The sequence below is a fragment of the Spermophilus citellus genome (assembly GCF_964194105.1).
Source record: "Spermophilus citellus genome assembly, chromosome: 2".
NCBI classification, from domain to species: Eukaryota; Metazoa; Chordata; class Mammalia; order Rodentia; family Sciuridae; genus Spermophilus; species Spermophilus citellus.
The window spans coordinates 34,412,005-34,556,183 of record NC_138183.1 but is presented as its reverse complement, the minus strand read 5'-3'; the positions used below and the strand labels follow the sequence as shown (position 1 = coordinate 34,556,183).

Below are 144,179 nucleotides of genomic sequence, written 5' to 3'. Positions count from 1 at the left end.
TCACGGAGGTGGGAAAATCCGAAAGCGCTGAGTGCGGACACCTAGATATCCCTAGACTTTCATGACCTCAGTCTCCCGTTGGTGCTCTGATGGGGCCTGCCCTCGGCATCTCCAAGCGCCTTCCTTGCTCTGACGTTTGTGGGGCTCCGGCTGCGCCGCCACAACTATGCCTACCTAAGGAGGTGAGCCCGAGGCCCGCGGGGCGGGCAATCCGGGGGGCGGGCAGGTAACCGGCGCCGCCCCACGCTTGCAGCGGCCTTTAAGGAGAAGCCGGCGGAGGGAGGAGCTGATCGGGGTGTAAGCAAGGGAGCACCTCGCCAGCCTTCCTGAAGTTTGGATTCCAACACCGCGAAGGGGAGCTGTTGCCGGCCGCCCCCCGCCCTTGCCAGTGCCGCGACCTTACTGCCTGGACTCGCCTCTGCCGTAAGTACGGCCCGCCACCTGGGCCGTAGGGGCGCGGCATGCGCTGCCCGCGCCAGAAAGCCCCGCGCCGGCATTAACTGCCCTCGCTTCAGGCCTCCGAACCTGCAACCTCCTCTACGTTCACATCCCGACGGCTATCTTCGGACCAGCAGGGGTTCCAGACCAACTGCAGCGGCCCAAACCCCAGAACCACTTCCGGACCCCTTCACGGTCTGGCGCCAGCGTGCAAAGGACCCTTCGGGCCGGTGACCTGAGCCCAGTTCCGGTCCCCGCGCCGCCTCCTGGCCTTGAACCCCAGAACACGAGCTGAGTCGTAAGTGGTCAAGGCATTCGCGAGCCTCTGTCGGTACTGTGCTATCCTTGTGAGCCAAGGCACCCAGCCTCCAGCGCGCCCCAGTCCCGGCAGTTGTGCTCTCGGTGCCAGCCTGCGAGGTCTTCCAGAGCTCTCCACCGCGGGCCGTAGCTTCAGTTTCAGGGACCCCACGTCCGGAGTTCCCACCTCGGACCGGTCCCCACTCGGACCCTCGACAGCGACCCGCGGCGCAATCGCCTGGAGACGTGCGGAACGGCTGAGCCATGACCGCCGAGAGCGGGCCGCCGCCGCCACCGTCGCAGTCGGAGGCACTGGCTGCCGTGAAAGAGGAGCGCGGCGAGGCCGCCACGGCTGGGCCGGGGGTCCCCGCGGAGGCCGTGGGTCGCGGCGCGGGTGGGCGGCGGCGTAAACGCCCCCTGCAACGCGGGAAGCCGCCCTACAGCTACATCGCGCTCATTGCCATGGCCATCGCGCACGCGCCCGAGCGCCGCCTCACTCTGGGTGGCATCTATAAATTCATCACCGAACGCTTCCCTTTCTACCGTGACAATCCCAAAAAGTGGCAAAACAGCATCCGTCACAACCTCACGCTCAACGACTGCTTCCTCAAGATCCCGCGTGAGGCCGGCCGCCCGGGAAAGGGCAATTACTGGGCGCTGGACCCCAACGCCGAGGACATGTTTGAGAGCGGGAGCTTCCTGCGGCGCCGAAAGCGCTTCAAGCGCTCGGACCTCTCCACTTACCCGGCCTACATGCACGACGCGGCGGCTGCGGCAGCCGCAGCCGCCGCTGCCGCCGCTGCAGCCATCTTCCCGGGAGCGGTGCCCGCCGCACGCACGCCCTACCCGGGTGCGGTCTATGCGAGCTATGCACCGCCATCGCTCGCCGCGCCGCCTCCAGTCTACTACCCCTCCGCATCTCCGAGCCCTTGCCGTGTCTTCGGCCTGGTTCCTGAGCGACCGCTCAGCCCAGATCTGGGTCCCGCGCCGTCTGGGCCTGGCGGTTCCTGCGCTTTTGCCTCTGCAGGCGCTCCCGCCACTACCACCGGCTACCAGACCACCGGCTGCGCAGGGGCGCGGCCAGCCAACCCCTCCACCTACGCTGCTGCCTACACGGGTCCCGATGGCGCATACCCTCAAGCAGCCAGCAGTGCGCTCTTCGCTGCAGCTGGACGCCTGGCGGGACCCGCTTCGTCCCCGGCTGGTGGCAGCAGTGGCGGAGTCGAGACCACTGTGGACTTCTACGGGCGCACGTCGCCAGGCCAGTTCGGAGCTCTAGGGCCTTGCTACAATCCTGGCGGGCAACTGGGAGGGAGCAGTGGAGGGGCCTACCATGCCCGCCATGCCACCGCCTATCCTGGAGGGGTAGATCGGTTCGTGTCCGCCATGTGAGCCGACAATAGGGATGAAAACGAATAGATACTTTGGCTGTCTACACAAAATAAATATCCCCGTGACATGAGGACAGGACTAGAAAGAGGACCGAATTGGGACCCACGAGGAAGGTATCAAGAGTGCTGGAGAGGCTCAATCTCCTAGCACACCGTGTAAACACTGATTTGTTTTGTAAATGGGAGTTGAGGAGAGGCTGCCCACAGCTTTTGGATTAGCACAAGGGATCTTCAAGAGGGTGAAGCCCCAAAGAACAGGCCTTTCTGGCATTCTATCAGGGAGGGTCCATGGCAATATAGGATGGAGTTGGAGACAGCGCAGTGTCTACACCAGGATCCGAATCTTGGGGAGTCATATAGCTTCACCCTTTCCTGTGCTGCACAAAACAGGCTTTTTCACTTGGTTCGGCCTTTTGTACCTTTGACTACATTACTGCAATAACAGGCCAGGACAGCGCCTTTCTTCTGAAAGTAAGGACAAGTTTGAAAAAAAAAAAGTGGGTGTTTTTAGATCTGTTTTTAAATAGAAGAAATCTGCTCTGGTTGATCCAGCTGGTTTTCCCTGCCTCTGAGAACTTCAGACCACACTTAGCTCTCCAGTGAGACCCAGTTCCATTCCAAACCTTCAAACCTTTAGTCTCCCTGTTACACAACAGGGCTCTCCCAGTCCACTCCCCTCCCCCATATTAGACTTAAGAACACCATCAACTTGGATGCCACCCTGCATATTTGGCAGCATTGGTGGGCCACCCAGGGCCTCAGAGTAGCAATCCAAAGTCTAACCATCACTCAAGGAATTGATACAAATCATAGCAAGCACCTAAAGTCCCAGGACTAGCTCCAAGAAGCAATTATATCACAATTGTTGAATCTTTTGAGCGGGATGTGCTGGTCATCCCACAGCTATTACTGCCCTACCATAAATCTGATTTTCCAATGAGGCAAGTAGAAATACATTTGCCCATTATCCATGGCTTCTTTTCATAAAGCAGCCCTGGACCCAATGGGTACGCTAAAACGTTCAAAGAGATGAGAGGACTCAGGTAGTTGGTTGGTGATGCTCTCAATAGTTGGGGTTAGATCTCCCATTCCTGGCACCCTCTGCTCTGCCTCAGCAGCCTTCCCATGCAGAAAGCAAAAAGAACATTTAAACTGGATGGTCAACGAAGTGAGCTTTGAAAGAAACTGGATTTTTAACTTTGATGTCTTGTTTTTGTTTTGTTTTGTTTGTAAGCAACAGGCTCACCAAAATCAGAGGAAATCTAGCAACACTCCCACTTTTATCTCATAAATTTTTATTTGTGGGGGAGGACTTTCAACATTAAATATGTCAGAGATGTCACTCAAAGCTTTCAGATAAAACTAAGTGGTAAGATGGACTGTTTTTAATTAAAAAAAAAAAAAAGAAACAAACAAAACTTTGAGCACTAGTTCTGGCAAGAGAAACTAGGCCTCTTTCTGCAGAGTTAACTTGGTAGGAAAGGGTGGGGCCGTGAAGAAGGTTGTATGAACACTATTAATAATTTCTTTTTATTTGGGGGACTGTACCATTCGATTCTGTTCACAAAGAATATAGTTCAGTCTAGACAGGAATTTGTCTAAATCAGTGGTATCCAATAGAAATAGAATGCAAGTCATCGATGTAATTTTGAATTTCCTAGTAGCCGTATTAATAAAAGAAACAGGTGAGAATAATTTTAATAATATATTGTATTCAACCCAATATACCCAAAATATCATTTCAACATGTACTCAATATAAAAATTGTTGATATGCTTTACTCTTTTGTCATGCTATGTCTTCAAAAATTGGGATATATTTTCCACTGACAACTTGTCTAACTTTGAATTAGCCCCTTGTGGCTGAGGGCTACTGCTGTGGACAGTCTTTGCAGGCCTAAGTGTTGTTTCTTCCTGGTTTTGGTTTTAGTAAATGACCACTTGAAGGCAGGTGGCAGCTGGAGCACCCACCCAGCCCAGTGACCATGGAATCTCCAGGTTTGGGGCCTCCCTCCTCTTCTTGTGAACCTTTCCATGTATGAGATGCAAGGATTCTATGGGTGCAGTTCTACTGGCTCTCCCAGACATAGAGGTCAGGATGGCAGAAGCAGAAATTGAGAGTCTTCCACTTAGAGTTCTATCCTTGGCTGGGGAGAGCCTCCACACCAGAGCTGGAAAGAGCAGTTTTTGCACCTAGTTAGCAGGGAATTGAATGTCTCTGTTTCTGTGTTTGTTTTTTGATTACCAAATACAGTGCTTTGACAATGCCATTAACCTTAAGCCAGTCCCTTCTCTAGCATCCTCAAATGGGAATTTGCGTCTGCTACCTCAGAGGGACCTCCTGAAGTTAAAGGAGACAAGCGGGTGAGAAACGCTTTGCAAAGGAACGGACATAGACGTGCGGAAAGGCGTGTATGTATATATGTATATGTATGTGTGTGTATACACACACATACATATACATATATACATATATATGTATATACACATATATATGTCTGTGTGTCGCCGCGACACAAAACTCCTGGAGCTTCGCGATAGAGGCCCGGGAAAAGATGGAACTGGAAACCGCTTGGATGTCTTCGCCGCCCCCTCCCGCCAACTCCTTGTTGGTTTGGGCGACAGATGAGAGATTATGCCAATAGCAAAAATCATCCCCAGGCGAGAGAGGACTGACTGCGTGCAGCCAAGGGGCTAGGAGATGCACGAAGAGAGACAGCTTCTTCTGGGTCTCCTGCCGGCAGGCGACACCCAGACCTCGCACGCCACCCGGGCGGAGCATGAATGGGCACCGCGCAGGGACTGTGCTCCACCCGGACTGCAGCCCGTGTGACCCTAGGATCTTGAGACCATCGCACCGCAGCAGCAGCACCTTGGGACGTTCTAACTCTAGGAGTCCCCAAACCCGAGAAGGGAACTTCTGACACCCTCATCTGGGGAGCTCAGAGACTGGAGGTGCGTTTCTTTCCATCTTTACTTCCTTCCTATTTGGAGTTCAGAAAGCCAGTTCGCTCCTCTTCGGGCCTTGAACTCCAGCACCGTGTGCAGGCGCCCCGGGGGCTGTGGGTAATTAGATGCGTTCTTCCCTAATTGCCCAAGGCTCGTTAGAATTCGCCCCTGAGCTGTAACATTTTTTTCTTTCAAATTAACTTTGCTTTGCAATTATGCGTAGGAAACCAGCAACAAAAGCAGACTTGGCCCGAGGTCGTTTAGTACGAAACGGATTAGGGAGCCTTCTTCCCCGATTTAAGGAGGAAGATCCCCGAGGCCTGCGCTTTGAGGAAAGTGTCCCTACCGCTGAGGTGAAGGGGGGAGCAGGAAGCGGCTCCAGATGGATCGTGTTGGAAGCGGCGGTGACCCTCTTCAAGGCGGGGATTCGCGTTTCCAGAATAGTAAAGAGAACCTCTTTGAAGTAATTTTTGGACAGCTGGAGCTTGAACTCCACACCGAGGACATGAAGTTGCCTTATGCGGTTACAGTTTACCAAGCCCATTCATAAACATGATCTCATTTACTAAGAACTCCGTGAGAATTTTCTTTTATTAAAATTATTTTTTCTTATCATAAACCAGGGTGTGTTCATTGTTTTTTTTTTTTTGTTTGTTTGTTTATTTTTAATAAAATAAGAGAAAGGGAGCAGCGGAGAAGGAAAATAAAAGGGGGGTGGATAAAGGAACCCATAGTTTGTCCAGAGAAAGCACAGGTGACACTTCAGTATCTTTTCTGAATTTTGCTTGTTTTTTTGTTTTCCCTACACAGAGCCTGAGTCTTGACTTTGTTGCTGTATTGCCATGAGATTTTGAGTGCAGTTCCCTGGTGGACTGGGTAGGCCGCAGTTTCACCACAAATAAAATTAGGCACAAGTCCCTTTCACCCTCTGTTCTTTAACTCCTCTTGCTGTGGTCATTTTAATTCAGGAAGCACTTCTTCAAGAGCCAGGACAAGTTTAGTATGGGAGGGGAGCCCTCCCTGCTGTTTGTTGAGACTGGGGCCCAGCTTACTGAGCATCCCTTGGGAGCTTACTAGAAGAGCAGAATCTCAGGTCCCATCCTCAACCTACTAGACCAGGAACTATCTTTCAGTATCTCCTCAAGAGATACATAAGCCCTGGGCCAAAATGCAGAAAAAAAATGAAAGAATGTTTTGTTATTGAGAGCAGCAGCCTCGGTTTCTGGGTAGGAACCCTAACCAGCATCACAGCGCTACCTTGTGGCTCTGGCTGCAGAAAGAAGGCTGGGTTGCAAGGGGGCAGGGCTGCATGTCAACTTTTCCCTGAGTCTTGGAATTCTGGCCCTTTGAATGCATTTCACCTCAGGTTTCCAGCTGTACTGGTGACCGGGATAATGGCATTCAAGGAGAGTTATTTCAAAGTATCTTGGTGCTGGGGTGCCAGTTAGAGGCAGAGCAACTCCTGACTCCCAGCTGAGGCTCTTTGGAAACCTTGGGTTCAGGACTCTGTACAGTCATTTCCTCAACTGTGGAATAAACTTGACCCTGACCACTCAGGTCCAGCCCCAAGTTGGGGATAGCTTGACATTGGGACAGACAGACACACACACACAGGCACACATATTCATTCATATTCATATTCTCTCTTTCACCTTTCTTTGTAGGACATAATGGCCAGCAGAAAGGGACCCCTACCTCTGAGTCAGTCTGGGTCCAGGGATCCTCTATAGACAGCCCAAAGTTCTAGACGCCCTAAGAAATTCTCCCCTGACTCAAACACACACACCTTTCTAGAGAACTCAGGTTCCGGTACTCATCCAGTTCCTGGGAAGTGCTGACTCCTTGGTGGGGGTTGACATAACAAGATAACTGCGGGAAAATGTCCCTCATAAAAAGCAATGCAGATAGGGGCATGCTTTATGAAAGATAAAGCAAGGATTAGATTGGGGATGTACCATTCCCAGGACCACATTGGAACATTCGGGAGATTCAGGGCTTGTATTTCAGTGCTCATATGAATTGTCAATAATAGGAATAAACAGAAATGCCATGAATGTGTGTTCTATAGAGCCCAAGAAGGAGTACATGACTCGTTTGCCCACCACACAGTTATCAACGTCCAAGCTGGAATACAACCTATGCCTCCCCCAGAGGAGACTACATTTGATTATCATCTTAGAAAGGCACTTTGGAAGTAGCAGTCATCATTTGTGTGTCGTGGTAGTGACAGTAGGTGTTAGCATGAAGCTTGGGGGCTTCCCTGTTAGGTACCCCATCAAATGGGTGAGCAAACTGAGCTAATAGCTCAGAACTGCCTAGGCAGGAAAAGCAGTGAAGCTAGTGCTTCTCAAACCAACCCAAGCAGTGAATAAAATTTTAAAAATCAGGTAGACAGGCAGGGTAGGGGGTGGGGGGAGAGGCCCTTCATGAGCTGGCTGCCTGGCATCCCCTGACCCTGCTCTCTCTCCGGTGTTCCCTCCTCCCTGGCTGAGACTAAAAGTGACCTGCATTTGCAATGGAGTGGTCCTCACTCCTTGGCCTTCCTTAGAAGAGTTCCTGGTGGAGTTCCCTGTGCCCCTCCTGTCAGCCCACACCCGCTCTTTGAGTATTGAGATTCAGATTTCCAGCTCGGCCTAGAAGGGTTAATTGGGTACTGAAACCACAATCTGAGAGGCCCAGGGATCAGCTGTCAGCCCCTCCCAAAGTAGGGAAGGAACTGGGAAGCCAGAATCAGGGTGGATTTCAGCCCAGGTATAGAGCACTATCTGGAGTGGCTTCTCACACAGAGCAGAGCCCAGCTATGGTTTTGCAGGCACAGAGGTGCTCAGCCACCACGAGATGGAGTGTGAGAACCACAGGCTCAGAACTTAACTCTGGGCTCTGCTCTCAGCCCCCAGTAACCAGCCAGGGATCCCAAGGTGCTTTTACCTTCTGCTTCCATTCTGCCCCATACTACATGCTCATTCCCTTGAAGCTAAGCTGCATCCCAGTGAGTTGGCTTCCTGTTGTCTGCAGCAGAAAGCAACTCCGCACCACACTGGAGACCCTGCCTAAACCCTAGGCCTACCCGCTCCCAGCCTCACCTCCCTTAGCTGCCTCTCTGCACCCCTAGGCTCCAGCCAGCATCCCATTTGCTCTTTCCCAGACACTCCCACGTGTTCCTTTCACTGAGAATTCACCCTGGCCACCCACTCTTCAGGAACCACCTCCAAGGCCACCATCCTAGTAATAGAGCTGATCCACAGCACCCATCTCCCAACAGGGCTCCCTGCTGCCTCTACTGCTCCCCTCATCTGTTCCCAGCTTAGCTGCCAGCGTGTGACCCAGCTCCAACCCCAGCCAGACCAGCCACTCTCAGTGATTGGTCCCTATCTACCAGACCTAAGGACCAGGAAATGCGATGGCAACACGGGCATGTCCGGGAACAGTCCTGCAAAGGGTTTTGAGAAAATTTCACTGAATGAGTGTTTTCAAAATTCCCCTTTCCCACATAGCACTTCTTTTACCCCAACTTCCAATCAGAACTCAGTGTCACTATTTGACCTCGCATAAAGCAGGGTCTGTCCCCATTCTCCCTGCCTGTTCTCTCATGGAATTTTATACAGGGCTTTGGATGGCCTAGCTGGGTGTGGCCAGATGGACCACTCTCGACAGAGATAAAACAATCTGTCTCTTTCTGACATATCTTCCTGCCTTCCTCTTTGTTCACAAGGCCCCAGATTTGTTCAGGTTTCAGTAGGTCCTGTATTTGGGGGGAAGTCTGACCCCTTAGGGGACCTGTAGGCTAAATATTGACTTGTCTAAGGTGGATGAAATAGTAATTCTAACATCTTGTCAGCAATTGATTCAGAAACAGATACAGGATATTTTTCAGGCTGAAGAGATACCCAGGAAATTCTGCTGGAGGCTTCTGGGAAACATTTCTATGTTCTTAAAAAAAAAAACAAAAAAAGGAAAAGAGCAACAGCTTTTTTCTATCTTTGGGTATTGAATGTTGACCCCCAGAGGGTCAGCCTAAGAGAACACACCAGCCTGCTGAGGCTGGCAGAGCAGAAAAGTGGGAGGGATCTGGCAGCCTGAGGACATCACTGAGACCCCACCATGAAACCATTTTTTCTACCTGGGCACCTGCAGGTAGAAATAACAACTGTCCTTCAAGTTTAAGAAACTGTCCTTGAGGGCTGGGGATGTGGCTCAAGCGGTAGCGCGCTCGCCTGACATGCGTGCGGCCCGGGTTCGATCCTCAGCACCACATACCAACAAAGATATTGTGTCCGCCAAAAACTAAAAAATAAATATTAAAATTCTCTCTCTCTCTCTCTCTCTCTCTCTCTCTCTCTCTCTCTCGTCTCTCTCTCTTTAAAAAAAAAAAAAAAGAAACTGTCCTTGAGCTTAATGTTACTTGCAGCCAAATGCATGCTGATACAAAACGTGACTTTTACAGGGCACAGGAAAACTGATACTTGTTTTATTTTGAGACTTTCCATTTTTATCAATAAATATGTAGCCCACAGGTTGCCTAGTCCTACACCTTGTTTTATAGGAGAACACCAGGAAGGTAACTTCCCATGGTGACACAGTACATTCACATGGAAGACCCCAGGCCAGGGCTCTTCCCAGCTGCAGGTGGCTTAGCAGGAGCAAGGCTGACTAATAATAATCCACATTATCAAAGAGCCACATGTTCAGGGTGCACCGGGCACTTTTGCATGATATCTCTGGGATTCTTGCAACTTCTCTAGAAAGCAGCAAGCTACAATTGCATTTGTTTCCAGGGAGGAAAGTGAGGTCCAAGGAGATCAGGTGAGAAGTTCAAGGTTGCATTTCCTTTTTGGGGGATGGACTGACCTTTGACCCAGGTGTAACAAGTCCACAGCAGGATGAATTAATTAGAAGTCTGGGTAACTTTCCTCCCTGGATGTAGAAGCCAGAGAGCTGCATATTGGTGGTGACTAGAGCCCCAGGGAGTCCTCTTTGGGACTGAGTAGGGTGTCTCTTCCACACACCCTTGACTTATCTCCACAGGGCGTGTGGGGCTTAAAGATAATGTCTCTGAAGTGTGTAGATCTGGTTGCTCCAGATCTTACAAAGTAGGATGGTTAGTGCCAAAGCTGAGGGGCCTGTTGGTTGCTAAAAACAAGCCCTACCTTTATGGGATGGAGCCTCCTGTCACCCCATCGGGGACTCTCCCAACTTCAGCCCTCCTTGGTCCCACCAAGGTGAAAGCTGCAGGAGCAGGCCCTTAGTTTACAGAACACCTGGGAGAGGCTGTAGGTAGCTGGGTAATTTCCAAATTAATTGTAGGAGAAACCTAACAAAACAATCTGCAGGCTAAGCATCCCGGGAGCTCAGCCGGAGACTGACAGCCTGGAATCTGGGAGGACAATGCCGCCCACCACAGACGGGAGGGCCCTTTCTCCTTGCGGGAGGAGGCCTGACTTCCTTCCAACAGGAACCCGTCCAGGCCTGCAGCTGGGCAAGAGGAGAGCAAAACCCTAGGACTAAAAGAGCCTTTCCACCCAAACCCTGAACTACAGTTAGTACAAACAGCTTTCCCCAAACCCTCCTGCCCTGAGAGGCTGGCCGGCCCCAGCTCTGCCCTAACACACACTTCAGGCCTGGTTTGGAGGACTTCTTCCTGAGTTCATCCTCAAACCAGGGCTGCTCCCATTCCCCCCTGCAGACCCCACACACAGGCAGGAAATGCACCTGGAACAGCCATCCAATCTGACTTTTGATCTGGACTTTGCAGTTTTCAAGGAGTTGCCTTCCTTCCTTCCTGAAAAAAAGCACCTGTTCAGGTCCTGGCTCTGATACCAGGGCAAGTCTGAGCCTCAACTTTCCCAGCAATAAAATGGGCACAACCGTGCCTTTCCTCACTGGCACCAGTCACAGGCACTGTCACCCAGTGAGTTCTGTGGGAGGTGCTGTGTGGCAGCCCCTGTCTCTATGCATTCCTGACTACCAAGGAGGAGACACTGAGAGCAGGTTTGAAGCCAGGCCATCTGGCCACAGGGCTTTGCAGTAAATCAGGCTCCCTTGTTCTCAGAGAGGCACTAGGCCTGTACTGGAAACATCCAGGGCCTTCCTCCTGTGCAGGCTCCCTGTTACCCCTGGGCTGAGATCACCCTGGCTGAGTAACCCAGCTCGGGCCCACCCTCACGCTTCTTGCCACTGAACCACTTTCCCAGTCTGCAGGGCTGTGGGCACCCAGTGCAGGCCCATCAGGGAGATCATCGATGCACCGTGTGTCCTTCTGCAACAGTCCACAGCAGAGCAGCAAGAGTAGGGGTCAGAGGCTCAAGTCACGAGTCCAGTGGGGGCTCCACCCTACTTTCTGGGTGACCTCTCTTTGAGTTTCAGTTCTCCATGATATGAGTGTAGTAAAACTTCCCCACTTCACTCACTTTGAGGTTTCTTAACCATTTCCTGAGATAATGACATGGAAGGGATTTAAAAATCATAATAAACTATCAGGCTTGAACTTACAGAGACTTGTAAGTTATGCTCTTCTCATGAGGTTCGGGGGGATGACCTGGGTCCCTAAGACCTTTTACCACCTACTATGTTCACCTTCCAGATGGAGCACCAATAGCTGTACCTGACGTGCCCTGGGACCAAGGTCATTATACCCTGGTTGTCACTCCCTGCCTGCTCCATACAGTCACATGACACAAGGGACAGCTTTGCTGTGGCTCCCAGTGGCACCCACCTCTGGTGGTCGCACCCTTCATCAACCTTTTTCATTGACAATTAGACAGACGGACTTGTAAGGTTGGGCACCAGTGACCAAAAGGAGGCAGATTAAAAGCATCTGAACAAGGCTTTATTGAGATTGGCTGTGGGCGAGACCCTCCAGTCCAACAGAGCGAGTCTGAAGAGGAATCGCACCCAGGCTCAGCCAGATTGGAATTTTATTAGGCTTAAGGCAGGAAGAGAGGACTTGGGACAAGAAAGGGAGGTTTTTAGAGTCCCTTGTCCTACTGGAGTTTGCTGAGATCCGTGTCCTTCCAGGATTGGTCAGGAGACCCTGCTGATTGACATGTCGGTGGTGTGGATTGCCTGGTGCTTTGTTCCCTTAGCCACCTCAAACCGACCTAACAGGACTTGCTTCTTGTAAACAGAACATGGCAAAAATGACAGGTCGTCCCTTCCATGGTTAGGTTACAAAGAACCATTACCTCCGTTGGGCTGGCACACTCTCTTGCTTACTCTCAGGAAGCAGCTGCCGTGTTGTAGGATGCTGTTTGGAGAAGCCCACGTGCTGAGAGACCATGGACCTGAGAGGAACTGAGGCCTTAATCCAAGGACCATCCATTAAGAGCTGAGTCCTAACAAAAATCATGAGTGAGCTGGGGAGCAGAGGGGTTCCAGCTGCATCTTGAGATGACTGTGGGCCTGTGGAGGACCCTGCAACAGAGGATCTGGGAAAGCCAGGCCACAGACACTTGAGATAATTAATAAATGTTGCTCTTTTAATCCACTGAGTTTTGGAGTAATTTTGTTATGCAGCAATAGATAACACAGGGGCTCACTCAAACCAGTGTCTGACCAGGGTGCCCCCATACACACACACACACACACACACACACACACACACACACACACTCAGGAATAGCTTTGTCTTTATCTCCCTGGGATGGAAAATTTGGAATCTTCTTCCAGGTTAGCCAAGATTTGTTGCGGTAACCCCAAAGCCTGGGGTCCCCACCTTCGGCACTCCTGACACTCAGATGAAGCAAGAAACTGCAAGACCCTGCTAAAATGACAGAAGGAAGGAGGGTCAGGGGAGCTGACCCCCAGGGAGCCTGAGCCTGTGGGACTGGGAGTATTTAATGATTTCTGTGGAGAGGATCCAAGTTTCACAATATCTAAATCCACTTTGTAGCCTTTTTAAAAATGCAGATTCAACCCACTTTCTTTTGGCTGTTAAATCTGACATTAAGATCAGAATTAGCTGCTCCCAAAAGGAAATGAGTAACACGTATCACAACCTTAAGCACCAGGCTTATATTTGAAGGCCTCAGCCAACCCCGTCCCAGGCTGAGGTTTTCTGTGAATTATTCCTATAACTTCTGCTCTAAGCTGTGTTGGAGAGAGATGCAATGTTTCCTAACGTTCCCTTCTGCGTAGTCAGAAAAAATATACAAGGGGAATCTATAAGTGGACAAGATCTTTCTGAGTGTGCCATAGAAAAATTAGGCAGAATCTATATTTTAAATAGGATTATAAGTTAAAAAAAAAAAAAAAACAGGACATGGGCCAACAGGGGAAGCCAGGATGGGTAGGAGCATGTGTGAAAAAGGCTTAGTGAACTAACGTTAAGCTCCCTATGAGTCAGGTGTGTTAGGAAGCTGCCATCAGAATATTATTTGAGGATACATTAAAAGAAGTAGAGTATCCAGAGTGAGGAGGTGATGGTCCTGCTTGACTTCATTTTTCAGGCTATCTGGGTTGCCTTGGAGCTTTACACTTTTTGATGGGCATTGATTAACTGGAATATATCATGAGGAAACATTTGGGTCAGGAGATGCAACCTGGGTCCCAGGAGAATGAATTTGTGGAGTCTAAAGAAAGTCAGAGCAGGGCACATTTCCTTTTCTTCAAGTCTCTGAGTAACTTCCAGGGCAGAGAAAGGGGGATGGAGGTGCACAGAGGTAGGATCAATGCTATGGAGCATCAGATTTCAGCTAATAAAAGAAAGAAGTTTCCAAGAATTAGAGGCAGTGCCAAGGGTGAAGCTAGATGCCTCCGGCAGTGGTAAACTCCCACTCTGGAAGGCTGTCCAAACAGCACAGGAAAGCAGTTGTCGTGTGGGAACCCATTCCTTGGGTGGGGGTTAAATCCAAATGACTTGGGTTTGTTTGGTTTTTGTTTTGTTTGTTTGTTTGTTTGTTTTTGTTTTTGGTACCAGCAATTGGAACTCAGGGGCACTTAACCACTGAGCCATACTTCCAGCCTTTTTTATTTTTAATTTTGAGATAGGGTCTCCCTAAGTTGCTTATGGCCTCGCTAAATTGAGGCTGGCTTTGAACTTGCAATCCTCCTGCCTCAGCCTCCTGCATCAATGGTATTACAGGCATGCACTACCACACCAGCTCCATGTCCATTTTCTAATAGGTTTTCAAGTGGTGTCTCAAGGGAGACAAGGCAATGCAGCCCATCCCACCACAAATCAATCAGGGTCTTTGGTTGCAAGTAATAGAATAGTACTCCAAACAATAAAGGAGTAATAGGAATGTGTTAGAAGGTATTGGATAGTTCACAGACCAAAGAGAAAGAAAGTGAAAAGCCTCGTCTTGAAAAGGCGCTAAAACCAAGAGGTAACAGATTCGCTCTTCTGAGTTCCACTGTCAGCACGAATCAGATCATCAGTAATTGAGCTACTGAGCTCAAAATCCAAAATCCAAGGACCCTGTCTGACTGCTCTCTCCAGTATCACACACCTTCTGTGGCTAGGAGGGGACAGGACATGCTGACATGCTGACCAGCAGACTTATCAATCATGGAGCTCAGCACAAAGAAAATCAAGGAGATGCTATCAGAGAAAGAGATGCTGTGTTGGCAAAACAGAGAATTTGTGCCTTGCTCTTGCCAGGATAAGTCATCAGGGACTTGTCAAGAGGACTCCAGAGACTGTTCCTCCAATCTCTTCCCCTATAGTGACAGTGATGATTCTATGACCTATAAAAGGCACACACACTGTATCTGGTCAAGGACCTGGGTAGGCAGCATTAACACTTCAAAATGTGGGTACACTTGGGTGTGGTGGTGTTCACCTGTAATTCCAGCCACTCAGGAAGCTGAGATAGGAGGATTGCAAGTTCTAGGTGAGCAAGACCACGTCTCAAAATAAAAATTAAAAGAGGCTGAGGACACTCAATGGTAGAGTACTCCTGGGTTGTAGCCAGTATTTAAAAAAAAAATGTGGGTACAGACATTCTTGGTGAAAAAAAAGTACTTGACTTCTGTTACCACCACCAAAGAGGATCATATGCCCTAACCAGACTTTTCAAGGGAAACAATTAAAATATCTGGATAAAATCTCTCTTAAAATGCATTGATGATCTTGGGAGACTGAGACAGGAGGATCACGAATTCAAAGCCAGCCTCAGCAAACACAAGGCACTAAGCAACTCAGTGAGACCCTGTTTCTAAATAAAATACAAAATGGGGCTGGGGATGTGGCTCAGTGATTGAGTGCCTCTGAGTTCAATCCCAGGTATCCCCCCCCCCCCGCAAAAAAGATGCATTGGTGAGTGGGCAAAAAAGTTTAAAACATCCACAGGGGGCCAGAATTAAGTAAAATGAAACCAGGAATTCATAGAGATGACCAGCCCTAATGGCAGTTCTTGCTATGATGGTACATGCCAAATCCTAGAGGTTTGGAGCTATCTCATAGGTTTTGTGAGATACAATAGTCAAGAAATAAATCTCTAGGGCCTATTCAAGGTAGAGGATGTGCAAGAAGACAATACAAGTTAAGATTACCAAAGGTATATGTCCTCGAAGTCGGAGTGAATAGTAACAGATGTGATTTCTTTTTGCCTCCGATAGCTGACTTGGTGCTGAAGGGACTGGTAGCTGCAAAATGCCAAAGTGCACAGACCAAAAGACCTCCAAGTGCTTGCTCTTCTTAGCCCAATTATTGGGGAAAGGGCAGGCTTAAAGAACACTTTTAAACACTAACTGCTGTACTCCAGGTAATGCCACAGAAAAACTCTGACCTCCATTCAAGTGTGGAGCCCTCAGCCAACTCCATGTTGTTACGATGGTCTGACTGGTGGTCCCCAAAGATATCCAGATCCTAATCCTTGGGGCTTCCTTATGGCATAAAGAACTTTGCATATATGATTAAATTAAGAAGCCTGAGACAGATTATTCTGGATTATATAGCTAACTCTAAAGGTCGTCACAAATGTCTTTATAAGAGGGAATCATAAGAAAATGTGATGCAAAGAAATGTGACAATGAAAGTAGGAGATGGAAGAGATGTGGCTGTAAACAAAGGAGTACTGGCAGCCCCTGGAAGTTGGAAGAGGCAAGGAATAGATTCTCCCTGGAGACTGCAGAAGAAATACGTCTTGCCAACACCTTGATTTTAGCTCAGCAAAACTGATTTTGGACTTCTGACTTCCAGAACTGTGAGAAAATAAATGTTTGTTGTCTTAGTCTACCAAGTTTGCAGTAATTGGTTTGGCAGCCATTGGTGACTAATACAGCTGTGTATGAGAAATTAACTTCAAATGACACACTATAAACAAGTTGAGATAAAAGGATTATATATATACACATATGTATATACATATATACATATATGATGCAAACATTATTAAAAAGAAAATAGAAGAGCTATATTAACATCAAATAAAGTAAACTTTAGAGTGAAGAACATTACGAGGAACAGAGCAAAATTATATAATGATAAAAAGAAAGAAAAGAACAAATAGCAATCCTAAATGTGCTGTGTTCTAAACCCATAGTAACAAACAATAGAGCAACAGATTATATGAAGTAAATATGATGGAATTGAAAAGAGAAAGAGACAAATTCACAAATATAATTGGACACTTCAATACCCAACTCTCAACAATGGATAAAACAACTAGATTAAAAAGTAGCGAGGAGTTTGCAGATGGTATGATCTTATACTTAAAAGATCCAAAAAGTTCTACCAAAAAACTGCTAGAGCTAACAAGCAAATTCGACAAAGTAGCAGGTTACAAAAATCAACATTTTGTAGCTTTCCTAAACACTAGTAATGAAGGTGCGGCTGAAAACCAGATCAAGAAAACAATCCCAATAGCCTTAAAAAAAAGAAAAGAAAAAAAACTAGAATAAATAAATCTAATAAAGGAGGTAAAAGACCTCTACAATGAAAAGTATAGAAAATGGAAAAAAAGAAATCAAAGAAACCTCAGAAGGTGAAAAGACCTCCCATGTTCATGGACAGGCAGAGTTAATAGTGTTAAAGTGGCCATACTACCAGAAGCAATGTACAGATTCAAAATACAAATGACATTCTTCATAGAACGAGAAAAAACAGCCATAAGATTCTTTTGGAAGAATAAAAGACCCAGAATATCCAAAGCAATTCTAAGCCAAAAATAAATAATCCTGGAGGCATCACAAAGCCTGACTTCAAATTATACTACAGAGCTATAGTAACAAAAACTGCATGGTACTGGCCATAAAAACAGACACATAGACCAAAGGCACAGAAGAGAAGACACCGAGTCAAACACACACAGATACAGTCATCGGATCCTTGACAGAGATGCCAACAACATACATTGGTTAAGAACTCTTTTAACAAATGGTCCTGGGAAAGCTGGTAGAAGAATGAGACAAGATCCTTTTTTCTTATTCTGCACAAGAGTCAACTCAAAATGGATCAAAAACCTAGGAAATAGACTAGAAACTATGAAACTTCTAGAGAAACACATTGTTTCAACATTACAACACACAGGCACAAGCAACAAGTTTCTCAATAGGACCTCTAAACTCCAGGAAATAATGCCAACAGTTAATAAATTGGATGGCATCAGGTTAGAAAGGCTCTACACAGCAAAGGAAGCAATGAAGAAAGTGAAGACAGAACTACAGAATGGGAGAAAAACTTTGCTAGCTACTATTCTCACAGAAGATTAGTATCCAGCATATACGAATAACTCAAAGAGCAATACCAACAAAACCCATAACCAATCAATCAATAAACTAATGAATAAAACTGATACTTCTCAAAAAAGAAGAAATACAAATGGGGAACAAATATTTGAAGAAAATATTCAATATCGTACCAATTTCATCTCACTCCAATTGGGCTGGGCACGGTGGCACATGCCTGTAATCCCAGCAGCTCAGGAGGCTGAGGCAGGAGGATAGTGAGTTCAAAACCAGCCTCAGCAAATTAGTGAGGCCCTAAGCAACTCAGTGAGACCCTCTCTCTACAAAATATAACAAAGGTCTGGGGATGTGGCTCAGTGCCCCTGAGTTCAATCCACCACACCAAAAAAAGGTAAAAGGTAGTTTCACTCCAGTTAGAATGACCGTCATTAAGAATACAAACAATAATAAGTGCTGGAGAGAATGTGAAGAAGAAAAGAACACTTTGACATCGTTAGTGCGATTTTAAATTAGTACAACCACTAAGGAAATCAGTTTAAAGGTTGTTCAAAAGACTAGAAATAGAATCGTCATATGACCCAGCAATACCAGTGCTCAGCATTTATCCTAAAGAATTAAAGTCAAGCAGGGTGGGTGGTGCACTCCTGTAATCCCAAACTCAGAAGGCCGAGGCAGGAAGATCACAAGTTTGAGATCAGCCTTAGCAATTAGGCAATAAACCCATACCAAAAGAAAACAAGAATTAAAGTCAGCATACTATAGAGATACATGCATACATATGTTTATAGCAGCAAAAATTCACAATAGCCAAACTATGGTGTTATAGTTAAAGCTTTGTCCCAGGGTTTCATAAACTGACTCCCAGACCACTCACGTACAATCGAATAGAGACTTTATTGAAGTGCACCGGTGGCGGCTGACCAGAACATTAAGCTGTTCCCCTGATCAGCCCCGACCAATTGCAAGGGTGCTCCTTATAAGCCTGAAAAACCGCAAAAGGGTTGTTCGGGGGTCTAGCCAATGCAAGCAAGCCAGGTTACAGAAGCGGGAGAGTGCAGTCAAGTGGCGGGAAGCCTAACCAATCACAGTTAGCCCAGTCACCCCAGTTACAGAAACAAGCCCTTTACCCTAGTTACAGAAACAATGCCCCATTAGGTAGTTCTGTGTTCTAAGAACTATAAGTGTGTTCTATAAGGTGTCTATAGCAAAAGGAAAGGAACACCTTGCCCCAGTCATGACCCTTCTGCTTGGCCTGGTTGTTTTACAGGATGAAGTCATAAAACAAAATGGAGTCACATTTGCTTTTACTGTCACAATGGGACCAGCCTAGATGTTTGTCAGTGGATGAATGGATAAAGAAAACGTGCTATATATATACACACATGGAGTTTTGTTCAGCATAAATAAGAATGAAATTATGAAATTTTCAGGAAAATGGATGAAACTTGAGAACATTACGTTAAGTGAAATAAGCCAAATTCAGAAAGTGAAAGGTCATATGTTTTCTCTCACACGTGGAAACGAGAAGGAAAAAGTTAAAGAAAGGTGGGCGGGGGGGGTGGGCTCTCAAGAAAATCAAAGGGAGAACAGTAGAGTAGAAGGAAAAGACCAGGAAGAGATAGGAGGAAAAGGAAAGGAGAATTGGCCAAATTATATTGTTATATTACAAGCTGCCGCAGTCTTGGCTGGGCACTGAATCACGAGCCACCACAGCTTTGTAGATTCAAACAGCAATTCTTTATTCCCGAACTCACACCGGCCTCTACACACACGTTCTCTGGAAATCCAAGTTCTGCCCAAATTCACATACTCCACCAGGCTTTTTTCCAAATACTTTCTGAATCTCACGAGAACTCAACGGGAACTCAAGGATCCGGCGTGCCTGAGGCAGCAGGATACGCCCTATCCCCCCCCCTCCCCCCCCCCCCCCCCCCCCCCCGCCCCGCAGGGTACACCTTAAACCTGGAACTTCCCTAAACCCAAGGACAGGGTACTCCCTAAAACCTGATCAGCTCTAAACCCGGATCCGCCCTGGTCCTTGAGCAAGGTCACCTTACTAAAGCATACATGCAATGTCACAGCGAATGTCCTCTAAGCAACATGGGGTACGCTGGCAAGGAAATTTCTATGCGTCATTCCTACTTGGCAATGGCCCTCAGCAACAAGCATGTACAAGTATGTAACAAATCCCACCATTAGGTACAACTGTAATGCACCAATTAAAATATGAAAAAATAGCCCGGCATGGGGGCACACACCTGAAATCCAGCAGCTCAGGAGGCTGAGGCAGGAGGATCACCAGTTCAAAGACAGTTCAGCAACTGCGAGGTGCCAAGCAACTCAGTGAGACCCTGTCTCTAAATAAAATACAAAGTAGGGCTGGGTGTGTGGTTCAGTGGTCAAGTGCCTCTGAGTTCAATCCCAGGTACCAAAAAAGAAAGAAAGAAAAAGTAATACTAACAAAAGAGAAAACTAGTAAAAATATCTAACCCAATAAAATCAACAACAGGAACTAATGAACATTTCTAGAACATTCCACCCAATAATAGCAGAACACATACTTTTCAAGTACTGATGGAATAAGTATTGATGGAACTGGAATACACCATATTCTGATCCATAAAACAAACCTCAGGGGCTGGGGTTGTGGCTCAGTGGTAGAATGCTTGCCTAGTACACTTGAGGCTAGCAAACCTCAACACCACATAAACATGAAATAAAGATATTATATCCACCTACGACTTAAAAATAAATATTTAAAAAAACACAAACCTCAACAAGCTAAAACAACTAAAGTTTTACAGAGTGAATTCTCAAAAATTTGAATTTCTCTGAGAAAGATAATAGGAAAATCTCCAAACATTGGAAACTACATAGCACACTACTACTAATAATAATTCCTGGGTCAAGGAAATAAAAAAGAAAAAATCACAACATTGAATTAAAATGAAAACACATCATATCAAAAATCATGGGACTCAGCTAAAGCAGTGTTGGGAGAGAAATTTGTAGCACTAAGTACATGCATTAGAAAAGAAGAAAAATCTCAATTACCATGACCTCCATTCAGAAAAGTAGAAAAAGAGCAAAATAAAATCAAAGAAAATCACAATATTAAGAGCAGAAATCAGGGAAACAATAGAAAAAAATCAAGAAAACAAAGAGTTGGTTCTCTGAAAAGATGAATAAAATTGACAAACCTATAGCAAAACTGACCAAGGAAAATAGAGAGAAGACATAAATTATCAATATCTGGGATAAAACAGATATCACTACAGACTCCACATACATGAAATGGATAATAAAGAATTCTAGGGCTGGGGTTGTGGCTCAGCAGTAGAGTGCTCACCTAGCACATGTGAGACCCTTGGTTTGATCATCAGCACCACATAAAAATAAATAAGTAAAATAAAAATTTGTGCACAACTACAACTAAAAAATAAATATATTTTTTAAAAAATTCTACATACAACTCAACACATTAACTAGACAATTTAAATAAAATGGACCAGTTTCTCAACATATACAAACTACCACAATTCACCCAACATGAAATAAGTAATTCGAATAGCCCTATAAATGTGAAATAAGTTGAATTTGTAGTTTTTAACAAAACTGCTCAAAATGAAATTTCCAGGGCTACATGGCTTTACTGGTGAACTATACCAAATATTTTAAGAATTAACAGTTACACAAAGAGAAAGAGGAAGAAGGAGGACAAGGAGGAGGAGGAGGAGGAGGAGGAGGAGGAGGAGGAGGAGGAGGAGGAGGAGGAGGAGGAGGAGGAGGAGGAGAAGGGGAAGAAATATGTCCCATTTCATTTTATAAAGTTAGTATTACCTATAAGCCAGGTAATGACAGTACAAAAAAGAAAAGTAGACAAGAATGCTTCATAGATGAAAAAGTCTTCAACAAAACATTTGCAAATAGAATTCAGCAATATATGAAAAGAATTATATAGCATAACCAATCAGAATTTATCTAATAGTTAAAAAAGCCTGACTCAGTATTCAAAATCAATGAGCCTATCCCTGTAACAGGCTGAAGAAGAAAACCACACAGTCATATCACTTAATACAGAAAAAGCATTTTATAAAATTAATTCCCATTCATGATTAAAATTTTTAATGCTCTCAGAAAATTAGGAACAGAGAGGAACTTCCTCAACTTGATAAAAAATATTTACCCCACCAACCTAGGTGCCCTTCAACAGAGGACTGGATAGAGAAATTTTGGTGTATATACACAATGGGATATTACTCAGCCACATATAAGAATGACTTTATGACACTTGCCAGTAAATGGAGAGATGTGGAGATTATCATGCTGAGTGAAATAAGCTAACCCCAAAAACCAAAGGTTGAATCTTTTCTCTGATATGTGGATACTAACCCAAAATAAGGGTGGGGGGGGTGGAATAGAAGTTCAGTGGATTAGACAAAGGAGAATAAAGAGAAGGGACAGGGATGGGAATAGCAGACAACCCTATTTTGTATTTTATTTAGAGACAGGGTCTCACTGAGTTGCTTAGGGCCTCACCTTTGCTGAGCTTGACTTGAACTCACGATCCCTCTGTATCAGCCTCTGGAGCCGCTGGGATTACAGGCGTGTGCCACAGCATCTGGCTGTCCACTCTTATTCAACATGGTGCTGGACCATCTAGCCAGAGCAAAAAGGAAGAGAAGGAAATAAACAGCATACAGATTGAAAAAGAAGAAATTAAAACAACAACAACAACAACAAAGCTTCCTATAACTATCAGTGAGTTCATCAAAGGTCATAGGATATAAAATAAAAGTGCAAAAATTGGGCTGGGGCTGTAGCTCAGTAGTAGAGTACTTGCCCAGCACGTGTGAGGCCCTGGGTTCAATCCTTGGCATCACATAAAAGTAAATAAATAGAATAAAGGTACTGTGAAAAAATTCTAAAAAAAAAAAAAAAGCAAAAATCGATTAAATTTCTAAGTGCTAACAATAAATATATGGCCATCAAAATAAAAAATATCATACCAAACCAGGCATGGTGGCACATACCTGTGATCCCAGTTACTCAGGAGGCTGAGGCAAGAGGATCACAAGTTCAAGGCCAGCCTGGGGGATTTTGCAAGATCCTGTCTCACTGTACAATTTTAACAGGGCTGGGGATGTGGTGCAGTGGTAGAGTGACCCTGGGTTCAATGTCCAGTACTGAAGAAAAGGAGGGAAGAAAGGGAGGAAGGGAGGAAGGAAGAAAATAATACCATTTCAATCCCTCAAGCAAAATATCAGATACAAATCTAACAAAACATGTATAGGACTTATGTGCTGAAAACTATGTTTATGAAAGAAATCAAAGAAAATCTAAATAAATTGAGAGGCATACCATGTTCATGATTGGAGAATAATATAAGGATGCCAGCTCTCCCCAAATTAATATTCAGGCTCAATGCTATTTCTATCAAATCTGTGTAAGAGCTTTTGTTGACGTAGACAAGATTATTATATGTGTGTGTGCAATGGGGCCAGAATAAAGCAATTTTAAAAAAAGAATAAAGACCCAATATCAAGATTTATTATATAGCAACAGAAATCAAGGCTATGGACAGAAACATAAATCAATAAAAATTAATAAATGATTCCAAAATTAACATATATGAATGTATTCAACCGATTTGTGTTTATTTATGTGTGTGTGATACTGGGGATTGAATCCAGGAACACTACCTCTGAGTTACAACCCTTGTGTATTTTATTTTGAGACAGGTCCTATGAGGTTGCCCAGGCTGGGCTCAAACTTGTGATCATTATGCCTCAGCTTCTTGAGTAGCTGGGATTGCTGGTATGTACTATCATGCCCAGCTAGCAGCTGTATTTATAATATCCCCCCCCCAAAAAAAGGATGTCCTTTGACAGATGAGTGGTTAAACTATGGTATGTCCATGCCATGGAATACCACTTAGCAATAAAAAGGAATTAATTACTGTCACACAATTATATGTAGTCTCCAGAGGATTATGCTGAGTGAAAAGTCCAATCCAATAGGCTACATGATGTATTTTCTATTTATATAACATTCTTGATATGAAAAAGTTATAGAAACAGAGAATAGTTTAGCCATTGACAAGGGTTAAAGAGAGAATACAGGAGGGAAAGAAATAGGTATGAATCTAAAAGGGCAATCTGAGGTGTCCTTGTGCTGGTTGAAATATTCCGATCTTGACTATATAAATGTCCCTATCTCAGTTGTAATATTGTATTGTTTGACATGGTGTTACTATTAAGGGAAACTGAGTAAAGGAAACACAGGATCTCTTTGTATTATTTCTTTTTAAAAAAATTTTTTTTTAGTTATAGACGGACACAATATCTTTATTTTGTTTATTTATTTCTATGTGGTGCTGAGGATTGAACCCAGTGCCTCACATGTGCAGGGCAAATACTCTGATGCTGTGCCACGACCCCAGCCCTCTTTTATTATTTCTTATAAATGCATGGGAATCTTGAAAATAGATGTTGAGTGTAGAAAAAGTTACTGATGAATACATGCTTTATGGTTCTGTTCATAAGAAATGCAAAATGGATGAAACTAGCTGATACCTGTCTTGTTCAGGGGTTCCCATCTCTAGAACTGATGTTAGAAATATCAGGTATTTAGTTCAGCATAGGCACCAACCAACCAGAGCAGACACCAGGCAATCCCCCAGTTGCAGACACTGGCAAATGCTGTACCTGAGCAGAGGCAGAATGTGGTGGTCTACACCACCACAGTAGACCCGTGAGGAGACACAGGGAAATGATCAGCATGAAATTCTGGTTGGTGTTTGTCTCAAGCCGGGAAGAATTAGGAGGGAATGGGGTAGAAGAACCCCAAGGGATCTATAGTAATGTCTGATGTCTTAAATGGGGCAGGGGATTCAAAAATGCCCATTTGAGCTGGGCACGGTGGTACACTCATGTAATCCCAGCTACGGGGGAGGCTGAGACAGGAGGATCACAGGTTCGAGGACAGCCTCAGCAACTTAGCGAGATCCTGTCTCAAAATAAAAAGGGCTGGGGGTGTGGCTCAGTGATTAAGCACCCCTGGGTTTGGTCCCCAGTACCAAAAAGAATGCTCATTTGATGAAAACGAAGATGGTGAGGAGGAGGAATGCAGTTATCTATGTCCTCTTTTATATGGATGATGTATGTCATCAAAAACATTTTTTTTTTTTTTTAAGAGCACTGGACTTGGAAATCGGATGTCTTGGGTTCCAGGTCACATCAGTTCCTTCCGTTAGGAACTGAAGCTCAGAGAGGTTTGGCCTAAGTGCCTGTGGCCCTGGGTCTCTGCCTCCCAGTCCAATACTCCTCCCTCTAATCTGCCACACTTCCTTTCAGCTCGGCCTCTTGAGCAGGAATGGCTTTTCCAAGACCACACGTGAGGCTTGTTGGACCCATGGCTTCCAGGACGCACGACTTCAGGGCCACCATGCACATGACCATCTTGGTAACTGGGACCCTTGAAGGGGCACCACGAATGTGTTCCTTGGAGTCACACACCTGGTGATACCAGTTTACCTTAAGGAGAAGTCCTGAAAACAATCAATTTTGTGAGTTCAGCACAAAAAATATTGCTTATGCCAGAAAGCAAAGACATTATTCGGGAAGTTTAAAAGATGGAAAGTTCTGAATCTAAATCATTTTCCAATGTCAATTCATCTCCTTATAACTATTGTCATGGGCCCAATTTTTATCCTTTACCAAGTATCTTCTCATTCACTCTCCCAGCACCCACCCACCGTCAATGCCTGCTCTGACGGAATCCATCGCTGGGATCTCCCAGGGTGCCTCTCCCTCCCCATATGACCCATGGGGCAGTCCAGCCAGTACCCTGCTCATCCAGTCACCCAAAGGCTTCTGCAGAACCCACAATACAAACAGATCTTATAACACTGCTGTTGTGTTTGTCTTCCCTCTAAGTTCAAAGCCCCTTACAGATCCACTTCTGTATTCTTTAGATCTGAGGAATCCACCAAGCTAGAATTTTTCATCCTCAGCATGACACCTACCTTACCTGATACCGAGCAGGAGCCTGGTACATGGTGGTTGACGGTAACTGAATTTCCCTTTTCAGTTCTCAGAATCAGTTTCATGGAAACAAACTGATTTCTGCAGATTGAGTCAATTCCGGAAACCCTAACTTCTGTAACAAACTCCAGAATTTCACATTTTCGACCCAACAGGATTTTCTTCCTGCTCATGGGCCACCCATCTGGAGAGTTCCTGCTCCCCAGGTGACTGCTCTAAGCAGCCATCTCATGGCTTCCCAAGCTCCCCCTTCCTGTCTCACTCTAAATCCAGGCAGCAAAAGGGAAAGAGTGTGAAGAAGGCGGCCTGTTTTTTAGGGCAAGGCCCAGGTGTGACACATCCCTTGCCCTCACCTGCAATTGGCAGGAAGCATTCCCAAGGCCCCAGCTCCAGCAAAGGGACCTGGGAAGTGGAGTCTCCATGAGCAGCTCCTTCCCAGGGTGACTCAACACTGTGGATCCAGGTGCAACCATCTTGGTGGACAGCAAGTTGACCCTGTACTGGGTCATGAAAGGTACTGCCACTCATGTCTCAGGAGTCTGCTTTCACCCCCAAAGTGTCCCTTCCACAGCACCCAATCATCTAAGCCAGTAAAACCACCCAAACTATTTTTTTTTTAATTTTTTTTGTAGTGGGGATTAAATCCAGAGGCGCTTACCCACTGAGCCACATCCCCAGCCCTTTTTATATTTTATTTAGAGACGGGGTTTCACTGAGTTGCTTAGGGCCTTGCTAAGTTGCTGAGACTGGCTTCAAACTCTTGGTCCTCCTGCCTCAGCCTCCAGAGCCACTGGGATTACAGGCATGTGCCACTGCACCCAGCCCAAATCATTTCAATAGTAGCAAATGACACACTTCCAGTGTAGACAGAGGGGGGGAGCAGGCGAGGGAAACTCCTGTCTGCAAAATGCTCTCACAGCAGCATGCCCACCGCACCCTCTGCCATACACACCTGGCAACAGCAAGAGAGGAGCGAGGGCCTCCAGGGGAACAGCCAGCCTGTCAGGAGCGTGCAGGGCTCGGAGCTGCCTGCACTTAGGCTGGCAGCGGGGCCGTTCACCCACCTTCACCGAAGCAGCTCAGGGAATTAGTCCCGATGTCCACGCCCCGTGCTGGAGTTCCTGACACCTCTTCTTGGATCAAGGCCCTTTCAAAAGGAGCATTTCGAATAGGAGCCATCAACACTTACGGAGGGTGGGTCTTAATCCACAGAGGATCATTAGCTTCACCCAAGTGATGGGACGTCCATCAGCACCTCCCATTCTTCCACCAATTATCTATCTGCTAATTATCTGGGATTAAGAATTGACACGGAGCGACATGGTCATTAACCACATATTTGCACGGCTTATTCATGTTAGCAGAGCTGCTGGGTCTGACCCAGCCTAATTGGACACGCCCACAGGGCTCCAGAACACATTTACCCCTCCTTGGCTGTCAGCAACCAATAAAGGACTGCAGGATGTGTTGACTTCCAAAGGGCCTTGGCTCTTGGCAAAAAGCTTCGGTGCAGGCATGCTGGACGTCTTGCTTTCTGGCAGTACAAGCTACAGTTTAACTCCGAGCGCACATTCAATCATTTGTCAGACATTCGTTAGCACAAGCACTGCACCAGGCCCAGCACCGGCCCCAGGAGATGAAGGAGGCACCATTGAGTTTACCTTCAGTCCACAGAACACGCGGGACACAGGAAACCAGCATGCCAGGGTCACACGGCACTGGCAGAAGTTGGAGAAAACAGGAGGGGCCTCACAGAGGCTGTGACATCTTCCGACAGAGCTGGGTAGGAAAGAGGAATTCCAGGATGAACAGCCCAAGCAAGGCACAGAGACATGCGAGGAGAGGGCCTAGCTGATAGCACACATACTCCAGGTGGGAAGGAGGTGGCCTTGTAGACTGGGGCCACCGTCATGGAGAGCTCCGAGCACTCTGCTTTGGTGTGGGACCCCCTCCTCTGGCTACGAGGATCTGTGGAAAAGGTTTTTGTTTGGGTGTGCATGTGTGGGTAGTTGCATTTTAGTAAATTTTTTTTAAAGAGAGAGAATTTTTAATATTTATTTATTTATTTTAGTTTTCGGTGGATACAACATCTTTATTTTACTTTTATGTGGTGCAGAGGATCGAACCCAGCACCGCGCGTGTGCCAGGAGAGCATGTTACCTCTTGAGCCACATCCCCAGCCTGCATTTTAGTAAAATTTTTATGGAAGTATAACATACATACAGGAAAGTGCAAAACTGCTCACAAACTGATTACACCTGTGGAAATGGCATCCCGATAAAGAAACAAGTCATGATGTGGGGCAAGGTGGCGCACACCTGTAATCCCAGCGGCTCTGGAGCTTGAGACAGGAGGATCGTGAGTTCAAAGCCAGCCTCAGCAAAAAACAAGGCCCTAAGCAACTCAGTGAGACCCTGTCTCTAAATAAAATACAAAGTAGGGCTGGAGATGTGGCTCAGTGGCTGAGTGCCCTTGAGTTCAATCCCTGGTACCCGCCCCCCCGAAAAAAAACCACCACCACAACAACAACACAAAGGAGTCATTACTAAAACTCCAGAAATCCATGCAGCCCCTTTTCAGGAACTACCAACACATAAGAGAAAGGATTACCCCGACTAACACAATAGATCCATTTTCTTTATCATGTTGTACATGACATCTTTCATTCAACATGTATGTGAGACTTATTCTTGGTGCTACACATAAATATTGTCTTTTTTTCCTCATTGCAATTTAACACACCATGGCCTGGATACACCATGATTATTAGTGAGCATTGTGTAGTTTCCAGCTTGGGGCTGTAAACCTTCCTGTATGTGTGTGTGTGTGTGTGTGTGTGTGTGTGTGTGTATGTGTCACTGGAGATTGGACCCCAGGGTGCTCTACCATGAGGGCTAGATCCCTAGCCCTTTTTACTTTTTATTTTGAAACAGGATCTTACTAAGTTGCTGAGGCTTGCCTCCAACTTGTGATCCTCCTACCTCAGCCTCCCAAGTTTCTGGGATTGTAGGTGTCCACCACCACACCTGGCCTGCTGCACATGCCTTTTGATGTTCGTGTGGATGTGTATTTGTTGGGTGCATATCTAGAAGTGGAGTTGCTGGGTTATAGGGTATGTCTATGTCTACTGGAGTAGATTCTACTAGTTTCCCAAAGTTGTTTTACTCCTCTATATACCCACAAGAAGTGCATAGAGTCCTGGTTGCTCTCTATCCTTGTCAACACTTGGTATTGTCAATCTTTTTGTGTTTTACCCTTGTTTGGAGGAGAGTGACTACCTGGTGGAGATGGAGTACGACCTGGGTTGACGTCTACTCACTCTGGCAGCAGTACGGAATGTGGTGGTTAGAGAAGAGAGAGGTGAGGGCATAAGAGACCAAGTACCAGGCCAGACACTAATGCCCAATGGAAATGGACACTAATGCTGGAATGGAAAAATCTGGTAGAAAGCACCAAATGGGTGAAATACGCAAACTTGCATATGAGGTAGGAATGGACTTAGGGGGAGATGGAGGAAGGTTGCTGGGGTGGCTGGCTGGAGGAGGGATGCTAGATTTGAAGGTGGGAGAAACATCCAAGTTTGGACATGTTTTGTCTAAAATGCAGGACAGCAAGATGTTGCTCAGGGATGAGGTCAAGGCTGAAAACAGAGTTAGGAGTTATCACGGAGGTGGGAGCTGAAGCCAGGGGTGTGGCTGAGATTTCCCAGGTGAGGGGGGATGCAAGGAAACAGAGAAGGACTGAAGACCAGGCGCCTGCCTTTAGGGGATGAGCAGAGGACCGCGAGCGGGGAGGAAAACACCGCTTCCCTCTGAAATGCTGGCAGGGGCTGTGAAGCATGAGTCAGGCCTCCAGCCTCAACAACCTAGGGTCCAGCTCACCAGCCAGGGTTTTCTCCTGAAGGAACTTGCATCACTAACCTCAGAGGCTGTGTTGTGAAATCCGCATCAGATTGCGTACCTCTGGCGGCGGCGTCCTAGGGACAATGAGCACCAAAGACTCATTGCATCCTGGGGTAGGAGTCCCTGCCAATTAGTTATCCAGCACCCCAGGCAGGGAACCCATAATTTCCCACGGCAGCCCATTCCATCAGCGAGCAAGTGAAGACCTACGAAAAGCTTTTCTTGCAAAAACACAGCCTCACCATGTTTAAAGTCAAAGGAAAAGAGAAAGCTGGACTCCAGTGGGACTGACCCTGGAGAGAGTCAAGTGCAAAGAAGGACTGCATTCTGGGAAAGCAGCTTCCATTTGTGGCCCCCACGCGCACCCTCTTGTTGGACCGGGGGTCACAGCATCTTCCTCCCCACAGGAAGCTCGGGATTTCATCACCGTTTGCACACTTGATGGGAATGCGCTCACCCGCTGCAGGCATTCCTCTGGCTTCCTCAAGCGGTGAGTACACGGTCCCTGGCACCTGGCCAGGCTCTCGGGACTGAAGCCGTGCATGCTGCAGCACAGATCCACTAGGCTGGACACGTGGGAAGAATGAGAGCTAGCCCGCTGCAAGCAGAGTGGGCGGAATGCTGTTCCGTTCAGATTTATTTTATTTTTTTCTCCCAGGGGTAGAGCCCAGGGCTGCTTTACCACTGAACCACATCTCCAAGTCCTTTTAATTTTGAGACAGGGTCAGCAAAGTTGCTGAGGGGCTAGCTAAGTTGCCTAGCCTGACCTTGAACTTGTGATTCTCCTGCCCCAGACTCCCCAGTCACAGGGTTATAGGTGCCCATTGACGCACCTGGCCAGACACTCAGCCTTTTTCCCTACCTCCAGCCAATCTTATGCCCATCTCTTGAGAAGAACAGGAAGGACAGATCTGATTAAGGAATGACCCCTTTTCGTTTTAAGAAAAGGGTGGGCCCTTGGGGAGACAGATGCTTTGAGAAACAGGCATGCAAGAGGGAAAAGTGGCTCAAACTTTTTTTCCAAAGTAACATTATAGTTTTAAAAATAAAATAGTATTGATCCAGTCATGGCAGCTCATGTCTATAGTCCCAGCAACTTGAAAGGCTGAGACAGGAGAATCACAAGTTCAAGGCCAGGCTCAGCAACTTAGTGAAGGCCCTCAGCAACTTAGCAAAGATGCTGTCTCAAAATTAAAAAAAAAAAAATTAAAAAGGACCGGGGATGTGGCTTAGTGGTTAAGCACTCCTGGGTTCAATCCCTTGTACCAAAATAAATAAAATAGTATTGAAAGGCTTCTAATAAAATCCACAGTCCCTGACCTACTCTGCAATCCCTCCCATCCAAATTCCCAGAGGCAGCAGCTTCTAACCCTCTAAGCTACCTTTTGGGTTGGTTCTATCCACATTCCAAATCATATGCTACGTCACGCTGATCACTGGCTCTGCACAGCTCTTTTTCCCATGCACACATCCAAACTTCATTCCTCAGCATCGTCTTCTGTCCCCCTGTCCCCCATCCAGGCCCTCAGCCCTGCAGTTGGTGATTGACCTCTGTGAAATGTGGATAAAAGTGCTAACTGCCACTTCTGAGCCTGGCCCCTAAGAACCGTCCATATGCGTGACCTTCCTGCTCTGGCTGTCTGGAATGGAGATGACACCCATCCAGGGAGGCTGGGGAAGCCACATACTGAGGATGGAGGAGCGCCTGCCAGTCAGAATGTATGACTGAGGGGGAGGAGGTCTGACCACTCAGTGGTTATGAAGGGTGAAATAAACTTCTGTCACCTTTGAACCATCTTACATTTCTCATAGTAATTCGCATATTGTTTGCCAAATAGAAAATGCACTAGTTATAGAAACCTGAAGACAATTCTTGAACAAATTGGGGTGTTATTTTCTCATATAGCAAAACAAATTCAGAGTCACTACTATGGCTCCATAACACCAAAGAACCAGGTTCTATAGAGCTATCAATTTTGCATAGCTTTCATCTTCAGGGAGTGAGCCTCTGCCTCTGTCCCAGGCACTCAAATAGTTGCCAGAGCTCCCAATCCTCTGTCTGCATTTCGGGCAGACACAGTGGAGGGACAAATGGGTACAAAAGAGAGAAGTAACAGTGTGCTTCTGTACCCTCTTCTCTCCAGTCTACCGGTACAGCCATACCAAGTTCACAGTTATTCAGTGTTGACTGACATGATGCATTAACGTTGCTTTCTGATCAACCAAGTGGTAAATACGTGTAGATTTCCCTTCTTATATAATTTTTCTTTCTTTCTTTTTTTAAGAGTTAATCTCTCTTCATTCAACCTGTATCCTAAGGAATTACACCTTGCATATCTGAAATGCCTCTTTCTGCCTTCGTTCTTCATTCAGGATTTGACTGGGGATTGAGTTCTAGGTTGAAAATAATCCTCACTCTGGATTGTGATGGGCTGGTTCCTCTGCCTTCTGGACCCTATGGTATTTTGATCCCAATCCTTTCTTCCACCTGTTTTTCTCTGTAAGGTTTTAGAATTTTGTCTATTTCCACAGTGATGGATCTCCCTGCACAACAACATTTCGTTTTGGAGACTCAGAGCCTCCAATTCTAGGACATTTTTATTTTTAAAAAATATTTATTTTTCAATTGTAGTTGGACACAATACCTTTATTTTATTTATTTTTATGTGGGTGCTGAGGATCGAACCCAGGGCCTTGCATGTGCTAGGCAAGCACTCTACCGCTGAGCCCCAGCCCCAGCCCGACATTTCTTATTTTGTTTCCATAAACAAATCTCTCCACAACCACTTCTCCTTCCCTGGATCTCTATAGGTGTACACTTCATTACTCAACAGTTTTTTTTTGTTTTTTTGTTTCTTTTTAGATACAACATGAAAAGCACAGTGATAAAATAAAAAATAGATAAGTTGGACTTTCTCAAAACTAAAAACTTTTACCTATAAAAGGACACTATTGAGAGTAAAAAGACAATCCACAGAATGAGAGAAAAATGTGTCCGAATCATTTATCTAATAAAAGTATTTGAATTATGCATTTTTAATTAAAAATTTAATTTTTTATTTTATTTTTTGGGGGAATACATATTTCCTAAAGTCTTAAAACTCAACAACAACCATAACAAAAAAAGACAAACCAACCTAAAGAAACGAGTAAAGGAACTGAGTAGCATTTCTCCAGAGAAGATAAACAAATGGCTAAGAGGCAAACGAAAAGATACTCAATGTCTAGGGTAACAGCACAATGTAGCACTCTTTTATTTGGGGGGAGGTGCCAGGAATTGAACCCAGGAGCACTTTATCACTGAGCCACATCCTCAGCCCTTTTTATTTATTTTTTGAGACAGGATCTCACTGAGTAGCTTAAGGCCTAAATTGCTGAGGCTGAATGGAATCTTCAGTCCTCCTACCTCAGCCTCCCAAGTTACTGGGACTACAGACATGCACCACGAGCGGCATGTAACACTTCTTAAATGTCTGGTGATCTTGGGTTTCTGGTTATCTTTGAGTCCAATCTTACATGGGAGCTCTGGAGTGAGAGGGAAGCTTTTTGCTTCGGGGTGAGTAGACTCTGTGGGGAGATTTGAGGAGTTAGCATCTGGAGGTCCAGTTTTCCCAGGGGCAGGTGCTGCAGTCTCCTGCCTGGGGTCACGGGTCAGGCTGATCTATCTCCCAGGTACGAGAGGAGGCCCCTGCTGCCAGCGTGCACATCTTCAGTGCTTTCCTGCTTTCCCCTCCACTCTGCTGCGCTTCTTTCTGAGCACGAACACTCACTTGTGAGTTCACTATTTCCAGACAGCCCTAGAGGGCTGGGGATGAGGCAGAGGAGGAAGGTGCCTGGATGTGGGTGGGATCTGTTTAGTTCATTTTCCAGCTCCACAACTCTTCCCACTTCAGTTTGGTACATCCAGGTCCTATCTGCTGGGGTCCGTGGGTGCGTTGTCTCACCTCCTATGGTCCCTTTGCACGTGCTTAGATTGGTAACACTGGGAGCCCTGCAAAGGCAGTTGCCTCTCCTCCATCTTCCAAGGGTTTTTGGACATCTCCTTATGTCCTTATGCTCTCTGCCTTTCTTGTTTTGTTATTATTTTTAGTAGAAAATTGAGAGGGGGAGAAGACATACAAATGTATTGGATCCATGATGTTTAACTGGAGTACCAAACATTTTATTTTTTGGTGGTGCTGGGAATGGAATCCAAGGCCTCATGCATGCTGAGCAAGCATAACACCACTGAGCTCAGTCCCAACCCTCAGCCCCCAAATAAATACTTACTAGAGCTGGGCATGGTGATGCATGCTTGTAATCCTGGCAGCTCAGGAGGCTGAGTCAGGATGATTTTGAGTTCAAAACCAGTCTCAGCAATTTAGCCAGGCCCTAAACAACTTAGCAAGATTCTGTCTCAAAATATTTTTTAAAAAGGGCTGGGAGTGTGTTCAGTGATTAAATATCCTTGGGTTCAATCTCTAGTACTGTTAAGTATTTCATTTCTTTTTCTTGTTTTCTTTTATGTATTGGGGATTGAACTCAGAGGTACTCAACCACTGAGCCACATTCCCATCCCTATTTTGCATTTTATTTAGAGACTGGATCTCGACTTAGTGCCTTGCTTTTGCTGAGGCTGGCTTTGAACGTGCGATCCTCCCCTGCTGAGCCACTGGGATTACAAGCACGCACCACAGCACCAGGCTTACTTACTGTATTTCACGTTTAGTAGTAGTCATAGTAGAACAACAACAGGGGATTGAACCCAAGGGCATCCCACCGCTGAACTACATCCCTGGCCCTTTTTAAATTTTATTTTGAAACAGGGTCTCATTAAGTTTCCCAGGCTAGCCCCAAACTTGCAACCCTCCTGCCTCAGTCTCTGCCACTTATTTAATTTTTTTTTTAGTTGAACATGGACACAATACCTTTGTTTTACTAATTTATTTATTTTATGTGGTGCTGAGGATTAAACACAGTGGCTCAGGTGTGCAAGGCAAGCACTGTACCACTGAGCCACAACCCCAGCCCCTCTGCCACTTATTTTATTTTTAATATTTATTTTTTAATTGTAGTTGAACACAATATCTTTATTTTATTTATTTATTTTTATGTGGTGCTGAGGATCGAACCCGGGGCCGCGCACATGCTAGGCGAGCGCTCTACCGTTGAGCCACAATCTCAGCCCTCTGACACTTATTTTAAATGGATCACATAATCTGCTTTCTCAACATTTTTTGTGATTTTTAAATTTGCTCTTTTTAGATATACATGACAGTAGAGTGTATTTTGACATATTATACATACATGGAGTATAACTTATTCTAATTAGGATCCCATTCTTGTAGTTGTACATGATGTGGAGTTTCACTGGTTGTGTATTCACATATGAACACAGGAAAATTATGTCCAATTTATTTTGCTGTCTTTCCTATTCCCATCCTCCCTTCCTTTCATTCCCCTTTGACTAATCCAATGAACTTCTATTCTCTTCCCCAACCCCCTCTTACTGTGTGTTAGCATCCACATATTAGAGAACATTCAACCTTTGCTTTTTTGGGATTGGCTTATTTCACTTAGCGTGACAGTCTCCAGTTCCATCTATTTACCAGCAAATGCCATGATTTCATTCTTCTTTATCCATCCTTCTATTGAAGGGCACCTAGGCTGGTTCCATAGCTTAGCTATCATGAACTGAGCTGCTATAAACATTGGCAGCACTTCTGTTGAGTTCTCAAGACTTTTATATGTAATTTCCTTATGTTCTGTTGTTGCTCTTTAGTTTGGACATTTCTGAGAAAACGTAGATGGTTATTTGATTCTTTGGGCCATATTGTAAGTGTGCTTTAGAGATCACTGAGCTACAACCCTAGCCTTTTTTCTTTTTAAGCTTTTGCTAAATTGCTGAGGCTGACCTTGAATTTGCAATCCTCTTGCCTCAGCCTCCTAAGTAGCTGAGATTATAGGCAGGGGTCACTGAGCCCAGCTCAGTTTTTTTATTTCTGGGTGCACTTGCTTTCTGGCCTCACCTGCTTGTTTGGTGCCTTTTGAGTGTTGATCTTTAAGAGAAAACTATAGGAAGAAGATAGGGAGAGGCCCACTAAGTCCTTCCTCCAGTCAGCTCTGGAAGTCAAGGAATTTAGAAGATCTCTTCAGATGACATGCTTTGGGTAAACTTGGCTTGAGTCAACCTTCTTCCTCAACCTCATCTTTGTGTCTTCAGGAACAAGTTGGTTTCCTTTTGTCTACCTAAATTCAAGAGGTCTTTCTAGCTCCTGGTCAATGACAGCTGACCTTAGGCCAAATTCCCAGACAACGCTTGAACAAGCACCACCTTATAGTCACTGGCATCCTCATGGGTCTTTTTAATCCAAAACTGCATCTCCTCCAGGCTCAACTACCTCTGGCATAGTTTCCCACAGAAACATTCATTTATATGCATCTCTGACTGGCACAAGTTGCAATTCTAACCAGGGCAATTTGCAATTGCAGCACTCACTTTGGGGAACTTATGATACAAACAAGATTGTTCATTCACTTGAGAGGTAGCTTAGAAAGCTTTTGTGTGTGTGTGTGTGTGTGTGTGTGTGTGTGTGTGTTTTATTTAGAGACAGGGTCTCACTGAGTTGCTCAGCACGTCACCATTGCTGAGGCTGACTTTGAACTTGTGATCCTCCTGCCTCAGCCTCCCGAGCTGCTGGGATAACAGGTGTGCACAATGGTGCTGGCTCTAAGAATCTTCATAGGATCTTCACAGGATCTGTTTCTTTCTTTTTTTTCTTTTTGATACCAGGGATTGAACCCAAGGGCACTTTACCTCTGAGTCACTTCCCTAGCCCTTTTTATTTTTTTAGAAAGGTTCTTGTTTAGCTACCCAGACTGGACTCAAACTTATGATCTTCTTGCCTCAGCCTCCCAAGTTGCTGGGATATACAGGCATACATCCCTGTGCCTGGCTGTAATCCTCTTTTTAAAATTTGTGTATATGTCAAAATGGGTTTTGTACAGCTACAATGTGGTGCTGAGGATCAAACCCAGTGCCTCACAAGTGCTAGGCAAGTGCTCTACCACCGAGCCCCACCCCTAGCCCCCAGCTACACTTTTAAACTGTCCTAGAGAAGAAAACATAATTAGCCTTTTCTGTGATAATTTGTCTATTTATCTGAAGCTTGCCCCCCTCATTTTTCTTTTGCCCTTCCTAAAAACATTTTAAAAATTAACTAATCAAAAAGTTATTTTTTTATTACCTGCATACTCTAGAAAATACTAAGTTCAGATAAACAGTCAAGAATATTTTAAAGTCAGGTGTGGTGACTCACAACTGTAATCCCAGCAACTTCGGAGGCTTAGGCAAGAGGATAGGAAGTTTGAGGCCAGGCTCTGCAACTTAGCAAGACTCTGTCTCAAAATTTAAAAAAAAAAAAAAAAAAAAAAATTAAAGGAACTGGAGATGTAACTCAGTGGGTAATGCATCTCTGAGTTCAATTCCCAATAAAAAATATTGATAACATAATAATAATTTGCAAATAAAATTTCTGGAATTTCAGAGAAATAATGTTCTAAATCAAGGGTCAGAATTTTTCTGAGAAGAGACATTTAGTAAATATTTCCATCTTTGCAGGCCATTTTTTGTCATTTGTACTTTCTGGGCTTTTTGGTTTTGTTTTCTTCTGTTTACAATCTTTTAAAAATGTAAAGACCAATGTGAACTCTCAGGCAACAAAACACACTCCGGGCCACAGCTGGCACAGCAGTCTGCTGACCCCTCTTCCAAGTGTTTAGGTCCCAGTTTATCTTCCAGACACAATCCAGAATGTTACTGAGCTACCAAACAAAATAATATTTTAAATGACCTTGTAAAAGACTAATTGTGAAGAATTATTTCACATTTTTCAGTGTTTAATGTGTGATTTTTAAAATAAAAATTAACGTGGAATAAAAAATATTTGATATATCTGGAGTTGGGAAGAATTACACACAATAGTAAAGAATCTACTGAAGTTGCAACCTCGTTATTGAGGAGACAGAAGAGGTTGATAAGGTTTCTCCTCCACTCCAGCCTTTTTGGCAGCACAGCATGAACACACTGACTCAATTGTGACTGGCTGACATGGTGAATTCACATACTAAGCAGTCCCCTCCACCAAAAAAGAGAGTTTATGTCACTTGAGTTTTGTACCAGGGGCATTGAAAAGTCTTTTTCCCCTCACAAACTCTTATATGTAATTTTGTGTAACAATGAGGGTGATTCTGCAACTTGTATTTGGGGTAAAAAATGTGAGTTCATAACCCACTTGAATCAAATGTATGGAAGATGATATGTCATGAGCTTTGTAATGTTTTGAACAACCAATAAAAAAAAAAAAGTCTTTTTCTACAGCTTGCAGGCACTGGGTTCAATCCTCAGCACCACATAAAAATAAACGAATGCAATAAAGGTATATCAACAACTAAAAATATACACATATTTTTAAAAAGATCTTTATTATAAATAAATGAGCTTTAAAACTGACAACTTACCTCTTCTCTTGTCACAGAGGTCGAGCTTGCTTTAATAATCTCAAATCATGACTGCAACTTAACTTTGTTATAAAAGAAATGCAGAAGAGTTCCTCCAATACCTGGGCTAGATTGGGCTGGGGCTGTAGCTCAGTGGTAGAGCGCTTACCTAGCATGCGTGAGGCACTGAGTTCAATCCTCAGTACCACATAAAAATAAAGATATTGTGTCCACTTACAAAAAAAATAAATATTACAAAAAAATACCTGGGCTAGAATCAGGAAAGGAAGAGAAAGCAAAAGGATTATCATGTGAAAAAGGCATGGAGCTGGTGACTGAACAACCTCAGAAAGGAAACCCAAGAAAGAAGCTACCTTGGGCATCTGGCATAATGTTAAATAAATCTTAAAGTGGAAGCACTCTGTGATATTGCCCTTAACAAAACATCATATGGCTTGTTAAAAAGTATTTTTAAAAAATATTTCTGTAAAAGAAATTTTTTTAAAAGCCATGCATACATTGTATTTAGAGATCTTTAAATTCCCTAAAGTCTGCTATCCAGTCAGGCAAGACAGAGCAGAGGCCTGGGAGAGAGTGTCACTCTCAGGAATACAACTGACTCTCGGCAACAACACAGGTCAGAAGCTGAAGCAAGAAAAAAAAAAATTTCTGGCAAGAAAACATAATTAGAAATTGAATTGAATTTGTTTATGGAATGCAATAAAAGTCTTTCCATAAAGAAGACAACAGGTTCACATGGTTTCTGCAGCAAGTTCTATCTACCGAAGGCATCCTTCAAATTCTAATGGGATATACAGCATACATCCCTGTGCCTGGCTGTAATCCTCTTTTTTAAATTTGTTATATGTTATATAGTCTTCCAGAGAAAAGAAAAATGAAGATATGTCTGTCTTATGAGACCAGCAAAACCTTGTTATCAAAACCCAACAAAAGCAGTACAAAAAGGATATAATATAGGCCAGTCCCAGTCTTTACCACAGAAAGATGTGTATGAATCTCACAGTTGATATAACAAGCATAAATTTTTACACTTTAACTAACATGGCATAAGGATCCATAAATCAAAAATTGCTAGAAATAGCCATGCACAGTGGTACAGACCTATAATCCCAGTGATTCAGGAGGCTGAGGCAGGAAGATTGAAGGTTTGAGGCCAGCCTCAGCAACCAGGTCAGGACCTCAGCTACTTAGTGAGACCCTGTCTCAAAAAATAAAAAGGACTGGGGATGTAGTTCTGGGTTCAATACCCAGTACCAAAAAAGATAATTAATATGATTTAGTCATTTTAAATACCCTAAAAAATTAAAGAGGACATTGATAATGCAATTATCTGGCTTAATTACAAGTAGAAATATAATGTGTTCTATTTTAAAAGGGGGTATCAATGTAGGCTCAATAAAAATATTACCTAAGTTTACAGACCATTGAAGTTATTAGAAGATACCTTCCTAAGCATTATCCTTAAAAGGTCCCAGAATTGGAGACTGATGCAGTGACTTTCTCAGGGTCACGCAACTGGAAGATGGTAGAGCAGAAAACAGCACTTGAAGTTTTCAAGGCCAAACATAGTGCTCTTCCAACTTCCCACGACACTCCACGCAGATTTGGCAAGGATGGGCTTTCCTGCCCTTCTTCGTCTCTGTTCTTCCTTCAGTGGTTGGATTTCCAAGAACAACACTCTGCTGAGTCAAGTGTCCTGGGCTTACACATACAGAACTGCTGACCCTCAAATAAACCAGCAGAGTTTGCTAAGGATCTGCACCTGTACTGGGGGAGGTGATGGAGCCCAGTGGAGAAAGAAGCACTCTGGGCAGACCAGGAGGGCTGAAATCCTAGCTGCATGATGACCATTTGTATGGCCATCTATGTGACCTTGAGCACATTACTTAACCTCCATCGATGCATACAAAGCACCTGGCTCAGTGCCAATGACATGACAGAGATTAGCAATCGATGCAGTCCTCATCTGCCTTTTTGGGTACCATATCATGAAAAGGAAACTACCAACAAGAGCTTGATTCATGTCTTCAACTTCATTTTCCTCTCTCCAAAAAAAAAAAAAAGTCACAATAACACAGGCCTAGTGAAGGCCTCACACAAATACGCTTGGATGAGTAAGTCTGCCTTGTTGTGCACAGCTCCACCTGCAGGAAGGATCCATCCCACCCTTAAATGGAGTTACAATTTAAGAAAAAATTAATAAATGCCATTCACCCTTCCAATCACTTCCTATATGTTGAAATGTGTCAGAAATTACTGCTCTTGAAAGCTGGAAAAGTATGCCACACCAAAGTTACCTGAATGCCTTGAAATTCTGCTTACCATCAAGCTAGTGAAACAAATCCACTATCAAGGGCTCCCCCTACAGGTTCTAAGGAGCAAAGGTTGAAAATTAGGCGGGTGTCATTTATGCCTAGTAGAAAAGTGTTTCCCTTTCTTGTTCTTTTAAAAAAGTTTCCAAGACAAAAAGGAATACGCACATTTCAGACTGTGCTTTGGCCTACTTCTCTTTCTCAGATGGAAACTGACTAACTAGAGACCCACATTTCCTCATAGAAGAATACTTGAAGTGTACACTCACAGGGACAAAAGCTCACAGTGAAAAAGGACTGGGAGGGGGGAGAGGTTTGAGGTCATGTTATGTGAGAAACAGAAGAAAAGAGGGTGCTCAGCTTAGGCATGATCTGACAGGAAACTTGGGAGGGCTACAGTCCTCTTCTATGTGACCTTATCTAGAAGGAGTTAACAGAAAGCAGATTTGAAGAAAATTTTAATAATGAGCACTGCCAAACACAATGAGCTGCACAGGGATGGGAAAGGCCTGTTCCCTGAAGGTGCTTACGCAGGGGCTGGAAGGTCAACACTGAGTGCTGGGGAAGAGACTCAGGAACAGGCAGAAAACTGAGCTGGATTCTACTTAAGACTCTTTTTAGTTCTAAAATCCTCAGAACATTTAATAAAACCCCAAACGATTAAACAGTTCTCTTATCAGAAGGTTGGTTGATATCATCCCCAGTGTTATTATTCCCTATTAAACATCAACACCTTGAGCTTCAAGCCATCTTTCTTCAAGTCAATCTTTCAAAATTATTTTTATGAGAAAAGACATCCAAATAAAACTATAGGACAACTTTAATACTATACTAGAGTTATGTAAGATGCTACCATTGGAAGAAGCTAGGTGGAAGCCACAGGGGACCTCTGTACTATTTTTGCAACTTTCTGGGAATCTATAATTATTTTAAAATACAAAGCTTAAAAAATAAAATTTAAGATACTTTCTCAAGACAGTCTAAGTAAGATCAAAGACAACAGCTACAAGTCAGTGGGCTCAGGAGTGCAGCGTCATCAGCCACAGATGACTGCACAAGCATCCACAGGCAGCAGTGTTCATTTCAAAACCATGACCAATCAGCTTCAAGATTTACAGTTATGATTAAGAAAGTCGGTCAGGTTAACAGGTGTCTAAATAGGCTACATTGATCGTAAATCTTCAGTTATCTGGGATCACCATGTTAAATCACCAATAGACAATATGCTCCTACATCTCCTTCCTATGTGGTACAGGAACTGTGTACAGACTTAATTACTGTACTTAACAAACTAATACAATAATTTGCTTATATATTACTTCCTCCACAAACCATGATTTGCAACATAACTGCATCTTATTCATCTATCTCATTTTATCACCAAAACCCCATGGTAGCTTCTCAACAAGTAGTCACAAAATAAGTAATAAACAAACCAGTAGGGCTGAGATTGTGGCTCAGTGGTAGCGCATTTGCCTGGCATGTATGAGGCACTGGGTTCGATTCTCAGCACCACATATAAGTAAATGAATAAAATAAAGGTTCAACAACTTAAAAAAATATTTAAAAAAAAGAAATAAACCAGTAAATATTTCTTTCTTGAGCTCTGGGTAGTGATTTCTCTTTTTGGTACCAGGGATTGAACCCAGGGATGCTTAACCACACAGCCACACCCTCAGCCCTTTTTATTTTTTGAGACAAGGTCTCAATAAGTTGCTGAGGGCCTTGCAAGTTGCTGAGGCTGGCTTTGAACTTGCTATTCTCCAGTCTTCTGGCCTCTGGGATTACAGGCATGCACCACCATGCCTGGCTGGTGATTTTCTTTCCTGATATTAAGGAACAGCCAAAGAAATATCAGAGTCTTTATTTTGGAATCAGGATTAAATATATACATGTGTGTGTATCTGTCAAAAAGTCTCTGAAACACAGAGGTTTAATCTCTAAAACTCTCTATAGTCACTTGTTGTTTTTTTTTTTTTTGTGTGTGTGTGTGTTAGCTTCTTAAAATGCTATAATTTGGGCTGGGTTGTGACTCAGTAGTAGAGCACTTGCCTCACATGTGTGAGGCACTGGGTTCAATTCTCAGCATCACATATAAATAAGTGAATAAAATAAAGGTTCATCAACAATTTTAAAAAGTTTAAAATAAAATGGTGAATAAAAAAAAAAAAAAAAGACGCTATAACTCAGTTTGAGAGAGAGGTCAGGCTCTTCCAGACAGGAAAACCCATGTGAACTGTGCAACAGATCAATTCTAACTTGAAAACCTCCGCTAGAATGATCTCTGCCTCATCTGATCAAATGCAAAGAACTACAAGCTTCTTTAAAAAACCAGTGAGACAGTATCACCTTTGGATTCTTCAATATCAGCAGGTCAAAAAGCATCTGGTGATTACTCCATATTTTATATCTCCCAGTTAAATTTATTAATGTTTTTCCAAATAAATATTTTGAACATTACCAATCAAACATAGCACAAAGTGTTGCTTCCTTCTGCAAAGAAGACACAACATCAGCTTGAACAGGAAACCCAGAAGTCACATGCAGAGGTCAATGGGACTGTCTCAACCACCACGGAAGCTTAAGATCCCAGGGACACCAAGGGCTCTGCAGGACAGTCAGCTGCAGGGGCTAAGAAATGGCTTGATCTTCAGAACTTCTGCAAAGCCATCTCCAAACCAGCAAGTGACATGTGCTATGTCTACAGTGAAGTAGAAAAGGCGGTCCTGGCAGAGCTTGCGGCGATACACGGACCGAGGATCAGCTGCCAGCACGGCCTCAATTGCACGCCTCGCTTCCTCTGCTGACTGAAAATACCTAAAAGATGGCTGATCCACACCTGCAATGAGGAGAGCACAACTTAATGCTCAAAATTACACAGGTCAAATTTCACGACAGTAAGCTTCAATATGGAATGTGGTGGGTTCCTGAAAGGAACAAGGTTTGGACCTATTCCATCATACAGAGTTTCACCTTTAAGCAGTACTTACTGTCATTAGATTTAATTTGTGTACCCCCCAATTTTTATTTTATTTTATTTTTTTAAAGAGAGAGAGAGAGAGAGAGAGAGAGAGAGAGAGAGAATTTTTAATATTTATTTTTTAGTTCTCGGCGGACACAACATCTTTGTTGGTATGTGGTGCTGAGGATCGAACCTGGGCAGCACGCATGCCAGGTGAGCGCTCTAACGCTTGAACCACATCCCCAGCCCCCCAATTTTTATTTTACTGAACAAAAAAAAAAAAAAAAAAAAAACATGGTGGCATATTTCATTAGACTTCTAAGTAGGAGGCGTTAGTTTTATTTTGTGTCAATCAAAATGGCACTTTTTCTACACTCAATGTAGATTTTAAATCTTTGTAATTTTTCTCTTAAAACAGAGATATAGTTTAAAAAAAAACAGTCCCAGTATTCTCAAAAAGCCAAAAAGCCACGAGAGTGAACTAAACCCATATATACCTCTGATACTAGCCAACAGAAATGAGAGGGCTGGGGATCATAGCCCCATAGTTACATGTCCCGAAGGAACAGAGACAGGAGAGAGTTTTAGGACAAAAGTGAAATAGATACACTGAGATAGTTCAAGGCATCTCAAGGAAGCTGTCCAAGGACATATTTCAAGTAAGCCAATACTTACCTCTAAATGGCAAAACCTCCCTAGTTAATATCTTTAAATATATATAAATTTGGGGCTGGGGTTGTGGCCCAGTGTTAGAGTGCTTGCCTAGCACATGTGAGGTATCAGGTTCAATCCTTGGCACCACATAAATAAAATAAAGGTATTGTGTCCAACTACAACTGAAAAAAATAAATATTTCATGTGTGTGTGTGTGTGTGTGTGTGTGTGTGTGTGTATATAATTTTTTTTAAAATAAAATATCTACACACTTAAATGAAAACATCCAAATGAAGGCCATTCCTCCTCAAAATAGCACCTGGAAGGGCAGTGGATCTTTGTCCCTCATAGAGTGGATTCAATTTTGTTGTTTCCTGGTACTGGATATTAACCCAGGGTGTTTTACCACTGAGCTACATCCCTTTTTAAAAGTTGTTTTGAGACAGATTCTCACTAAGTTGCTAAGGGCCTCACTAAGTTGCTGAGGCTGGCCTCGAACTTGCCATCCTTCCTGTCCATGAAATACATGTTTAATGAAAAAACAAGGACCAATTATAGTCATAAGATTCCTTGCATGGCTCAGAAAATCATTAACTTATTTTTCTGGCAGTGCTAGGAACTGAACCCAGGGCCTCACATGCTAGGCAAGTGCTCTACTACAGAGCTGCATTCCCAGCTGCATGGCACATCAAATAACTGTGCGGGCCACCTGTGAAAGACTTCATCACAGTCCTCCACACCAATCTGCAGGAGCATTTGTCTGGCCAACCTGGCACAAGAGTTCTGCCCTCCATTCCTGACTTGTGATTCCCGTCCCTCCAAACAGATCAGGGACAACGTCCTCCAAGAAGCCTTCCCACATCTTGTGCCTCAAACCCAATTCACACTCCCCCCTCCCTGAGCCCTACCAGCTCTACCCAGACCTCTGTGCTAGCACCAGGCCCCACCCCTTTCAACAGCTCACCCTCCAGGTGCTGAACATCCTCAGGCCATGTCTGTTTCCTAACAGCTTGAACCCTGCTGCTATCAGTCTCTGTTTTATTGCATAATTTCTCTTTTTAACCACTTTTTATCAATAAGGTAGATTTGAAACGCCTTAAATACACTGCATGATAACTTGAAAAAGAGAACTTTCCACAGTAGGTGGCACTCGACAAGGGGCAGTGTAACAAAGTGCCTCCCAGGCAGCACTCCTCTGCTCCAACCCAAGATCCTTTTCCAACCAGCCTTCCTCCCCCCAGCAACTATATACAGTGATGAAGGAAACTCTCAAAACATATATCAATTTTAAAATCAAAGCTTTGGTTAAGAATAAAGCTCTAGGGGAAAAGGAGAGAGGACAGCTCTCAAGAGGCCCACTGCTCACACCCATAGGCCTCTGTCTCCAGAGGTAGAGGGCACCTCTACCCTGTTGCTGGCCCTGGCCCAGGCAGGAAGAAACAGGGAAATCTCCAGAGTTGGTTAGGGCACTTGTCACCAGCCCCAAGGTTTTTTTATGCCTTTATTTTATTTATTTATTTTTTATGTGGTGCTGAGGATTGGACCCAATACCCCACACATGCTAGGCAAGCGCTCTACCACTGGGCCACAACCCCAGTTCATCAGCCCCAATTCTGAGACTTTTCCAATTAAGAGGACTTCTTTCAGGCTAAGTTCCAAACACCTTCCTATCCTCTTCCTTCTCCCCCTCTTTGTAAAGTTGGGGAAACTAATTTCTGTGGTTGTTTAAGCCTTTATTTTCTGAATATGGAATGAAAGGCTTCATTACCTGATTCAGGAGCTCCGGCCTGCCACTGACATCCCAGAAATCTCTTATTACCAATTGGGCAGTGATCTGACCCCAGCGAAACTTTCAAAAAATATATCAATTTTAAAATCAAAAGCTTTGGTTAAGAATAAAGCTCTACTCTCTGGAATACCGATATCAAGTTCCTCTGCCTTTGACCTCTCCCAAGATAAAACTTCAGTCCTTATAATATTCCCTGGAACCCATGTGCCCGCAGACCATCCCTGCAGCCTCTCTTACCTCAGCTTCTCCATTCTGCCCATCTCAGTCCACTCTGCCACATGGCCTCACACATGCCACATGCCTTCCACTGTAAGGCTGTGCACTGGCTGTTCCACGGGCTGTCCCACGGGCTGGCTTACTTCTTCACCTCTTTGGCCTCTGCTCATATGCACCTTTGCAGTGTCAACTACTCTGGCCCCTTATTTAAAATCATCACAACCTGACCCTGCTCTATTCTTTTTTACATTTTCCTATAACCATTATAGCCTTCTAGCATCAGCCTTTCTATAAAACATCTTTCTACATTTTGTACAATATGTTTTTAGTTTGCTTCTCAAGTTCTATGAAGGCAGGGATTGCCTTTATCTTTTTTTTAATTAATTAATTTATTTGTTCTAATTAGTCCTTAATCTTTTTTCTCATTTGATTTATTCCAAGGACCAAGGGCAGTGCCTCGTGCCTAGAAGTTCAGTGAATGACTGGAGAATCAATGTATGCATTCCCTTCTTTACAAGACTATGTTGGGTCTTTACTGTGATATAACACAACGAACAGATTTCTACCTTTTTGGAATCTGACATCTTCTGACAAGAGGCTACTTCTTACTGGCATCACCGCTCCTACTTCTGAATAATCCCTTCCTTCATTCTAGATTGTAACCTGGGATCTGTGTGGGCTGGTGAAACCAAATAACATGTGTTAAGAACCATGTGTCAAACGGACTCCAAAAAAGCACCCTGTGTGCTTGCTTTGGCAGCACATATACTAAAATTGGAACAATACAGAGATTAGCATGGCCCCTGAACAGGATGATAAGCAAATTCATGAAGCATTCCATATTTCTGATAAGAAGAGAAAGGGCCAAGTGATCCAGTTCTAAGCTTCATTGTTTTGTTTGTTTTGTTATGAAGATAATAAAATGTTGAGGTTATCTTCAAAAACAAAACAAAACAAAACAAAAAAGAAAACCCTGTTCCCTCAGAAAAGTACATGCCTCTAGGGCTAGGACTTTGTGGGGGCAAATTCTCTTCCCCTCTCACTGTGGGCTCCTGAAGTCCTCTGTGCTGATGGCTGATCTAACAGTTAATAGAACAAAATGCAACATCTCTCTAGTCAGGCAATAAAACAGAAGAAACGTGGTGTACCTAAGTATGAAATGAATACAGTTCAGCTTCTGAATGACGTTTGCAAAGGCAAAGAATAACTGTAACAGGAAGACAAGGGCTGTAAATCACAGCTGCCTCATGGGACAGCAGCCACTCTGTAGAAACTGAACTGAATGCCTATCTGGAACTAACTATACTGACCACACAGGGGTCAAACAAAAGTCGTTATACACTAGTGTTGCCCAAATATATATACTCCTGTTTCTTAAAAATCAGTTATACTGGGCTGGGGATGTGGCTCAAGCGGTAGCGCGCTCGCCTGGCATGCATGCGGCCCGGGTTTGATCCTCAGCACCACATACCAACAAAGATGTTGTGTCCGCCGAGAACTAAAAAATAAATATTAAAAATTCTCTCTTTAAAAAACAAACAAAAAAAAAAAATCAGTTATACTACAAATACTTCATATACTTGCCCTGAAAATATCAAACCTGGCTAAGTCTGATAGTAAATGAAAGCTCATCTCTCATTCAGAAACAAGAAACTGAGGGTACCTGGTTCACTTCCTGAACTGAGCTGCCCCAGCTCCTTCTCAGCATGAGGAGTAAACCGCACTTGTAAAGGGGCCACAGGGGCCTCTCTCACCCAGGCAGGAACCACACTGTGGGGAGCTCTATCAGCCCTCCTGGCCCCGCAGAGAGGAGACGCGGGCTGCATATCCACACTGCTCCCTTGCAGAACCGCTGCTCCTTCCGCTGCTCCTTGCTCACTCCTTGGCCCCTTATCTGTACCTTCCTCTGGACAGCTATTTTCCAGGCCACACAGGACAATCTGTTCTTCGGCCACACTAGGACTCTGATCATTTCTTGATTCCAAACCAAAATCCGTTGCTCTTTCTCTGTGCGTAGGCAAAGTCTGCTGGCCTTCCCCTGTGCTGTAGCTTTCTTTGGAAGTTCTGTCTTCAGGACATGTAGGTTTCTCCTCAGTGCTGCAATGGGGCTGAGAGTCACTGTACCCTGAGAGCTGTCGCTGGTCATAGCTGTCATTCTTGCCTTCACACTGGAACACAGTTTTTGGCTTAGGTTGGTTATTCTGTAAATTAAAGTCCACTAAAGGCTCCATCAAATTCTGTGGCGAGTCATAATCAGCTATGTAGGGCTTTATGTCCAGTACAGGTGTGCCATGTATCATATCAATTCCAGACAGGTAAACAGCTCCACCTGTAAGGTGAAAAAATACTCTTAAAAAATATTCACAGCCAGGGCTAGGGTTGTGGCTCAAGTGGTAGAGTGCTCACCTAGCACGCGTGAGGCACTGGGTTTGATCCTCAGCACCACATAAAAATAAATAAATAAAATAAAGGTGTTGTGTCCATCTGTAACTAAAAATGTTAAAAAATATATTCACAGGGAAGAACAATGCAAATAATTGGAGGATATGATTAAGCCCCAAATTCTCTCCCATGTGGTCTTCTTAGACCTCACTGGGCTCACCCACACCAGGTTCTTAACACCTTCCATCTACATACACTTCTCTTCTACCTGAAAACCCATCTTTTTCTTTATCTGCCAAAATCTTACCTGCTCTTCAAGGCTCTCACAGAACATGTCTGCAAATCTTTTTGGAACTCCCAGACATAAGCAAAATCTCTACTAGAGCCCTTTTTACACAGAGTGGCAATGACTTGCTTGGAGTCTATCCCTAGACAGCAAGCAGGCCCCTTGAGCATGGGCTGGCATTGACCCATCTTTGCAGGATTGGTGCTTACAGCTGTTCCAGGCACATTACATCCCTCAATATATCACTGATGGTCCAAGGAGGGTTTCCATTGGGACAAACAGACTTTAAGTGGCCTCCAGGACCCCCACATCCATGTGCTTAAGTCCTTGTGTAACCCTCCTCTTGACTGTATCTTGATTCTGACCAACAGAATGTAACAAAAGAGCTGGACTACCCTCCAGTATCTCCGTTTTCCTACAAGATTCCTGATTGCTGGTGAACTCACTTAAAGGACTCTCTGCAGCTTGACAAAATAAGCAGGCACGTTGGGAAAGTCCATGTGGCAAAAAACTACAAGCTGCCTCTAAGAAATGTGGGCAGACTTAGAGATGAGAGTAGTCTCCAGCAAAAAACTCAAGACCTCAGTCATACATTACAAGGAAATGAATTTTGCCAACAACTTCAATGAGTCTAGATGTAGATTCTTCCACAGTCAAGCCTCCAGATAAGAATTTATCCCAGCTAAGAACTTAACTGTACTCCTGGGAGATCCAAAGCAGAGGACCCAGCTAAGGTGACCTCCTGACCTACAAAAAGGTAGCAATGTTTCAAATACATCATAAATATGTGCTACTTAAACTGGTACATCTTTGGTAATTTGTTACACAGCAATAGAAATATATTCATCAAGACTTAAGGAAATAGGATGCAAATAAGCCACTATTACCAAAATTAATGATAGGTCTCCTGTTGTCCTAAGACAGCTATTGTTCACTTCCTGCTACTAATAGTGTCTTGGTAAACTGTCTGAAAAAGAACTTTAAAAAAAATGCATGGGATCATTTTGATTCTGTCTCCATTTAAGAAAAACATGAGGGGCTGGGATTGTGGCTCAGCGGTAGAGCACTTGCCTAGCACGGGCGGGACCCGGGTTCGATCCTCAGCACCACATAAAAATAAAGGCATTGTGTTGTGTCTATCTACATCTAAAAAATAAATATTTTTAAAAAGATGACTATATATGGACTCTGGTTTCTAAAACATGCTTACTATGAATAAGCCTGAAACTTTTAAAAGATAACTTTGGATATTATAAATGATGAATTATGCCTAATAATGCCTGCAGGAGAAAGAAAGGCATAGGTAGGAGTTCATGAAGACTTGTTTTGTGTATGACTCCCATGCTGTGATTTTTCCCTGTGTACATTAATAAATTTATCATGCTTTCTCTTAGGAACCTGTCTTCTGTTATGGGGAGCGTCAGCCACAACCCTTCACAGGGTCTTGGGTTTGGCCTTTCGCCAACACTATTACCCACTTTGGTAAACCATCATAAAATTCAAGGTGGATCAGCTACCAGATTTCCTTGAAAATCTACCCAAAACCTGCCTGGTTGAGTATAATCCAGCAAAGGAATTCTAAGTTCTGGGGAAAAAATGAGCAAAATAAACACTCTTATTTATTTATTTAGTGATCAATAGCCAAAAAGGACTCTCGTAGCTTTTGTCTCAAAGATGGTTTAAAAAAAAAATCTTGTGGAGTCAGAGAGAGGACAGGTTCTTCTCCTTTGCCCATTTTATGAATGTCAAAGCCCAGAATGGTCTTCTGGCTCCTAGTTTATCTGCTGTTTCAACTTCTGCCTACATCATATTTACCAGGTCTGAGTGATTTAAGAATGTGAAGATCTTTAAAACTGTTAGAGGTTAAATGGGAACACACAGTTAAAACCAATCCTGTGGAAGCAAATATGACTGTTTAAAAAAATTAATTGGAAACTGGTCATGGTGGCACACAGGCACTTCATCTTCTGCCTACATCATAGACACTTCCACAATCCGCCAGATTTTCGATACTTCAGTGTGATTCAGCCCACGCCCTGACACACAGCAGAGCTGATGGCTGTGCTGCAGCCATGATGTCCTTGTTCTCAAGGCCTCAAGGAAGAAGTGATAAACCACTACTCTGTGCCTACTAGGTCTGCAAGTATGACCAGTTACCATGAGTTACATTTGAATGCATCCAATTTTTTATTGGTACTAGGGATTTAGCCCAGGGGTGCTTAGCCACTGTCTATATCCCCAGTCCTTTTTTATTTTTATTTTGTATTTTGAGACAGGGTCTTGCTAAGTTGCTAGGGTCCTCACAAAATTGCTGAAGCTGGCCTCAAAATTGTAATCCTTCTGCCCCAGCCTCCCAAGATCCTGGGATTGTAGGTGTGTGCCATTATGACCAGTTTCCAATTAATTTTTTTAAACAGTCATATTTGCTTTATTTTGGTTAAAGTAAAAATTAGCTTTTTCAATTAATTTTTAATCATTTTGTATTTACTACATTCCAAGTCTGAGAAAATCTGGTTACATAATTTAATGATTATGAAGACTATAAATTTTTCTTTTAAAAATTAATGTGGGGCTGAGGTAGAGCATGTGAGGCACTGCATTCAAGCCTCATTACCACATGAAAATAAATAAAAATAAAGATATTAAAAAAAATTAATGTGTTTTTCTTCCTGTAGTGCTGGGGATTGAACCTAGGGGCACTCGACCACAGAGCTACATATTCAGCCATTTTATTTTGAGCTGGTGTCAAACCTGCCTTATTCCCACCTCAGGCTTTAGAGATGCTGGAATTAAAGAGTGTACCACCATGCCCCACTAATTTAATGTTTTGGGATAAATGAGTGATTAAAAACAAATTCTGAGCTTCCCAGAAGAGTTTAATTCCTAGTGTTTTAAAGCAACTTTCTTTCAAACATCATTTGTTCCTCAATATCTAGGGGTTCTCGGGAGTTTAACATCAGTAGTGTTCATGTGAATAGAAGCAAGCAGTGATACTATAGTGATTTTACAAGTTTTTTTTTTCTTTCACTAAGGATTGAAACCGAGGGTACTTTAACCACTGAACTGCACCCCCAGCCGTGTGTGTGTGTGTGTGTGTGTGTGTGTGTGTGTGTGTGAGAGAGAGAGAGAGAGAGAGAGAGAGAGAGAGAGGGAGGGAGAGGGAGAGGGAACCTGGGATTGCAGGCCTGAGCCACCACACCAGGCTTTACAAGACATTTTGAGATAAGAAGATAAAAGTAGAAATGAAATGGGTTACCTTCCACATTTTCCAGCTTGGCCAGGGTCAGTCCTATGGCGTTGGGACGATGAGGGCTCCTTGTGGAAAACACACCAGTCTTTGCACCATTCAGCCTAGGGGGCTGCACTTTTGCCTTATAGCTCAAATGACCATTTTTGTGAAAAACAAACAAAATCCTATTGAAAATAAACCAAACCACTGAGTAAAATATGAGCATACTGATTGGGGGGGGGAATGTAACCCCCTCATACAAATTAACAAAAAGAATGTTTGTAATGGAATTAATCAGTCAGGAAAAAATAATACCACTTCTCTTCCTTGATGGAATAAAGTCACGGGTCTCTAGATCCTTTATACCTCACACAATGACTGGTGTACCGTAGGTCTATGACAGACATTTGTCACATGCCTGAATAAACAATAATTACTAAGTGCCTGCTATTTGCCAGGCAGCATTTTTATAGCCATTTCACGTAATAATCTTAACAATCATAAGACGTATAAATTATCCCTTATTTTAAGGGATGAGGAAATTGAAGCTCAGAAAAGTTGAATAACTTAACCAGATCTTCCTAAAAAAGACATAAAACCAAGAAGCCATGAATAAAAACAATAACAGATTTGAATTCATTAAATCATTAAATTTATTCATTACAAAATGTCATTCTAACAGAAAATGTTAGCTACATACAAAAGGTTCATATCTGTGGGATATAAATTACTACTACATAAAAAAACCACAAAGCAAAGGATGAACCAATAGCTAGGCACGGTGGCACACACTTGTGTGGTTCCGGAGACTGAGGCAAGAGGATTGTGAGTTCAAAGCCAGCCTCAGCAAAAGCGAGGTGCTAAGCAACTCAGGGAGACCCTGAATCTGAATAAAAATACAAAATAGGGCTGGGGATAGGGCTCAGTGGCCAAGTTTCCCTAAGTTCAATCCCCAGCACCAAAAAAGAAAAAGACAAACCAATAGAGGACACTTAGCAAAGAACAAAAACAGGCAATTCTAAATAGCTAAAAAACATATGAAAAGATGATGAGTCTCACTAAATAAAACAAAATACTGTTTCTCATCTGTCAGGCAAAAATATAAAATACTGATAACATATTGTGCTGGGGAAGGTGTAAGAAAAAGGTCACCTGCATAGACTGTTGAAGTGTAAGTGTAAGATTAATTTTAGAGAGCAATGTTGAAAGTAGCTCTCCAAAATCATAAATATGCACACCCTCTGGTCCAATACATCTACGTTTGTTATCCTACTGATAAAAATGCACAAATACACAAGAAAATGTGTCCAAGGGGGTTTGTCACAGTACTACCATAACAGTCAAATGATCTAAACATGGTAGATCTGTATTTTGCAACAGACAATTTTAAAGCAAAAAAGGTATATCTGCATGTACTGCCATAAAAGTTCTCCATGACATAGACTATTAAGTGAAGAAAACATATTCCATTTTTTAAATCAAACACCCACTCTGTGACTATCTATGCTTCTATGTGTATTTAAAAAGGAAAAAAGAATAGGTCTGGTAGGACTTACATAAAACTGTTAACAATAACCTCTGAAGAGTGTTGGGAGATAGGAGTAAGAAAGGAGAAAAATAGAAATGGTAAATAAAAATCTCTACATACTCCCAAATCTTTTATACCAACTATGTTTTCAACTTAGAAGATCATACAAACTATGTCAGGATACCACGTTTTTCTAATCTACTCATGTCCCCAAATAAATATGAAAAATAACCTATTTCAGAATAAAAAACTTCACATCTCCACCAGTAAAATGAGACCAATGTAGACTGCTGATGTTGGGGTGAAGAAGAATGGACAGAGAAAGAATTCCAAATGATAGCAAGTAGTATCTAGATTTCTAAGGCTTCCTGTTTATTGTTTTTGTTGTTGTTTTTTTTTTTTTTGTTTGGTGTCTTTGTTTTGTTTGTTGGTACAGGGGATTGAACCCAGGGGCATTTAACCACTGAGACACATCCTCAGCCCTTTTTTATATTTTATTTAGAGACAGGGTCTCTCTGAGCTGCTTAGTGCCTCACTAAGTTGCTGAGGCTGACTTTGAACTCGCAATCCTCCTGCCTTGGCCTCCTGAGCTACCAGAATTACAGTAGCACCACCATACCCAGCAGATTTCTTGTGTTTTCAGACAAGTACACTTAATTACTTCGTGAGTCTACATCAGGATTCGTAATTTTTTTTTCTGTAAAATGTCAGATAGTAAATATTTTAGGTTTTGAAGCTAACCAGTCACTGTTGCAACTACACAACGCTGCCACTACAACAGTGTTGCATAACAGTAGCTACACACTATATGCAAACAAACAGGCATGCTACAGTAAATAGCCACAGACAATATATAAACAGATAAGTAAGGCTATGGTCTCGCAAAGCTAACATATGAAAACAGGAGTGGACAATATTTGGTCCACAGGCTGTAGTATGCTGACTCTTGGTCTAGAGGTGACCCATGGGCAAAATCAAGGTCAAAGGTTTCAGCTTAACAGAAGGGATTCGTCACAATTAGAATCAGGGGCAAATGAAATAAACCCCCGTAGTAGATTCCAAGCTTTTCTGAAGGTGTCCAAACCATGAAAACAATTACATGGACAAATGTGGTATCAACATTCCATGTAATAAATAAGAGTAGTCTGGCTGTCAGACTCCAAATTTGCCTTCAACTGGAGTAATTCACTCAGGGGCAAGTCTGGCCCAAAGGACCATAAACTATAAAACAACTTACCAAACATGGGAAAATTGTTCTAGGCCCATCAAGGAATGTTCAGGATTATTAAAGATGCTCTTTCTAATCCTTAAACAGGCCCGAGAATGGCTACAAATGGATGGTTGCCTTGGTGTGCCATTCTTGGCCAAGAAACAGGATTCCAAGTAGCCTATTGGCTCAGTTAATAGATTCCCTGCAGAAGAAAATTAGGTAAGAAATCATTAGTCAAAAGGTGTAAGAAAACATGACTTCTCCAATGTCTCTAGTTCATAGTTTAAAAACCCCACCAGGTGTTATGCAAATTAAAACTTACTGGGTTTTGTTCTGTTTTGTTTTGTTTTTGTCTCACTATGTTGCCCAGGCTAGCCTGGAACTCCTGGGCTCCATCAATCCTCCTGCCTCAGCCCCCCAAGTAGCTGGGATATAGGCATACACCACATGCTCAGTCCATTCTGAATTTATATATACCCCCATCTCATGAAAGTCTTAAGTTTCTTGAAGAGATGACACAAAGACAATCTAGACCTCCATTTTATTTCCAGTTTCCATGAAATCTATCCTATCGGCATCAGCAGTAAAACCATACAGATCTAGGACTATATCTCACAGTACCTTCTATTACTTCTCATTTATAAAAACCATATTATTTTATACATATAACATTATATACAACATATATGTAAATTTAAAAGCCTAATATTATAATGAAATCCTGTATACCTATATCCATCCCAAGAACTAATGCACTGCCAACAACTTCCATCTTTTTTTGTGGGGGGGTATGTACTAGGGATTGAACTCAGGGCATTCAACTACTGAGCCACATCCCCAGCCCTATTTTGTATTTTATTTAGAGATAGAGTCTCACTGAGTTGATAGCACCTTGCCATTGCCAAGGCTGGCTTTGAACTTGCAATTCTCCTGCGTCAGCCTCCCGAGCCACTGGAATTACAGGTATATGCCACCATACCCGGACAACTTCCATCTTTTTAGACTCCTTTTTTTTTTCCAATATTTATTTAGTTGTAGATGAGCACACAGTATCTTTATTTATTTTGGTGCTAAGGATAAACCCAGTGCCTCACACATGCGAGGCAAGCGCTTTACCACTCAACCACAGCCCCAGCCCTAGACTGCTTTTAACCTATGTCATATCTTTCCTTTCCCTAAGATTAAAAAGGAACCTAAATTTGGTCTTCCACTTCCTATTCAAATATAATTTATGCCATGTGCAGTGGTGCCTGTAATCCCACTGACTTGGGAGGCTGAGGCAGGAGGATTACTAGTTCAAAGCCAGCTCAAACCCCAAGCAAATAAGTGAAAGCCTGCCTTAAAATTAAAAATAAAAAGGGGCTGGGGATGTAGCTCAGTGGTTAAATGTTCCTAGAGTCAATCCCTAGCATGTGCACGCACATGCACATACATACACACAAATAAAACTTGGTTAAAACTTATCAAACTGAAGTTATCCTCTCAGATTTGCTCCTAACGATACATATTGCATATGCATGTTATATGTGTGTTGCTAGGTATTCAATCCAGAGGTACTCTACCACTGAACTATATCCCCAAACCTTTTTATTTTGAAACAGACAAGGCTGACCTCCACTTGCAATCATCCTGCCTCAGCCCCCATAGTAGCTAGAATTACAGAAATGCACCACCAAGTCCAGGGTAAACTCCATATTTCTTAGCCTGGTATTCAAAGTTCTCCCCAATCTGAAACCACTCTCCCTGCACCATTGGTCCATTTAACACTTTAAATTTTCAGTTTCCACACCCCAAGCTCTGAATCCCTGAGCCTTGGTTCTTGCTTGTTCCTGTCCAAAATGTTAGATTTGTAATCTGGTAATGTGTTAAAAAAGAAAAAATTAAATCAGCATAACCTTTGACCAGGTAACAGCAACTTCTATGAAATTTTACTTACGTTGTTCAATAGTTAGAACATATATAGACTTCAAGATTTTCAAGAATCTTTCAATTACAATAAAAACTGGCAATAACTCAAATGTCCAACAATAGAGAACTAGCTGATAACGTTACAGTACATCTCTAAAACAATAAAAGTGAATTAATTGCCATGGAAAGATTTTTCTTTTCTTTTTTTTTTTTTAAAGAGAGAGTGAGAGAGGAGAGAGAGAGAGAGAGAGAGAGAGAGAGAGAGAGAGAGAGAGAGAGAGAGAATTTTTAATATTTATTTATTTATTTTTTTTAGTTCTCGGCAGACACAACATCTTTGTTGGTATGTGGTGCTGAGGATCCAACCCGGGCCGCACGCATGCCAGGCGAGCGCGCTACCGCTTGAGCCACATCCCCAGCCCTGGAAAGATTTTTCTATGTGAAATATTTTGTTTTAATTTCAATACAATTTTGTGTGTGTGTGTGTGTGTGTGTGTGTGTGTGTATACATATATTTTGAAACAGGGTCTACAATATTACCAAGACTGGCCTCCAATTCCTGGGCTCAAGGTATTCTCCCACCTAAGCCTTCTCAGTAGCTGGGGATACAGGCCTGACCCGCATATTTTTCTCAAAGCTATTAACACTGTGGTTGCATTTCCTCTCATTTCCCCAGCGTGTGTGCAACGAGAACAACTACAGGAGGTAGACAGCAGGTATTAACAGTGGTTTTTCTCTGCGTCATGGCAGGCTATTTTTCTTTCTTTTCACTTGCATCCTCTAGTTCTAAAACTAATATTTCACTCACCATAAAGAGGGGTAAATAAAGATAACTTTATGCTTATCTTTCAGGCTTCCTCTCCCCAAACTTTCCCTTCTCCCTCCCTATCTCCTAGAGCACAGGAAGCTCTCTCTTAAGGCATCTACCTCCTCACCAGCTGGACACAGCCTAACTCCCCCACTGCACACAGACCTCGGCAGGGAGAAAAGCCCTTACACTGCACGTGTCAGTTCTGGCCACCGCGCCAAGATCAGGGAACCATACAAGTCCTGAAACAAGAACGGAACATGCGCGATGACGTCACCCGCTCGCCTCCGCTACGTCACGTGGTCGACCGAGCACGTGACCTGTGCCTTCGCCACAAGTAGGACAATGACGCACGTCAGTTCGGTCTCTCGCATTCCTATTTCTCTCTAGGCACGAAGTTGGCCGCCTGCGCCGAGTCCTCTCATGAGTGCGGCACCGCCAGTTCCTAGAAGTTACCTGTCTCCAGGGCTGGCTTTATGCACCCGCACGGGGTCGCTGTGGGTCGAGGCCCCGACTCCTCCCGGCCGCGCATGGTTACCGTCACTCGGGCTCCCACCGACGCGTCGAGCCTTCCGCTTCCGCCCTCCAGCTTGGGCGCCTGCGCAGTAGCCGGTGCGGCTCCCTAGGGGCGCGCGCGCATAGCTGTGCCGCGGAAGCCCTGGAGATCTCGGTCTCCACGCCGAGGACCTCGGGTTCCCGGGTCGCCAGACCCAAGCTTCGGTGGAGTGGTACACAGCCGCTGGGGCCGTCCCTTCTCACTGTTGCCTGCGGTTGCGAGTTCCCACGCCTCACAAGAGTGGGTACCCGTGGGTGAAAGTTTACACACAAAGAGGACCCGATTCATCGTTAATAAGCCACCCAAGCCCAACGAATGACCCCGACTTTTAAAGAAAAATGATGCGTATATGCAGTTGCCACACAGGAAAAGACCTGATGTTAAATGTTTAGAATTCTCCTTGGATGATGGGAATACAAAGATGAATATATTCTTCAATAGGTTCTAATTTTCCCATAATAAAAACAATTTGTCAGGAAAGAACCTCAAGTAAATCTTATTCCAAATGCGATGGATGTTATAAGGGAACCCCACACTGGGCCAGGGGTTAATGGATAGGATTTTCTTTTATTTCAAACCTCATGGGTACTGAAGTTAAAATGGAATTATGAATCAATATGCACGTCGGGGGCTGGGGATGTGGCTCAAGCGGTAGCGCGCTCGCCTGGCATGCGTGCGGCCCGGGTTCGATCCTCAGCACCACATACCAACAAAGATGTTGTGTCCGCCGAGAACTAAAAAATAAATATTAAAAATTCTCTCTCTCTCTCTCTCTCCTCTCTCACTCTCTCTTTAAAAAAAAAAAAAAAATATGCACGTCGGGAGGATTATGTCATGGTTTCTGAGCAATTCAGAAAAGTTAAAGGCCAATGAGAATCATTTTTTTCATCCCATGCAATGACCAGTAGACCCTGCACTGAGAGCCAGTTACTTGTAATGCTCTCTCTTGCCTATATCCAGTTTGTATAGTAATTCTGTTCCTAAGGTTTATATCCTGTTAATTCAGAACCAAACAAAAACCCTTATACTGTTAGCCTGTTAATATAACTATAGCTAATTTAGAAGTTAAGTCAAGCTGATCCCAGTCTGCTCAGACATCTCACCCTGTTCCTCCAACCCCCTTCTTGCAAGAGCCTATTCACAAAGAAGCTGAATAGCACCCCCACCCACCTGCACCCTCTCCATAATGCTCACAGATTTTAACTTACTTTCTGAGTATGTATAGGGGCTGCCAGTTCAAGAACTTGGTGACAGTATGTTGGCTCTTCCTGCCCCCTCCCCTTTGTGGTTCTTGAGGTTTTGAAGCTTGCTTTCTACCTGCAATACTAAGAGCTACCCCAATGCATAACTTAGATTCTGACTTAGAAAGATTTTGCTCAGAGGAAATCTGCTACTGTTCTCTGCGCAGAGGCAGCCTGTCAGATTCCTGACAATAAATTTGCTTCTGCTTAGCTTTGGTGTGTTCCAGTGGTCAGGCCTGCACCAGTTTCCTTACATTGGTGTGCTGGCTAGGAAAATCCCATCCACCTTGCTCTCCCCTCGGGGGGATCTGAGCAGCTTCAGGATCCTTTCCCAAACCCAAGGCCCAGGACGATTCCCACACACCCCTTTCCATCCACTGAGAGCTCTCCAAGGACCACACACAGGCCTTATTTTGGTAAGTGACCTTACCTTTCCCTCCTCTCACCTGGAAGTCCCAGGTCAGTGCCAGGACCCTCTAGAGACAAAACTTAGGTCCTGGCTCAACACCGGGACTCTCTAGAGACGACAGTTAACTTAAGCCTCGTGTCCTTCAGCACCAGGACCCTCAGAAGACAAAAGTTAACTTAGGTTTTGGCTCAATGCCAAGACTCTCGACCATTCCTTCCCTTCCCTTCCCTTTTGGAGGATCCCCTGCCAATGTCTTGGCTGGGCACAGAATCACGAGCCACCACAGCTTTGTAGATTCAAACAGCAATTCTTTATTCCCGAACTCACACCGGCCTCTACACACGTTCTGGGGAAATCCCAGTTCTCCTCTGCCCAATTCACCTACTCCACGAGGCTTTTTTCCAATATCCCATTTGAATCTCACAAGAACTCAACGGGAACAAGCAGCAGGAACACCCTAATCCCGGCAGCAATAATCTTCAACCTCCAATTTCCCTAAAACCCCTATTGTCTTAAACCGGGAACGCCCTAAACCCAAGGACCGGGATACTTCCTCAAACCTGATCAGCTCTAAACCCGGATCCACCTTGGTCCTTGAGCAAGGTCACCTTACATGCAATGTCAACAGCGAAATCCATTTAACATGGGGTACGCTAGCAAGGAAATTTTGATGCGTCATTCCTACTTGGCAATGGCCCTCAGCAATCCCCCTTGGTGAGTCCCCCCATAATGGGTCTTAACTATATATAGTCCTTCAAGGACTATACCAGAAGTCTACTAGCCCTGGTACCAGACACCAAGACCCAAGCTGACTCTGGCAGTTAGCCTTTACAGGCCTCCTAATTCTTAGCTTGACTCAGAATGTGGGTGACTGCTCCCTTCTCAATCTTGAAAAGGCTTTGGTCTGGGGCCAGAGAATCCAGTGAATCCAGTGACAGGCATACTGCTTTTGCTGGCGTCCACTCCCTCTAGTTTGGTCTAGAGCTGGGGATACCTGCCTCTAGCCGCTTCAGCTGTTAAACTCTCATGGGGAGCTCCCAATCCAAAAATCCCATCTGACTTAATTTCAATTGCCTAGCCATCACTGTCCCTCGAAATTGGACAAGCCATTCATTCAAATTGCAAGCCATTCATTATTTGGGCCTCTACACACTGCTCCACCTCTGTTTTTTTCTATTGGAGGAAGACAGTTTCCCCCATCCTCCCTGATTCCAATATATCTTACATTTCTCCTTAGTCTGCCCTTTAGCTACTGCCAAATTAATCAGCCAAAAACTATTACTAATCATGGTAGATTGAAAAAAGATAAAGGAAATTACCCAAAGACCTAATAAAAATTCCGCCCAATTTTTGGCCCAACTTACTGAGGCTATCACCAAATACACAAATTGGGATGTCACCAGCCCCTAAGGCAGGCTCCTTTGTTTTAACTTTATCTGCGGGTCTGCACCTGACATCCACAAAAAACTCAGACTTTTAGAGGAGGGCCCTGAGTCTCCTCAGCAGCTACTCTTAGATAAGGTTTTCAAGGTTTTTAACAACCGGGAGGAGGAAGCCAAAAAAAGAAAGAAACATCTTAAGGTTATATACCAGCCCCTGGCCTCCACAATTCAAGGCCAAGAGAACGCTCCCCATAGCTTATGCCCCCACTCACCTTAGACCCTCCAAAATACCCCCCAGGGAACCACCCGTACCATGTTTCAAATGTGGCCAGTCGGGTCATTGGGTCAGATCCTGCCCTAATCCTCGGCAACCCCTCCCAGCCCCATCCCTGTCGTAAATGCCACCAGGCAGACCATTGGGCTGTTGACTGCTCTCGCACCCGATGTGGATGGACTGGACACTGGGCAAAAGTCTGCCTTAGGGGCTGGGGCTGGTACTCAGTGGTAGCGCACTTACCTGGTATGTGTGAGGCACTGGTTCGATTCTCAGCACCAAATAGAATAAATAAAATAAAGGTGTATCAAATATATATGTCTGCCCTAACCTGAGGCCTGTCCCAAATGTTAACAACAGGGACACTGGAAGGTGAACTGTCCCCAATGTGAGCAGCCAATTTTCCAGGTCCCCGAATACATCCAAAGAACCCCAAATTACAGGAATAATAAATAGCCAAACAACAAACAAATATTCTCCTTCTGAGGAGATCTTAAAGACACAAGAATCCAACAGGCCCAAAACTATTTAATTCCTATCTTTCCCTAGTGGCAACACAGAAAATGACTTCAAAATTCTCTCTCTCCTCCTCTCTCTCCCTCTCACTATCTCTCTCTCATTCTCTTATACAGCTAAACCAAAATGATTAACGGGAGATTCTCTCATGTTATTAGAAATGATTAATGGCTACACCATTTTTTCCTAGGACTCCTGTTTTTAAATCCTATATTTTCAGCTTATAGTTTTAATCCTATGCGCCTAAATTATAACTTCTGATCAGACCTGTTTTATGGAGTCCAATTTACAAAAGTTTGCTTTTAATCTAATAAATTTAAAAGTCATAGGCCTTTATTTGTTGTTCTATGTACTGTCTTGTCTACACATGTGTATGTCTCAAAACCAACATAGAGCACTCAAACTAAAATTCAACAATTGATCCAAATACCTTCAATTCACGTAATTTAAAAGGGTTCAAAATAAATTTGATGAGCAAATAAAAGTAAAGATGTCTTTAACAAAGTTAATGTCTATAAAATATCTAATATCCACTGTTTCTAGAACTTCCCTTCAACAAGGAAAAGATAATAAATACTATTCCATAAGGAGTCTAATTTGCTTGTCGCACTGGAAAGGCCAAACTATCAGACAAGTATATTAAACAATGTCTTGGTTTTGCCGTGGAATAAGTAAGTTAGATTAACATATATTAGCTTCAACATGTATGGTATTACTCATAATCATATTTGTTAGAAACATCTGATTAATCTACAAAATTAACATGCTAACTATTAAATATAACATCAGGTACTCTTAACTCCTTAAATTCCATAAGGTAACACAATTAAATATTATTGGTTTTATTGGTTTTTTCATAGGTTGGTAAATTTTTTAAAAAGAATTTTAAAATGTTCTATGTCATCACTAAAAACAAGGTTACTAAAAATTTGAAGTCCCAACAGGTGTAATTCTATATACTCAAGACATTATGTTTTCATAAACCGATAAACAGATGTAATTCTATATGAAATGGTTTATAGAAGATTTCTGTATACAAAGGCCCAAAAGTTTCACCTGTGTTTCAATTAGAGCACTATAAATAATATAAGGTTTTCATCTTATTAAAATGGAATAATTCTCATCTTTTTTTTTTCGAAATGTGAACAAAAGTAAGGGTCAGCAAATGGGAAGGAGAAACTTAAAGGTGCTAAGATGTTTCCGGGTAAGAAAGTCTTTATAAGGAACAATGTGAAAGTCTTAAATACGTGAAACAAGAGAATTCAAATAAGTGATTAAAAAAAACATATTGGACTGGGGTTGTGGCTCAGCAGAACACTCACTTAGCACGTCCAAGGCCCTGGGTTGGATCCTCAGCACCACATAAAAAATAAATAAATAAATCAAAGGTACTGTGTCCATCTACAATTAAAAAATAAATATAAAAAAAATCTCATGGGGCTGGGGCTGTAGCTCAGTGGTAGAGCACTTGCCTAGGATGTGTGAGGCACTGGGTTCGAATCTCAGCATTGCATATAAATAAAATAAACGTCTATTGACAACAACAACAAAAAATTTTTAAAAATCTCATGTGTGAGTGGAACAACATGCGGGTCTAAAAAAGTGAAACGAGAATTTAAATAAGTTATAAAGAACATCTGTGTAGGGGCTGGGGTTGTGGCTCAGTGGTAAAGCACTCGCCTAGCATGTGTGAGGCCCTGGGTTCCATCCTCAGCACCACATATAAATAAATAAATTAAATAAAGGTATTGTGTCAACCTACACCCAAAGAAAAATATTTTTTTTTAAAAAAAGGACAACTATGTAAGAAAAGGGCAAATTGCAACAAGCTGATGTGTAACTAAGTTGGTTATGTGTATGTGGAATTCTCAAAACTATTTGAGGTTTTTCTCTAAGGTCAGAATGTTCATACACTGATGTAAAGCAAAATTTAATCTAAATGATAAAGTAACCAGGATTTCTTGAAACATTAATTTTACTTTTAACATTGTGGCTATTAAATTTTATTCTGTGAAACAACTAATCTTAGAAAAATTAAAGTTTATACAACTGTGGTTAAACAACAACTGTTATTTTAGAGTATTGTACTATGTTACAGAATCTGAATTATTCTTTAAAAACTAATCTTAATTAATACAAAAACATCAATGTAATTATAGTGCTATTGCTCTTCTTTGTATACCAAATGTGTTCATATCTTCCAGACATGCAGATCTTTAAGGTAGAAGGTTTAAATGAACATTATACTAAGCTGATGTTCCCTTACAGAGTCTAAATTTTTCTTTAAGATCTAACTGATCCAAACATTTTATCAGGCTGGTGTTATCCAAACTAAGCTTGTCTGATAATTTTACATTTATAAGGATAACAGATTTTATTGAGGACTTATTTATGTAATTTAGTGTTCTATGACTGGGCTTGCTATCAACAAGATATAATGTACTTTTTACATTGGGATAAAGTTCAAATGTGTTTTTAAGTTAGTAAGAGCCTAATCTGTTCAAAGGTTAATGTTATAAAACACAAAAGCATTTTACTACTTTTCCACAAAAAGGTTAAAAGCCCTCTCAGCCTTTCTTTAATTCATGTTTTAAATATTGTTAGCTGACATTCATATGGACTCAGGAAACAATATATATAAACTTTATAAAATAATATATAAGAAAGAGGCAAAAATCACATTCACACCACAGAGACCACTCTACCCAAAATTCATCAAGAACCCCACCTTACCAAAGATAAGGCTCTGCTTCCCACCTTACTGCATGTTAAAATAGCTCCCAGAAAGGCCAGACTTCAACTCATTTAAAGTTATGTCCAAAAGATCAATGTGTATTATAAAAATTACTATAATCTCAAACAGGATTATAATGTATAAGGCAACATTCAACATAGCTATTACACAAGCTGAACATGTTGTTACTCTTGTTAACCTCCCTTTTGCCTGTTACAGAAAGTCAAGGAATTACCAAAGGGGTCCTCACCCAGGATCTTGAACCCTAAAAGGCCAAAGAGATTAAACCCGGCAGCGTCTGTCCAGATAGCACTGCTGCTTATGGATCATGATAGCCACTACCCTTAGGTCAAAGAGACTAATACGTTAACTTTGGGACGATCCCTCACAGTGGCAACCCCACACTGTGGAGACCCTCTTAAGGGGTGCACTAGATGTCTAGATAGCTATGCAATATCACAGTCTACCGTTTTACTGCCCTCAACTCACCTTTGCCCCCACAAGGGCCCTTAACCCCCCCCTCGCTGATGCCAGAAGATGAGCCACACGAGGCCGTCCACAACCACAAGGATATGCTTGACCAGGTGAGCTCAGGAAGGCCTAACCAATGTCCCTTTGACTGAGGCTGAAGCCGTCCTGTTCTCGGATGACAGCAGCCAAGTCACAGATGGAGCCACAATCACAAGGAAAACAGAAATCATCTGGACTCCAGCACTCCTGACGGGAACCTCAGTGCAGTGAGCAGAGCTAATTGTCCTAACACAGGCTTTAAGGTGAGCTGGAGGTAAGACAGTAAACACTTAACACAGGCAGCAGGTATGTTTTTGCTGCCCAACATATGCACGGGGCGAGTATCAATAACTACGGAAGGAAAATCCATAAAAATAAAAGGAAAACATTAGCCCTACTTGAGGCAATCTGATTACCTATGCAGATGGCTACCATACACTGCTGGGTTCACCAGAGACTCTCCAATCATCAGAGTAACCAGACAGGAGAGGTGGGAAAAACCTTAATAAACTCAGGGATCTGGCTGATGATCTGGCTGATGTCCTGCAAGGAGATCAGTCTCCCCCCCCACACACACCAGACACCACTGAGGGTCACCACTGAAGAAATGGTTACTGCCACTCCTAGGCCCGCTCGATGCTCTATTTCTCCTTGCTTTAATTGTACGTTGTATATTTCAGCTCTTTAAGGCGTGATTGGTCAGAAATTTTTGAAGTAGCTGAAATATATGGCTGCTTCAAGAATTTCTGATTGAGCACCAAGATGACATGTCCTCAAGCCCACTCTCAGAGACCTCCCTGTGAATCTTCAGCAGGAAGCAGCCACAATTTCTCCCTTTTTGTTTTGATATAGGTACCCAAAGCCTCTTATCAAAACAAAAAGGGAGAAATGTTAGCCTGTTAACATAACTATGGAATAATTTAGAAGTCAAGCTGACCTCAATCTGATCAGACATCTCCCCTTGCTCCACCCCCACCCCCTTCTGCAAGAGCCCACTCAAAAGAAGCTAATACCCCCACCCACCTGCACCCTCTCCACAATGCTCACAGACTTTCTGAGTATGTACAGGGGCTGCCAGTTCAAGAACTTGGTGGCGGTATATTGGCTCCTCCTGCCCCCTCCTCTTTGTGGTTCTTGAGATTTTGAAGCTTGCTCTCCAACTGTAGTAGCAAGGGCTAAACCCACCCCCAATGCGTAACCTAGATTCTGACTTACAAAGGTTTGGCTCAGAAGAAATCTGCTGCTGTTTTCCCTGTGCAGAGACAGTCTGACAATAAATTTGCTTCTGCTTAGCTCTGGTGTGTTCCAGTGGTGAGTCCTGTGCCAGTTTCCTTACCTATACTATCAGCAATGTAAAATATTCAAAAGCATACTAGTCCACAGATTAAAAAGCTTAACTACCTTGAAAAGCTGTTTCTAAGTCGGTTCATTGTCACAGTCCAGTAGGTCACTAGTAGAAAATAATCAGCATAGGAATATCGTGTCCTCTGTAAGATTATTTTCTTCATGCAATTTGGAAAAGATTACCCTTGTTTTGCTTTTAAGACGACCGCTTCTGTCCAGCTGGAGAAACAAGTTGGGGAACCATTAGGCTTCACGTACACGTTGTCAAGCCTGGCAGAAATAGCTGCACTTGCCACTAGACGGCACTGTTGCCAAGCTTGGTAGACACCACTTGTGGTATGCCTATTAGTTATTTGTCCTTTGGAAGGCAGGATAGACTTTGACAATCATATATACACAAAAAATACATAACTACTAACTGTGACAAATACTGAAACTCAAATTGGATTTGGAGATACCAATGAAATGGATTACCTTTTAAAAAGCGAAATCCTGGGAAAACAGGAACTATAAATATGTGGACCCTGTCTAGAATTTTACCTGGTTATTTCTAACTTACATAACCTCACTCCGTCTCTGGAGGTAAGATCCAAGAGTCTGCCTAATGATTCTAATAAGCCTAAATAATTCTGATACAGACAGTCATCAGCTTGTAGTTCTTAAAAAAGAAAAACACTTCTCAGTAGAGTGATTCTTAACCTCTCATTTGGGTAAGAACCACTTTAAGAACCAATGAAAAATTGCACTTTCCTCACACTTTATTTTGGTGGTAATATCTTAGGATTCATGGATGTCTAAGAATAGCTACTGCACCTACCATGGAAAGAGGGAAGTACAATGTGGTGCCAGATGGATTCTCAGAATTTTAGTTGTGTAACCTCAAGGTTCTAAACTAAGAAGAAAATTTTGAAAACATAAAGTGCACTCTGCTGTTGGAATGAGAATGGTGAGAAAGCAGAGGTGCTGTGTGTGAATAGGGAGTGGTACAAGGGAACAGGCCCCCAAAGGCCCCAGGAGGCAGAGAGGAGTAGCAAGGATGGTGGAATGTGATGGATTATCCAAAGTACATGTATGAAGACACAAATTGGGTGTCAACATACTTTACATACAGAAATATGAAAAATTGTGTATATATGTGTAATAAGAATTGTAATGCATTCTGCTGTCATTTTTTTAATCAATAAAAAAAGAGAGGATTCTGCCTCTGTGAATGCACTGTACTCATCTTTCTGTCGACTCCCTCCGCTTTTTGTCCTTTGTGCCTCTTGTACAGTGTACACATGCAAACCCTTAGGATTCATCCTCTTACAACAGTTGAGTCTTTTGTCTCCATACCTGGTCCACCCTCTGAGGTAAAATTGACACAGAAGCATTCTGAAGATGGAGCATCGTCATGAAAAGGCACTGAGAAAGTCACAGGTGACTTTGGGTGAGTACCCAGCCTATCTGATCTCATTCTCCCGTCTGTAAAATGGGACTGGTACTAGTTCCTAGCATATTTCATAGACTTTTGTGTCTAAGTAAGTACATATGAAAATATAAATACTGAAGTGCCATCCACATGTTAAGGAACTATGTATTCTGTGGTTATGTGTAGAGTATTAAAAGATTCAAGCAATCATTGTATATAAGTATATCCTGGTGGGAAAAAAATTAATGTACCTACAAAGAACAATAGCAAATAGGAGAAAAACAGCATTGTAACTTCACACCATACCAGTGTTCACAGTCCTAGCTGCAGTCTAGAATTATCCAGAGATCTTTTAAAATAACCATGTTCTAAGCTGGGCACATCGGTGCACGCCTGTAATCCCAGCAGCTCAGGAGGCTGAGACAGGAGGATAGTGAGTTCAAAGCCAGCCTCAGCAATTTAGTGAGACACTAAACAACTCAGTGAGACCCTGTCTCTAAATAAAATACAAAATAGTGCTGGGGATGTGGCTCAGTGGTTGAGTGCCCCTGAGTTCAATCCCTGGTACCAAAAAAAAAAAAAACAAAACAAAACAAAAAAAACCCTGATGTTCTAAGTAAGTGCAGTTGTATATCCTGGCTTGAATCTTAAAGCAGAGAAAAGACATCAGTATAAAAATTAGTGGAAACCAAATAATGTCTGCAGTTTAGTTAATGGTAATGTAATTATCTTAACTTCTTAGTTTTGACAAATGGACCAATGTTCTGTAAGCTATAACATTAGCAAAAATTTGGTGAAAAGTAAACAGTAACTTTTTAAATATCTTTACAGCTTTTCTGTAATTATAAAATTATTTCTTAAAAAAATTATTTAAAGGGGCTGGGGATGTGGCTCAAGTGGTAGCAAGCTCCTCCGGCATGGGTGCGGCCCGGGTTCGATCCTCAGCACCACATACAAACAAAGATGTTGTGTCTGCTGAAAACTAAAATGTAAATAAAATATTTAAAAAAAAAGATTACAGATCAGGGCTGAGAGTATAGCTTAGTCAGTAGAGTGCTTATTTAAAAAAATTATTTAAAGCACAACTTAAAAATAAATGGACCATGTACAGATGTCATCCAAGATAGGGGAATCAGAATCCCCTGAGGAAGCTGGGCATGGTGGCACACTTCTGCAATCCTGGAGGGTTTGGGAGGTGGAGACAGGAGGATGACAAGTTCAAAGTCAGCCTCAGCAATTTAGGGAGGCCCTAAGCAACTTAGTGGGACCCTGTCTCCAAATTTAAAAAACAAAATAAAAAGGGCTGAGGATGTGGCTCAATGGTTAAGTGCCCTTGGATTCAATCTCTTCTACCAATAATAATAATAAAAAAATCCACAGGGGAGGAATCTGTACATGGGTATTTTTAAAGTCCTCTGCAGTGATTCTCATGTGCTGTGAGGGTTGAAAGAACCAGTGCTCTGTACCATGAATGCCCGAGGGCCTGGGATCCTGTATTTTTCAATATAGCCTTGTAGCTAGCACAAGACCTGTATGGAGAGTTTGTGCAGTTGCCTTCTTGCAGAATGAACCTTTATTTGCAAAAATATCCTTTACTATTAGTCCCCTGTAATAGCAGAAGGAAAACTTTTCAGATATCTTCCTACCAAGAATAGCTGCTATTCCTGCCTCTGGATTTTTTTTTTTTTTTTTTGTCACTTTCAGTTCTTCTTGACCATTATCACCAGATGAATGTTCCTAAATTACAAAAACTGCCACTCGACTTTCAACAGTCTCCCTGTAGCCTATCAAGTGATATACTTCTTAGGTTTGCAGATTTCTCTACTCTCCAACTATAGATTAGCTAACAAAAGACATTTAGCATGTAAGCCAACTCGTCCATGTGGGCTTTACATTAACTGTAGCTTGTATGCAGCTGCCTCAAACATGTCTTGAACGCATGCTTCTCAAACTGCTGTTCTCACTTGTGCAAATCTTCCCCATCATTCAAAGTTCTACTCCAGGGTCTGGGGATGTGGCTCAAGCGGTAACGTGCTCCTCTGGCATGCGCCGGGCGCTGGGTTTGATCCTCATGGGTTGGATCCTCAGCACCACATAAAATAAAATAAAGATGTTATGTCTACTGAACAATAAATGTTAAAAAAAAAAAGTTCCACTCCACCCACAGGCGACCATTCCTTCAACTGTATCTACTATTCAAATGGCACTGGTTATTAGTATTTTCTTCCTTTCTTTCCATTTTTTTTCCTCTTTATTTTTTTTGCAATATTGGAGTTTGAACCAGGGCTTCACACACGCTAGACAAGCAGTCTATCACTGCTACATCTCAGCCCTCCTGGGATAACTTGTTTTCTGGTTTATTCCTCATGAGGCGAAATCAAAACTCCTGAAAAGCAAGGACTATGTGCCATATAGGACTTCCAGCCCCCCTAGGACTACCATGACGCTGTCCACACAGTTAAGCATGTAGTAATGCTTTAATGTACATTTTTCACAAATACAATATTTAAAAAGTAAAAATAAAAAAATCCAAACTCAAATACAAAAGTAGACTATGTTCATCATCATTCCAAAATATCTTTAAGAAGTCCCAGAACAAAAATTATTCAAATAAGCTAAAAGAATCAACTAAAGACTAAATAAAAATTGGATGTTATTGTGACATCAATAATTGAACACAAAATACAAGAAAACCATATACTCCCCAAATTTTAAATGTCAAGATTTAGTCAATTACCAGTTCTTAAGAATTAATGAAATAAATGTTTGTTCTTAGAGGGAAAATCAATTATTCACCCTTTCTTTTGTCTCTTCCTTCCACAACTGCCCCCATATGTATATATACACATACCCACACGTGTACACACACACACACACACACACACACACACACACACACTTTTAGCAGAATATTGTCTATGTTAAAGCCTTAAAACATGTTAGTCCTCACACTCAAATATGTCCTACAAATGGAAAAAAAACTAGGTTAAAATATTAATGAAAATTACAGAGATTTCTATAATATTTTGAGAAAATCACACACATAACAATGGTTGAGCATTTTTAAAACAAAACATAACTATAGACATCATTTTCTGGATGAATTTCTTGAGGATCATGTGGAATTGCTGGTATTTCTTGTTCTTCTACTTTGGGTTTTTCTTTCACTTCTGAAAAATCAAATGAAACACAAAAAGAGGTTCAATAAATAGTATTGGAACAATTGAAGGAGAAAAAGCAACCTTACCTCATACCATTTACAAAAATAAATTTCAGATGAAGTAAACATTGAAATATTAAAATATCATGTTATGGAAGTAACAGTGTTTTTCTAATCTTAGGATTTTAAGCAAGACACAGACCAGAAAGGAAAAGAGTAACAAGTTTTAATTCCTAAAAATTAAAATTCTATATGGCAAAACCCACTATAAGCAAAATTAAATCACAAACAACTGGAAAATGTTTATAATATATATTTAGAAGAATTAAAATAATTTTTTTTCCCTAGGCAAGCACTCTACCACTGAGCTGTGCTCCAGCCCTGGCAAAAATTTTTAAATATTATATGCAGTGCTAACAAGGATACAGAGAAAAGACATTTATATAAATTTTGGTGTGTGTGAACTGCTACATTTCTGGAGACTAGACTTACTGAACGTATTCAAATGAAGAGTACTCTATGAGCCCGGCAATTCAACTTCTAGGACACACCCAAAGGAAATAATCAGACAAATAAGCTTCCAGTGCCTTGTTTCCTCCTATATAAAGTGGGGAATATTATTTAAACTAATATGGTTTGAAAAGTTGAATAAATTAATTCATGTAAAATACTTAATACAAGGCATACAGAAAGTACTAAATTCATGTTACATAAGTAAATTGGACTCCCAATGAAGTTCAATGAACATTGTTGTAATACTAAAACTTGGCAGTAATCTAAATGTTGATCATTATAGGGATTGATTGGACAAATTATTGTCCCTACATAGAGCACAATACTTTGCAGCTGTTTTATAAGATGTCATAAAGACGGCCACAATACATAATATAAATGAAAGTTACAGCAAAGAATTACAGTATTAGCTCATTTGTTAAAATAAACTTTAACACTTGGGGACTGGAGATGGATGGTATCATCTGCTCCTGAAGAATATTCACCTGACACATACCAAGAAACACCTGGGCTATATTCACTTTAAATTGCTTGAATTTATTATAATATATCTTTATTACTTTAATAATCAGCAAAGAAGTAAATATTCCCATTTGTTTGGTAAGATAAAACCAAAAATAAAATGAGCATTAATTGCATGCCCATATTGGCAAGCAACTGTTAGAAACCAGGGGGTTTACCTGGGTTAACCAGGTAGAACAAGAAGTGCTCCCGTAAGTACAAGTAGAGCTTCATGCGAGTTCTTTTTAAAATGTATTTCTTTTTAGTAGTATCTCAAAACCTGCTTTAATTGGAAGCCGACTAACTTCATGTTTTTGTTGTACTCATAGTTTAGCAGAAAGAGCAAATAAGCTACCAAAGGGCTTTATTTTGAGAAAGATTTCCTGGAGGGTAATTCTGACCTAATAGACTTGCCCATTTCTCTTTTTTTTCTTTTCAATTTTTATTTATTTTTATGTGTGTTTTTTGTTGTTGTTTTTGTGGTCTGGAGATCATGCATGCTAGGCAAGCGCTCTACAACTGAGCTCACCTCTCAGCCCTTAGCCCATTTCTTATCTGTCTATATAGTAAAATACAAAGAGAATCAGTGTTCTCAGTTTTGTCCAAGGCAAACCAAATTAAAGAAAGGTTGGTCACAGTATTTTCAAAGTACAATGCTTTGGGAAAAGCTTTTCAGGAACAAATTTGGGTTTTTGGTAAACCCATTGAAATTTACAAGAATGAGTTCCCTAGCATCCTTAGTACCTTGTATTATGAATTTCCTTGCCTTTAGTTTATCAGGAAAATTCCATTTTCCAGAAAACTTTATTCATTAAGCTTTCTTGTTAATCTCAATTGTCCTTCTAAAATATTCTGAACATAATGCATACTATATACTGGGATTCATTTCACTGACTATAGATTCTCAAAATGGATAGTATGCAAAAGTACCTACGGTACAGGCTTGTATTTCAATTATTTTCTTTTAATCCTTTGGAAATGTGCCAACACAGAATGTTGGTTGCCTGAAAATGTATTTTACTTGAAATTAGCCAATGATAGTTATCGTGCCACTGAAATAAGTTTTATCATCAAAAAAGCTTGTAAATCAAGACTGTCTGAAATGTACCTATGAACAGCCCCCTACCTTGAGGGAAAGTGTTACCATCCTTAGCCTCTTCCTGGTCTGCTTTAGGATCCTGGCCTTGGGGCCAAACTGCTTCTGCACTTGGTTCTGGAAGGCACTGTTTAGGCGAATCCGAATTCTTATATGTCTTAATGGAGAGGTCTTCAGGCCCAGATGTCTCAGGTGAATATTCTTCAGGCCCAGGTGTTTCTTGGTTTGTGTCAGGTGAATATTCTTCAAGAGCAGATGTTTCTTGGATTGTTTCAGGAGAGGAGGTTTGATGCGCAGTTATTTTTTTGTGTGTTTCATAAGGGAAATATTCAGATTCAACTGTTTCTTGGCATGTTTTTGTAGAAAGATCTTTAGGCACAACTATTTCTTGTGTTTTGGGAAAAAAGCTTTTAGCCTCAGCTGTTCCTTGATCTGGTTCGGAATTGAATTCCTCTAATCCAGCTGTGTTTTGGTATGTGTCAAGAGGGCACCCTTTCGGCACATCTGGTTTGGGGGATGCTACAGGAGAGCAACCTTCCAGATCAGCTACATATTCAGATGTTGTAGAAGGAAGAGTTTGGGCACCAGCTGTTTCCTGACACATTTCAAGAGAGAGAACTTTGGGTCGGGTGATATTTTGCCACATTTTGAAAGGATGATTTTGAACTATAGCTATTTCTTGGCAAGTATTAGGAGTGAGGACTTGGGGCTCAGCCATGTCTTGACATTCTTCTGGACAATGGTCATGAGGTACAGCTGATTCTTGGCACATTTTGGGAGAGAGGGTTTCAGGTGCAGCCAAAGATTGGCCTGTTTCAGAAGAATGGTTTTGTAGTACTGTTTCTTGGTACTCAGAAAAATTTTCTTCAGGCATGATGTTTTCTTGGTGTGTTTCAGAAGAATGTTCCTTGGTCACAATTTTTTGCAGGGAGACTACCATTACCCGCCCAGGCGGCTCAGTTTCTTTCTCTGAAGGTGCCAGTGCTTTCCCCATGGTTTTTTTTTCTCTTCGTGACCAAGGCTTCACCTTCAGTTCTGCATTTTGTTGTCTCTTTTGGCCTCTTTGTCTTCCTGTTTTCTGCTGCCTGCGTTTTTTCTGTTCTCTGCAGAAAGATTAGAATTAGTGTCAGCAACAGGGCTACAGAGTTCAAATGCTTCTAATAACAGTCCCAGGTCCCTTCCAGCCTTGTTGCACGACCTTGAACAACTCACTCAATTTCTCTGGGTCTCAGTCTCCTTGTTTGTAAAATGAACAGTGCTAGAATGTTCTAAATTGTTAGGAAATGTTCCTTCAGGACTTTTTGGCTTTGATGCCTTGCTTACCAGTGTACTGTACTCTGTGTGTGTGTGTGTGTGTGTGTGTGTGTGTGTGTGTGTGTTTGATTGTGTGTTCTTAAAGTTTGGTCATGGAAAATGCATAATTCCTGCTATAAATTGAGAACATGGGGACTGGGGCTGTGGCTCAGTGGCAGAGTGCTTGCCTAACACATATGAAGCACTGGGTTCGATCCTCAGCACCCTATAAAAAATAAATAAGTAAATAAAATAAAGTACGATGTCCATCTACAAGTAAAAATATATTGGGGAAAAAAAGAACATGGCATTCTGGTTTATACACTCGTCTCTTGGGCTGTCTGTGTGAGGCAGCCCTATTGTCTCCTAGGTGAAGATACAATTGAGTTTCTAGATCTACGATTGAGGCAGGACTCCTCATCTGCAGGCGGATGGTGTGTCTGGCTTGCTTGTCTGTTAGTCTTCTGTAAAGAACTAAGGAGCTACAGTAGCTATCACATGAGGTTTACTGTAAATGGAGTCAAAGCTGCAAAAACAAAAAAAATTTTTTTTTCTTTGAGGTTAAGATGCTTGGTGGGAAGGCCTTAGTGGCCATATTATACCTAATTAATGCATTAAAGATCTAGAAGATGAAAGGACTTGTGCGGAAATTGAAGCCAATGACAAATTGTTAGGCCCTGCGAATATAACCAAATACAGATGGCTAATACAGATGGGCTGGGGGGGTGGGGAAGGTACTATAAATAAGCATTTCATCATTTTTCTAAACCTATTGAAATTCTGTTCCACACTACCCGCTCACGGAGCCTTCTCTAACAGAACACGGGGCTGAAATGCTCTTCTTGCTTCCTTCTCCTGAAGGATTTATTGTATCTTGCTTAAGGCAAAGAACATAGGCTGCCCATACTGCTTTCTTCCTGGAGAGACCATATTTCTTTCAGTAAGCGAGGCATTCTTTGGAAATGAAACCAGTGTGTCTTGTGTTTTTATAGGCTCAGAGTTCCTCACACATTTAAAAGATATATACCTTGTTCTGCATTTGGGTGTGTTTGAAATTCTTTATAATAAAAAAGTTTCTTAAAAGATTACCTCACCAAAAACAGTTTGAAGTCAAGATAAAAAAGTGTATATGTACTTAGTGCAAAGTAAATATTTAAAATCATACAGAAGAAAAGGAAAATTGAAGTGATGGTTATGACAGCTTTGAACTATTACTCCAAGTAACCAAGGTAACAAGACAGGTTACAAGGTTATTGTCAGGTTAAAAAAAAAATGATGCTATATCTGAATTCTTCAGGAAACACTTTTTCTTACATATTAATTACTAAATAAATTAGTTCATAGATCTCCATATGAGGAGATCTGGATAAAATAATGGGTAAAATAAACTTAAGTCTGTACTTTCTCATGGTCATGGGTAAGTCACTAAAGCTTTCTATGCCTTAGCTTCCTTTTAGGTAAAATGAAGTAAATAGTGTCTCCCGAACTTAATATGGTAGTTGTAAGAATAACCTATAATAATTTACATGAATGCATCATTCAAATACAGTACAAATTATTACTCTCATATTAATACAGGAAACACTTATAGACCTTCCTATGTGTCTGGCACTGTCGTAAGGAATCTACTTTTTCTCTTATATAATCTTCACATTAGCCTGGTGGTGGATACTATTATCTCTATTTTGCAGGTGACAAAACTGAGGCACAGAGAGGTTGAATAACTTGTCCAAGGTTAACAGCTTGGAAGTGGGGGAGTCAGGCTTCAAGTCTAGTTGTTCTGTGGCTCATCAGTCAGACGCTTAACCTTTCCACTCTGCTGCCTTTCTCTGAAATCAGTAAGATTTCACTGTACCTTATGGTGAGAAAAGGGAACAGCATGGAGAGGGTCATCAGAGCAAGTCTAGCCCGGTGCCAAGGTCACTAAGGCACCATCTACTTCAGTGAAGTCCTCAACTTTGTCCTCTCAGTTCATTAAGCTCAGAAAAACATTTCTGTCAGCACAGTGATACTATCTCTATTTATCAGAGCTCATCAACAAGACTCAGAGAAATTGAAAGATAAACTTCAAGACCAATTTTTAAGTGAACAGTGAGCAATACAGAGCGATACATCAGAGAATACTTGAACTGACAGACAAGTGCAAGGTAAACAGATGCTCTCTTTCTCTGGAGGCAAGTCCTTGGGAAACCAAGTGATGATCAAGAGGTTATCACTGGGTGTGGGGCTGGGGAGCTAATTGGATAACCTTCAACAGAGTCACTGCCATGGGATCCAGGGACGGAGTTTCTGCTTTAAAATCATGTGTGTGCATTTCTGAAAGCCCTTACTCTCTGCAAAACCATGCACAAAGAAATAACAGTGGCCAGGCTCAGTGGCACACACCTTTAATCCCAGTGACTTGGGAGGCTGAGGCAGGAGAATCAAAGCCAGCCTCAGCAACTAAGCAACTCAGTGAGACCTGGGCTGGAGATGTGGCTCAGTGGTTGAGATCCCTGAGTTCAATCCCCCATAACAAAAACAACAAAAAACAGTGACTATGGGGGGAGGGGTGGGGAGGAGACTTGGGACAAACCCTGCAAAATCTATGCAACTTTTGAACACTAACAGAAACAATTGGCACCAGGGAGATACCTTGGTTGGTCCAGACAGGCAGTTTAGCATGGCTGGAGGCTACCTTGGGTAAGAATGTGGAAAGGCAACGGAGTCCTTTCAGGCTCACTGTTGCTGAGACCTGAGCTCTGAGCCACTAAGCTGGGCACAGGAACAAGTGCAAGCTGCCACATGGTGGAGAGCAGAACATGCAAGGCCAGCATGTGTCTCTCTGGGAGCGAGGCCCAGGCGCGGGCTTAAGAGGTTCCTGCCTTCACAGCAGCCAAGCCACAGCCTTCCCTTCCTGCAGAAGGTTTCCGTTCTGTTCCCACTGTTCTGACTCCTTCTGACAAGGAAAAATGAGCCAACGCAACTTCCACACTGTACTGACATCATTTTCCTATTTGCCAATCATACGTAAGTTAATTGGTGTTACAGGAACATCTGTGCCAGCAGAGCAGCCAGCACTCTTCTGGGGGGAGTGACAAATGCCCTTTCTCAAGGAATGCTTTGCTTAGATCAATGGTTCGAAACTGAGAGTGATTTCTGTCGCCTCCTTCCCACCCCACCTTGCCCCAGAAGCATTTGACAACGACATCTAGAGACATTTTGCCCGTCACAACTGGGGTAGGAGGAAGGAGGTGCTGTTGGTATATACAGACCAGAAAATGCCACCAAGCATCTAGGTATCAATATGGGTGGTATCAATAGTGCTGAAGCCCAGAGCCTCTGGCTTGGATGGGTGCTGTATTTTGGGCTTTGGGGGCACCTGTTTTCTTTCTGCATTCAAGCAAGTCTCCTATGGTCACAATCCTATTCTAAATGGATGCAGTTAGATGCTGTCTGATTGATCATGTTCCTCTCTTTCCTCCCTGAGTCACTTTGAGGGGAGATTTAGAACTCCTAAACTCTGTCACTCATGCACAAGGTTTGGGTTTACTCTGAGAAGAGTTCATCAAACTCGCTCCACAAGCCTTTTACTAGCAGAGATATATATCCTCTACCGTGGTCCCCACTCCCCATGACAAGATGCTCCCATGTTTCTATTACTAGCACTATCCAACAACAGGCTTCTCTACAATATAATTTGGTTGGCCACCCAGTGCTTTAATAAAAAGCAGAGACAAGGAATAAAATTCTATTGCTACTACTTTACATTGTGACTCTAGGCAAAAGATTTAACCCAGTGGAGACTAGTTTCCCATTTTTGTAAAATAGGAACACTTGATTGACAGATTGTTGTGAAGGTTGAGCATGACGTGCTTCTTCCCATGTAACATATGCTCAACAAAGAGTTCCTTTCCCCTTGTCATGTTACCATACCCCAGTAGCCATTGTGAAGTTTGCTTCTCTTGTGCTTCAGCTTTCCTTTTTCTGAGCTGTTCTCTGTTGCGCAAACTCCAAGTTCCAATGACGTCTGTAGGATGAAAATGGAAATTACTGAAGAGATTGATGACACGTGGCATTGGTCAGCATGGAGGAGCATACACCTGTAATCCCAGCTACTTAGGAGACTAAGGCAAGGAAGTAGCAAGTTCAAGGTCAGCCTAGTAAATTAATGAGATCCTGACTCAAAATGAAAATAAAGAGGGCTGGGAATGTGGCTCAGTAGAGAGCCCTTGGGTTCAGAAAAAAAAAAAATCCTATTGCAAAGTGGTAAAATCCCTATGGCTGAGTTTTTTTTTTTTTCCCTAGATTTTTGAGGAAAGGGGCCATTTCTTAATTATCCTTGTTGCTCCAGACAGAGAGCCTGGAAGCAGACATTCAGTAAACAGTTTTGAGCTAAAAGATCAAAAATCTATTCAGAAATAGTGTTTGCACATAAGTGTGCTCCCAACCTATTAGTTTCTTTAAAAAAAATATTTTTAGATGGGGTCTTGTTATGTTGCCCAGGACGGTCTTGAACTTGTGGGCTCAAGCTATCCTCCCCCACTCAGCCTCCCAAGTAGTGGGGACCACAGGCATGTGTCATCAGACCCAGCCAAAATAATCTTACATGTTGAACAAATAATAAAAGGAAAAAAAATCAGCCATGTTCTGCCATCTTTAACATAATAACTTGTTTTCATTTTACTCCTCATTTCCATCCAGGTCCTAGACACAAGATTGTAATAATTGCATACCATGATTTTATCTTTTTGTTAACCTAACATTATACCACAAGATTTTCCATGACATACCCTCCATAACTATAATTTTAATGATGACATGGTACTTAATCTAGCTGATGCTTTCTAGTTTACCCATTTACCCTGCCTGTCTTGAGCATTTAGGTTGTTGTGAGGTTTTTTGGCTTGTTTGTTTCTGTTTTTGTTCTGTCTTGTATATCAAACTATAACTTATAACATAATATAATTCATTGCAGACAGCTTTTTAATTTTCTCTCAGGATGGTGTTTCTTCAAGATCTTTGGAATATTAAGAGTGTTAATCAGAATTTCTCTTGCCATCCAAGTTTGAGGAAAGTTAATGGTTCTTTAATGTAGAACTTCTGAGAGCCTTTGGAGGGATGTAAATCTGCCCTTGACCTCCAAGTAGAAGAGTGTGCCCCTTGAACCACAGCACCTTTGGTTCTTAGGACAAGAATTTTTCTTGGGGAAAAATTACACTATACATTTATCTTTTCCAACCTCTAATTAAAATTACACTGCCTTCAATTATGAATGTTAGGTAACACACCATGGTAGTTTTAATAGTGTGTGACTTGGTCACTAAAAGAAACCACACACAAAAATTTTTTTTTCATATCACATTGTAGTTGTTGCTGATGCTTTAAAATAGCATTCATTGGATATGATTGCTGGATCTGACACTATGATTATTAGACCCATTGATATACTTTGTTATTTAATGCATCTATAAATAAGTACATATATCACTAAAACACAATTTAAAATCTTTACAACTGATTAATATGATTGCTTATTTTATAATCCTCTGTATTAAAAGTTTTTATTCTAAGAAGGGATCTAGAGGTTCATTTGAATGCCAAAGAGATCCATCAAACAAAAAAACTTTTAAGACATTGTCTTAGGATAGCTCAGGGCCTAGGATTCTGCAAAACATTTTGAGAGAAACACTGCTTTAGGACAGATGCAAAGACGGAGATTAGGATTCAAAAGAATAAGCACTATAATAGTTCTTGCTACCTGTTGTCAGATCTCTTTCCAAAAAGTTATACCAAATTTGCACTACCACGGAAGTGTAAGGACATACTCATTTCACCATAACCATCCAGTATTGAGCATTTTCACCCTCACTTAGAGTGGATTTCTTATTAATAATTTATTACTTTGTGTTTCTCTGGCTTATTAGAATCCTAGTGCTAAAAGGCACTACAAAATTTATTCAGCCCAGTTCTTGCTACCTAAGATTTTATATAAATATATTCAATTGTGCCTTTTTTTTTTTTGCCAGATCCATAGAGAAGAGGGAAATACTCATAGGCCTAGTTTTTCCCAACAGCCACCACCTCCAAAGCTCTCTTCCATTACCTGGATGAAGATTAGGTGTTCCATGGAGACTTAAATGAGATTGCTCCTTCCCTGAGTCCATCTCGCTGCAGTATGTTCCTGGTGTTTGGTCTGACTTCCACAAGTGACCTAAAAGCTTTTAAAAAATATCAAAAACAACTAACACTTAAAAAAAAAAAAAAAGAAAGAAAGAAAAAAAAAAAACCACACACATTTACTTGTCACTTGACTTCCCGCCTAAAAGTTGTATCAGGATGGACCAGAGCGTCAGGCAAGTTCTGCTTTCTTTATCACACTGTGCAGGTGTGAGCTGTCCTTGTCGGTGCTGGGTCCTGGTCCTCAAGCATAGGTTCCCTGCTATTTGTACAGGGAACACCCCCCCCCCCCAAGGCAGGTCTCTTACAGCCTCCCGGCAGCAAGTGTCTGAATTCCTTTTTAGGACACCAAACAACTGTGCTGCAGGCTGGGTCACACCAGGCTGTGGCTGGACAGATTGCTTTTCACAAACGGAGGTGGCCTAGTGTAGACAGAACGCTGGTCTAGGTTCCCACCAGCTCACTGGTCCAGCACAGAACACTTCTCTTTCCTGCGACTCTCTTCTTTATTTATAAAATGGGCAAAGAATCCCTGCCTTGCCTATTTTATACAGTTATTTTGAAAATGAAATGATGGGGGCAGGGGGCATAGCTCAATGGTTAAGCACTTGCCTAGCATGTGCAAGGCCCTGGCTTCCATCCCAGAGCCACACACACACACACACACACACACAAAAAAAAAAAAAAGTGAAAATGATGGAAAATGAAAATTATAAACTGTACTATATATATAAAATTAATCTTACAATTTTTTTCCTGGATGTGGACTTTTCCCACCTTAATCTATAGAGAAAGAAAGGAAGGAAGGAAGGAAGGAGAAATCTTCCTCTATGTATTGTTAGATAATAGATATAAAGAATCAAATTCCATAAGTGGCTCCAAATAACTAGTGAAATCTACTGTAATTAATGCATGGGAAGGTCAAAAGGCATTTCTTAATTAAATATTGCCATGTTATATCCCAGAAATTAAGTTGAAATCAAAGGAACCATCCTATCTCCAATTGGTCACCCGGCTTGTGAAGGCATGGAGGCCCCGAGGACCATGGTTCAACCAAGCAAGGTGGACCATGGTTTAACAAAGCAAAGTCACTGAGTGCCACTTGGAGCAGGCAGTTAGTCCAGGAGACAAAGAGTTAAGTATGCTCTAGAGCCCAGTGAAATGAAGACCTTGAATCCCAGCATTGCCATTCTCTAATTCAGCAGCCTTAGGCAGGTTAGATGGCCTTGGAGTCACCTAACAATATTGTCCACTTGCCTGTGACATGAGGACAATATTGATATCTGCTTCAAGGATTTTCTGGGGTGATTAAATCAGATAATTGATATTAGGCATTTTATATATGCCTGACATAACGAATAACTGGTGCATAGCATATTGAATGTGCTTAATAAATCTTAGCTGCTTTTACTAATAATAAAAATATAGTAACCAGATTTTGGCAAACCAAGTCAAAGCTTGAATGTATTAAGAAAACTCAGAAAACTAGGTGCTGTGGTGTACTGTAATTCCAGCAACTTGGGAGACTGAGGCAGGAGGATCACAAATCCAAGGCGAGCCTAGGCAATTTAGCAAGACCCTGTCTCAAAAAAAAAAAAAAAAAAAAATATATATATATATATATATATATATTGGTTTGTTTTTTGCAGTGCTGGGGATGGAACCCAGGGCCTCATGCATGCTAGGCAAGAGTTCTCCCACTAAACAACACCTTCAGCCCCCACAGTCTTAATGCATCGGAATTATAAGAGATGGAAATTATCTTGTCTCTTCCCCTTTGTTTACCTAAGAAGAAGCTGGGAGGGGAAGGGTTTACCTGCCCAGTATTGTCTTACTTATTGCCAGCAGCACTTCTTACAGATTCTAAGATGGCTCATCTTTTTAATGCTTGATCCTGCCTGGGTATGAAAATGTATGTGTGGTGTGAACGTAGGAGAGAAACAAGTTTTTAAACACTCTGAAAAGTACTGAGCATGACAAAACTAACACCTGATTACTTGCCACCAAAATTTAACTTGGAGCTGGGCTCATGGTGTCCTACCCCTATAATTCCAGCAGCTCAGGAGTCTGAGACAGGAGGAAGGCGAGTTCAAAGCCAGCCTCAGCAACAGCAAGGCACTAAGCAACTCAGTGAGACCCTGTCTCTAAATAAAATACAAAACAGGGCTGGGGATGTGGCTCAGTGGTGAATGCCCCTGAATTCAATTCCTGGTAGCTGCACCCCCCAAAAAAAAATTTAATTTGGTTTTTGATGACTAGATCCTAATGGTGAGTGAGCTCTGTTTCTCAATTCCCCAAATTTTCTCATAAGTAAATCTCTGTATCTAAAAATTCACATAACTCAGTGAGTCCCTGCACTCTGTGTTATTTCTTTCGAAAAGTTTGTATTCTCAGATATGGGACTTAAAAAACTCAAAGTGACTTTGAAACTTATAAAATAGTATTTTATAATCTAAGCCAATGGTTTAAACATTGGTTCCTTTGGGTTGTTTAAATTAATTAATTAATTTTTATTTATTTTTTGATAGAGGGACACAATAATTTTATTATATTTATTAATTGTATGTGGTGCTGAGGATCGAACTCAGGGCCTTGCACATTCTAGGCAAGTGCTCAACCACTGAAACACACCCAGCCTCTGTTTTAATTATTGTTATGTTGTTTCTTAAATTATGATAGTTTCACAAAATAACCTCATAGAAGCCCCCTGAAACACCCCCAAGAGGCTACAAAGGGACTTTTTCAATAGGATTGTCCTTAGAGTCATTATCACCCAGTTCAGCGATTCAGCAAGCTTAACTGAATGCCATCTGTACCAGGCTTCTGGACTAAAAAGCTGGGCTCATCGAAGAGAGAGTATACACATCTTTATTGTATGGACTTTCAGAGTCTCCATAAGTTGATTCCACCCCTGCTCCACATTTCCTGCATCTAGAGGCAGAGGATAGAAGACTAGAAGAGGGTGGGTTTCAAGTTAACATCAAATTGAGGTCAATACTGGGTGGAGGGGGCCGCTGGAGATGCTTTGGAGCAAACTAGATTGGAAGTCAGGCAAGGTGTCTCTGAGGTGATAAGCAGACCAGGGCGGGAATTTGGGACAGAAAGAGTCCCACAGTACCTTTACAAGCCATAGTAAAGTTTTCTGTGTACAAAACTTAGAGTTATTACCAGAATGTGAGATGTTGGGCGTTAAAACCCAGATATTTTTAACAAATGCCACCTTGTTCTAGAGTTATGTGCATATGTACCTAAAACCTCCCTTTAGGCCACAAACTCCTGGAGGGCAGTTACAGCTGCTGATTCACTTTCTCATCTTCACAGTTTGATTGTGTGGGCAGCATGGCTCACAGTTGTCCCCATGAATGCCCTCCCTCCCTGGACGCAAGGTCAGCTTCCTGGACATGCAGGCTGAGAAGGTAGTTGATGTACTCTAAGGGGCTGCTGCTGCTGCTGGGGTTGCCTCATGGCAGAACCATCATGCTTCCAGAGTTCTTTCTACTGTCATTCATTCCATGCCCGGCACTGTCCTATGTGCTGGAGATCTAGTGGTTAAAAGACAAAGTCCTCCCAGGGAGCCTATGTTTTAATGGGGACAGATGAACAATAAGCAAGCAAATAAAATGTTTCAAATGGGGATGAATACATTGGAGAAAATTGAGCTGGGGATAATAGAATGAGAAATGACAGGAGGGTTGATAAATACTTTTTTTTAAAAAAAAATGAGGTCTCATTATATTGCCCAGGCTGTTCTCAAACTCTGTGCTCAAGCGATTCTCTTGCCTTAGCCTGCCAAGAAGCTGAGACTCTAGATGTGCACCACTGTACCTCCCCTGCACTTTTAATAGTGTAGTCAGGTAAGGCTTGACTGTAATAAGACAGCAGAAAGGAAGGGGGAGAGAGGCCAGCTGTTTTGAGATCCAGGTGGGGAGGGCACCAGAAATGACCTAAGGAAAGCAGTTTTCCAGGAAGTGGGATCAGAGAGCAGCTTGTTGTCCATTATAGGAAGTTCTGCCCCAAACATGTGGATAATCACAGGATGGTTTTGAACCCAAGGGTGAGGCGATCTGACTTACATATTTAAAGGATTTTTCTGGTTACTGTGGGGGACAGCAGAAGAAGTGGAAGGGAGACAATCAGAAGTACATTGCAGCAATCTAAGAAAGAGAGGACTCTGGCTTGGACTGCGATGGTAGTGGTGAAGAGGTGGTGAGGTTCTGGAAGGATTTCTAAGTTGGATATGGACTAAGAGACAAGAGTGTCAAGGTAAGGATTTGGTCTGAGCTACTGAAAGGATGGAGTTACCAATGTCAGAGAGGGAAGGGCAGGCTGGGAGGAGAGGATCAGGATCATGTAGAGATCAAGTAGCTTGGATGTGCTCTCAGATCAGGGAAAACACAGCAAAGGAGCATCCAGTGGGCCAGAAGAAAACCAGAAAATATGTTCTAGAAGCCAAGTGGAAAAAATGTTTTAAGGAGGCGGGACTGGTCAACTGTGTCAAATTTTGCTAATAGATAAAGTAAAGGAGAATTGGCAATTGTCCTTAAAAATGCATTTCATAGCACTTCAATTCAATTAAATTACAGACTGTGGCACCCAGAGAGGTAAAAGGTAGCCTTGCTGAGGGCATACAGGTAAGACCACTTACATAATTTGCTGAGGCCTAGTACAAAATGAAAATGTAGGACTTCTCCTTCTAAAATTATTAAGTATTTGAAGACAGCTGCAATGGAAAATTAAGTCCTGCACAGTCCTACTTTTACAAGTGGTCCCCTGGATCCCTGTAGCAAACTTACTAGCTGTTATTATCCTCATTTGTTAGAGCAAGAAATGGGTACTTAGTGTATTGAGTGATATAAGTAAGGTCACAGAGTTAGCTTGGTAGTTGGGTCTTCAGTCTCCAAGTTTGGCAGTCTTCCTACCAGACCAAACTAGGGATTGGAGGAGAGAGTTGCTGTCCTGCCTCCTGACCATCTGGAGCAGGAGTATGGATTGAGGCTTTGTCCTTGCATTTCACAGGCCTGACTGAACTGAGCAGATAGGGGACCGAAGGAAACACATTGCTAAGATGGAGATGGTAAAGGAGCCCAGGAAAAATAGCTCAGCTGTGGAATAGAGACAGTGAAATCATGAACATGAACTGATAGCTCAAAGCTAATGTCATTTTAGTGACATGGAGAGTATTTTATAGCCCCCAAACCAGGATGATGAGAACCTTGCTACATTTTTTATTTGTCATACCACAGCTAAGAGCATCGCCCAGTGAAAACCATGTGAATGATGTTTGAAAACATGTACTGAAAAGTGCAAGGGGCATAGGGCTCTGTCATTTCCTGGCTGGATTTGGGGGGAATTTGGGGGAAATCATTTAATTCTTTCTGATCCTCAGTATCTTCCCTTGTAAAACAGAGGAAAGTAAAACCTGATGGGGACTCTGTGAGGATTAAAGAGATCAAGAAAGGTTTTAATAAAATGAAAATCACTGTGCAGGTGTTAAGTCCCATAAGACTCAGACAATATCAATAGTATCATTAATATTGTTGTATGATACCCCTGAGCACTTTCTTATAGTGCATTTAGTAGAAGGATCATACACTTGCTTTTTTGTTTGGTTGGTTGGTTTTTGTTTTGTTTCGGTACCAGGAATTGAATCCAGGAGTGCTTTACCACTGAGCCACATCCCCAGCTCTTTTTATTTTTTATTTTGTGACTGGATCACACCAAGGTGCTTATAGCCTTATGAAATTGCTGATACTGGCCTCGAAATTGTGATCTTCCTGCCTCAGCCTCTTGAGCTGCTGGGATTACAGGCATGCCCCACCATGCCCAGTGAGTACACTTGTTTTTCTTATCGTTTCTTCCTTGCTGAAATATATTTTCAAAGTTTCGAATACTTTTTTAAGAGAATGGATGGAGCCTTGTTTTCCTAAGTGGGGAAGGAGAATTTTCTTGTTTCCCTCTCTCAGTCTGTTGATGTGTGATAAACAAGCTCTGTCTGCTAAAATAGATGCTGCTGTACACACAGATAATGTGCTCTGTGACTTTAGAACAGCTGGAGCCTCACTTCCATCTAGTTGGTCCCAAAGCCCTTCTTCTGGCCTCTTCCAGCCACTATTGCCTTGTAGGGCAGCACAGACAAATAACTCTCTCTGAATAATCATCGGTGAGTGGACATTTACATGGGGAAGGACCATTCTGTTCCCCTTGAGCTACCACCACATCTCTGTCTTTTCATTCCTAAACTTCTTGAATTAATAATTATATCCTCATTATCCTCCTTTCCTATACTACCTTATTTTTTACATCAATCTAGTTTTGGTCCACATTATTTTCATAAGTCATCACTCATAAGTCATTAATGATTTCCCAATGACCAAACTCAGTGGTCCCTTTCCACTTCATTTTTTTCTGATTTCTCTGCAGCTCATGGTTCATCTGAGCACTTCTTGTCCTTGAAGCTCTTGGTTTCTATGCAGGTCTGTTCTTCACGTCTCCCTCCTCCTCCTCATAGCCTTCTCTTTCACCCCCTTAGAATTGGGAGGATGAGTTCCTGGTCCTTGACTTTATACTCTCATCCTTCATTGTTCCAACTATAAATCTTTAACTATTACATCTCTGCAGTATCTTCTAAATAAAACACTTGTGTGAGAACTCTAGTGTCTCCTGGTTATCACTCATTACCTGACTTCAAACTGAGCATAGCTAAAGAAAATTTATCTTCCCTGAAGCTCCTATGCTTTTTATTTTTTGGTGGGTTTGGAGCCAACAATCTAAATTTCAAAGATTTAATCATTATTTTCGACTCCCACCCCAGGCTCCTCTGCGTTGATACCACAGTATCACCGTGTTCCTGGCCATCCAGTTGTGCATCTTCAGACTTGTCCTTGACCCTGCCTTCTCCTTTTGTTTCTCCTCTCCTTCTATTAGTTTATTTTTCTCAATGTCCCACATGCTCATTCCCTCCTTCCCTTTCCATACCACCACTGCCAAGGGTGACCTTCACTTCTCATGGGAAGTATTAGAAAAGTTTCCTTAGTGGTTTATCTACATCCATCTCCCCTCACCCTCCCTGCACAAAGAACCAGAACATTCCTCTTCTGGTTGGCTCTGAACTAGTCATGATGGTCTCAGTATTGCCTGCAGAATGAAGATTCGACCTCACCACACATGGTGGCACACGCCTGTAATTCCTGCTACAGGGAGGCTGAGGACCCAAGTTCAAGGTCAGCCACTGGCAACTTAGTGAGGCCCTGTCTCAAAATTAAAAATAAAAAAATAAAAAGGCTAGAGATGTCGCTCAGTGGTAGAGCACCCCTAGGTTCACTCCCCAGTACTGGAAAAAGAAATAAACTAAACTAAACATCTTAGTCTGGCATTTAAGCCCAACCTCCCAATGTGACCTCCCATTACTTTCCTGAAACCACCCAGTGTCTCAGCTGGAGCAGCACTTGTCCTTCTCGTTTTTCTGCCTTGAATCTTTTAAACACCCACAGTAACTTTTTCATGCCTCCTAGTTGTTCAGTGCCCTTCCCTGTACCTGGCCATCCAGGCAGCAAGCATTGCCATCACAAAGCCTTTGATTATGCTGGAGGAGAGATAATGAGATGATGAGACATCAGCCACTCCACAGACTCGGGGTGAGCACCCAGCACTTACACACATTGCCTCCCTGAGTTCGTTCAACCAGTGTTGTCCGCATTCCACTGACAGGACATCTGCAGTTTAAAGAGGTTAGGTGACATTCCCCAATCCCAAAAGTGCATGGTGACAGAGTTAGGGTTTAAAACCAAGACTGTCTCACTCTAAAGTTCATAGATTTAACCATTATTTTCTACTGCCTTTTCTTGCCTCACACGATCTCTCTGAGTTAAGATCATATTTATTTGAGCCTCTTTTATGGCAAATAGCACAAAATATATATTTTGGAGGGGGGTTGCTGGGGATTGTATGCAGAGGTTCTTTTACCACTGAGCCACATCCCCAGTCCTTTAGTTTTTATTTTTGTTGTTTTGTAGTTGTAGAGGAACAGCATACATTTATTTTATTTATTTATCTATACGTGGTGCAAAGGATCAAACCCAGTGCCTCACACAGGCTAAGCAAGTGCTCTGCCACTGAGCTACAACTCCAGCTATAGTTTTTAATAATTTATTTATTTTTAATTTTAAGACAGGGTCTAAGTTGCTAAGGCTGACCTTGAATTTGTGATCGTCCTGCCTCAGCCTCCAGAGCCACTGCGCCCAGCAGTATTTTTATTGTTCATAGATACACATCTTTTATGTTATATTAATTCATGAAACATTGATTGAACATTTATTTTTGTCAACCCCTTTGCTAAGTAAATTTGGATTTGGAATATAATACATGGTGATAATTTTAATATAAATATCTCTAAATGTTCTGAAGGTAGAGATGGAGGAATTGATGCTGCTATGGAATTGGAAAGATGAGGATATTATTTCACATCCTGTGACAATGATTCTCTTTATCCATATCCACTTGGAATGACCCTGAATTAGTTAACAACTAGAATTGGGAAGATGAAGGAGTTCTATATGCATATAAGGGTCTTATCTTTTTCACTTTGTGTTAGTTTTTTTCACTTTATTTATTTCATTCAGCCTGTACATCCTTTAAGGCAGGCAATTTGGAGATTTCTATTTTATGGAGGAAGCCACTAAAGTACAAGAATTAAACCTGTGCCCTAAGTCACACCCCTAGTAAGGGGCAAGGCTGGACAATTTTGATTGAGAGGTCATATGCTCAACCAAGTTGCTCCCATACTTCTCATTCCTTTAGTATTAAAAAACAGAAGGGTGCAACGTATTTTCTTTCCCATTCCTCTCTCCCTCCTTTCCTTTCTCCCTCTCCTTCATGCTCTCCTCTGCCACAGTCTGGCTGGGCACAATTCAGGAGCCACTTGTCAAAAGAAACTAACTTTATTTTTAGAACTACAAACGCCAAACAAAACAGCTCCTCAGGAAAAAACCCTCAGAGCCCAACTGCCACCACCGGCTTCCCCAAGCCTCTCACCCCCACACAAACCTCACCACCTCCCACAATCCTCCTGCTCTTGAGGCTGATTGGCTGGGCCACGTGGGCGGAGCCAAAGAAGTCCCCTAATGAGCAGCTCCGTGGAGGAGCCAATCAGCTAGATGTTGCTGGGGCCGCTGTGAGCCAATCATCAGCTGGCAGTCTGAAGGGCAGGGAAACAGCCCAATGAACATCACCGCAGAGGAGCCAATCAGCTAGATGTTGCTGGGGCTGCTGTGAACCAATCATCAGCTGGCAGTCTGAAGGGCGGGGAAACAGCCCAATGAACATCACCGCAGAGGAGCCAATCAGCTAGATGTTGCTGGGGCCGCTGTGAGCCAATCATCAGCCGGCAGCTGGAAGTTTGCTGGCAGCTGGAATTTTGCTGGGGCCCCTTTGGCTGTGGCTCTCAACATCTCCCCCTCTCTGTTTAAACAACAAGCATGTGGCTTAGGGACCCTGCCTGCCTTAGGTTGTCCAATACTACATATGGTCCTTACCCGTCTTCGGATAAGCTGACCTCAGGGCATCAGCCTCCTGTCTTAGGTTGGTACCATTGTAATTGGATCTTACCCGTCATTGACTACCGGTCCAGTATACAGCCACACCTGTGGAGAGATCTTTGTCATGACAAGCAGAAGGGAGGAAGATACACCAAGCCAATTGACGGCTCTTGTTGGAAAAATTGTATAACCGATGACATCATCAGTAAAAATACTCCAACACTACCACAAGTCGCTGCACCAACAGATAGTTCACAATGCATACAAGTGAGTTCACAATGCATACAAGTGACACATAGTTTAGACAAGTTCTGCAAGCAGTTCAGTGATGGCTATTGCAGAAACTGTAGATTAGTTTTATCTTTGTCTTCACCGGCACTGGGATGAAATTATGTAACATTTCACTGGATGAAATTATGTAACATTCCAGAAGGCACTAAAAGAAAACAATTTTCTTAACAATTTACATTATCTTGAAGAGAAAAGAAAACAATTTTCTTAACAATTTACATTATCTTGAAGAGAATTATTAAATATAATGAAAAGGAAAGGTGAAAGTAAACAAACAGATCTGTTAACCTTCTTTTTGTTTACATATTAAAACAATTCTTAACAGTTATTTACCCAATTTAAATTAAACCATTTAAATCACGTGAATTAAAAAAAATATTTGGATCCATTTTTTCATGAGCACTCATCATATATGATATATGGACATACGTACATTCAAACATATAACACAAAACACAAGTGTGCACACATAATATAATACATACAACACATAACATAATAGTAAAGGCCTTATAACTTTTTACAGGTGAAATCTCCATTGCAATGTTTAAAAACTCTATAGTAAAAAAAAAAAAATAGAACTGATCAGCAAAACATTAACCTAGGTCTGTATGAGCTCAAAAAACAAAATAGAACTTCATGATATGGGAAAGGGCAATAATAAAATAGATATTGAAAAAAGCATCCTGGTTCTGTCGCAGATGTAAGGATAGCCAAATTGGAGTTTTGGATATCAGCTGTTATGGATTTGAGCCAAATCATCTTCTTTTTGGTCTGTAGAAATCGCTTTAGTTAATCTCTCTGGAATCCAAATCGGCTGCTGTTCTCCCTGTGGAAATACACAAACAGGCCCCTGACTCCAGACAATCACTGGGTCAGGACTTTAGTTAATCTCTCCGGAATCCAAATAGGCTGCTGTTCTTTCTGTGGAAACACACAAACAGACCCCTGACTCCAGACAATTACTGGGTCAGGACCTTTCCATTGTCCTGTTAGAATATCTTTCCAAAGTACCTTGGGCTTATGTACATTTTTTGGACACATATGCCTTTCTGCAGCACTAAGTCCTGATGAATCCAAATTTAAAAAGTTTAGAGTAAAAAGGGTTATTTTAAGTTTATCTTTGGGGAATATATACCCCTTCCCAATTCCGTCTTTTTGCTTTAATAAGTACATTTTAATAGTTTGATGAGCTCTTTCAACTATGCCTTGTCCCTGTGGATTGTATGGGATTCCTGTTATATGAGTAATGCCAAATGATGAGCAAAATTGTTTAAAAGAGGTAGAAGTATAACCAGGGGCATTATCTGTTTTTAACTGTTTTGGAATGCCCACAGTGGCAAAATTTTGTAAGCAATGAGCTATAACATCTTTAGTTTTTTCTCCGGCATGAAGGGAGCCCATCAAAAATCCAGAAGAAGTATCAACTGTAACATGCAAATATTTTAATTTTCCAAATTCTGGCAAGTGTGTGACGTCCATCTGCCAAATATGGTTAGGTATCAATCCTCTAGGATTGACTCCAAGATTAACTTGTGGTAAAAAGGTCACACAATTTTGACATTGTTTTATTATTTGTCTAGCTTGTTCCTTAGTTATTTTAAAACGCTTTTGTAAAGTATTAGCATTGACATGGAACCTTTTATGAAAATTTATAGCTTCTTCTAGTGTAGAGAAAATATGTATGTCATGTGTAGTTTTATCTGCTAAATCATTGCCCAAACTAAGGGCTCCAGGCAATCCTGTATGTGCCCTGATATGTCCTATAAAGAGTGGATCTTTTCTGTCCCAGATTAAACTTTGTATAGTGGAAAACAAAGAGAAAACAGTAGAAGAAGGGGAAATCCTACCAGCATCTTCAAGGGATACTATAGCATTAACTATATACTGACTATCAGAAAATAAATTAAATACAGAATCTTTAAACATCACAAAAGCTTGTAATACTGCATTAAGCTCTATCTTTTGAGCTGATTGTTTGGGTACTAAAAATGTAAAAGTTTGATCAGGTGTAACTATTGCTGCTGTACCATTATTTGACCCATCAGTGAATATATTTGGAGCATTCATGATAGGTGTTTTTCTTGTCATTTTTGGAAAAATTAAAGGATGCAATGACCAAAAAGACAATAAAGGATTAGATGGTAAGTGGTTATCAAATGAAACATTAGATTTGCACATGATTATTGCCCAAGTATTTAACTCATTAGCTAATTCATCAATTTGATTCATAGTATATGGAGTAATAATTTTATTGGGAGAAATTCCGAATACTCCCTTTGTTGTTTTTATTCCTTTGAGTATTAATTGTCCTACAGCCTCAGGATACCTAGTAAGAATAGTGTTAGGAGAATAAGATAAATGTATCCATAATAATGGACCTTCTTGCCAAAATACTCCTGTAGGAATATTTTTTTGTTGGTAGTACAATAAATAATAAAGGCAAACTTATATCAATTCTATCCAAATGCATATTTTCCATATATGTCTCAATGATTTTTAATGCCTTTCTTGCTTCAGGCGTTAACATTCGGGGTGAATTTGGATCTGATGGACCTTTTAGAATATCAAATAAAGGTCCCAATTCTCCTGTTGGAATACCTAGATAAGGCCTTATCCAATTTATGTCTCCCAATAACTTTTGAAAGTCATTAAGTGATTTGAGTTGATCTACTTGTATTTGAATTTTTGGTGGATGGACCATGGTTGAGGATAATAGAACTCCTAAATAATTAATTGGAAAATTTAATTGTACTTTATCTATTGCTATCTCTAGATTATAATTTTTTAATAAATTTGTAAATGTGGCATAACATTCTAGCAATGTGTTTTTAGCTTTGTGTGCTAATAATACATCAACATATAGTGAAATATTTGTAGTTCAGGATTTTGATTTCTAAGTGGCTGGATTACTTTGTTAACATAAATTTGACACATAGTTGGGCTGTTAGCCATCCCTTGAGGGAGTACTTTCCATTCATATCTCTGATCAGGACCTTCATGATTTAGTGCAGGGATAGTAAATGCAAAACGTGGACTATCCTCAGGATGAATTGGAATTGAAAAAAAACAATCTTTAATATCTATAACTAAAACATACCAAGTTTTTGGCAAAGCAGACAATTGAGGAATCCCCGATTGAGCAGGTCCCATAATGACCATTTCATGATTAATGGCTCTTAAATCTTGCAATAATCTCCATTTACCAGATTTCTTTTTGATGACAAAAATGGGAGTATTATGGGGAGATACAGAAGGTTGTATATGTCCTTCCGCTAATTGTTGTTTGACCAGATCATGGGCTACTTGTATCTTTTCTTTAGTCAAGGGCCACTGAGGAACCCATACTGGTCTTTCTGATTTCCATGTAATTTTTATTGTCTCAGTGGCCCTTTGTGAAAATCCAACCCATGTCTGTCTGTTCCTTGATCTATTTGTATTGGTGTTGCTATACCTTGTTCTTGTTTTTCTAATCTTTTTCCTTTCCCAAAACCTTGTCTAGCCATAATAGTGGGTGCATTTTGATTGATATTATTTGTTAATGTCAAACCTAATTGATCTAAGACATCTCGTCCCCATAAATTTATGGGAAGATGATCCAATACATATGGCTGTATATTTCCTTCACATCCTTCAGGATCCTTCCAATCTAATACCATTGCACTTCTATGGGGATTAGTCGCCACTCCTAGGCCTCGAAGCGTTTGAGTGGCTTGTTGTAATGGCCAATGTTTTGGCCATTCTTGACGAGAGATGATGCACCTGTATCCAGTAGCCCATTAAATTCATGTCCTTGAATATTTAGTTTTAGCATGGGGCGAGAATCTAAATTTAAAGAAAGCATAGCCCAATCTACACCTGTGGAGCCTAATCCCTTGGAACCTCTTTCTACAGCATGACTGGAAAATTTATCATGTAGGCTTGGTATTATTAGTAACTGTGCTATTCTATCTCCTGGTGAAATTACTGATATACCCTTTGGAGAACTGGCTATAATTTTTATTTCACCTTCATAATCGGGATCAATTACCCCAGGACTTATCAAAAGTCCTTTTAGAGTAGAAGAGCTGCGTCCCAATAATAAGCCTACTGTTCCTTTGGGAAGAGGTCCTTTTACCCCTGTGGGAATGATTTGAACTCCCATCTCTGGAGTTAGTACTGATCTGGCGGAGGCGCAGATGTCCAACCCTGTGCTCCCTCTGGTTTGTCTGATGAGGGATCTGATGGACAATGTGTCCTGGTCACTACCCTGATGGGGTTTCTGGGTTCCTCCAGTGCTCTGTATATTTGTGGTTTGGGGCCCCGGAGCATTGGTCCCCCTTGTCCATTTTTTGGCAATGGAGCCCGATGCCTTTCTCCACGATATCGTGGATAAACACTTGGTCCTTGTTCGTTTTTTGATAATGGAGTACCCTCTTTGGTGGTTTGAGAATGGCATTCATTAGCCCAATGTAATGGAGTACCCTCTATGGTGGTTTGAGAACGGCATTCATTAGCCCAATGTCTCCCTCTACGGCATCGTGGGCAAATACCCGGTATTCTACTCCTTTGATACCTAGTTTTGTTAAACCCTCCTCCTATGGGGCAATTCCTTTTAAAATGTCCTATTTGTTGACAATTGTAGCATGTTCTTGGCCTGGCATATAAAGCGTGTTTTACTGCAGCTGCCACAATTTGCCCTTGTTCATTATTGTCTCTGGCATCTAAAGCCTGTTTTACTGCAGCTGCCATGACTTGCTCTTGTTCATTAATGTCTCTACATAATTTAATATATGTGTTTAAATCTTCCTGTTTCCATGGTCTAATGATATCTCTGCACCAACGATTCGCTTGGTCATAAGCCAGTTGTTTTATTAATGGCATTGCTTGTTCTGTATTCCCAAAAACTCTGGTAGCTGTTTGAATAAGCCTATCTACAAATTCAGCATAAGGTTCATTAGCTCCTTGTATTATCTTAGATAATTGACCTTGTAAACCTCCATGTCCTTGTAAAGTCTTCCATGCCTTAACTGCATCTACAGCAATTTGTAAATATACACCAGGATCATATGCAATTTGTTGCTGCCGATCCTCATAAGGTCCCTTTCCTAACAACATATCTAGATTTCTCTGAGGAAAACCAGCTGCTGCATTTTGTCTAGCCGTCTCCTTGCAAAATTCCTCATTGGCAACCTTCCATAACAGGTATTGTCCTCCATTTAGCACAGCTTTACAAATATTAGCCCAATCTGCTGGCGTCATGTTTAAGTTGGTAATGGATTCGACCAAGCTTACAGTGAAGGGTGCTTGAGGACCATAGGTTGTTACAGCCTCTTTTAGCTCCTTCACTGTTTTGAAATTTAAACCCTGGTAAATTCGCTGCCCTCCTACCTCAAATACAGGGCATACTTGAGATCCTGTCTCAGGATCCCAACTATCAACTGCGGGGTTTGGGAGTCTCCTAGCATATGGAGGTGGTGCTGTTGATTGGACACTTATGTCCTCTGGTGATAGAATGCTGTTAGTAGTAGTCTCCTGTAGAGGTGGTGCTGTTGGTTGGACACTTAGGCTCTCTGATAGAAAGGTGTTATTAGCAGTCTCCTGTTGTAACTTTTCCCCTGATGGCTTTTTCTGCTCTAAACTTCCTTCCTCTGTCTCACTAGCTCGAAAGACCTCTTTTACTTGAATCTTTTCCTCTTTCTGACTAACTTGAGAGACCTTCTCTTTTACTTGAATCAATATGTCTTCTCCTTCCTCTACCTTTGTCTGAACTGAAGGCTTTGGACTAAGCAAACCAGATACGAATGTCCACAATGGCAATGTGCCAACTGGCAGAGTCCCTGGGTTGTTCTTTTCTATTCTTTTTAAATCTTCACCATGATGGTTCCATTGTGATATATCTAACAACTCCTCCTTAAAAAGCCATGGGCTACATTTTTGTATTATATCAACATATGCCCTGACTGCTCTTGATTTTACTGGGAAGCCTCCTTCCTCTAATAATTTACTTAACAGTCTTTCGGTTTGTTTTTTACTAATTTCTGATCCCGTATTTCTACTATAATACAACCCAACAAGATGACGCCAAACAAAACCGAGACAGAATGCAATAAAAATGGAACAATAATTCATTATATCAGCCTTTTTATCCTCCTGAAATGTGTATCCGTCCTTTCTCCCTATCTGTTCCTCAGTCGCAAATAGTTTTTCCTCAGATGTGAGCGGTTTTTCTTCCATCTCACTCATCTCCAGGGACAGGCAAGTTAAAACAAAAATGAAGCAAAACAAAAGAGGAAACTTAGAATGGCTACCCATCCTCTTGCCCTGCCCTCACGGGCGAGCAGTTTACTTACCCTCAGTCGCTCCCCGTGCGAGCCACCAAATGCCGCAGTCTGGCTGGGCACAATTCAGGAGCCACTTGTCAAAAGAAACTAACTTTATTTTTAGAACTACAAACGCCAAACAAAACAGCTCCTCAGGAAAAAACCCTCAGAGCCCAACTGCCACCACCATCTTCCCCAAGCCTCTCACCCCCACACAAACCTCATCACCTCCCACAATCCTCCTGCTCTTGAGGCTGATTGGCTGGGCCGCGTGGGCGGAGCCAAAGAAGTCCCCTAATGAGCAGCTCCGTGGAGGAGCCAATCAGCTAGATGTTGCAGGGGCCGCTGTGAGCCAATCATCAGCCGGCAGCTGGAAGTTTGTTGGCAGCTGGAATTTTGCTGGGGCCCCTTTGGCTGTGGCTCTCAACACTCCTCTTTTCTGCAATCATTTGCTGACTACCTACTATGTAGGGGGTTGAAAACCCAAAGACAAATATAAAAACCACACATAGAAAATTGAGGGAATGCAGCTGGGTGTGGTAGCCCATGCTTGTAATCCCAGTCACTCCGGAAGTTGAGGCAGGAGGATTGCAAGTTTGAGGCCAGCCTCAGCAATTTAGCAAGATCCTATCTCAAAATAAAAAAAAAAATAAAAAGGACTGGGGATGTAGCAGCCCTGGGTTCAATTCCCAGTAAAAGATTTTTAAAAAGAAAGAAATTGAGGGAAAACAGAGGAGAGGGACATCTAAGCAAGAAAACAGGATGGGGTCAAAGAAACCTCCCTGGAGGAGATGATCTTGATCATAGTTTTGCGGGTGAATAGGAATTAACTACCAGGACACAGCAAGGCTAAGGGAAACAAACACTGGTTCTACTGCCTTATAACTGAATGGGCATTTTAATACCTACCTGTTAAGACTCTTAGGCCAATTAATAGAGTGACTTATGGAAAGCATCCAGCACAGTACCTTACTGTGCAAGATGTTCTGGTTGTTCATAATCTCAGTACTAATAACACCTAATCACAAAACCAAGCAGAACATTAGAGCTATTTTTATAGAGAAGGAAATAGAGACTCAGAGAGAGAGAGAGAGAGAGAGAGAGAGAGAGAGAGAGAGAGAGAGAAATGTCACATAGGCTTAATGGTAGTTGGAACTGGAACCCAGATCCCCTGACAGTTCTGTTTTCTCTTTGCCTGTCTGACATTCTCTTTGCCTGTCTGTGAGTTAGTCCACCTCCTCCTCTGGCTTAGTGAAGCTGTTCCCAAACTTTCTGATTATTAGCATGCCATCTCTGTGATTTTTGCCATTACTTAGTATTTTTCTTTAAATAAACTCATTTTTACTATGAACATTTAAAATGAAATTTTATGTCCACAATATAAATAGACAACCAGTAACATCATCTGGAAAATCACAGGTCTGTAGTATAACAAATTATATTTATTCTAAGACATGTTAAACTAAAATTTATTTCATCTAAAGTATACATTTGCACATTCTGGGAAACACAGACATATGTAACTAATCAATGAATTACTTTATTTTCACAATAATTTCTATTCAAGTCCAAATCTATCCTAAAACCAAACTTTCCTTTGTGAGGCTGGTTTATAGTTGGAAGGGACACAGTAAAAGACAACTCACTCCCTGGTCTACCGCCAACCCCCTCCTATACATATCAGCTACTCTCTGCTAGGGCTCTTATTGAAAATTTGCCTCTCTTATTTTAGCTAATTTCTTCATCCCTTGGAATTTTAACTTCCCTGTATATAGTATGTCTTAGAACCTAACATGATGTATAGGCTTGTTTGTCTGGAAACTTCAGCATCCTCCTTCTAGCAGATTCTGTCCCCTGGTCTTGGAGTTTAGAGTCAGAATAAACTAGCCCAGAGCCTTCTTCAAAGGGTCTGCCACTGGCAAATAGCAAGTTTCTGAATGGTTCAGCTCCCGGTGCTTGCTGGGGTCTGGAACATGGTACATGATATTCATTCAGTATGCAGTCATTGCCTAAACCAACTGAGGTAAGGTGGCTAGAACTGCTTGCTGCCACTAGGTGGATCTGAATGGCAATTGCATCAGTCTGACCTGTCGACTGCGTGGTGAGCTCAGGCTCCAGCACTTTCCCTTGGAAGCAGCCTGCCTTGCTCCCTGATTCTCTGATATTCTCTGTCCCCCTCCTCCCAAGTCCTCCTGTGGGTAAGTTAAACCCTGAGGATGTTTGCATACCAAACACTTTGCTAATTGATATTCCATCACAATCTGCTTAACAAATGTTAATAGAGGTTTGCATTTTGTGATTTTTTGTGTGTGTGGTGTGTGTGACACTTTGATTATATTTTTAGCCAGGCCGGGAAGGGAAGAAAAAGGAATGACTTTTTAGCAGGCAGGAAATACATTACTAGGTCTTTCTGGCCTGATATTTTCCTAAGCATCTGGGAGTACCTTTTTTCAGGATCTGATCTGATCTGGTTTTATCAGTATATAGCATGGGAAAATTCAATGTGAGGATGAAGAATCCCTTTGTGTTTATCTGTGTTCAATTGCCACCCTTTATTGTCAGCACTCTCTCTTTTTTTCTTTTTTTAAGAAACTACTGGTTCTTCTTTTTTTTTTTTTTTTAAGAGAGAGAGAATTTTTTTTTAATATTTATTTTTTAGTTTTCGGCGGACACAACATCTTTGTATGTGGTGCTGAGGATTGAACCTGGGCCGCATGCATGCCAGGTGAGTGCACTACTGCTTGAGCCACATCCCCAGCACTGATCTTTTTTTTTTTTTTTAGTTTAGTTTTTTTTTTTTTTTTTTTTTTAGTTGTAAATGGACACAATACCTTTATTTTATTTATTTTTATGTGGTGCTGAGGATCGAACCCAGGGCCTCATACGTGTGAGGCAAGCACTCTGCCACTGAGCCACCATCCCAGTCCAGCATTCTGGTCTTACTCAAAGAAGTCAGCTTTGCTCAGCCATGGTAGACACCTATGTGGAAGTCATCTAGACTCATGCTCCACCGAAAGAGGTGGCAGGCCTACCCAGACTTTGTAATGAGGGTCCCCCATCAGCCAGAAGCATCTCATTCTTATGTTTAAATGTCAGGATGTTCTTTAATCAAGAGAGAAATTAAAACAAGCCAGACAGAAGAGCCATCCTCAAAGACTGCCAGGAACACCTAGCACTACTTATAATTCTTCTATCTTCTTGATGAAACAAAAATAAGACGTTGTATATCATAATTGATATACGACTTGGAGACTGCATTTCACTTCTCAGGGAATATTAATAGGAGCAATTATCACTCCAGGAGTATGTAGTACAGTGGATAGAGACTGGACTCTTGAATCAGAAGATAGGGTTTCTATTTCCACCATGCTGCTACTAACTTCTGGTTTTATCCAGTGCAGATGGATGCATAGTACTTTGTTCTCATGCAAAACAAGCTGGGGAGAATCCTTTCAGACGGATCCTAAATAACTTGGTCCATAGAGCCAAGGCAGACTGTCTCTTCCAGGAAATCATGCACCTACCCATTAAAACTTTCTTCTTGCTGGGCGTGGTGGCACTTGCCTGTAATCCCAGCTACTTGGAAGGCTGAGGCAAGAGGATCACAATTTTGAGGCTGGGCTGAAAAATGTAACAAGACCCTGTCTCAAAAAGGTTTTTTTTTTTTTTTAATAAAAAAATTTAAAGGGTTTGGGATGTAGCTCAGGGTAGAGCTACCCCCTGGGTCCAATCCCCATGACTAAGGAGGGAAACAGAACTCCCTTCTCATATCCAGTATTAAATATGACACCCTATTGGGTTTATCCATCTCTCAGAAGGGATGAGCAGAGTGAACCTCTGTTAATCCAGTAGGTTTAATTCCCATGTAATGGAAACTAAATTAAGATTTCAATAATGCATGGTGACAGTCTGCTTTCCATCTGATGTAGAAATTACTCCTCTAGCTGTAAATTCTTATTTCATTGATAGAGGAGAGGAACAACTGATCAAGTGGTAGGGTGGCCGTGCTGTGGGTAGTAGGAGTCAGAAAACTAGATAAAATAAGTAGAATAAGTAAATAACAGACTTGAGACTCTTCAGTAAGCTAGCCAAATGTGGATGTGGGGCTGGGCAGGAGCGCTGTTTTGTTGCGGGTTCTCTTGTGGTAGTCTGTGGTACTGAGGATTGAACCCAGGGGAGCTCTATCACTGAGCTACATCCCCAGCGCCTTTTTTTTTTTTTTTTTTTTTTTTTTGAGACAAGGTCTTGTTAAATTCAGACTAGACTATAACTTGTGATCCTCCTGCTTCAGCCTCCCAATAGGGATTAAGGGCATGTTCCTGGGATTAAGGTGTGTTTCTGGGACTGAGGTGTGTTCCACCACATCCAGCTAGGATATAACTTTTGTTCTTTTCTTTCTTTCTTTCTTTTTTTTTTTTGAAATTACTTGTAAACTGAGCATTTCTAGAGTTACATGAACTTGAGACACAGTAAATACCAAATTTCATAGATTTTGAGAAATCTTTAATGTCATCTAGTCAAATTTCCAAAGAGATGATTGAACTCCTACTACAGACTCAGTTTACTAGAATAGGTTTCTGGTTTAAGTATTTTATTAAAAAATAAAATAGAAAGTGTTGCCATGAGTTCCCACAGTCCCTAGCCAGGGGCACCCCTTGCTGTGTAAAAGGAGCAATGTTTTATCCCTCCCTGTTCCACTAAGAGGTTTCTCCCCTTTGCCCATAATTCCCTACAAAGGTACCCACAGATGTCCCTTCTTCAAGGGGTCCAGTGTTGTTCCACGAAGGACAAGGAATGGGCTTGTGCTGGCTGTGCCGTCTACAGAGCGACAGCTACCAGACAGAGAGGCTTTCAGCAGTTACAGCTGCAGGACTCTTGCTCTTGCCCACATCCTCAACCACCAGGGCCACTGGTCCATGGGTCTCCATCGGTGTGGGTGAACCCCAAGGAGCACGGCAACAGCAAGCCACACAGAGGATTCTCATAGCCTCCCAGGGCAGTCACAGTGCAAACTCAGAATGGCACAGATGGTTGTTCATGCGACTGGGCATTTAGCAAGTGTGGATTATGACTTAAGGTCCTGTGTTAGTCGCAGGGAATGAGAGATGAGTCAGACGTGCTGCCCGCCCTTGAGATCTCACAGTTTACTGGGAGAAACAGACCCATGAGTGTCATACACAGGATGTGTGACAACTAAAGCCTGCAGTCTCTGGGGGCAGCAGATAGATTGCTGAAATCTGTCTGAGGGCTCAGGGAAGGCTTTCCAGAAGAGACAAAACTTAACCTGGACCTTAATTGGAGCATAGAAACTCACTGTAGAGCTGCGCAGTGGCGCACACCTGTCATCCTACCTGCTTTCGAGGCTGAGGCAGGAGGATCACAAGTCTCAGCAATTTAGTGAGACCCTGTCTCAAAATAAACGAGAAAGGAAGGAAAGAAGGGAATAAAGGGGGAGGGGCATTTCAGACAGAGTGAGCTGTACAAAGGCACAGAGACAGGGAAGGACATCTTGGTTCTGGAGTGAGGGCCAATGAGGCCAGTGTCTACTACATATCAGGTAGTGAGTGCAAAGACCTGGACCAGGAGAGGAAGTTGGAGACCCAGGATCCCGGCCTTTGTGATGTCACGAGGAGCCCCTGAAGGGTTTAGGGAGAAGAATGTCATGGGCAGGTAAGGCTCTTACAGCATTGAGGTGGCAGTATGGGGGCTGGGTGGGAAGAAAAAGATGAGAAATAAACTGAGGGCCTTGAAGGAAGGGAGAAATTCTAGAGAGATTTAGAAGGTTGAACTGGGAGATCTCATTAGAAATTCTAAGAACTTCTGTGACAGGAAATTAAAAGAGAAAGAAGGCAGACTGGAAATTTAGTAAGGGCCCACAGGTATGATGCCAGGATACCTTGTATCAAATAAATCAGACCTTGATTTAACTTCTTCACTGCCTGCCCAAGGTAGCCTATATAATGGCTGTGGATGGTAGGTCAAAGCTATTATTACAAAGCATTTACAGCTAAGAAAGGCAGGTGGATGCATCAGATCCGTCTGGCTTGGCCAGTTCTGCCCCACCCCCACCACCCCTATCCTGCTCTACAATTTTAACCCCAAAATTTATTACTTTGCTGAGGAGGATGCCGTCCCCAAATGGAGGAAGGTTAAGGATGGACAAATGGCTGTGCTAGGATCTCCACAGGAAGTCCTATCTTAGTTCAAGTATCATCACTAATAATTGCGTTAACTCAGAATGTTCTGCTCTTATAGCAAGAGTCCCCTGAAGAATTGAGCTCGCTCTTGGAATAAAGAAAAGGAAAAATAAGCACATTAAAGTGATATCCTACCTAGTTTGGCCTTTTTTCTAGAATGATTTAGAGCAATACTGTCCAACAGAACTTTATGGAATGACAGAAATATTCTGTACTATCCAGAGTAGACACTAGTTGCACATGGCTACTTGGCATTTAGTGGGTGGCTAATGTGACTGAGAACTTCGTATCTTATTTTGCTTTAAATAAGCTCATTATTTATTACTACCTTGCCATGCTGGAGATGGAACCTGAGGCCTTGCACATGCTAGGCAAGCGCTCTGCCAAGGAGCTATACCCTCAGTCCTCACTTAAGTTTAAATAGTCACTGTAGCTGGTGGCTACCATATTAGACTCTGCAGCTCTGGAGCACACTTCTCATCCCAGTTTCTGTCTCACATGCTCATTTCTGGCTTTGTTCTCCTGATGAACCTTACCCCTGCCCTTCTCTGCCTCCTCCCTCCAGTTTGACACACTAATTGGCTACCTTCCACCTTCCAACTTTGGCTGTATTTCCAGGCTATTGATTTCCTCTCTGAAATCACATCAGAACCTGGACTATCTTCCCATAACCCAACTACCTCCCAATATGGGCAGGTGTGTAGCCTCCATAAAGTACCTCCACTGTCTCCTGAGCTGCCATGTTTAGCTGCAGGAGGCTTTATTCCCTGTCCCTGCTCTTTTCCTGGCTCCTGTGGCCAGCCAGTTAGTAACCTGGAATATTCTTTTTTCTGAGAACCTGAGTTAAAGGATGGGAAGGACAGTTAAGATAGAGGTGTGTGTGTATTGGGGTGGTGTGTGTGTGTGTGTGTGTGTGTGTGTGTGTGTGTAGATGATTTCCTGAAACTACCCAGTGTCTCAATTAGAGCAGCATTTGATTTGAGCTTTCCGGTAGAAGGAGAAAGTTTCCATCTTCTGAAGCCTTTTCTGTCAGGAGTTTTGAACTTTGATTTATATAAAAATGGCAATATTGATGACATTTGTAGATGGAAAAAGTGGGTTTGGGATTGAAAAACTTAACAGGCCGAAGCACTGGGTCAGATTTAACACAATAATATGATGACAAATTTCTAATCTGGTTTTTGGTCCAAGTGGTGATATATGATTTAAAACACTTGATGGTGGTTTCAGCTGGTCATAGCAAGTTATTATGTGTTTGGATCACCAACAGAACAGCATCCAACCAGGATCTGGCTGGCCCACTCACTTTCACATGGAGCAGACCACACCCGGATTCTCGTTTGGGGCTTTTTTTTTTTTTTTTTTTAATAAGTGGGAGCGTTGACAAACTCTGACTGAAGGGACTTCACCATGGTGAAAGGAATGATAATCCACTATATAAGGACCTGAAACAAGTGAGCAGAGAGACGGTGAAACAGTCCTTTGTCTGGAGCCCTGGCAGTCCCAGGGCTCTAGAAGCTAGAACAAAACAAGTGAAAACTTGAGCAGATTTCAGCTCAGTTCCAGAAAGATATTTCCAACAATCAGAATCTCTGATTTCTGGTGGCCTAATCTGTAAAAGCAGAGTTTAGTAGAGACCCTGGAGGGCCAATGTCAAACATGCCCCCAAGCCAGCCTGCTGAAATGCGGCTTGCCTGCACAGTGATAGAGAGCTGATTCAAAGTGTGTAGACCCTATGCTTGCTGACCCCCTTAGTTTACAGGTTCTATGTGAATGTCAGACCCTTCTCATTCTAGCTCAGCGTCCTAATTAAATAACCTTGGCTCCCTGCATGTGGCAAACAGGTTTCAGGCACAGAACCCCTAGCACCAAGCAGAATGGCAACATAATTTTAGCTCCTGAGCAAAATGAGTCTCACAGTAGCATCAGTACAGTGTGCACATTAACATTTGAATATGCTGTATAATAAGCATGCTAATTATAGAAAAGAAGAATACTTGAAGAATAAAATAAGCTGTGATCATTAGAAGAGAAAGGGGTTAGCAATTGATGGCATGGGCTGCTGCTTGGTATTCAGAAGTACATGATGACTCTCATCATAGGGAAAAGGGAATTATTGTGATTATAAAAATGTAATGATGGCAGCAGATAGTGATCAGAATTTCATTGGAAATAATTTTGTGTTACAACTTAAAAAAAACATATTCAGATTTATTATTAAGAATGGGTCACTATTTGGTTATTTGATTACTTTGGACAATTTATAATTCTGGCCCCATTGTAGGATTAATCTCAAGTTTGTAGAAATGGGTGACTTTCTCTTCACCAGAGATGAGAGACTAAGATAAGGAGGACTCAGGTTGAACACCGGAACATGAGGAGCCATGTGCCTTGAATGACCTAAACCAGCAGTTCTCAAATAAAATCTGTGTATCTCTTGGGCATCTTGATATTCTCAACATGTCTGTAAGTTCAAAAGTATTTTCATAATAATATTAAAGGAGCTGGGAAGAGTGCTTGCCTGAGATAGACAAGACCCACAGTTCCATCCCCAGCAATAAAATAAAATAAAATAAAATAAAAGATGTTATTCAACTTTCAGTGTCAAAAGACTATACATTGTGTAATTCCATTTTTACGAAATGTCCAAAATAAGCAAATCCATACAACAGAAATAGATTAGTGATTTTGACAGGGGCTGGGGAGGCCAGACTATGAAATAATTCCTTCATGAACACAGGGATTCCTTTTGTGATGGTAAAAATGTTCTGGAACTAGGTAACAGTGATGTTCGCACAACACCCTGAAGGTTCTTTTTTTAAAATATTTTATTTACATTTTAGTTTTCGGCAGACACAACATCTTTGTTTGTATGTGGTGCTGAGGATGGAACCTGGGCCGCACCCATGCCAGGGGAGTGCGCTACCGCTTGAGCCACATCCCCAGCCCCACCCTGAAGGTTCTTAATGCCACTGAATTGTATATTTTGAAATGGTTATGTGAATTTTACCATATATGCAAAAAGCAAAACATTGTGTCTCATAGGATATTCTTCCATCTAGAATAGAAGCTTTTTGAAGGTTCTAATTTTGGAAGTCCTGGATGCCAAGTCTTCCTATAGCTTCACTTTTTTTTTTTTTTTTTTTTTTGGAGGGGGTAGCGGGGATTGAACTCAGGGACACTTAAACACTGAGTCACATCCCCAGCCCTATTTTGTATTTATTTAGAGACAGAGTCTCACTGAGTTGCTTAGTGCCTCACTTTTGCTGAGGCTGGCTTTCAACTGGTGATCCTCCTGCCTCAGCCTCCTGAACTGCTGGGATATGGGCGTGTACCACTGTGCCTGGCTCCATAGCTACACTTCTGAAAGTGAGGAAATATTTCCTTGTTTCCTTTAAAACTACTTCCTTTGGTCTAGGAGAGGGTGTATCTCAGTAGTAGAGCACTTGCCTGCTATGCACAAGACCCTCGGTTCTATCACCAGCAGCACAAAAATAAAACAAACAAACAAAACCAACAAAACCCCCTGCTTCACTCTGCCTTTGTTAGTCTCTCTACCTAAGATATTTTTTCCTGCTAGTCTGGAATGTTACTACTTGTCCTTCAAAGCTCATCTAAAATTGCATCCCTTCTGTGAAATCTCGAGCTACCCCCCACCCTGAACACACCTCAGGAAGAATTGAGCCCTTCCCCCTCTCCAGTTCCTACAGTACTTCCATCTTCTTTCTCAGATCATATCCCTGACATAAGACCTGGTATCACAGAACATATCACATTTTATAAATGTGTCTGTCTCCCCAAAAGATGACTGAAGAACAGGAGAATTATCTTATTATCCCTAAAGCCCAGCATATCTCTCTCTCTCTCTCTCTCTCTCTCTCACACACACACACACACACACACACACACACACACACACACTCACACAGCAAAACCCCGGCCAAGACCTGTGATAGCATTTGGTGTTAACTTGGCACAGGGTTGATACTCAATAAATGCCTTTTTCTGACAAAGGAACAAATGGTTCATAATAGTGAATAAATGAAAGAGATCCAGCCCTCTTCTTGTTAATTAGTAGGAAGACATTTCCATATATTTTTGAGACTTCTTATAGTGTTAGATCTCCCAGGGACTTTGGCCATGACCTGCATAAGTTAGAGAGGGCAAGGAAGCCCCAGGACAATCCTGTAGAAGAAATAGACATCTGGTAACAAAGGGGAGACAACAGGAGGAAGGAAAGAAGTCTCCCAGAAGTGGAGAAAGTGCCAGAGTTTGTTAGGAGAGAAAGAGCAGCTTAAGAAAATCATTCATCTGGCCTGGTGTAATCCTAATACTCCTCGCTTGCCTGTAGTCCTAGCCACTCAGAAGGCTGAGACAGAAGGATCATGAGTTCAAGACCAGTCTCAGCAACTTAGTGAGGCTCTAAGCAACTTAGTAAGGACCTGTCTCAAAATAAAAAATAAAAAGGGTTGGGATGTGGCTCAGTAGTAAAGTGTCCCTGAGTTCAATCTCTAGTACGAAAGAAAGGAAGAAAGGAAGGAAGGAAGTAAGAAAGGAAGTAAGAAAGGAAGAAAGAAAGAAAGAGAAAAAAAGAGAAAAAGAAAGAAAGAAAATCGTTCACCTGCCACTTTGGAAATCCCTACCCAGAAATATGGCATTATGTAAAAATGTGAATATGTAACAGATGTGATTCTGCAATCTGTATTTGGGGTGAAAATGGGAGTTCAAAACACAATTTGAGTCAAATGTATGAAAGATGATATATCATGAGCTATGTAATGCTTTAAATAATCAATAAAAAAGAAAGAAAGAAAAAAGGCCCAGAGACAGCAGGAGATCTAGGAGATGAAGAGTCACAGAGCCGTGAGTGATGCCTAGAGCATGCGTTCTCAACATGGGATGCACCCGTTTCCAAGTCCACGAGCACATAAGGCTTAACCACAAACACCACTCACAGTCAGTTCCTTGTCCCACCCACCCTGACAGAACTCCTCAGAAGGCAACAACTGTGAACCATGTTAGCTTTTCCTTCTGGTGTTTACCTACATATTTATAAACACATGCTTCTGTTGCTATTTCTTGGTGGTTTTTTTTTCCATCAGAGACATTATATACCAATTTCCTATTATTACAGGATTAGGACTTAGCTCTCTCTTACTGCCCCTTAAAAGTCAGGTGGGCACTAGTGAGCTTGAAAACAAGTGACCATCTGAAAGAGAGGCAGCTGCTGCTTAAATTGTCACAGGGAATGTAGCTCCATGTGGGCAGATTGCGTCAGTGAAAATATATGTTCACTGGTAGCTGGGTGCAGAGATGAACATCTGTAATCCTAGCTACTTGGGAGACTGAGGCAGGAGGATCACAAGTTCAAGGCCAGCCTGGGCAATTTCAGAAGACTGTGTCTCAAAATAAAATTAAAAAGGGCTGGGGATGTAGCTCCAACTACAAATAAAATTAAAAAGGGCTGGGGAGGTAGACCAACTCTGGGTTCCATTTCCAGAACTGCAAAACATAAAAAAAAAAAAATTTCAAAACTTTAAGTATAAAAAGTTATGCCCTGGCTGGGTGCAGTGGCATATGCCCATAATCCCAGTAGTTTGGGAGGCTGAGATGGGAGGATTACAAGTTCAAAGCCAGCCTCAGCAATTTCTTCTCCATTTCCTCTACCCGCTTCCACAGGTGACTTATTTTATTAGTTTTATATGTGTCAGTACAAGAAATTTGAAATCAATTCTTCTGATTTTCAAAACAATCTGATAGAGTGGGGATAAAGAGACTTAGGCTCCAAGAGTAAAGGTGAAAAATCGACAAGTCTGCCAGGTGCAGTAGCGTATGCCTATAATCCCAGTAATTTGGGAGACTGAGGCAGGATGGTCACAAATTCAAGGCCAGCCTCAGCAATTTAGCAAGATCCTGTCTCAAAATAAAAAATGAATGGGAATGTCGCTCAGTAAGTAGAGCAGCCCTGGGCTCAACCCCTAGTACTACAAAAGAAAAAAAAAGAAAAATAACTGGGCTGCAATTCTGTATTCTTCTGATAATGTCACCATGTCTTTAAAGAGACCTTCTGTGTATGGTTAGAGCTTAGATACTAGGAGCAGAATGAAGGTGCTACGCACTGAGTGCATGCCTCTAATCCCAGCAGCTGAGACAGGAGGATCTTGAGTTCAAAGCCAGCCTCAGAAACTTAGCAAAACCCTGTCTCTAAATAATTAAAAAGGACTGAAGATCTGGCTCTGTGGTTAAGCCTCCTAGGTTCAGTTCCCAGTACAAAAACAAAACAAAACAAAATAAAACAAACAAACAAACAAAAAACAGTAAGGTAAAAGTGGGACTGGAAGCCCTTCTAGCCCCTGAACCCTATTTCCTTGATTCCATAACAAGGCAGAGCCTGCAAGCAATGAAGAGAAGAGGGACTCAACAGGCAGGTATCTTCCTTGAAGTAGAACTCAATTCATCTTGCATCTCTATCCAATACATTTAGTCTGTCACAAAGCCTGACCAAGTCTTCCCATGAAATACCTAGGGATGGGGATATGGCTCAATGGTACAGTGCCTGCCTAGCATGCATGAAACCCTGGATTCCATCCATTTAAAAAAAAAAAAGTCTTATTTGTCCCACCCTTTATTACTACAAAAATCTTGTCCCAGATTTTAGTTACCTCACATGTGAGTTATTGCTACAGACTTTTAATTGGCCTCTTGGTGCCGAAATAGCTTTAACCTAAGTAAGCATATATTTGATCCAATTTCTATTAATAGCATATGTGTAAATTATGTTAGTCCTTCAAAAAGCCATTTCTTTCCATTTTCAACTATGTTTCAAAAACAGCTAGCTCCCTGAGTGCATTTTAAAGGACCACACACAAGATTTACTTCAGCTCAGAAACAATGCTGGTCAGCAGGGAGACTTGTGCATAAAATGAATAAACAAATTGTGGCCTATTCAAACACTGAAATACTATTCATTAATAAAAAGAAATGAGAGCTGGGCATGGTAGAGCACACCTGAATCCCAGCAGCTCAGGAGGCTGAGGCAGGAGGATTTCGAGTTCAAAGCCAGCCTCAGCAACTTAGCAAGGCTCTAAGCAACTCACAAGACCCTGTCTCTAAATAAAATATTAAAAAGGGCTGGGGATGTGACTTAGTGGTTAAGCACCCCTGGGTTCAATCTCAGTACCCCTCCTCTCCCCGAAAAAAAAAGAAAGAAAAGAAAAAAGAACCTAACTGGTAGAGGTTTATTTTTTTTACAGATTCATTGAGATATTATTTACATGCCATAAATTCATTCTTTTATAGTATAAGATTCAGTGTTTTTAATGTATCGGCAGAGCTGGGCAGTCATCACCACTACCAAATTCCAGAGCATTTACAGTATCCTGAAAAGAAAACTCCATAATCCTTAGCAGTCAGTCCCCATTCCTCTAGCCCCTGGCAACCACTAATCTATTACTACCTCTATGCATTTGCCTATTTTGAACATTTCATATAAATGCAATCACACACTATGTAGCCTTTTGTATCGGATTTGTTTCACTTGGCATAATATTTTCAAGGCTCTTCCAGGTTGTAGCATGTGTCAATACTTCATTTATTTTTGTGGCCAAAAATTTCACTGTATGGATATACCACATGTGCTTATCAGTTGATGGGCATTTGGGTTGTTTTCATTTTATTATCATTACAATTAATGTTGCTATAAGCATTTATGTACAAATTTTGGGTAGACATAGCTTCATTTTCTTGGGTATGTATTCTAGGAGTGAAATTGCTGGCTCATATGGTAATTGTATGCTTAACTTTTTGAGGAACTGCCAAACTTTTCCAAAGCAACTACACCATTTCACATTCCTGAGAGCAATGTGCAAAGGTGCAAGGTGGTATCTCTTTGTGGGTTTGATTTGCATTTCCCTAAGGGTTCATGATGTTGAGCATATTTTCACATGTGTATTAACTATTCATGTATCTTACTTTGGAGAAATGTGTATTCAAATCCTTTGCAAATTTCCTCTCTCCCTCTTTCTTTTCTTTTTCCTTCCTTCTGGTTCTTAGGGTTTCACTGTATTGGTCTGGCTAGTGTTGAACTCCTGAACTCAAGATCTTAACCATTTTAAATTGGTTATTAGTATCTTTATTGCTGAGTTGCAATAGTTTTTTATATATTCTGAATACAAGTCCTTTGTCAGATACATGATTTGTAAATACTTTTTTTCCCTGGTACCATGGATTGAATTCAAGGGCACTTAACCTGTGAATCGTATCCCCAGCATTTACATATTTTATTTAGATATGGGGTCTACTGAGTTGCTAAGCTGCTGAGTCTAAACTTGAATTCAGGATTCCCCCTGCCTCAGCCTCCCAAATTGCTGGAACTACAGGTGTGTGCCACCATGCCCTGCTGTAAATACATTTCCCCATTCCATGCATTTCTTTTCATTTTCTTGAGGTTGTCTTTTCTTTCTTTCTTTCTTTCTTTCTTTCTTTCTTTCTTTCTTTCTTTCTTTCTTTCTTTCTTTCTTTCTCTCTCTCTCTCTCTCTCTCTCTCTCTCTCTCTCTCTCTCTCTCTTTCTTTCTTTCTTTCTTTTGGTTTGGTACCAGGGATTGAATCTAGGGGCACTTAACCACTGAGCAATACTACCAGCCCATTTTTATTTTTTTATTTTGATTTTGAGACAGGGTCTCCCTAAGTTGTCTAGGGCTTCACTAAATTGCTGAGGCTCGATCCTCCTGCCTCAGCCTTCTGAGTTACTGGCACCAAGCCTGGCTTGAGGTTGTCATTTGAAACACAAAAGGTTTAATTTTGATGAAGTTTAATTTATGTATTTTCCTCTAGTTTGTGGTGCTTTTGTTATCTAAGAAGGTTTTGCCTAATCCAAGGTCACAAGATTTATTCCTGTGTTTTCTTCCTAGTCTTACTGTTTTTTACTCTATAATCCATTCTAAGTAATTTTTTTTTTGTACTGGGGATTGAGCCCAGAGGTGCTTTACCACTGAGCCACATTCCCAGCCCTTTTTACTTTTTATTCTGAGACAAGGTCTCCCTAAATTTCTTAGGGCCTCATTAAATTGCTGAGGCTAGCCTTGAACTTATGATCCTCCTGTCTCAGCTTCCTGAGTCACTGAGATTGCAGGAATATGCCACCATACTGGGTACTTTCCAAGTAAACTTTGTAAGTGGTATGAGATACAGAAGCCAATTTCATTCTTTTGGATGTGAATATTCAACTGTCCCAACACCATTTGTTTTTTGAAATGACTATTCTTTCTGATATTAAATTATCTTTATACCCTTGTTGAAAATTAACTGATAATTTTTTTTTCAAGCTGGGTGTTGTGGTACACACCTGTAATTCTGGCAACTCAGGAGACTGAGGCAGGAGGATCATGATTTCAAAGCCAGCCTCAGCAACTTATGGAGTCCCTAAGCAACTTAGTGAGACCCAGTCTCAAAAATAAAAATAAAAAATAAAAAGAGCTGGGGATGTGGTTCAGTGGTGAAGCACTCCTGGGTTCAATCCCTGGTACTAATAAATAAATAAATGAAAAAAAGTCATATATACAGCATTTCTTATGTACAGTCACCTTTTTTCACTTATTACTTCTGAAACAAGAATGTCTCTTATAACTGATATGACCACTTACTGTAGTGGGTTCCCCCCTTTCTGAAAGCTGTTATTAACAAGACAATGCAAATGTGAGCAGTGCTTAGCCTGGGACAGAAATTTTTATTTTCTTCCTTTTGTTTAACTATAGTTTCCAATTTTGCTATAGTACATGCACAGATAAATACAAAAAGAAACTAGGAACCTGGATGCCCTGATATTCAGAGAGTTTAGAATGTGAGGGTATCCAGGAATTTGACCTTTACCAAACAAGAGACTACCAAATTAAGAACCGTGTAAACCACCTCTGTGGTACCTGGGTCCAGAATGAGGGAGGAGCATGCCAGCCAAGGGGCTCCTGGCTGGGCTGGGTAGGGCAGGCAAGCTGGAGAGCAGATGGCAACCTTAGTCAGCAGAAGCTGGACTCAGATCAGCCTCAGTTCCAACGGGACAAGGAAATCCCTGTGGGGTATGAGAGGGTCCAGATGGTAGAGATGCTGGCTAAGGATGGAGGAGGGGATACTCATCTATTTTCCAATCTAACTCAGGAGTATGTTCCAAGTTCCTCAAAAGAGACCAAGGAGCTGGGCAGGGTTGCACAAGCCTGTAATCCCAATGACTCATGGCTGAGACAGGAAGATCACAAGTTGGAGGCTCACCTGGGCAACTTAGCAGAAGCCTGTTTAAAAGAAGAAAAAAAAAAACTCTCAGATATAACTCAGGGTTAAGGGTTCCTGGTTTCAAATCCCAGCACCAAAAAATAAACAAATAAATAAATAGGGCTGAGGGGTATAGCTCAGTGTATAAGGTCCTGGGTTCAATCCCTAGTACTGGGGGCAGGGCAGGGGAGAGCACACAAGTCCTCTGTGAAACTGAAAATGAGGCTGATCCTTTTGAGAGTAAAAAACTTACATTGTTGGTGGAGGGGGATAAGGGAAGAATGAAGGAATTTTGGATTCAGCAAAGGGGAGGGAGGGGAAGGAGGGGAGAGGAGGGTGTGTGTGTGGGGGGGAAGATGGTAGAATGGACATGATTTCCTTTATGTATGGGTATGATTGCACGAATGGTGCGACTTTTCACCATGTACAACCAGAGAAATGAAAAGTTGTGTTCCATTTGTGTAAAAGATAAAATAAAATTAATTTATAAAAATAATAACTTTCATTAGTTTGAGTTGAGCCTTTTTTCCCTCAGCCAAAGGGGCAGGGTAACTGGGCAAAGTCCCCAGGGAGCTCTGGGACTGCTCAGGGTAGGAGAGGAACTCAGGCCTGTAGAGTGTGGCTGGAGTACAGAGAGTGCCAGGCACTGGGTCAAGGAGAGGCTTCATCCACATAATCATGGCTGAACCTCATGGCAGTCCTGAGATGAGCAGCCTGGGACTCAGAAAAGTTATGGGGTTTGTCCAAAAGCACACAGCTAGTGCACAATGGAATGGGATTCTTGTCTCATTCGAGTCCTCCAAAACCAGGAAACCATTATGGTTATAGTCATATAGATTTATCATAATGGTAGGCAGAAAAATATTTCGAGAAATACTTTGATCTCTTCAATGATCCCCAACATTAAAAAAATTCACATAGTATGGGGGTACAAAGCTACAAGAATATTTATACCTCAACAGTGGTTATAATCAGGTGCAGTGGCCTTTTCCTGTAATCCCGGCAACTCAGGAGGTAAAGGCAGGAGGATCTCAAGTTCAATGCTAGCCTCAATGACTTAGACCTGTCTCAAAAGGGTAGAGATGTAGCTCAGTGGTAAAGTGTCCCTGGGTCAGTAACACACAGAAATATGGTTTTATCTCAATGGTGGAAATTTAATTTTTATATTTTATTGTCTGCTTTTTATTGCTCCTCTCATCATTTGCACATAATGAACATGTAAATCTTCTTAGAGTAGGAAAAAACAAGAACAACTTTTTTCAGAATCAGTTGTGAAGAGTAGGGGATCAAAGTTATATGAGAATAAATTACAGTAGCTATGTGAGTTTCAGCAAAATCTTCTTGGTTTCCTAAACACTAAAAAAGTCCTATCCTAGGAAGCTGTTTCCAGGATTAATTGAGAGGCAATGTACACCAAAATTTCAAGCACAGTACTTGGCTCAAGGACTGTGTTTTTGTTGTTGAAGTTGTAGTAGTACTGAGGATTGAACCCAGGGATGCTTAACCACCAAGCCACATCCCCAGCCCTTTTTTTTTTTTACATTTTATTTAGAGACAAGGTCTCGCTGAGTTGCTAAGTGCCTCACTAAATTGCTGAGGCTGGCTTTGAACTCCGTGATCCTCCTGCCTAAGCCCCCCAAGCTGCTGGGATTATAGGCATGACACCAAGCCTGGCACCCAAGGACTATTCGTAATAAATATTAAACCTAATTCTTGGTAGTCATAGCTCTGCCTTGCTGCCCCAGGAAAGCCTGGCACCATAGCTGGTTTCATGGAACAACAAGGAACCTGGTTCCCTTGCTAGGGACCCTTTAATGGACAGAGTTGCCTGTATACCTGACCCTTCCATCTTTTGTTTTCACTTGTGGAGACTAATAGAACTTCATTTTCACCTATTTGCCTCTCCCTATCCCTTTCTCAACAATCTAAACTGCCTGTATGATAACATACATGTGACATTATTTTCAACCTAACACAGATTTGCAAAGCATCTACTATATTCTAAAGATGACCCAAACTCTCCCAGTACTGGCAACTGAACCCAGGATGCTCTACCTCTGAGCTACTGCCTTTTTTTTTATTTTGAGAAATGGTCTCTCAAAGTTGCTGAGGGTGGCCTCAAACTTGTAATCCTCCTGCCTCAGCCTCCTGAATGGCTGTGATTACAGGTGTAGGCCACTATGCTGGCCTTCCTCACTATTCTTATCACCCAGAACTATTTGTATGAGTTCAATCTAGCTGAGAAGTTAGATCTTCCAGGACTACCACTTGTTGTTCAACTGCTATAACAGAGACACATACACTGTGTTCCAGAAAGTTGGGGACATTCATTCTTACCAATGGATGCACATTGTATAGAAGGAGAAGAATGGAGGTATTAACTATTTAAAGAGTAATGATTTCCTTACCTCAGTCATATGTTGTCTTTACTAAAGAGAAAATGTAACCTTACTGTTGAACTGGTTTCAAAGCCAGCTAAACCAATGCCTGAATCAATGCCTCTCATCTTTAGCCACGAAGTTTGTGAAAGGCTCTGGTCATCTGATTATTTGAGGTGGGGAGCAGGTCCAAGGAGTTACAAACCAGCTCAAAATGTTCTCAGACATTTAAAATTTATTGGAATACACATTCTGATTATTGGGAAGTTTTAAGATTCAAATGGTTAAAAAAAAGATTCAAAGGGGTGCTAAAGCTTGGCATTACTTCATGTTTTTATTACTTATCAGACAATCATTAACACCTATGGAAGTAAAAAAGAAATCCAAAATTCTGTCTCCTTAACAAACTAAGTTGTTTTCACTTTTCCTTCTTCCCTCCCAGGCCTTGTTCAAGTAAATAAATCCATGGACAAGATCAGTAATTGAAGATTAGATACAACTATATACATATATAGATATATGTATATGTATTCATATATGTATACAATTGTGCATATATATATATATATATATATATGCACATACATAGATATATTTATCTTTCTCATATACAGAATGATGTTAAGTACAGCAATATTTAAAACCAGGTGATAACAGCCCCTTCAGGCCTGTGGACTGACAGTCCCATAGATGTTGGCAGGGCAGTTAGACACACCCTGTTCTGCCTGTGTTATTTATGCCTCTGGCAGTGAAGCCCCTGACAAAGAGGCATGTCACTGGAACACATGCTCTTTGTTCACAGAGGTGCATGCCAGCCCCGGCTGTGTGAGAAGGCACAGTGCCCTGTCTGTAGTCTCCCCTTTGGCTCTTTCGCTTTCTTTTTATTTGCTGCACATTGTGGCTATGTTTATGAATTACTTTGTAGCTTAATCTCATAAAATACACATTTATCCTGTGAGCAATGTACCATGGGGGAAAGAGTCCTTCATGCCCTAGAGTTGGTCATAAAAGAGAGGACATGGTCTCAAGATTTGCCCTGATCCTCCCTAAGACCCATACCGTCTCCCCACCCCCAGGTTTCTGTAGCACAGGACCTACCACAGTTCAAGGCTCCTTCAGCAACTGGCCCTTCCCTGTGAGAGGACACCTGATGCAGTTTGGTATTGAAGGCTCTTTGTAACCATTCCCCCTATCCCATGCTACTCCAATCTAGATGGACTTCTGGTAGTGTGGTAGCCTTTGGAGCCAGACCCATGTGGGCCTGAACCCTAGCTCTACCTTTTGTTGGCACTCCCACTTGCCAGAATCTCAATTCATCTGTACAGTGATTAAAATAACACCTATTTCACAGAGCTGTCTGGGAGTTAAATGAAAAAGAATATACCAGGCCCTAAAAGCAGTTGGGCAGGTGGTTTTTTTTTTTTTTTTGGTAAAAGTTTCATTGTATAGCCCTGTGGTTCCCATAACCTATAGTTATAGACCCCTTGAAACACCATAAAGAGCACACCCTTCTCCAAGTTCCCTTCTCATAAGTATGCAACAGGAGCCAGCAAGCAAAAGACTGGAAAGTATTGGCCTTTTTCCATAATCCTTCCATAAATTTTTCTTTTGAATGTAAATTCATTCAGCATTTTAAAACTGATATAATTGGTTTAAAACTAAGTTTGGGCTGTTTATTGCTATTAGGGCAAAATGGGAAAGGAGGAAGCTTTCCTAACTTTAAGTTTTTCTCCAATAAATTCGTTCTTAGTCTTTGGTGCTTCTCCTCTACACTAGAAATAAGGTATCTGTTTGGACACACTGTATTTACTTATTTTAAGCTGAACTTAACCTTATTCCCCAGTGATCGGCAAACTCTCACCCTGACCTAGTGTTCTAACTCGAGGGACCCTCTGATTCTGACCCTGTCACAGGCTGCTTGCCAGGCGTCACCCAAACCGAGACCATCAAGAATTCACGCACCTTACGGGGTGCCCTAAGGAATGAGTCTGTGGAAAAACTGGCCCCATTAGAAACGCTAACTGTTCCTTCACTAGCTCATATTAAAATATTTAAAACCACCGAGGCAGAGTCTCCTGAACCTGGGGACGCTTGGTTATCCCGTGGCTCTGGCAAGCGGCCCAGGCTGTCCCTGTCCCCGCGGACTGGCACGGTCCCCCGAAAGCCGACTCCGCCCGGTGCCATGCGCCGCGACTGCGTTCCGACGCGGGTCCTCGATGGCACTCCCAACACCACTCCACCAAGGGGACGCGGGGTTCAGGCAGTTCTCCCCAGACGGCGCAGGCAGGGGGAACCCCAAAGTCCCTTCCCGGGGCTGTCTTCCCAGCTCGCGCCCCGCGGGCGTCGGGGGCTTCTACAGACGGACTTTTCCTCACGGTCTCCCAAAACCGCACAGCATCTCTCTCAGCCCTCTCCCGCACACGTCCCTGCGCAGGCCCGAGGCGTCCTCCGGCTAGGGGGCGAAGGGGCCAGGGGTCTCAGCTCTGCCGCGGGCGGGGAAGGTTCTTACATCAGCCCGCCCACGTGCGGCCGCAGGGAGAGGGCGAGGAGGGAGGAAGCCGCTCGGCTCCCCGGCTGCGCCAGTCTCGGCCTCCGCCCCGCCCCGCCCTCTCGCCGCGCGCCTCCCCGCCAGTGCTTGGTGCAGCCGCGGCGGCCGAGCCGAGCGGCGCCGCGCGGGGCCGAGTGGAGCCGAGCAGCCGCCGCGCCGCGTCGCCGGTTTAAGCGCAGTGCGGGGCTGCGGCCGGGGGCGGCGGTAGTGAGGCCAACGCTGCGCTCCAGCCCCCTTTTCCCTCCATGGTTTCTCTCCGCTCCCGCGAGTAACTTGGCTCCGGGGGCTCCGCTCGCCCGCCCGCTCGCCCGCCGCACGAGACCGCGCTGCGCTGCTGGCCGCTGCCGCGAGCAGACCCCCTTCGACGGCCCTTGCCGCGCAGGCCGGGACGCCTCTCCCCCCTCCGCCCCGCCGCGGAAAGTTAAGTTTGAAGAGGGGGGACGAGGGAAACATGGACATGAAGAGGAGGATCCACCTGGAGCTGAGGAACAGGACCCCAGCAGCTGTAAGCAGAACCACTTCGGGTGCCCGCGCCCCCCAATGACTTGCACGTAATGGTGGCCACCTGCGGGGCGCGGGCCGCGGGTTCGCCGGCCGCGGCGCTGGGAAGGGCGCAGCTCGCGGGCTCGGACGGGGAAGGCGGGCGGGCGCGGAGGGGGGAGCGAGCGCGCGGGCATTAACTCTTTGGCGCCCGCCGGGGAAGGCAGCGGGTGGGGAAAAGCAAACTTCGAGCTGCTCGCTCGCTCGCTCGCCCGCCCGGGTTTCCTCCCGGAGGGAGCGTGTGTGCGTGTGGCCGGCGGCGAGGGAGGGAGCGGGGGTTGTGTAACGCTGGGAGCCATGTTTGCAGCCTCTCGGGATGCGCGGCCGAGCGGAGGCCGGGCCTGCCGAGGAGCCTCGTAGCCAGTCCCGGCTGGGGCCGCCGCGGGCCAGGCCGGCCTCCGGCGCGACCCGGCTGCTTGGGAGCGGCGCGGACGGGTCCGCGGGCCAGGCCTCGCGGGCTGCTCCCGCCGGGCAGAGGCAGGGCCGCAGGCGCGAAGGGGGCTCAGTTCCTTTGAAGGCGCGGAGCCCCCTCGGGCTCCGGGGACCTGGGCGGGCGCGGCCTGGCGCTCGGAGCGGGGGAGGGGCAGGCGGAGGTGGCGCAACCGCCGCCTCTCCGGAGGCCAAGTTTGAAAAAAGGACGCGGTTCCCGCCATTTTTCAAGCCTAAAAATGAAACTTTCTTCCCCGTTTGCTTCACTCTCGGTACACCCACGGCCTCCTCTAGGCCGGTCTCCTCGGGCGTCGCTGACCACCGTCGTGGCGGGAGCTCCGCCCTCCCCCCGCGCCACGGGGTCGAAGCCCGCGGCCCCTGCCCCGGGAGGCTGGTCCCTCGGTGTGGGCGGGCGGCTGCTCCTCGCGCCAGCCCGGGCGCCACAGCGCCATGTTGGCGGGCGCCGTCTTCCTCCGCCGGTGAGCCGGCCCTGCCCGTCCGCCCGCCCTTGGCGCTGGCCGCGGGCCCCCGGGCCGAGTCCTCGGGCCGACCCCCGCCCCGCTGCGGCTCGGTTCCCACTGGCGGGAGCCGCGCGCTCGGCGGCCGCCGACTCATCCCCTCGCGGGCGCGCTGCCGATCCCCTCCCCCTTCTTAAAAGGGCAACGGCGGCGGCCGCCACCACCCGCCCGGGGATCGGCGGCCTTCACCCCGCACGTGCTCGGTGCGGCCTATGCGGCCGGCCCCGCGCCATTCGGCCGCGGAGCCCGCGCCACGCTCGTGCGGTACGGCGGCTCCGTGTGCGAGGCGGCCTCGGATTCCTCGATCCTCTCCGCCGAGTTGGCGCCGCCGACCCCTCGGCGGGTGAGTGGCGTTCTCTAGCCTAGGGGAGCCGTTGAGCCTTGCCCGCCCCGGGCTGGCGGGCCGCGTCTCGCGCACGCAGGTGGCTGTGGTTAACAAGTGGCCGACTGGTGGGGATGGCCGCCGGCGTGCTCGAGGCTTAGTAGCCTGCCCCGGGGCTGTGAGGTCACAGCCACCTGGGTGTGAGCCCGGCTCCCCCGCGCGGTGGCAGTGCGCCCCCGGGCTCGCGGGAGTCGGGTTCCACCGGCACGCGGTCCTTCCGTCCAGCAGCAGACATTTTGTGACTGCCACGTGCTAGAGTAGTGAATGGTTGCACGTTCTCTGGCACAACGAGGAGAGGTGGGTGCCCTCCCTGAGGACTTAATTCCAGACTCTTCCATGCAAATTAATCCAATACGGACTAAGGAAATTTAGCCAAAGTTCCTGAAGGAAAATACATGCATGGGTCTTCAGATTGCTTAAAAATCTGGAATTTAAATTCTTTGTCGGATGCTTAAATCTAGAGGCCCTTACCTACTTGTATTCCCTTTGGGAACTAAAAGTGGCCTGTTCCCACTATGTGGTGTTTTAATAGCCAAGGTGTATATATGTGTAGGTGCTGATTTTTTTTTTTTTTTTCCATTTAAGCCTTAGGTCTTGCCCAAAATAGGCCTGAGCCCTGTGACTATTTGGAAATTAAAAGGTCAGTTTGTGGGTCATACTATACACTTGGATTGCCCCAAAGCAACAAGTGGCTAGGGGATACTGCATAGAACAACACTGGCTTCCAGAGCCCACTGGTTTGTTAAGTATGTGACTACCCATAGTATACTAGAACCTGGGGAAACCAGTGTGAACAAGACAGGGAATCCCCTGCCCTCTGGAAGCATTAGACCCTGTGGGACACACTAGTTGCAGTTGCACTTTGGCAGGTTCTTAGAGGGATTTTGTAGAAGAGCTTCTTCGGAGGCAGGCGAAATTTGAAGGTAGAGAGGAATTTTCCCTAGGAACTTTTTTTTTTTTTTTAAGTTTTGATGGACCTTTATTTTTATGTATTTATATATGCCGTGTTGAGAATTGAACCCAGTGTCTTACACGTGCCAAGCAAGCGCTCCCCTGTTGAGCCACAACTCCAGCCCTCCTAGGAACTCTTTACAGGAAGACTGAAACCAGTGGCAGTTAGGACAGCTAAAGACTTTTTAAGAGAAAATCTGTAGATTTTTGAAGGATTTGGTGGGCGCTTGGTACTGGGGATTGAATCCAGTGGTTCTCTACCACTGACTTAATGTCTCCATCTCTTTTTGTTTTGAGATGGGGTTAAATTGATAAATTGCTAGGCAGTCCTAGAACTTGGAATCCTTTTGCCTCAGCCTTATGAGAGAATGGCATTACAGGCATAAAGGAAAATTTTAAGGCACATAAGAGTTTTCACAAAGGCATTATCCTTTAGACAAATGAAAAGGTCCAAGATGACCCCTTTAAAATCAAATAGTCACCTCACTTGTGATATACTAGAATACAATTGGTATTGTCAGCTGTTAGGAAGTTGGGCTTGGCTTCTGGGTCCCTGCAGATTCTGGTCATTTGGAGAAATGTAAGATCCCACACCCTGATGGAAGTATGGATAAGATGCTCTGAAATATAGGACAGTGTGTTCCGTGGTTACTTTTAATGATTTCAAAGTCAAGTGAGATCTAAATGTTTGAGGAGGGTAAGTGGAGGGTTGATTATAAAACTCTCATGTTAAATCCAGGAGGACTGGAGGACTTTGTGTATATGGCATTTTTGTTTTAATTTTGGGACTTGAAGAAGACCCAGGTAACACTTTCCTATGGTTTTTGTTTGTTTGTTTACCAAGAATGCATAAGATACTAAGTTCAGGTTATGCATTACTATGTCCCTATTTCTATTAGGGGAGCTCATAAAGAATAATGTAATTAAATTTTTTCTAAGTCCCAAACATTTTATTTTTTGGTGCTGAGGACGAAATCTCGGGCCCATCCTCTAGGGAATGTTTTCTATAAAACATCACTTCATTAAGAGTAAATTGTTCAGACATAACCTTGCTCTGTTCATGTATGAATATACAACCAGTGTAACTCCCCATCATGTCCAACAGAAGAATGGGAAATTATACTCCATATATGTATAACACGTCAAAATACACTTCTGTTGTGTATTTTAAAAACAACAACAGATAAATCATAGTGCTAGAAAATACATATATACCACAAAAATTGGTAGTAAGGTGAGAAGATACTGACATGGAATAAATAGCAAGATGTGACCCTCATTTAGCTGTGTTCCACACTAAGGAATACCTATTCTATAAAAGAGGTTCTCTGTCCTTTTATTATGTGAACATGTTACTCATTTGTTATAAGCACCTATCAACCCTGCATCTCTGGGGTCAGCTAGTCTTCATATTTGCTATTAAAATTTTTTTCAAAGTTAGAAAACCAAGTAGTTCCTTCCTGAGGTTAAAAAGTCTGTGCCCATGTGAAACAAATGGTGTGCTGTGTGCTGGACTGTGACATGCCATAGGCTTCTGGCAAGTATTCTCTCTATTTAGTACTATTTGAGTTTGGGGGGGGGGATAGATTTCCCTTAGCTTGCATCTTCCTTTTTTGGCCCCGACATCTATTGTTGTCTACTATGATGCTGTTTTGAGCTCCATCAGGTATTCTAATTGGTTGCATAGCAACTAATTAGATTTTTCCTTATGTAACCAATACATCTTTGTTGAAGAAAAATTAGATACAAATAAGCCAAAAGATAGTAGATATAGATAAGCAAAAAGAAAAAAATTATACATACCTGTCCTACCATCTGTATTCATTTTGGTGTAGTCTACCAGAATGTTCAATTTTTTTTTTAATTTAGATCATATTATCAATGTATATACTGTCTTGTGGCCTCTTAAAAGTTATTCACTGCATCATTTTTTAAAAATATCTATCACTATTTAATGATTCACAGCCTCCTTATTAATATCTCAGAAGTTCAAAACTTAACTGTCCCCTTAGGTTGCTTGCAAGGGTTTCTTTTTCTACCAGATTGCTTTTTAGAATCCTTCTCTTTACACACCCACCAGAAGGATATGGTTGTTTCTTTCCCAGGTGCCAATAGTTCTACCATCTAAACATCAATGTAAATGTGCTGTATTGTCACTTTGAAAAATTTTATGGGGGTTATTGAGCCCAGGGACTCTTTTACCACAAAGCTTCATCCCCTTTAGTCATGGTCTCACTAAGTTCTTAAGGTTGGCCTTGAACTTTTGATCATCCTAGGGAGTCTATGCCCAGTCACTGTTATTACAGGCTTAATAACACTATACCACCCAGCTTGAAAACATTCTTTTAAAATAATAGGATAGAAAATTTGAATATTGGCTAACTCAGAAGGATGAAAATGGGTAAGGAATACAGGATTTGCTTTTTCTTGCTACATTTTTGGATTATTTCATTTAACTGTAATGATCATGTATTTTGTAATTAGAGGAGATGATAACTCAATAGTATTTAATTCTTCCATATCTTCTTCCTTCTGTGACAGAAACAGGTTATAATTGGAGACGATCACCCAACCAGTTAGTAAAATTAGTCTTTTTTTTCAGATAGTAGCTGGGGAAGTAGAAAGTGAGAGCAAGTTGGACAGGATGAAAGAGGAAAATGCCTATGTGAGTTGGGTGATTGCTGCTACTAGGGAGGCTGAGGCAGGAGCACCCCAAGTTGGAGAACGCCTGGCAATTTAATGAGACCCTGTCTGACAATAAATTTTTTTAAAAAAGGGACAGAAATATATAGTTCATGGCAGAGCACTTGCCTAACATGTACAAGGCCCTGGATTCAATCTCCAGAATTGCAAAAGCATTTTTAAATTTCTTGTGGTATCATGGATTGAACTCAGGAGTGCTCCACCAGTGAGGTAAGTCCCCAGCTCCTTTTTAAAATTTAAATTTAAATTTTTTAGTTGTAGGTGGACATAATACCTTTATGTAGTGCTGAGGATCGAATCCAGGCCTCACACATACGAGATGAGCATTCTATCACTGATCCACAACCCCAGACCTTATCCAGCTCTTTTTATGTTTTGACAAGGTGGGGAGGGGGACTGGGGTTGTGGCTCAGTAGTAGATCCTCAGCACCGCATAGAAATGAATAAAATAAAGGTATTTTGACACAGGGTCTCACTAAGTTGCTGCAGCTAATCTCGAATGTGTGATCCTCCTGCCTCCGTCTCCCAAGTTGTTGGAATTATAGTTGTGCATCTTTGTGCCAACTGCAAAAATAATTTTTTATTACTAATAACTGTAGGAAACATAATTAAAGTAGTAAGGTTTGTTTTTAGTTTTTAATGTTTACTGTAAATTGGTGTTTGATTAAAAAGCAAGTTTAATTGGAGAGTAAGAAATAGCAGTAAATTTGGCCCTCAAATTAAACAGTCCTTTGAGAAGAATACCAGCTAAATGTCTTGGACCAAATAGCTCCCTAACTTGTATGCACAAGTATACAAGTGTCTGCCCAAACATTCCTCCTTAAATAGTAGCCCTGAGAATTTGGAACACAGTAAGGAGAAAGATAGGGCCTTTCCCCGTGGATTAGAACTGATGGGGTGGGGAATTATATTTGTATTACCCTATCTTGTCTCCAGCAACCTCTTCCTTCCCTTGCAAGACAGTCTGAATCACTTTATACCCAAGAAAGAATGAGGGGAAGCTTAGTTACTCCTGTGGTGACCCACTCAGAATCTCAGAGTTCGGTATAAAGATTATTTTAAATTGAAGACATAAGAAATTAAACAAATGCAAAAAGGAACCTACTTGGAGCTTACTTATCTGACTTCAAAGGAAACACTTCTGAGGAAATGACAAAATTCTCTCTTTAGGGTGTCTTCTCCCTGGGTAAACTACCATAAAAACCCCTTTCTGTGGTAGTTTGTGACTCTAAACTTTTTCTTATTTCCCTTTTGTTCTCTTAAGAATTCTATTTGCCTTTAGTGAAGAATCTTCTCATTCTTCAAAAAGGAGATTTCTCTCCTCTCCCTTTTGTCTCCTAAGCTAGGTATACAAGCCCCTAATTCTCACCCACTTTGAGTTCTTCATCACAGTATATGCACGTTTGAATGCATGTTGCACTCATAAGTAAGCTTTATTTTTATACATTTCTTGTGTCAGTTTAATTTACTGAATATAAGTATTCCCTCGACCATATATGCTATATTCTCTGCTCCTAGAATGAGAGCGGAACATGTTTTTTTTTTTTTTTTTTTTTTTTTTTTTTGGCCAGTGTTCTGTCTAAAACTTTAGACAGATTCAAAGGCTGCTGATGGGGCTTTCAGACCTGTTATCTTTGAGCACAGCCCTAAATGAAGCCCTGCCTTGGTCTCTGCTTTATACAGCACTTCTTTTCTTCTCTGTGCTTATTCTCCAGTGTCTCATCATCTTACTGTGCCTCCTGAGCTCTGCTCTGGGAGAGGCACTTTTCTTTACATTCTTAGCCCCCCAGAAAGAGCCAAGGTATTTAGCCATATAACCTTTTGCCCTACTTATCTCAAATTCTGCAGGTGTGGTGGCGCACACCTGTAATCCCAGCGGCTTGGGAGGCTGAGGCTGGGGAATCATGCATTCAAAACCAGCCTCAGCAACAGCAAGGTACTAAGCAACTTAGTGAGTCCCTGTCTCTAAATAAAATACAAAATAGGGCTGGAGGTGTGACTCAGTGGTCCAGTGCCCCTGAATTCAATCCTCAGTACCAAATAAATAAATTCTGTTATTTGCTGCCGGTGGAGAAAGTTAGATATCTCACTTGTGTATTCCCTGAACTTCACTCTCCCACTTTAACACTAACTTGTGCATCTGCACTCATTTTGGCCTTCCCAGTTTCAAAGAGAGTATAAGCACAGTATCTCATTGTTAATGAGGCACTTAACCACTGAACCATATCCCCAGCTCTTTTTTGTATTTTATTTAGAGACAGGGTATTGCTAAGTTGCCAGGTACCTCATTGTTGCTGAGGCCTGCTTTGAACTCACAATCCTCCTGCCTCAGCCTTCCAAACTGCTGGGATTACAGGGGTATGCCACTGCACCCAGCTAACGTTTGTCTCTTTGTTGTTTGTTTTCTTATTTGTAGCTGAACGATTTTTTATATCTATTGCCTATATAAAAACAAATTTTAGATGGACGCAATACTTTATGCGGTGCTAAGGATCAAACCCAGTGCCTCACACTTGGTAGGCAAGCACTGTACCACTGAGCCACAACCTTAGCCCAGCCTGTATTTTTTATGGAAGAGAATTTCGCAATTACTGTTAAAAGACATGTTGATAAAAAGAACTCTTGATAACAGATACCCGAATGTTTATATTCTTTTACCTACTGATGGATTCTGAAGGGAAAAATCCCAAATAGCTAAAGAATTTTATGTCTTCAGTCAGAAGACAGAAGAATGCAAAAAGACGAGGCATTATTTATAATAGAAAAAATGGGGAACGTGTTCAATAGTGAAGGTTGGAAGGTGATTTATGGTATATTCATACACAGATTTCTCCAGTAAAATATTTGCAGTTTTATTTTTGTGGTACTAGGGATTAAAACCAAGGCTCACACAAGCTACCATCATAGAACTACATCACCTGCCCATTTGTTCTATGTTTAGGACAAGGTCTGGATAAGTTGCTGAAGCTGCCCTCAAACTTGTCTCAAGTTATATGATTCTGAATGCACGAAGACTAAAACAAATATATATGTGTGTATATAATGGTGGCATTAATATATTGCTTTTGTGGGGGACAATGCTGAGGGTGAAACTCGGGGCCTTGCACATGCAAAGCAGATGCTCCACACCTCTAGCCCACAGTGACTTTTTAAAAAATTGTATTTTTTGAATAGATTAATAGTTCATTGTTGAAATTATTACGGAAATGTCTTTTAGCTTTTTACTTTCCTATACTATAGGAGATATCTTATGCATCTAAGTAAAAATGTTCTATTTCACACATTTTATCATATTGTACATGTATTTTATACATTGCTTATCTCAGCATGTATTCTGAGTGGTTTTCTAATTTTTACATCCTTTTTTCCCCCTTTATTTTTACCCAGTAACTTCTTATGCCATATTTTAGCCGTTTTGGGCTACTATAATAAATGACTTAGACTGGATAACCTGAAAATGATAGGAATTTTATTGCTTACAGTTCTGGACTCTGGGAAATTTAGGGTCTAGGTCCATGGGATTCATTGTAGAAAGGGCCTTTTAGCCAACACACTGGCACATGCTTGTAATCCCAGTGATTGAGGAAGCTGAGGCAGGAGGATCACAAGTTCAAAGCCAGCCTCAGAAGATTAGCGAACCCTATGCAACTTAGTGTGACTCTATCTCAAAATAATTAAAAGGGCTGGAGATGTGGCTCAGTGGTTAAGGGTTCAGTCATAGTACCAAAAAAAAGCCCCACCTCTTAATATTATAACTGTGGGTATTTAGGTTTCAACATGAATTTTTGGTGAACACCAGAATTCAAACTACATTTATGTTATAAACTTTTCCAGGTGTTTGAAACTACTGCTTTAGCTTTGAGTGACACTTCTAACAGGGTCTCCCAAAGTTCCTGAGGGCAGATTCCAATTTGTTGATCCCTCTGTCTCATCCTCCAGTAGCAGGAATATATGCATGTGCCATCACACCTGGCTGCCCCCTTAATACATATAGATAGTACAAATAAAGTGAACAGAGGTCCCCGACATTCCACCCATTCCCTTTCCCTAAAGGTTATTTTCTGAGCATTTCTGTGCTAGGCTGTGACAGCTTCATGAGGTGTAGGTATTATCTCTATAGAAAACTAAGGCACAAAGAAGTTAAGTGACTTGCCCAGAGTCATACAGGTTCCAGGGGCAGTACCAGGATTTGACCCCAGGTATTTATCTCCAGAGCCCAGCTTTGGTCACAGTTGACCTTGAATTTTCAGGTGTCCTGATTCTTTGTCAGAAAACAGAAGAAAGCAAAAGTATCTAAAGTGGAAGGAAGGAAAGGAAGAAGTAAAAATTACAATAGGCCTGTGTGTATCCTGAAACCAAGAATTCTGAAGAGGAAGTAGCCAGGGTAGTAAGTGGCCAGGCCTTTATGGTGATGTGGGAATTGCTGACTCTGAATCTGTTTCCTTTGTAAAAGAGTGGAATGAAGTGTTTGTACAAAGAATAACAAAAGAGTAAGTACTCCATAATTGATAGCAATTAATAGAATAGAGAGCAGCCTTAGATTTTGTATGGGAGGATAAAGATATTGTTCTTTGCTCCTGTTCTCTTTAGATTCTCAGCATCTCTTCCATATGCATGCTTGTTTAATGCTATTGAACATAGTAGATTCATGCAAGAATGCCTTTGTGGGGCAGTTAAAACTGTAATTTGCATCACTGTAAGTAGACCAAAGGTGTTAAATAAAGTTGCAAGTTTCAGAGTCAGCCCTAAAGCAAGAATAGCAATGGGGATTATCAGAGTAAATCTACACAGACTATTGAATAATTAGTATTCAAATCATCAGCTATGATACCCTTAAATGGATTTGAATTCTGAGAAAAGGAGAATTTAAGGCCTGGAAAAGGGAATCTGCCCCAGAAAAATCTTCCTCACTTGTAACTCAGATGATATTTTTACTTGGAATTCAGGACTCTTCTACCTTGATGCCTTCCAGCACCGAGATAATGTTGGTAAAGATTAATAAGTCCAGAGTTGGAAGCATGCTAGTGAAGAAACCTTTAGACATAGCTTGTTAGTGATCCTGATAGAACAGTAAAGCCTCTCCTCTTTTCCTATGGTTGAGTCAGGCCAAAAGGGAGAGAATGCCTCTGCACTTGGATAGACCTCCCACCACCTCCACCATTGAACACAGACTTGGGGAAAGGAGTTAGTGAGACATACTTTCTTCACTTAATTGAGAGCTGGAATTTCTATTTCTAAAAAATGGAGAGTAAATCATTAGACCATGGAATAACATTCCATCTTTGAACTTAGTATATTACTTCTGATGATCTAAGGATTTTTCAGTTATTTATAACTGTGATCTTGGTCTAATAAAATGCTGCTCTAACATACATGTTTTTGTTTTTGTTTTTTTGTATTGGGGATTGAACCAAGGGCACTTAATCACTGACACTGAACCACAAAGGCATGGTTTCATTAAGTTGCTTAGGGCCTCCCAAGTTGCTGAAATTACAGGCATATGTGGGTGTGTTTTTGAGGGGCATTTATTGTTGGAGTTTTTTGTTTGTTCTTTGTTATTTTCTATATGATCTTGAAGGCTTGTCCCTCTCTCTCCTTTTGTCATTCACAGGTTCGAGAACTTGTCTTGGACAATTGCAAATCAAATGATGGAAAAATTGAGGGCTTAACTGCTGAATTTGTGAACTTGGAGTTCCTCAGTTTAATAAATGTAGGCTTGATTTCAGTTTCAAATCTCCCCAAGCTACCTAAATTGAAAAAGGTAAGTATTTTTTCTTTGATACAGGTAAGAGAGAACCAATTAGGAAGGGAAAACTATATGATTTTTGCCTATAAGGAAGCGGTACAGCAGAAAGCACATGGCCTTTGGAACTGGGTATATATAGTGTTGGGTTCCAGCTCTGTCACTTCCTTGATGGGTGATCTTCTGCTGGTTCCTTTATCTCCCAGGCTGTTTCCTTAACTGGAATCTGGGATACCATTTGATCTTGCAGAATTGCAGTGATATTTGGAGGTGTTCTGTGTTGGCTGTTTAATAAATAGTAGTTATAAGTATGCTCTGGTTAAAAGAACCACAGTGCCTCCCATTCTTGGTATTATATGTCTGTTGATTAAGGGTGAGCTTAAATAAAATTTACAGACTTTATAGTCCATGGTAATTCAAGCCATTATGTGATTCTTCATGACTAGCAAGTTTGAAGTGTGTTGATTGATAAGAATTACTTTCCTATCCTAGTTGATGGCTCATTCATCATTTGTACTCTTATATTAATGCACTTGTCTACCCTCCTCCAGTTCTATCCCCTTATAAGCGCAGCAACAGGCTTAGAAAGGGACAGCAGTTTGCTTAACACTTCCCACAGAAGTGGTTAGAGCCAAAATTAGAACCCATACCTCCTAATCTAGTACCCTTTCCATTAAAAGGAAAAGATGTATGGTTATGTAAAGTTTTGCAGAATTCACCACTGTTCCAGTATTCACTTTATTAGAGAACTTATGTTGAACTTTTATTTTAAACAAAAGAACACATAAATGAAATTTTTTAGGAGGCTGGGGCAGGAGAATCAATCACAGGTTTGAAGCCAGCCTTAGCAACTTAGTGGGGGCCCTGAGCAACTTAGCATGACCCTATCTCAAGGTAAAAAAATAAAAAGGTCTGGGGATGTGGCTTAGTTGTGAAGCATCCCTAGGTTCAATTTCTAGCATTAAAAAAGAAAAAAGAAATTTTATGATCATTTTTAGGTAAAGGACACATAGGCTATTTGGGTTGTCGTTAACTACATGAATTTAAAACACTAAAAGTGTGTGCCCCTTCCCCATCTTATTTTCTTTGCTTGTTAGATGTCAGGTAATACAAGTTTAGTCAGTCCTTGTGAGTTCTGCTGCAGAGATTCAAGTATAATCCTGTTGCATTTGCATTTGTCAGAGATACTGGAAACACAGCATACTTAAACTTTTGTTTAGCATAACCTTGATGCCAGTAGATTGTTAGTGTGTTTTATATTCTGTTATGTTTTCTTGGCACCCTGCTAAGTTTTCCTGAATTACTATTACTGTGTATTGTCAGGTATATTTAGAAAGTCAGCCTCCCAGTAATTATTAAATCTTTCTGAGATTTTAAAATATCAGTTACTTGTGGATAATGAGTGGGACTCTTACTTAAAGGCAGTTTGAATGTCCTCATAGCTAGTAATGGTTCTAGAGCACAGACTGTTATAACAAGAAAAAGCACTAAGAAAAATAAGTCACAAATTTCTTAGATTTACACATTTATTTCATTTCAAAATAAATATGCTAATAAATGCTGTGGTAGATCGCCTTGTTACCCTAGTTCGTAAGATGTTCGTGTTGGAAAGATGTGTGACTATTACCTGAATGTAATATTTTGACCGCATGTCCTAAACACACACCAAGACAAGTGATCTCAGTTTGTATTTTGCTTTTTAAAAAATCAATAAAGCTAACAATAGTATTATAGACATGCATGCATGTGTGGGTGTGTGTTTGTGTGTGTGAGAGAGAGAGATATATACATACATACTAGGGATAGAACTTGGGGCCTCATGCATGTTAGGCAAGTGCTCTTTGTTGAGGTACATCTTCAACCTTTTTTTGAATTTTGAGACAGGGTCTCTTAACTTACCTAGGCTCACCTCGACTTGCAGTCCTTCTGTCTCAACTCTCTTAAATAGCTGGAATATCAGGCATGTGTCATTATGCCCAGCTAGACTGATATTTTAAATCCTAAACCATGGCTAGATTTTTAAAAAATTTCTCTATTTTGCATCATGTAGTATATTCCATTGCATACCAAAGACTTCGTTACATGAAGTTGTTCATACATAGCACGTGGAGTACAGTAGCTTAATGGGGAGGGCATAGATTCTTAGGAAGCTAGCCTATCTGACTTTGAATCATGGGCCCACCATTGTAATAGCTGTGTGATTTTTATTAAGGCCAGTTACATTTTTGTGGTTAATTTTACCTATCTGTAAGTGGGAGTAATAATTCTACCTACCCCTTAGGGTTGTTGAGATCAAATGAAGTTAATCTGTGTTTAGTGCTTTGAACAGTGCTTGGCACCTGTGTGTACTATGTATGGGAAATAGAAAATTGGAACTAGCTTTGTGCCTGAGTTTTTTTTCATCTGTAAGAGGAAGAGCTTGGATAATGTTCTCCACAGTACCTTCCAGGCTCCAGTTACTTGTACTCTAAGACGCTAATCCTCCTTGGTGAATTCTTACTCCTTCATGGGCACGCCATTTGCATGTGATGCTTGACCTGCAGCTAAGAAATTAGAGTAGGTTCTTGTAAAGGCAGTGCCAGGGTTATGCAAGAACTGGCCTTGAGGGAGCTGGTTTCATAAACTCAGGCTTTTTCACTTTTCTGCCTTTCTTTCTCTTCTTGGTGCTGGGAATTGAACCTAGGGCCTCAAGCTTGGTAAACACACACCATACCACTGAGCTCTACCCCAGGCCCTGCCTCACTCTTTCCTAATGTTTTGAGCTTTTCTTTTCTTTTTTTTTTTCCCTTTTTGCTGTGCTGGCAGTTTAGTGGCTGAGCTATATCCCTAGCTTTTTGAGACAGTGTCTTTGCTAAATTGCTGCTGGCCTCAAACTTATCAGCCTCCAGAGTAGCTGAGTTTATAGGTATGTGCCACTGTGCCCAGCATCTTAGAGTTTCTTTATGGGCTCATTTTTGGGACCTGTCCCAGTGTCTTCCACAATGTGGTTAGTATTGTCTGGAATCAGGTTGTTTCAAATAGGCATTGCAAACTTTCCTTGGCACACAAATAAACTGCTCAGAATGCATGGAACATTTACCCTTCCTGCTGGCAGGTATAGAGAATTACAACTGGGCTGGGGATGTGGCTCAAGTGGTAGCGCGCTCGCCTGGCATGCGTGCGGTCCGGGTTCGATCCGCAGCACCACATACAAACAAAGATGTTGTGTCTGCCGAGAACTAAAAAAATAAATATTAAAAAAAAAATTCTCTCTCTCTCTCTCTCTCTAGACTCTATCTCTCTCACTCTCTCTTTAAAAAAAAAAAGAGAGAATTACAACTTATAGAATTCTAATTATTTTGATCCATTTTTTATGCTAGAGCATGTATTCATTGATGTTGGAGGTTAATTCTTAAGCAAACTGTTATTAGTAGTTTATGAAGAAACACAGCATTTCTCACCTTGTCTTGTTACCTACCTCAACACCAAATGTTCCTGGGATCTGGGAACTACTTATTTGGATTTAAACAAGATAAACGTATGCCTTAAAGAAATAAAGGTTGGTTGTTCTTGATGAGCCAGGTGCAGTGTCATGCACCAGTAACCCCAACTAATCAGGAAGTTGAGGCAGGTGAATTACAAGTTTGAGGTCAATCTCAGCAATTTTAAGAGGGCTGGAGATGTAGCTTAGTGCTTACCTAGCATGTGCAAGGCCCTGGGTTCAACCTCCAGTACCACACTGCTCAATACCCTCCCCCAAAAAACATTAATAATGTGGGGGTTTTTTGGTTGCTGTTTGGTTTGCTACTGTTGTTGTTTTTTTTTTTTTTGTTTTTGTACCAGGGATTGAAACCAAGGGTGCTCAACCACTGAGCCTCATCCCCACCCCTTTTTACTTTTTATTTTGTGACAGGGTCTCACTAAGTTGCCCAGGGCCTTGCTAAGTTGCTGAGGCTGGCTTTGAACTTGCAGTCTTCCTGTCTTAGCCTCCTGAGCCGTTGGGATTACAGGCATGTGGTACCATGCCTGCCTGTGATATGTGTTTCTTGATGTGTACTTGTGTGTATTGTTTGCAATTTCTTTTGCAGCTTGAGCTCAGTGACAATAGAATCTATGGAGGTCTGGATATGTTAGCAGAAAAACTTCCAAATCTCACACATCTAAATTTAAGTGGAAATAAACTGAAAGACATCAGCACCTTGGAACCTTTGGTAAGTAATTGAGAATTTAAAAACTGGGAATTACTAGTCATTTTCATTTTCATATTTATAGTGGGAGGGAATGATTGGGAAGAATAATTGATCAATAAAGTGATGGCCTTTTACTTTCTGTAGGATCCCAGTTTTAAAGATCAGAGCCTAATTGAGTGTATCCTATGTGTTGTATTTTTTATTTTTGTCCTTTTAAAAAATCATACTTAGAAGCCTCAAACATGTTTCTTAATATTTTCCCCAGAGACTGGCCAAGTTATTCTAGGCTTATTATACTAGAATATCGAGTGGCAATCGAAATTGTAGATGAAACAATCAAGTGTTAGGTCTTCTACTTCTCGATTTTGTACTATACTGGATCTCTGTTGCCTAAAGTTTTGCATGGAAACCCTGAGGTTTTCCTTATTATTACAGATGGGGATTAAGTTATGGAAAGCTAAATTTAAGTGCCACTGGGATTATAGAATTGCTGTGTGACCTTAGGCAAATGGCTTTTCTCTGGTCCCACTTTTCTCATTGATGAAGCAGGGAAGACAGTATACCTGCCTTCCCTAGAGGATGGAAGGATAAAGTCCGGAAATGTGTTTATTTCATTTTGTTGTGGTGGTGGCTCGGTTATTTTGTGCCCAGCCAGACTGCGGCAAAAAACTATCTAGTTGCAAACTCGGTCTGAGTGGAGGTTGTGATGGGCAAAAAAGAGCTGCTGGAGGCAGGGTTAACGCCCGTGAGGGGCAGCCCCACAGTGGGCTGTGCCAGCAGATCAGAGCTATCTTTTAGGATCCAGAAGAACAGAAGCCAGGAGAATAAGACATTGTCTCTTTATTTGTTCTGGTAGCATGATATTTTTAAATATGTGAATTTCACATAATTTGTGAAGAATACTCTGGATAATTCAGGGGAAGACGGTTAAATTGTGGCTTCTTTTAATGAAGAGAATTTACTGCCACAGTTAGAGGGTCTTTTCCCTCCCAGTCAATAATTAAGACTCTGCTACAGTACAGATTTAATTACCTTTTACCAAGTCTCTTTATTTTTACATTTCATTACATAGGATGTATTTAAGAGCTTATATTTCTCATAAATGTTGAAAGCCTATTTCTCACCCTCGTTCTGCAGATTTTGCCCCTTTTTTTGTTACAGATATATCCAGATACTCTCGCTCTCGTTTCTACTAGTTTTTATTTTTCCCCTCCAAACCAACCCCCGTTGTTAAACAGTGGTATAATGAATTTCAATGTATCCAAGGACATTCACATTTGCCCATCAAATCATGGTGTAACTCAGAAGTAGGAATGTCCTTTAGAGATGAGGAAACTGAGTTGGAGAGATTAAGTAGTTGCTAAGGGTAAATGGCAGAGGCATGATTCAAATCCAGGTTCACTAGACTTGCCACTGCCCTTGGCACCTGCTTCTCTTTCTACCTAAGTTTATTCCATAGCCAGCTGAGTTGAGAATTCTGACAGGAACACTAAATTAAATGCAACACCACCCCCCTCTGTGAGATTGGCTACCCTAAGCTTTTTTGGCTATTGATTAATGACAGACTTCTCAATTCTGGCTCACTATGAGTATAGGAAGAGCCTCCTCACCCCCTTTTCAGCAGAGTACTAGGCAGTACCTCCCATGCTAGATGACTGGCTACTGCCTAATTCTCATGGCAACCTGAGTCCTCTTTGATTATCAGAAGCCTGTGTCAGTGTTCCAGCACACAGATGCAGAGCGGAAGCAAATATTGTGTGGGAGTTATTTGCTTGAGTGTTCTGATCTGGTCTGGAATGTATGAGAGCTTTGTGAAAGTGGCTATGATAGTTTCAATCCCCCAGGACAGTGAAGGAAGAGAAAGATCTGCTATGCCTGCACCATGTACTGTACTGGGTATGCATGTATTAGTAATTGGTCAAAAAAAAAAAAAAAACCACTTCTAAAATAGGTAAAAATAGCATGGCTCTTGTTTTACATTGAGGAAGCTAAGTCTTGGGTGAGGCTGAATTTTTTGTCCAGAGTCACATGCTCTATGGCAGAGCCACAGTGTTCCATACCAGGACTATTTGGAAAAACTGAGCTCCCACTGTTCTTACTATACTTGGTATTCAGATTCTTGGGGGTGCTAGATTGATCTCCTGAGGTTCTAATTTGTAAGAAAGCAAATCTGTGGAAAAGGCAAAGGGGGGGTATGTTGGGTTTATTTGACTTCTGCAAGTGTTCTTCAGTGGGAAAAACACCATCCTCATCCTCATTAACCACATACATTGTGAACACTACGTTGAGCCCAGTTCTTACAGTCAATGAAATGATTGTGAATGCCTCTGCTTGCTACAGGGACATTAATCGAGAGACAAAGAAGGCATCAATTCAAACGTCCTTGGACACCTTTTTTAAGAGACCTGGGCCATCCAAACCATCCCCCAAAGCCCTTCTAAATTCTAAGAAGGCAAGCAAAATTATTGTTAATAAAATGTTTACTGTTTATTATGGCTAGCCTGTTAGCTTAGGTCAAATTTCTAGTATCATAGAGTTGTGAATTTTTTTAGCAGTATTTACACATTACATTGGGATCCTAATAATTTGTGTGTTTTTTGCGTGTTGGGCCTTAAAGCACAATTTTGCTACTTTAAACAATTCTAGCTAGAGTACTAGAGTTATTTGGTATTTATTGTTTACTTGCTTTCATTGCATTTTTCTAGCATACTTTTTGGCATGTCCAGAGTATTTGATGACAGGTGCTTTGCCAGGAGTAGCCAAAAATCTTGGAAGCAAGAGCCTTTAGTGGCCTTGTGAATGAAGTAGTCAACAAAACTCTAGCTTGAACATTGCAGAGCATTAGATAAATATCAGAGGATGTATTGTATGTTTTTTTTTTATGCACGCATTCCTTTAAAGAATTTTTAGAATAAACCTCTTTGGGGGAGCTATTTATTTATGGTTGTGTCTTAGCTGATGTAGAGTCAGACTGGGAGAAGTGAAAGCTGGTATATGATGGTTATTTGTCTGGGGGGCATTGCAGCAGTTTTCCCCTCTGGTAAGAAGTCATACCTGGCTTCTGGAGGTCAGGGCCCGCCCAGCATAAAACCTAATCTGAAAGCTACTCAATACAAAAGCAGCTCTCCTGAGGACTAGAAAGGCCAGGGATAGCTTTCTTAAGATAGCAGGGCTGGCTTATATAAGCACATTATTTGATCCACAAACTCTGAAATTGTTGTACATTTGTGTTTGAGGGGTACACCACTTGCCCATGGCTGTAACCCTGCTCTGTAAAGTCCTCCCTGGCTTTTAGTTCTTAAGGCTGCTCTGAGAATAAGCCCACATGTGAGTGTCTTCCTAATCAGGGACATGAAAGTCCTTGGTGTTCAGGTCAGTAGCTCTATCCTCTCAGGGGCTGGACAATCAGTACAGGAGGCTTTGTGGACCACATAGTCCCTGTCACACTGCTCACCTCTGCCATTGTAGCACAGAAGGAACCAGGCATATTACTTGAATAAATGTGGCTACGTTCCAAGGAAACTTTATTTTACAAAAACAGGTGGTGAGCCAGAATTGGCTAGTGATCTGTGGTTTGCTAACCCCTGCTCTAAAGCGGATTTTCAAATCACTTTATATCTCCCCAGAAATTGCAAGGATTCCTCAAATCCTGAAAACAAGTTTTTGTTTTGTCTGCATTTCTTCCCAGGTCTTTGTGAATGTTGCACTAGCTTTCCAAGTAAAGCATCAATGCCTTTTAATATCAACTTTTTAAGAGCTTATTTCATGCAGATGCCCTCTTAATGTTTGTTTAGGGCTTTTTAGTATAAATTTCTTAGAAAATACCAAGTCTTTTCTTTTGACTTAGAACGTTAAAAGTTGATATTTGTGAAACTATATAGTTAAATGTACTCCAGGCTTATTGCCCTGTTCTGAAAGCACCAAACTGGGTACTCCAATATATTTTTGTGTTTGCTTTTTATTTACAGCTCCCTCTTCTCTCACTTAGGAGGGTTTGCTGTCACTTCCTGTTGCTGTCTCCTGACTTACCTGTAAATAGTACCTCTGCCTTCAATTTCTTAATTCACTCTTAATTGAAATTTAACAGACCTGGAATTGAAATACTTGTGCACTGTTACAATATAACAAATGAAGATTCAGTAAAATGCATGGGATATTTTTCTTACCCACTTTGGCTACTCAGAAAAACTATGGACCAAGTTTTAGATCTTAGCTGTTTTTAGATATATGAAATGGATGGTTCCAAAAACGTAAAGTACTGTAGCAAAATTCAAGGTATGGCAAAATCAAGAATTTTACATCAGAAAAGTCTGGTTATCATGTCAATCTTTTCTCCAAAACTTTAAAAAGAAGAAAGGTGTAATATGTCTCTGTATTTCTGAAATTTGAACTCTTGAGTCGCCTTCCTCCCCAACCTTCCCCCGTTTATTAACTCTTGTCTTCCCTGAAAATTCTGCATTGCTAAACCTCATACTTTATTATATTCTGTCCCCAAGTAGAATTTTAAGCACCTTGAGATCGAGGATTTTTATCTCATAAATCTTTGAATGTTTCCCTGTGTTAAGGTTTGAACTAAGTTTATTAGACTTCGATTGTTTCATGCTATGAAAATATCTGTCTTTAAAACTTACTTCAAATTTATATTTCTTTAGACTAAATGCTGAAAAAGACAGAGTTCTGAGAGAATGGTTATAGGAAAGGAGGGACTGAGCCTAGTATACTAATATAAAGGTGGCGTGGGGCTTGATAATTTTTTTTCTTATGTAGAAGAGTGAGTGGGTAGCAGCCGATTGAGAGCCTAGAATTTTACCTCTTCAGATGAAGTTTAGGAGTTGTGTTCTTTGATCCTTTCCTTCAGAAAAAGTTGGATTGTCTGAAGAGCCTGGATCTATTTAACTGTGAAGTCACTAATCTGAATGATTACCGAGAGAGTGTGTTCAGGCTCCTGCCCCAGCTGACCTACCTGGATGGCTATGATCGAGAAGACGGGGAAGCCCCCGACTCAGATGCAGAGGTGGATGGTGTGGATGAAGAGGAGGAGGATGAAGGTGAGTGGGCTCTACATCTGGTGACCTCAACTTATCTGTAGGGGCTGGCATTTGGTGGGTACTCTGTACCTGTATTTTATAGCCCAAATAAAAATAACTTTCTTGCCTTTGATGCCGACTGGAGTTTAAGAAGGTAATGATTTTAATGTACCTGTGGTAAATTCCCATTTCTACTAATAAGGAAAATAATCTGTGTTCACAGTGTAGAGTTAAAACATACTTTTCAATATTTTTGGCATCAGAGTTTTTGCATTCCAGGTATCTTTAAGAATCTTATTATATACTCTACCCAAAATATCCCTCCTGATTTGCTTGTGTTTTCCTTGCACTCTGACTTGTGCACTTAGAGAAGTAAAAGATTTTACTCTCAGGAGTAAAAGATTTCTCACCTTCAGGTGGTAGAGGTATTTGTTTTTACACCAGTCAGCATGAAGAAAATTTGGTCTCAGAATTCTGATGTTTCTGGTGTTTATGCTATTATATTTTAAACATTTTTTTTTTTAATGTCTTTAAAAGTTACAGGACAGCTGGGTGCAGTGGCACTTTGTCTGTAACCCCAGTGGCTTGGTAAGCTGAGGCAGGAGGATCGCAAGTTCAAAGCCAGCCTCAGTAACTCAGCCCCTGTTTCAAAATTAAAAAAAAAAAAAAATGAAAAGGGCTGGGGGTGTGGCTCAGAGGTTAAGCTCCCCAGGGTTCAATCCCCAGTAACCCTAATTCACAAGACAGAGTAGTTAATAAAATGGAGGAGGAGGAAAAACATCAGACAGCTTTGGGTACAAGTTTGGCATAGGATCTGGAATCATTTTTATAGTTTTGTTTTATAACAGATTGAGTTAAGCAAAAGTTAATGGCATACAAGGTGGTAAATGGACAAAGAGTAGGACATTTTGCTTAGTTTCAAATATTTATGTCCTTTCACGGCAGGTTTCCTAAAAACATTGGTGTTTCTTGTTATCTAAGTTCACCTTGAACTGGTGGGTCAATCATACTTGCAGGTGCTTGTAAAGAAAACTAGGCAAGTGGAGGGTAGTTCTTCAGAGCAAAGATCAGTCAGGCTACAAATTTCAAAGATGCTGGTAGGGAACTGAGGACTGAACTCCGAGCCTCAAGCATGCTTATAATAAGGATATGCTCTACCACTGAGCTGTACCCCCTGCCAGGCAGAAAATATTTAAGTACTTATAAGTGAGGTGTGATGGAGAAGCACCACCGAAAGTCTGTAGCTTGGGGTTTGGAGGTCTCCTCCTGGCAGAAGTGATGGAACTGAGACTTGGGGGATGATCAGAGCCGGGCAAGCAGGGAAGAAAGGGCAGAGCCTGCAGGAGGCAGGGAGCATGTGAGCTCTGGGACCCTGAAGACGGGAGCTGCTATTGTATTGGAGGTCAGCACTGGTGTGGAGGTACAGGTAACCAAGTTACCTTGTAACCAGAGGATAGGACAGGAGGTGGTTCCTGATTGGAGAAGGTGGCTCTAAGGTATCATTACCCAAGAGATTGCTTTTAAAAACAAAACAAAAAAACTTTATGGTGGGGCTGGGGATGTGGCTCGAGCGGTAGCGCGCTCGCCTGGCATGCGTGTGGCCCGGGTTCGATCCTCAGCACCACATACCAACAAAGATGTTGTGTCCGCCAAGAACTAAAAAAATAAATAAATATTTTTAAAAAAAAAAAACTTTATGGTAGGAAATTGCAGGTCATCAGGTGGACATGGTAATACACACCTATCCCAGCTACGTGGGAGGCTGGGGCAGGAGGATCACATGTTTGAGGCCATCCTGGGCTACTTAGCAAGCCCCTGTTTCCAAAAGGGTTAGGATGTAGCTTAATGGTAGAACATCCCTGCATTCAATCTCTCATTAACAAAGGTACAATAACATTAAGACAAATCCCTGGGCTGGGGATGTGGCTCAAACAGTAGCGCGCTCGCCTGGCATGCATGCAGCCCGGGTTCGATCCTCAGCACCACATACAAACAAAGATGTTGTGTCCGCCGAGAACTAAAAAATAAATATATATAAAAAAAAAGACAAATCCCTGTGTTCCTAACACTCAGCTTTAGCAATGATTGGTTGTATCTTCTCTTATAAACACATACCCCTACCCATGTTCCCCTCCTGTGTTTTATAGCAAATCCTAGTTGTATTGTTTCATCAGTAAGAGTTGTATACATCAGTTTACCAGGACTTTTGAGACTTTTGACTTGAAACAAAAGGCTGAGCTGTAGCACCTGGTGGACAGATGGTGGCTGCAAGCCTTTTCTAACATTGGACAGTGGACAAGTGCTTGGCTGCACTGGCATCCTGTGGGCCACCCTGTTGTGCCCATGTGGCTATAGGAGCACCCATGGAGCAGCAAGGTATCTTATTAACGCCATTTTGGACTGTTTTCAGAAGGAGAAGATGAAGAAGATGAGGAGGATGAGGATGGTGAGGAGGAAGAGTTTGATGAAGAAGAAGATGAAGATGAAGACGAAGATGTAGAGGGGGAAGAAGATGAAGATGAGGTCAGCGGGGAGGTTAGTCCATGCATCTGTTTCCTGCCCTGCTTCACTTTGTTCTGAAGGCAAAGGTGGGGTAAGAAGAAAGACTAGGAAAAGGCCTCCTGCGTAAACAAATAATGTGACCAATTCAGCTCTTGTCCCACTTTAAATACTAAATGTAGTGCCTACTGATTGCTAATTAGGCATGGTGCTTGACCCTGCAGGGTAAATTTTGGCCCTTTGACTGGAAGAAGGAACGGGTTGAGTTTCAGCAGAATGGAAAGATGAAACACTGAGAATTGATAGTATGTGGGCTCCTTTGTTGTATTAATGGAAGTATATGTTTACCAAGTCCAAACATCTTAAATTTGGTTTAATTAAGTAAACATATTGCATGCCTACTGTGGTAAAAAGTCAGAGCCGAGTTAAATAGGACTGTGGTCCCACCCTAAAAGAGCAGGTGGTTTCGTTTATGGGACAGTAATACAGTGTCCTGAGGACTCTGTAGAAGGACAGGACAAAAGAGTGGCTTAGCTTTGACCCTCAAGGAAGTTTGAAAATAGGCAGAAAACATGAGTTTTCATCAGTCATCATGCTCTCGTGAAAGTAAAGCATTTCTGTGAAGTCCTAGGTTTATGATGACTTAAGAACTTGAAGCAAGCGCCGTGTGAGAATGAGAGTGTTAGTGGCATGACACATGCAGCTCCGTGGGGCGGAGTACTTGCCCACCATGTGAGGCTCTGCTCTCATCCCTAGCATGAAACCTGCTTTGAAACTCAAAATTTTAAAACCATTTCTTGAAAATTTTCTGTTTTAAGTTATATACTAATGAAAGCATCTCTGGCAAATAAACTGCTTATTTTTGACTACTAATTATTTTTTAAGAAAAATATTTTAAATTAAACTCATTTAAGTAAAACCAGATCTCAGTACAGCAGAGTAGATAAAAATAACATTATGGTTTTCTCTGTGACGTATTGTTGTGTTTATTTGCAAAGTCTCGTCAGTTTGTCAATCTAATGTCATATTGTTTACCATGCTTTAGGAAGAAGAATTTGGGCATGATGGAGAAGTAGATGAAGATGAAGAAGACGAGGATGAGGATGAGGATGAAGGTGGGTCTGAGACATGCATTTTGGTCCTCAACTAAAAATTAGATGAAAACATGCTTTTAAATGTTTTTAGGCACCATTATTTGGCTTACTGCTGCTAAGCATAAGATTTTCTGTGTTAGGAGTTCTTTCATTAAAAAAGGATTATTCATAATTGGATCATAATTTTTCAAGATGTATAAATAGCCACTTTCCAGTTTTGTCAGTTTTCCTCCTTTTCCCTCAACCAATACGAATGAAGTGGCTGTTACTTATTTAGTACTGATTGAAAGTACTGGTTCTCAGCCAGACACAGTGGTGCACACCTGTAATTCCAGATACTTGAGACTGAGTTAGGAAAATGACAAGTTCAAGGCCAGCCTCAGCAATTGGTTAAAAGGTCAAGTTTTTTTTGAAAAGTGGGGATCACACTCAGCTACAGAGCATCCCTGGCTTTAGTCCCTAGTACTGCAGAGAGAAAGAGGAGAGGAAGGAACAGTGCAGATCCTTTTGCGATTGAGGTCTCAGCCAGGTTGTTGCTGTGCTTTCCGTTTGTTCAGTCATGCTCAGCACCTGCCCTGTGCCGAGCATTGGATTAAACTTCACACTGAATATGACATTGGGTAGGACGTGCTCACTGTCTTCAAGGAACTTTCGGGGACATTATTTAAATAGATTTAGTTAATTTCATTAAAATAGTCATGAGTTTTTATTTTAATTTGCTGTCGTTAGTCTTATGCAAGTTCCATGCTGGAGTACCTTCTATGGTATCTTATTTAATTCTCAGAATGACACATTCACATCAATATCATTGCCCCTCTTATAAAAAGGAAACAGGCTTAAGAGGTTAAGTTTTTTGTCCAAGGTTGCTTATAAATGAGCATGTCTGAAAAACAGGCTTACTAACTCCTGAGTCTTTGCTATGCATATTAATAATTTTTAGAGTATTAGAACCAAGAAATTAAGAAAAATGAGAAATATTTGAGCTGGGTATGGTGATGCACTCCTGTAATCCCAGTGACTTGGAAGAAGGAGGCAAGAGAATGTCAAGTTCAAGGATAACCTGGGCAATTTGGTGAGGCCTTGTCCCAAAATAAAATATAAATGGCTGGAAATGTAGCTCAGTGGACGAGCACCCCTGGGTTCAGTCTCCAGAACTGGAAGGAAAAAAAATATAGAAATAACTTAGAAAAAAACAAAGTTGAAAAAACTTAGGTTAGCTTTGCTGTGTGGGTAGAGGTGCTGCTGCATTTTGCCCATCTTGGTTCTGTGGTCTACAAATTTCCTTTTAATTAATGCCTCTTAATAACCTGTTAGTCTGGTCCATTTTACATCTTTCTTAGTCTTACAACAACAAATTGCCTCCATTAGCAATATCCTAGGCAAATGCCTTTCCACTGGTCTGAAAGTCACTTTTTATTATTGTACAGAGGAGGAAGAAAGCGGGAAAGGTGAAAAGAGGAAGAGAGAAACAGATGATGAAGGAGAAGATGATTAAGACCCCAGATACACTGCAAAACAGAACTGTTCAGTATTGGTTGGACTGCTCATGGATTTGATAGCTGTTTAAAAAAGAAAAAAAAAAAGGTAGCTGTGATACAAACCCCAGGACGCCCACCCACCCAAAGAGCCAAAGAATAGTTCCTGTGACATTCCGCCTTCCTCCTTTTAGTCCCTCTTGGTAATCCACCACCAAGCTTGGGGACTTTGCCCCAACAAAATTGTAAGCATTGTTAGGTTTTTTGTGTAAGACTCTTGCTGTAGCATGGATAGCTGTGATTGGTGAGTCAACTGTCCGTGGCTACCAGTCACACTGAGATTGTAACAGCATTTTTACTTTCTGTACAACAAAAAAAGCTTTGTAAATAAAATCTTAACATTTTGGGTCTGTTTTTCTATGCTCTTCATTTTAATGACTTTTTTTTTTTTTTTAAATGACTACCCACCACTACCACCACCACGTTAGGTCATTTTGTGTGACAACTGCCCAGAAAAAGAGTATTTTTAAGACTTTAAGTGAAATAAACACATTATTCTTTGGTAAAGCCTAGTTGTATGCTTACATTTTTAAATTGGGCTATAATTGT

At 42.2% G+C, this 144,179-nt stretch overlaps 4 protein-coding genes across 17 annotated transcripts; 2 read left to right on the top strand and 2 right to left on the bottom strand.

Annotated features, from left to right (window-relative positions):
• Positions 1-999: 999 nt before the first annotated feature.
• FOXE1 (forkhead box E1) lies at positions 1,000-2,127 on the top strand (the record flags this gene model as incomplete). Its single annotated transcript, XM_081281213.1, has 1 exon — positions 1,000-2,127. One exon carries the CDS (start codon positions 1,000-1,002, stop codon positions 2,125-2,127), a length of 1,128 nt encoding a protein of 375 aa, XP_081137339.1.
• A 39,802-nt stretch (positions 2,128-41,929) lies between these two features.
• Positions 41,930-58,030, bottom strand: TRMO (tRNA methyltransferase O). 3 transcript variants are annotated; one of them, XM_081281677.1, is made up of 5 exons: positions 57,621-57,872; positions 54,743-54,917; positions 52,005-52,162; positions 47,744-48,409; positions 41,935-43,298 (listed from the first exon to the last, which is right to left on the bottom strand). In XM_081281677.1, the coding sequence occupies exons 2-5, from the start codon at positions 54,769-54,771 to the stop codon at positions 43,078-43,080; spliced, it is 1,074 nt and encodes a 357-aa protein (XP_081137803.1). In that variant the 5' UTR covers positions 54,772-54,917; positions 57,621-57,872; the 3' UTR covers positions 41,935-43,077. The 3 variants fall into 3 exon arrangements, with proteins under 3 accessions (XP_081137804.1, XP_081137803.1, XP_081137802.1); XM_081281676.1 differs by lacking the exon at positions 57,621-57,872 and adding an exon at positions 57,888-58,030 and having other exon boundaries at positions 41,940-43,298; XM_081281678.1 differs by lacking the exon at positions 52,005-52,162 and having other exon boundaries at positions 41,930-43,298.
• Positions 58,031-70,370: 12,340 nt separating this feature from the next.
• On the bottom strand, positions 70,371-119,866 carry HEMGN (hemogen). Of its 4 annotated transcripts, XM_081267579.1 has the most exons (6): positions 118,516-119,866; positions 113,115-113,134; positions 80,457-80,571; positions 78,287-78,380; positions 73,109-74,181; positions 70,371-70,978 (listed from the first exon to the last, which is right to left on the bottom strand). In XM_081267579.1, the coding sequence occupies exons 3-6, from the start codon at positions 80,515-80,517 to the stop codon at positions 70,872-70,874; spliced, it is 1,335 nt and encodes a 444-aa protein (XP_081123705.1). In that variant the 5' UTR covers positions 80,518-80,571; positions 113,115-113,134; positions 118,516-119,866; the 3' UTR covers positions 70,371-70,871. The 4 variants fall into 4 exon arrangements, with proteins under 4 accessions (XP_081123705.1, XP_081123706.1, XP_081123708.1 ...); XM_081267580.1 differs by lacking the exon at positions 113,115-113,134 and having other exon boundaries at positions 118,516-118,557; XM_081267582.1 differs by lacking the exons at positions 70,371-70,978; positions 73,109-74,181; positions 78,287-78,380; positions 80,457-80,571 and adding an exon at positions 114,069-114,177 and having other exon boundaries at positions 112,513-113,134; positions 118,606-119,866.
• On the top strand, positions 117,601-143,974 carry ANP32B (acidic nuclear phosphoprotein 32 family member B). 9 transcript variants are annotated; one of them, XM_081267619.1, is made up of 9 exons: positions 118,146-118,545; positions 123,463-123,525; positions 129,175-129,324; positions 133,374-133,496; positions 137,444-137,506; positions 138,334-138,523; positions 140,916-141,037; positions 142,047-142,116; positions 143,523-143,974. In XM_081267619.1, exons 1-9 carry the CDS (start codon positions 118,492-118,494, stop codon positions 143,588-143,590), a joined length of 903 nt encoding a protein of 300 aa, XP_081123745.1. In that variant the 5' UTR covers positions 118,146-118,491; the 3' UTR covers positions 143,591-143,974. The 9 variants fall into 9 exon arrangements, 8 of the variants coding, with proteins under 8 accessions (XP_081123742.1, XP_081123743.1, XP_081123745.1 ...); XM_081267618.1 differs by having other exon boundaries at positions 140,913-141,037; XM_081267621.1 differs by lacking the exon at positions 137,444-137,506 and having other exon boundaries at positions 118,148-118,545; positions 140,913-141,037.
• The last annotated feature ends 205 nt before the right edge of the window (positions 143,975-144,179 follow it).

What these genes read in the sequence shown, in the direction of transcription:
- TRMO (XM_081281676.1), bottom strand. Translation starts at nt 57,963, where the DNA reads ATGCGCGGCCGGGAGGAGTCGGGGCCTCGACCCACAGCGACCCCGTGC. An exon ending in GAACAATTTTCCCATGTTTG is followed by an intron (nt 52,163 to 54,742) that starts GTAAGTTGTTTT and finishes TATTTTCAATAG; the next exon opens with GATTTTGTTTGTTTTTCACA. An exon ending in CAGTTCAGGAAGTGAACCAG is followed by an intron (nt 43,299 to 47,743) that starts GTACCCTCAGTT and finishes TCCTCATTGCAG; the next exon opens with GTGTGGATCAGCCATCTTTT.
- ANP32B (XM_081267616.1), top strand. Translation starts at nt 117,675, where the DNA reads ATGCGCCGCGACTGCGTTCCGACGCGGGTCCTCGATGGCACTCCCAAC. An exon ending in GGAACAGGACCCCAGCAGCT is followed by an intron (nt 118,546 to 120,494) that starts GTAAGCAGAACC and finishes TTTCCATTTAAG; the next exon opens with CCTTAGGTCTTGCCCAAAAT. An exon ending in GACTATTTGGAAATTAAAAG is followed by an intron (nt 120,550 to 129,174) that starts GTCAGTTTGTGG and finishes TGTCATTCACAG; the next exon opens with GTTCGAGAACTTGTCTTGGA.
- HEMGN (XM_081267579.1), bottom strand. Translation starts at nt 80,517, where the DNA reads ATGGACTCAGGGAAGGAGCAATCTCATTTAAGTCTCCATGGAACACCT. An exon ending in ACTTCACAATGGCTACTGGG is followed by an intron (nt 74,182 to 78,286) that starts GTATGGTAACAT and finishes ATCTTTCTGCAG; the next exon opens with AGAACAGAAAAAACGCAGGC. An exon ending in TGGTAACACTTTCCCTCAAG is followed by an intron (nt 70,979 to 73,108) that starts GTAGGGGGCTGT and finishes TTGATTTTTCAG; the next exon opens with AAGTGAAAGAAAAACCCAAA.